Source organism: Oncorhynchus mykiss, chromosome 19 (assembly GCF_057628025.1).
Source record: "Oncorhynchus mykiss isolate SJ-2025 chromosome 19, ASM5762802v1, whole genome shotgun sequence".
In the NCBI taxonomy this organism is placed as follows: Eukaryota; Metazoa; Chordata; class Actinopteri; order Salmoniformes; family Salmonidae; genus Oncorhynchus; species Oncorhynchus mykiss.
In genome coordinates this window covers 47751929-47896107 of record NC_143040.1, presented here as the reverse complement: position 1 = coordinate 47896107, position 144179 = coordinate 47751929, and the positions used below count along the sequence as shown (strand labels likewise).

General features: G+C 41.8%; 3 protein-coding genes across 4 annotated transcripts in view; 1 reads left to right on the top strand and 2 right to left on the bottom strand.

Annotated features, from left to right (window-relative positions):
- gabrg1 (gamma-aminobutyric acid type A receptor subunit gamma1) overlaps positions 1-14547 on the bottom strand; it is a 15711-nt gene extending 1164 nt beyond the window's left edge. Inside the window, exons 1-9 of the mRNA XM_021574153.3 lie at positions 14207-14547; positions 9915-10078; positions 9105-9172; positions 8267-8487; positions 7879-7961; positions 7174-7311; positions 6897-7049; positions 6570-6769; positions 1-2404 (exon numbers count right to left, since the gene is read on the bottom strand). The exon at positions 1-2404 is cut by the window's left edge and continues 1164 nt beyond it. Of these exons, the coding sequence (XP_021429828.1) occupies positions 2126-2404; positions 6570-6769; positions 6897-7049; positions 7174-7311; positions 7879-7961; positions 8267-8487; positions 9105-9172; positions 9915-10078; positions 14207-14307 (1407 nt within the window). The 5' untranslated portion in view covers positions 14308-14547 and the 3' untranslated portion in view covers positions 1-2125. The remainder of the gene's footprint in view (positions 2405-6569; positions 6770-6896; positions 7050-7173; positions 7312-7878; positions 7962-8266; positions 8488-9104; positions 9173-9914; positions 10079-14206) is intronic.
- A 6386-nt stretch (positions 14548-20933) lies between these two features.
- LOC110497788 (gamma-aminobutyric acid receptor subunit alpha-2) lies at positions 20934-61347 on the bottom strand. Of its 2 annotated transcripts, none has more exons than XM_021574152.3 (10): positions 60711-61347; positions 60245-60330; positions 59424-59545; positions 48263-48330; positions 46146-46366; positions 45742-45824; positions 32407-32550; positions 31952-32104; positions 25808-26010; positions 20934-23525 (listed from the first exon to the last, which is right to left on the bottom strand). In XM_021574152.3, the coding sequence occupies exons 2-10, from the start codon at positions 60313-60315 to the stop codon at positions 23220-23222; spliced, it is 1371 nt and encodes a 456-aa protein (XP_021429827.1). In that variant the 5' UTR covers positions 60316-60330; positions 60711-61347; the 3' UTR covers positions 20934-23219. The 2 variants fall into 2 exon arrangements, with proteins under 2 accessions (XP_021429827.1, XP_090067276.1); XM_090211150.1 differs by having other exon boundaries at positions 60942-61346.
- Positions 61348-89012: 27665 nt separating this feature from the next.
- On the top strand, positions 89013-142519 carry LOC110497787 (gamma-aminobutyric acid receptor subunit beta-1). Its single transcript, XM_021574150.3, has 9 exons — positions 89013-89884; positions 89991-90082; positions 90222-90289; positions 121655-121875; positions 129415-129497; positions 132181-132315; positions 132560-132712; positions 138657-138910; positions 139082-142519. The coding sequence occupies exons 1-9, from the start codon at positions 89805-89807 to the stop codon at positions 139454-139456; spliced, it is 1461 nt and encodes a 486-aa protein (XP_021429825.1). The 5' UTR covers positions 89013-89804; the 3' UTR covers positions 139457-142519.
- Positions 142520-144179: the final 1660 nt, after the last annotated feature.

Sequence of the window (144179 nt, the reverse complement as noted above, 5' to 3'; positions counted from 1 at the left end):
AAGTATCGCTCAAACATCGGGGTACTGTGAATCACATTGATCTTGAATGTAACATTAAACACACTTATGCTACAAAGTCATTATCAACGTTTCTTTGGTTTTGTGTGGAATAAAGCACTATAAGAGTTTTGCTCTATTTATCAAAAATGTAGTAACCCTTCTCGCTGTTATTAGTAAAGATATTCATGTCTGCTATTGCTTCAGCTAAAATATGCTTAGAAGATTATATCCACAGCTACATTTTATAAAGTGTAAGTACTGCGCCCTTGTCAAGCAAAATAAGTCAAGGGTTTGGGAGCTGCATGAATATTATTCAGTTAGTCTATGTTGTATAAATATGATTTAAATTAGTCTAATATGTCTTTATTAAGTATGCATCGCTAATCAAATTTGATACAATTGCAGCACAATCCGCCTCTGGTTATAAACCTAGAGGAGTGATGGAAAGCTTTGTTCTAGTTTCAATGTAGCCAAATGAAAAGTACATTTTCTTGTCTTGCTTTTTTTGCTGCTTCTATATATGATAATGATGAAGGCTATTTACAGCTGCCAATTTGGGGGAATCACATCAAGAAGGAGATATAATGTGTGTCATTAGAATATAATAATATGAAAATACATGCTATTAATTTCTTGCTTTACTGACTTTGTGTCAATACAGGAGCTAAGCCTAAATAATGTCTAATTATTATTTCAGACCTCAAATGATGAACTGCCTCAATCAGTATGGAACTAAATTGTGTTGAATCGATCTCTGGTGGAAATGACGTCAGATATAATTATTGAAGGGGGAAATGTAGGCCTGTTTATTTTTTTCGCATAGGCATACTTTATTTTATGTATATTGATATTTTCAAATAGATTTTGCAATTTCGAATAAGTTAGAGGTTACAAAACCAGGCTGTTGTAAAACACAATCTTTGTGTATCAATTAAGCAATAAGGCTTGCAAATGATGGTGTGAATAGTTTTCGACTAAGGGCTGTTTCCCCGGCCCAACGTGGAGCGGCGGGCCGGGGAAACAGCCATCAGCAGGGTGTTATTTCAAATAATTCCCAGGTTCGAGGGCCTTATTACTTTTATTAACATTTTTAATTTTTAAAGAGAAATTACGTTTTAATTAAAAACTTTATTTGAATTATTACATTTGTTTTATTTCATCCTTCCACCAGAGGACATAGTCCAGGCAATAGCCAATTGTTAGTTCTGAGATTCTGAAGTTGCTAGACAAACGAGCTGGTCGCCCATTTCAAACGTTCTAAGCTAAAAAAGGTTGCCATGCAGTCTAGCTACTAGTAAAGTTAAAACACAACCACATTAAAGCAGCTGAAATGACAGCAAACTTTTTGAATTCCGTTTGTTTCACCTTTGTTTCTTTTGCCATTTATTTTGATATATCAATTACAATGATCCTAATAAATTAATGTGCCTAGCTCAGAGAAGCTGTCAGTCTCATCACGTTCATTCTCTCTATGTCACGGTGCAGATCGCAAAATAAACTGCAACATTGTTGCACAGGTCAGAGAGGCAGGCAGCAAGGTTTAGAGGCTAGACAAACCCTAACTGTTACAAACCAAATGCTAGCCTAGTAGCTTGGGGAAAAAATGTCTACATACTTTTTCCCAGGGGAGTTTATACATTTTTATAAATTGCCTGGCTGGACTGTGGGACAGTGGATGCGCATTGATAATTAAAATTAAACTGTTAACAGGCATTTCCCAGGGATAGTGATGAATAACTCCCTGCTATCAACCAACTAGCATCTAGCATCCAAACAACCCGTTTTATAAAATTCCTTAAATCCATAGAGGTTAGGAACCTAGCATCATGCAATTGCTGGTGGGTATGACCCAGAGTCTCGCCCTGTCCTGACCCTGCTGCCTTCATCTGTGAGCCATCACCTAGAAAAATAGTACAGATACAAACATAGGGAGCTGTTCAAATATTGGTGAGAAGAAGCTATTTTACCCATTCATACCCTGGCTTTAAATTTCAAAGCAGTACACCCACCCCCCTTCCATCTTATCCTCAACAGTGCCAAGAATAGCAAGTAAAGAGAGTAAACAAATATTTTGACCTGTTTTCTCTGAAGTAAAAGGCTATTTCTCCTCTTTTCTAGACTAGATTTATAAGTACAGATACCCGATCCAGTAGACCAGGTTGAAAAGGCCGAAGGCGGTGGGGAAGAATATTCGTGAGTAGGAATCGATCTTTGAAACTCGGACATGCATCCGGTTTTCGCGCCATGCTCCGGAGCGACAGTCGTCGAAGCAGCAGAAGAAGCTGGTGCAGTCCTTCCCATCCAGACACTCGTAGGCGTAATCGTCCTCGTCTTGGTAGGGGGCGATGTTATTCATCTGGAGCAGTGACGTCCCTGGCCTAATGTTCACCAAGCTGCTGGATTTCTGTAGGTAAATATTACAATCGGGGATGAGTTATTCATATCTTTCTAGGAATACACTTCAAGATTGGATTTTTATTTACCATTCACTTTAAGTTGTATGGTGCCTTCGGAAAGTATACAGACACCTTTACTTTTTTCACATTTTGTTATGTTACAGCCTTAATCTAAAATTAATTAAATCGTTTTTTCCCCCTCATCAATCTACACACAATACCCACAATGACAAAGCAAAAACAGTGTTTTAGAAATGTTTGCTAATTTATTTTTCAAAAAAATGGAAATATCACATTTAAAAAGGTATTCAGACCCTTTACTCAGTACTTTGTTGAAGCACCTCTGGCAGAGATTACAAAACGGAGTCTTCTTGGGTATAACGCTATACGCTTGGCACACCTGTATTTGGGGAGTTTCTCCCATTCTTCTCTGCAGATCCTCTCAAGCTTTGTCAGGTTGGATGGGGGGCGTTGCTGCACAGCTAGTTTGAGGTCTCTCAAGAAATGTTCAATCAGGTTCAAGTGCAGGCTCTTGCTGGGCCACTCAAGGACATTCAAAGACTTTTCCCGAAGTCACTCATGCATTGTCTTTGCTGTGTGCTTAGGCTTGGTGTCCTGTTGGATGGTGAACCTTCACCCAAGTCTGAGGTCCTGAGCACTCTGGAGCAGGTTTTCATCAAGGATCTCTCTGTAATTTGCTCTGTTCATCTTTCCCTCAATCCTGACTAGTCTCCCAGTCCCTGCTGCTGAAAAACATCCCTACTTCACCCATAGGAGTGGTGCCAGGTTTCCTCCAGACGTGACGCTTGGCATTCAGACCAAAGAGTTCAATCTTGGTTTCCTCAGACCAGAGAATCTTGTTTCCCATGGTCTGAGAGTCCTTTAGGTGCCTTTTGGCAAACTCCAAGCGGGCAGTCATGTGCCTTTTACTGAAGAGTGGCTTTCGTCTGGCCACTCTATCATGAAGAAATTATTGGTGGAGTGCTGCAGCGATGATTGTCCTTCTGGAAGGTTCTCCCATATCCACAGAGGAACTCTAGAGCTCTGTCAGAGTGACCATCGGGTTCTTGGTCACCTACCTGACCAAGGCCCTTCTTGCTCAGTTTGGCCGGGTGGCCAGCTCTAGGAAGAGTCTTGGTGGTTCTTCTTGGGTATAACGCTATACGCTTGGCACACCTGTATTTGGGGAGTTTCTCCCATTCTTCTCTGCAGATCCTCTCAAGCTTTGTCAGGTTGGATGGGGAGCGTTGCTGCACAGCTAGTTTGAGGTCTCTCAAGAAATGTTCAATCAGGTTCAAGTGCAGGCTCTTGCTGGGCCACTCAAGGACATTCAAAGACTTTTCCCGAAGTCACTCATGCATTGTCTTTGCTGTGTGCTTAGGCTTGGTGTCCTGTTGGATGGTGAACCTTCACCCAAGTCTGAGGTCCTGAGCACTCTGGAGCAGGTTTTCATCAAGGATCTCTCTGTAATTTGCTCTGTTCATCTTTCCCTCAATCCTGACTAGTCTCCCAGTCCCTGCTGCTGAAAAACATCCCTACTTCACCCATAGGAGTGGTGCCAGGTTTCCTCCAGACGTGACGCTTGGCATTCAGACCAAAGAGTTCAATCTTGGTTTCCTCAGACCAGAGAATCTTGTTTCCCATGGTCTGAGAGTCCTTTAGGTGCCTTTTGGCAAACTCCAAGCGGGCAGTCATGTGCCTTTTACTGAAGAGTGGCTTTCGTCTGGCCACTCTATCATGAAGAAATTATTGGTGGAGTGCTGCAGCGATGATTGTCCTTCTGGAAGGTTCTCCCATATCCACAGAGGAACTCTAGAGCTCTGTCAGAGTGACCATCGGGTTCTTGGTCACCTACCTGACCAAGGCCCTTCTTGCTCAGTTTGGCCGGGTGGCCAGCTCTAGGAAGAGTCTTGGTGGTTCCAAACTTCTTCCATTTATGAATGATGGAGGCCACTGTGTTCTTGGGGACCTTTAATGCTGCAGAAATGTTTCCATATCCTTCTCAGATCTGTGCCTTGACACAATCCTGTTTCATAGCTCTACGGACAATTCATTCAACCTCGTGGCTTGTTTTTTGCTCTGACATGCACTGTCACCTGTGGGACCTTATGTAGACAGCTGTGTGCCTTTCCAAATCAAATCAAATCAAATTTTATTGGTCACATACACATGGTTAGCATATGTTAATGCAAGTGTAGCGAAATGCTTGTGCTTCTAGTTCCGACCGTGCAGTAATAACTAACGGGTAATCAAACAATTTCACAACTACCTTATACACACAAGTGTAAAGGAATGAATAAGAATATGTACATATAAATATATGGATGGGTGATGGCCGTGCATCATAGGCAAGATGCAGTAGATGGTATAGAGTACAGCATATACATATGACATGAGTAATGTAGGGTATGTAAACATTATATAAAGTGGCATTGTTAAAAGTGACTAGTGATACATTTATTACATCCAATTCTTTATTATTAAAGTGGCTAGAGATTTGAGTCGGAATGTTTGCAGCAGCAATTCAATGTTAGTGATGGCTGTTTAACAGTCTGATGGCCTTGAGATAGAAGCTGTTTTTCAGTCTCTCGGTCCCAGCTTTGATGCACCTGTAATGACCTCACCTTCTGAATGATAGCGGGTGAACAGGCAGTGGCTTGGGTGGTTGTTGTCCTTGATGATCTTGTTGGCCTTCCTGTGACATCGGGTGCTGTAGGTGTCCTGGAGGGCAGGTAGTTTTCCCCCGGCGATGCATTGTGCAGACCTCACTACCCTCTGGAGAGCCTTACGGTTGTGGGCGGAGCAGTTGCCGCACCAGGTGGTGATACAGCCCGACAGGATGCTCTCGATTGTGCATCTGTAAAAGTTTGTGAGTGTTTTTGGTGACAAGCCAAATTTCTTCAGCCTCCTGAGGTTGAAGAGGCGCTGTTGCATCTTGTTCAACACCCTGTCTGTGTGGGTGGACCATTTCAGTTTGTCCGTGATGTGTACGCCGAGGAAGGCCTTAAAACTTAGTGGTTCCAAATCATGTCCAATCAATTGAATTTACCACAGGTGGACACCAATCAAGTTGTAGAAACATCTCAAGGATGATCAATAGAAACAGGATGCACCTGAACTCAACTTCGAGACTCATAGCAAAGTGTCTGAATACTTATGTAAATAAGCTATTTCTGTTTTTAATTTTTGATAAATTTGCAACACTTTCTAACAACATGTTTTCACTTTGTCATTATGGGGTGTAGATTGCTGAGGAAATTGTTTTATTTAATACATTTTTGAATAAGGTTGTAACGTAACAAAATGTGGGGGAAAAAAGTAAAGGGGTCTGAATACTTTCCGAAGGCACTGTAGCTGACAACACTTGTGTGGTGAGCATTATCCCACATTTTGGATGCCATTCATGGTGAATGTACGACATTCAAATTCATCACGGTGGCTGTGGGAATATGCTAGGAAGAGCAGAGTTGTTCAGCCATATTTAGTTAATAAAAAGGCATACAGTCTTTTGGAAATTGGCATAGGCCTTTTTCCACTGCATTTTGTGCCATTTGCTATTTGTAAGAGACGGCGTTGCCATTTGTATTGAGCTTACAGGGATTTCCTTTTCTCTGCTCAATGTCACTGCTTCTCAGTCCCAGTTGGAAGGATGCGTGCCCGTTTACAGCGATGACTTGTGCCCTCTCTGCACTCCCACTCCTCTGCTGAGTGTGTGTTTACTCTCCCACAGAAACCAATTTCTCACAAAGTCTTTAAAACCCGGCTAAATATGATTACAGACATCAGATTAAGGAAATCTACCTTAATGGAAACAAAATAAGGCCTTGAGTTATAGGCAGCATTGTTACTAACGACTTTGACCTTGGAAGTGGCCGTGTTAAAGTTAATTATGTTAATGTTCATGTCAGAGAAAGAAGCTACTGCAGCTTCCTCCATTTGTGTAGCTGATGTATGCAGATTGACTCATTGTCAAGGTTATATGCTGTTATGCACTATTTCGTAGTTCATTACTAAGAAATGGTATGTGCGTGTTCACACAACTCATTGAAATCTCCTATTTACATTGCTGTAATTTGATATATATATTTTTTTATTTTTTTTATTCCCATTAAAAAATGTACATCTTCAAATGAAATAGCAGAAGCTACTGGGAAGCAACAGTGGTGTCACTACCTGTGGTTTTTTGTCCGTATCCTTCTTGCTCTGCCTGTTGCTGGTGAAGTAGTGTAGAGTCCCATATTCCATCAGAGCAGCAAACGTGAAGATGAAGCAGACAGACACAAACAGGTCCATGGCTGTCACATAGGATACCTTGGGAAGCGACTTCCTGGAGATGGTGCTCAGCGTTGTCATGGTAAGCACCGTGGTGATTCCTGCACAGGAAGTCACAAAGCCAGTTGAATGATTTAGCTGGTTGAGCTGACTTTGTGTGTTCACCTAACTGACAGATTTTTTGTCCGTTATAGAGGGGAGTAAGAAACTACTGAGGTTTAATCATACCTAAGGAGGTTCTGGCAGGGACAGCATCTTTATTGATCCAGAAAGAGACCCATGACAGCACCACAATCATGCTGCAGGGGATGTACGTCTGAATAGTGAAGTAGCCCATTCGCCGACTCAGGTCAAAAAAGATTGTCAAGATGACATATTCACCTAGACATTCAAAAGAGAATCATACACACAGATAAAAGAAGTGAAAATGTTTTGCATAATTTCATAAAACTTAAAAACCAGAGGTAAGAGTGCAGTTTCTAAAAGGATGCATGTCATCCCTTACCTGACTGTGTATGCGCCACATCTGATGTGTTTCGTAAACCGACGAACGCAAACTGGTAGAGTCTCCAGTACCTTTGGTCGGCCACTTCCACAGAACGCTTTTGCCAACGGTACAGAATCTCATTTTTAGGATAGCCATCTAGAAGGGTGTACGGTTGAACACACACAAACACACACATGTAAAATTAGGAACCTCTCAATGTCCAGCCTTGTCCAGCCTTGATTCCACAATCCAGAACACAACAGTGCATCTCAGTACACCACAGGGGCATACTATATGGCCAAGCAGGGGAGCATTCAGGATGGTACACATATTTCCTCTAACCATGGGATGCCCTTCCAGTTTACACTGTAGCGCTCGACAGGGTGTGTGGGGGTTAAGATCATGACAACGAGACATGAGAAGCTGAAGCACAATGCAGGACGGATGGAGAATGACACAGACAGAGCATGAATCAGTTTGGGAGCGCTGCATAATTCATTAGTCTGTCAGAGAATGGTACTTTGTGACCTCCTTTCTCCCCCGGTGGAGCAGATGATAGATCATACAGGCTGAAGGGACAGCCTCAAGCAGATGGGCTTGTGTGGGGCTGGGGCTGGGGCTCAGCTCCTAATGCTGGCCCGCTCTGACGCCCTCTCTGGGCTGGCTACTGAAGCTGAAATTCGAAATGACGGATCAAAACGGGGAGAGTGTTTAAACACCTACAGCTCGAAAACTCCAGCGGACACGAGTGCTCGTCCATAGGAAAGTTATGCAGCTTAAGGTAGCATTCCGCATTAATAGTCAACCTGACAAAAACAGAATTGTGACAGAGAAAAGTTAATGATGTGTTACATTGATTTTGTAATGTGTTTTTTTTTTCCCAAACAGGCTTGATCGTAACAATTACAAACAAAGTGTTTCCCTCTCTTTTATTTAAACAAATGCTAGGGAAAAATAACAATGGCTTCAAGATCATGCTTCGACAAATAGCGGGTGCCTAAAAGAGGGCTACAAGACAAAAGTACAGATGCACAAACTAGAGCTGCACATACCACGAGTACTAAACACAGAGTCCTGGAAAAACAAAGAATTGCAGCCGTCATCCTCCTACCTCAGCGTGTACATCACTCTCCCGTTGTTCCACAGTCGCAGCAGACGGTTCGGAGTAGTGATCCAGTGGGCGTCAGACTTTCTAGAATTCCGGAAGAAGGTGTCAGGAATCCAGATCTTTCCCACCATGTTACTGTTGAGCATCAGGACTTTCATGGAGCTGTTGAACTTAAGGCGACTGTCATACCACGTCTGGGCAAAGAAGATGTCTATGGTGTACTCCTGAAACAAGATGGACACATGGGTTAACCTTGCCATGGAACAGATATTTTACACCAGTGTATTGTGCCACTGCCATGATTATGTTCTGGGCATTGTATTAGATTGTTGCTCTCCTGTATTCCTTCTGTTTCAACGAAGAGCATCAATGCAGTACATGACCAGACAGGACTTACCATGTTTCTTTTTTCTTTTTACAGTACCAGTCAAAGGTTTGGACACACCTACTCATTCAAGGGTTTTTCTTTATTTTTACTATTTTCTACATTGTAGAATAATAGTGAAGACATCAAAACTATGAAATAACACATATGGAATCATGTAGTAACCAGAGAAGTGTTAAACAAATCAAAATATATTTGACATTATTCAAAGTAGCCACGATGAACCACATTCTTAACCTGGAATGAGTAGGTGTGTCCAAACTTTTGACTGGTACTGTATATATTTTTTTAAAGTATTTTGTATGTTTATTGGATAAAGAGAGGTAGAGGTGAAAGGTAGGACAGTGACTGCTGAAAGTGTGCTGGATTCAAACCCATGCTGACAGCTGTACATCTTACATGTGCTCTAGAGGCAGCGGCCTAGACAGCTAGACCCCCCCAGGCCACCAGACTCACCATGTTGATAGGATCGACTGGTCCAATGCTGTTGACATACACCGCTGTCTCAATCACTGTGGGCCTAACTGAAACAAAAAACACAACACCTTTCACCTTTATGAATGTAACCTATCTCTACGGTATAGCCTACCAGGGGCTCTCAAATAATGCAAGTATGTACGAGGTGAAAGAAAGAACCACATTCTTACTGCTTCCATGCTGCTATACACAGTAGGCTATACAGTCCACAATCTCAAATGAATCAAACAACTTTAGGCTACTATGCTTAGAAGTAGAATTTTTTTTTTTATTCGCAAACCATTTGTATCCTCCATCAGTGTACACGACAATCGAATGAACTGAACTCCTAACAATGATCCAGAGCCTTGCGATCAATCATGATTTGGCTCAGCATTCTATCCACTGTGTGTAATCAATCTGCTTAAAAATAACTTCACATTGGCCTGCACACAGCACAGTTACGTCATTGCCTTGGAGGGATATTTTAGGAAGGAGTAATACACTGGCAATGGGCTGAGTCCTGATTTTGAAATATGCATGCAACTTATTCTACAATTATATACACTCTGAAAATGACTGGTAAGTGCTAAACAATGCTGAGTAAGTTAATGATGATCTATCACAAGCTTACATAATTAATGGGGCACTAAAATGTTTAAAACAAAGCAGATTCCCACTGGCTGCTGTAGAACTACCCCACTGGGTACAGATGTCAATTCAACGTCTATTCCATGTTGGTTCAATGTCTTTTCAATGATCAAAGCCATGCAATTCTGATTCAACCAGTGTGGGCCCAATGGGACTTGCCTCCAATGTCAGGTCGGAGTTTGTTGTCATAGCCCTGCAGCAATCTATTTAAGATCAAGGTGACATCGCTCTCATAGACCTTGGGCGATAAAACCCAGGTCTTATTTATGGGGACGTCTTCATAGTCCTCATCCTCCTTTGTACTGGGCCCAAATGACGCCACACTGCGAAGAGAGGAGAGACAGAAAATGATTCAGAGGGAGGGAGGGAGGGAGGGAGGGAGGGAGGGAGGGAGGGAGGGAGGGAGGGAGGGAGATATATAGAGAGAGAGTTTGGTTCTGCAGCTGGAACACTGGAATGACTACTAAGCAATTCATTAAGCCAGGTGTTTTGGCAGAAGAGCTGGATAGGAATCTGGGGTAGAGTGGGGCTAAAGGTTGAGGGTTTACAAGACACACACTTACTGGAATTCAGACCAAGGCATGTTATAGGGGAAAAGGTGTCAGTCTGTCCAGATGTACAGCTTCTCTAAAAATGATTTATTTGATAAAGAAGGCCAAAGACCACACTTTGGAGCTTACAGTAGAGTCTTGGGTTTGATTCAGGGAGAAGCTATAGAGGTAGATCTGGGAATTGTACATCCCATTCCATCCGCCCTGTAACTGTGCCACTGCATCTGGCGGTCACAAATGAGCGAGTGCTCCGGTAATACCAAGCCCAGCTACTGTTGTTTCGTGTTAATTACAGTGCCTTGCGAAAGTATTCGGCCCCCTTGAACTTTGCGACCTTTTGCCACATTTCAGGATTCAAACATAAAGATATAAAACTGTATTTTTTTGTGAAGAATCAACAACAAGTGGGACACAATCGTGAAGTGGAACAACATTTATTGGATATTTCAAACTTTTTTAACAAATCAAAAACTGAAAAATTGGGCGTGCAAAATTATTCAGCCCCTTTACTTTCAGTGCAGCAAACTCTCTCCAGAAGTTCAGTGAGGATCTCTGAATGATCCAATGTTGACCTAAATGACTAATGATGATAAATACAATCCACCTGTGTGTAATCAAGTCTCCGTATAAATGCACCTGCACTGTGATAGTCTCAGAGGTCCGTTAAAAGCGCAGAGAGCATCATGAAGAACAAGGAACACACCAGGCAGGTCCGAGATACTGTTGTGAAGAATTTTAAAGCCGGATTTGGATACAAAAATATTTCCCAAGCTTTAAACATCCCAAGGAGCACTGTGCACGCGATAATATTGAAATGGAAGGAGTATCAGACCACTGCATATCTACCAAGACCTGGCCATCCCTCTAAACTTTCAGCTCATACAAGGAGAAGACTGATCAGAGATGCAGCCAAGAGGCCCATGATCACTCTGGATGAACTGCAGAGATCTACAGCTGAGGTGGGAGACTCTGTCCATAGGACAACAATCAGTCGTATATTGCACAAATCTGGCCTTTATGGAAGAGTGGCAAGAAGAAAGCCATTTCTTAAAGATATCCATAAAAAGTGTTGTTTAAAGTTTGCCACACACCACCTGGGAGACACACTAAACATGTGGAAGAAGGTGCTCTGGTCAGATGAAACCAAAATTGAACTTTTTGGCAACAATGCAAAACGTTATGTTTGGCGTAAAAGCAACACAGCTGAACACACCATCCCCACTGTCAAACATGGTGGTGGCAGCATCATGGTTTGGGCCTGCTTTTCTTCAGCAGGGACAGGGAAGATGGTTAAAATTGATGGGAAGATGGATGGAGCCAAATACAGGACCATTCTGGAAGAAAACCTGATGGAGTCTGCAAAAGACCTGAGACTGGGATGGAGATTTGTCTTCCAACAAGACAATGATCCAAAACATAAAGCAAAATCTACAATGGAATGGTTCAAAAATAAACATATCCAGGTGTTAGAATGGCCAAGTCAAAGTCCAGACCTGAATCCAATCGAGAATCTGTGGAAAGAACTGAAAACTGCTGTTCACAAATGCTCTCCATCCAACCTCACTGAGCTCGAGCTGTTTTGCAAGGAGGAATGGGAAAAAATGTCAGTCTCTCGATGTGCAAAACTGATAGAGACATACCCCAAGCGACTTACAGCTGTAATCGCAGCAAAAGGTGTCGCTACAAAGTATTAACTTAAGGGGGCTGAATAATTTTGCACGCCCAATTTTTCAGTTTTGGATTTGTTAAAAAAGTTTGAAATATCCAATAAATGTCGTTCCACTTCATGATTGTGTCCCACTTGTTGTTGATTCTTCACAAAAAAATACAGTTTTATATCTTTATGTTTGAAGCCTGAAATGTGGCAAAAGGTTGCAAAGTTCAAGGGGGCCGAATACTTTCGCAAGGCACTGTAACATGTATCCAATACCGTTAAGAGACCTGAGGACTTGTCACCTCGCCCAGGCCATTCAGCAGTCCCTCCCAGATGCTAGTGCACAACTGCCTTTAAACAGAATCGATATGGCCAGACCCACTTGTCCAGTGCCACTGAATCTGTAATCTCTACAACAATGGTTCACACTCCCAATAACACTGAGTATCCATAACCCGCCATGTTAAACAACCTAAAAGCACTAAATGTCCATAACCCTACTCCACTGTTGGTCCATTAGAAGCAAGTGGGCCCTTTTAGATGATAAGAGATGGCTGAGAGTTTGAAAAGGCAACTTGAGCTAACTCTCAATAAATTCTAACATATAATACATCATATAAATCTGTCAAATAATGACTTTGAATTTTTTATGGATTTATACCACATAATTTGTTTTGTAAACTCACAAATATATCACAACACTACAACTAAGCAAATTGTATGGAAGCATATTATTGAGGGCTGCAAGAATGTTGTGGTGATCAAGAATCGGTGACCAAGACTCTATAGTGTCACAACCAAAGCACAGGTCTAGGATCAGCTTAATCTACCCCAGTGGTCTTGGGTTACTGGTTGTGTAAACTTTTATTCAAGCCCAGCACTAACACACCTTCACCTATTCAAATGCTCATCGAAACCTTCACCAGTTGAATTCTGTTGCTGGCTGGAACAGAACCAGGGTTGGTGACAACTGCTACAGGCCTATTGATTGATCTATTGATTGGAGCCAACTTAACAGAACTGTAACACCCAGAACTGATCCTAGACCAGCACTTGGTACTACCCCTCTAGCTGGCTGCCAGAAGAGATGATGAAAGCGGAGCTGGATGCTCATGGGAAGACAAGGGATCAGTAAATCGGTGGTCAGGGTCTTTGTACTGGAAAACAGTGAGTGAGTTGAGTCAATATAGCTCACTACTATTGGGTACAACGGAAAACCCCAACCCTCAATAAGCATGAAGGACTAATATACTGTGCTGATCAAAGCCATGCAATTCTGATGCAAACTATATTGCAGGGGCAGAACCAATCTACTACAAGGTGACAGAGAAGTTTATGACAAAAAGATGTCTGAAGGTTCATGGCGGTTATCAATACAAGGAACAGAGCCAACTGTAGTGACATAGCCTAATAGTCATTCATTCTAACTTCACAGCTAACTTTTTTACCTTGATTTTGTAATTAGTTTATGGCCCACATATATATATTGGTCAATTTGTGGTATTAGTTAATTAAATGTAAGGTTCAAACTCATAAATCATATATCTTGCTCTTGAAGTGACAGCTGATATTGCCATAGACTCAGATTAAGGTCCTTTTTGCCGCATAGGCCTATGTGAAATCTGCTCTATGGGCAAGAATATAGCCAACATGAAATGTATTAAGCAAAATGTACAGTATCTAACATTTTATACGCTAAGCTTAATCATTATATTTTTGAAGTGTTGGCAGGAGTTGGGAATTATGATGCTGAGGCTTAGAATACCTAATGTTTGCTGCTTGAAAAATATTTCTGAACGAGTATTGCGCGATTCGTTTAGAATGAAAACGATAATCTGCAGTAGACTTGGTTTTGCTCAAGGTTGTCCCTCTGATTTAATTGACATTGCCCGCTGAAATAACGGAATAGTATATACTCCCTACAGGCTATAGTCAAGGGTAGGCTATTACACTTGGCATTCTTTACGCTAAACAAATTAGGCTCCGCTAGGTTTCGCAGTTATATGCGTCCAACATAACATTGTAAGACATTTTACAGATTGTGTCGGGATTGTGTTGACAACCGCGCACGAATCCTTCGGCACAATGCTACGGGTAGCAGCTAATCAACACATTCGGTATGATCTTCAACCCCTTTTATCCTTATTTAGTACCATAAACGGACGTCTTGTCGCCTACTGCCCTAATTCAGAACCACCGAAAACTCATCGGTCATTCATATCGCCACTAGTCCAGTGCAAACTTACCAGACTCCGAGAAGAGCTAGCAACAGCCACGCATTCATCGCGTTGCCTTTGACATGTTGCAGCAGAAGCTTGGTACATATTGCGGAAATCCCACAGTTCATTTTCAACAAAAGACACAAAAATATCGGAACTAGGTCTAGAAAATAAACGCGATGTCTCCCTCTTTGTTATTCAGAAGGAATAGGTATGGTTACAGATGTTTCCGAATTTGAGTGATGCATACATTATCTTTATGGTGTTGTGCTCCAGTAAGGTGGGCGAGGATAGGGTAGACAGACCTATAATATGGCTTGAGAGAGCCTGCGTACTCTTTGTCGGGAAAGAAAAATGTTTCAGGGAGTGCTGCACCAGTGGGTTTTTTACGCTCATCTTGCATCTCTAACCTGCTGACACGGCCGTATATACTATATAGCCTATACTGTTCTGCAGTAGATGAACATTTATCAAAAATGTTGTTTGTTTTAGATTTTTTAAATTACAACATAATCTGAATCTATGCTTCAATATTTCCATAAGCAAACCTGGATATAGTGAGGCTATATCTTTCAATATTCCCACAGTTCAACTAATTGAACAACTGTCCCTCAACATTCCCTCAAACACAGAACCCAACCCATCTAATTATGTTATCACAAACCAACCTATGGAGAATGAATAACTCATTGACTGTAAATTACTCTACTTCAATGTTCGCACAACCCAACCAAGCTGAGGACTATCCCTATGTGGCGACTTTGTCACAGGACAGAGTAAAAGGTCAGATGTTACAAACAAGCTGCAACAGCATCGATAAGCGATTCAGCACCACTAAAGTGGACAGCGAAGGAATCGGCATTCGGGAGCTCAGCCCCACAGGACAGTGGACAGCGACCATCTCATGTGCAGCCATTCTAGCCTTGGTGCCGGTCTCTTTGTTTTTATTTTATTTTATGGAACCTTTATTTAACCAGGTAGGCCAGTTGAGAACAAGTTCTCATTTACAACTGCGACCTGGCCAAGATAAAGCAAAGCAGTGCAACACAAACAACAACACAGAATTACACATGGAATAAACAAACGTACAGTCAATAACACTATAGAAAATATATATATACAGTGTGTGCAAATGAGGTAAGATTAGGGAGGTAAGGCAATAAATAGACCGAAGTGGTGAAATACGCTGTATTACGGGCATTTGTGCTCTTTTGCCAACTCTTTATGGAATTGCATTGCCAAAAATGAGTGACAAGGAGTTTGTATTTGTATTTAATATGGATCCCCATTAGCTGCTTCCATGGCAGCAGCTACTCTTCCCGGGGTCAAGAAAAAACGAAGGCAGTAATATACCTTATAATACAATTTGTAAATACATTTTACAACAGATTTCACAATACATTAAGTGTGTGCCCACCGGCTACTACTCTACTACAACACACAATCCAGGTGTACATGTCTAGTGTGTATGTTATGTGTGTGTTTGTACCTGTGTGTGTGACTCCAGCCACCCGCCCATGTTCCCACACCAAAACTTATGAAAAGTCTGCCTTACAGAACATTTCTCACTAGATATGCCTCCATTGGACAGTAGCCAACTTTTTATTTTTATTTTTTATTTTTATGCATCCAGTCTTTATCAGTGCAAGTCAATCATTAACCAGATCAATAATGCTAATATGCCACAACTCCTGTAATATTCATCAGATATTTAACCTGTGGAATTTGATGTATAAGAACCAAATTCCCACTTTGTAACAAAAAATTACTGTAGTTTTCTCTGCCAACCCCATTAGATGTGAGTGAATACCTATTATACGCTTGTGTGAATGTTTTTGCATGTCCCACTCCCACTAAGTCACTCTTGGGGGGTGGGGTCACGGCCAGGGATCAGCCATTATTGACGGCGACCCTGGAGCATTTAAGGTTAAGTGTCTTTCCCAAGGACACATTGACAGATTTTTCACTAGTCGGCTCGGGGATTCGAACCAGCGACGTATCAGGAAATAGGACAAATGTAAACACCCACCTAATTATTATTTGTATTATTATTATGATCATAATAGGTGCTGCCTAGGCAGGGGAGAATGAAATGCTAGTCACATTAGTATGCAGACGCACTCCAGAAGTTCTCAATGCAGTAACATGATGGAACTGCATGTCACCATGGCAATGCCCCCATTAGCATTCCAAACTGCTCTGAATCGTCTGGCTGGCTAACATCAGAGACTGTCTCCCTCTGCCAAACAAAGCAACTGATGTACATGTACTTCTTCACTAGGCCCCCTGGGCATGGACAAAGAAAAGGGGAGGGGGTCCAGGCCCCACCCATCCTCTTAAAATGTCAGCCGGCATGTTATACATTTCCTTTTCTGTTTTAGAACTACTATACAGTAATTTCCTGTTGAAAAGCCTATCTCGTTTGAAATGGTTCTGACACCAATGGTCCAAGGTGATGTCTGTCTCTAACAAAATACAATCCATCCCAATAGAAGTCTAATTTCCTTTGAGGATGACATTGAAGGAGAGGCCATGGTAAATAAAAGGCTGAAGGAGTTCACTGAAGATAGACGAAGAGTAGGCAACATGACCCTGCATGGCTGTTTTAGGGGTGACTAACCACTTCTCTTCCCACTCAGCAGTCAAGGTGATGCCTCTCTGTTGGATGGATTACTTTTCACCTCTCACCTGTCTTATCTTATGAAATGATCCTAATGATAATCCACACACACAATCTAGACTCAAAGGGGACCTTCACTTAGTTTTAACATCAAAGCCTCTGTTCGGAGACCTATCCTCTGTTGCTAAGCAACTGTATCAACACCTTGTTCATGCCTGACTGGCGTGCATTTAAAGGGGAATCTCACATCTCCTGGTTTGTCTTCACTGTTTCCTCCTCTTTTTCTCTCTTTACCAGAGCTGTGTCTTTCTGCGTACCCATTAGGAGACCTGTAAGAGAAGACCTCATTCAAATGTAATCACAAGCTTGCTCTATCAGGTTAGCCAAGCCTCTCATGCTAACACCAACGCAGTTCAATTCCATTCCTTCTCATTCCCAGGGTAAATCTTTCCACAGCTTAGAAAAGTAATCATAATAATGTTTTAAAAAATAATAATAAAAGTGAGAACAGACACGCTGTTGGAATTCTAAAATGGCTGAAAGCTAAGTATTTGGGAAGACCCTGAATAAGTTTGCATTTCTGAAGCAGTTCCTAATGCCAGTCTCCAAAGAGGAAAGATTATTTCAGAACAAACTACCTTGACTTCTATTTTGAAGGGGCAAGAAGTAGATGAGTGATGAAGGTTAACAGTAAGAGAGAAGGAGAAGAATTGTCTTTGTTCACATTATGAACTTCTCCAGGGCCTAATTAACATGCATCAAAATGAGTAGACTCTGCAGTGACCTTGGCCTACAAATGAATCACATACTGACTATAGATGCAGCTTCTGAATGCATTAGCAGTAATCACACAACAAGGCAAGTATATGTTGGTTCCCAAAATGAACTGTCTGTTTGGTTTCACACACTTTACATAAAAAATAAGAGTAGCCCAAAAGAGTAGGCAGGAGGTACCTAAAACAGAAAAACTGCACTGAGCTCTCTTTGAAGCCAAGGTTACTCATCTTTGGATCTTCTGGCAAAGGAGTCTATTGATTATGTTTGGCGGGATCTGTCGGGTCTGTGTACAAAGAGAGCTAAGGCAGAATTGTGTTCGGTATGTGGTCTGTGCTCACGTATTCACGTATTGTCTGGGTTGGCACTGTGATTGGGATCTCATGTGGTCTCACGTGGCATCAACTTAAAGGAAATCTGTGCATAAACAGTGAAATGTAACTAACTTTATTGGAGAAGTAAGTTCACCTTAACCTCCCCCCCAAAATAAAGAAAATGATGATGAAAAAATACATCAGTCTCATTTCATGCTCACTAATATACAGGTATAGTCAATCAATCAATCAATCAATCAAATGTATTTATAAAGCCCTTCTTACATCAGCTGATGTCACAAAGTGCTGTACAGAAACCCAGTCTAAAACCCCAAACAGCAGGCAATGTAGGTGTAGAAGCACGGAAGACGAAACTTTATTCTTACATTATTGCACAGAGGAAGAAAGTGCAAAGAAGCACACAGAAACCGTACACTCACCTGGATGTTTAGTTCTTAATTACAAAACCAGATGACTCTCAGCCATCCATTATTTGGAGTATTTCATCCCTGATTTACATCAAGCTGATAGGACAAGCCCCTACTAAACCAGCACGCGTTTGACTTTTTCTAAGCCATTGTGTATTTTCAGTCTGATACACCAATGATTTTGAGCTCGCATAGTGGGAAGATGAAGACAAGCTCCCTTGACATCTGCAGACAGACACAGGCCAACTGGTTAAGGGGGCACAGTGGGTTGCGGGAGCGGAGATAAGAGTTCTGATGACACGCGACAGCTCTGCCCGCTGGCGATTGGCCTCATAGATCCAGCTTAAAAGAGATCAGGGAAGAGAGATTGTGCTGCTCCTGATGGCCAGGGGGCTAAGTGTGTGTGTGTGTTGACAAATGTAACAGAGCCAAAGAATGGGTGTGTATCAGTGTGTGTCTGTGTACAGTATCTTTTCTTACATGTCCTTATGCTTTGGGGTACCTTCAAACAAAAACATGGTGGTGGGGAGAAATGATTCCGTGAAACGCTGTTCTACGTTTTCAATTGAACTTTTCTGATGGATAGTGCAACACAACCCTAGGCCCTGCCCCAACGCATTGTTCCCATTGAAAAACATTGAGTTGTTCAGTTTTATGCATCAGTTTGTCTGGTTTGAAGGCATCTTTAGTTTATCCGTGTGCATGGGAAAGTGTCCGAGAATTTGTGGAATTTAGACTAGAGAATAGAGAATAAAATAATATAACCCTACTATCTTCTATCACCCTGGTTTATAGAGGGCCTACATTATATTCAGGTTCAACAACCTCATCAAGCACCACTTTACCTTCCAATGCAATTATAGGCTACAAGAGGACCGTACAGTTAATCTGAACAGGTCTTTAACGCAACATTCAAATTGTTGCTAATTTATGGCTAGTATCTAGGTCTATATGGGTTTCTAGGGAGGTTAATCTTAGTGGAGTTTGCAGTCGACACATTAAAAAGCAGACAAACACAGAAACAGATAAATAGAGAGACAATTTGAGGATTAAGGGCGAGCAGAAAGGAAGAAGCACACAGTGAGGTAATTCTGCTGACAGACAGTGCACTGCTTGCTGTTTTCTTTTATAGCACTATACTGTACAGTCTGCTCTGATATCGATTGTGCCCATTTCAGCAACACTAGGTATTCAGCGGTGTTGGGGTATCAGCAGTGTAGGGATTTCAGCAGTGTTATAATTTTAGCAGCGCTGGGATTTGGTTGCTAGATGTCCTGCTGCTGACAGTCATGTGTTGGCTCTGGAAGTTCTGAGGCTGTCTAAGGGAGGTGTGTGTGTGTGTGTGTGTGTGTGTGTGTGTGTGTGTGTGTGTGTGTGTGTGTGTGTGTGTGTGTGTGTGTGTGTGTGTGTGTGTGTGTGGTTACACATCCCTTTAATTTGAGCATTTGGGGGTTTGTACAGTATGAAATATCTGCTATATGAATTGATGTGTTGGTGTTGACAGTAAGGGAAACTATTGTTTACTTCATTTAGATCTGTGATTCAGCCACTACACCCAGGCTTGAAGCACCAAGCCAGTAATAATCCGGGACAGGCAAGGGCAGAAGTCAGGTTGGTAACACCCCCTTTCAGGCAATTTAAAATAAAAGTCTAACAGTAATTCAGCCATTTTTGTGAAATATTTTCCTGCTTCATATATTTACTGGCATAAATGTGACATTTTCAATCCTTAGGCATTATGTCACTCTCATGGCAGTGTTATGTTGGTTGTGTGTATGGCTTCCTCAAGTCAAGTGAAAAAGAAATACTGTCTGTTTAACTGAAGCTGGTAGGTTGACGGAGGATGTCTGCACATGTCCTGTTATGTGATTCATCAGCTGGACGCTTTGGGCTACTGTGTGAGTACGCTGACTAAACCCTTAATAGGGCAGCTCAATTCTTGACCATTCATTAAGAGTCACTTCCAACATCAGGGTGCATGCCTTCAGGATGTCGTAAGGTTCTGTATCATATCTATTTGAAATTTTACGGTTGTTAAACCTCTGCAATCTGTAACCTAAAGTAATAGGATAGGGTATCTACAAGATTTGTTGAAGCTCATGATAAGTATTTTTCATCGGACAGTTTGCAATGTCAAACTGAAATGCCATTAATATGGTAACTCATGGGAATCTGCAAGAAAAACATGTTCAGTTCAAGAGGACACCTTCGAATGGGAGTGAAATCCGATTGTGTGCTGAAAGTTTTGAGAGTATAACTCTTTCTGTGATTTTGACAATATCACCATGGAAAAGCATGAGAATAACAAGAATTCTAGACTTACAGTAAAATGTTAAAATGCATTCATTGGAAAAATACATGACTTTATGATTGTATTGTGTGTGGTATATCATCATAAAGTAAATGTAATGTTTTGTGCCACATTTTTTTATATTCCAAATGGGTGTACAACACAGTAACAAATCCCACTAAACTACATATTTACTTACAATAGAAAATGCAATGGCATGGTACCCACTGCTAAAATAGAAAGAGAAACAGTGATGTGACCAAGAAAAATATCTCACAATGTGATTATATGATCGAGTTGAGTCAAAGAGAAACGAACAGAGACAACCTTGTCCATATGAACTGATTTGTGAACTTTTATTACAATTTGTATTTTAAGCATGCTTATTAACTATTTATGAACTAATTAAACAATTCAGGAACCATTTATTATGAGGACATGTAATCATATATACATAATGAATAACAGCTTTATATTGTGCATTAGCTTCAATGTTAACAATTTATGTAATACTGTTTATAAGCAGTTTATAAGCAGACCTTTAAACAAAGTGTTACCTGTTGGACTTGATATGACTACATTAGAAGCACTTACAGTTTGGTCCAAAATTATTGACACCCTTGATAACGATGAATGCCGGTATAAAATAATAATTCAAATACTGAGCTATGTTGTATGCAAAAAAAATTGGTAATCTTATTCATTTATTTACAATTAATCAGAGAAACAGATTTTGGTTAACAACTGATATAATTGTTTTTCTCTCAAAAAGGTAAGGGTCAAAATTATTGACACCCCTGTTTTCAAAACCTTTCAATACCTCACCTTGGGAGGATAACGGCACTGAGACTTCCTCCATACAGAATCTTTCCAGATCCTTGATATCCTTCATCGACACTTATGGACTGCCCTCTTCAATTCAAACCACAGAATCTCAATGGGTTTCAAGTCAGGAGACTGAAATAGTCATTGCAAAATAATGTCTTTGTGGCCAATTAACAATTTATTTGTGGATTTGGCTTGTGCTTATTGTCTTGGTTATCATCCACTTGCGGCCAAGTTTCAGCCTCCTGGCAGAGGCAACCAGGTTTTTACTAAAATGTCTGGGGAACAATTAAGTACCTTACTGTGATTAAAAAATATTAAAATGGCCAAAAATAAACAAAAATAGCTTCTTAGCAAAGAACAATTTCTCAACTAAGAATTTTGAATGGACGGTCTGGGAGTGGTCTGAGTGGGAAGGGAAAAACGGAAATTGAAATGTTATTAGCAGAGAGGTTTGGAACTCTATTTCTTACTGATCTATTCACACATTTACCGTATGGTGATGTCACCATGGAAGGCCAAAACTCCATCCCACAAAAACTGTCATAAAGTTTAGGTGACCTTTTGAAACAGCTCATACACTAAAAGGACATTATCATAATTTTCTCAATTTCCCAGTATTACTCCAACCTCAGAGTGGAAATATAAAACACAGAAAAATGTCCCCCCAAATGCATGTAAATGCCTGGAGTTCGCTAAATGGCATTGGCACTTGGATTGGAACCAGTGCTTTGGTCAGATGACATGAAAATCGAGCTCTTTGGCCCCATACCTACTGTAAAATATGGTGGTGGATCTTTGCTTGTCCTGGGGGCCATTTAAGCATATAACATGCATACAATATAGCTCAATTTTTAAATGATTTATTTTATAGTTGTTTTTTCTCCTCTTTATCAATGGTGTCAATAATTTCCAACTCCACTGTATGCATCTGGGTCCTTTGATCTGCATCAGAGAAAAAAAGCTACATTGCATATAAAATGGTGACAACAGGAAATCACATACTTGAGTCATAACTCTATGATAGATAAGTGATATTAAATATTGGCATACAGTACATTCCTGCAAACCTTACTCACACTGTCTATTCACTGTCCTCTGTCACAGTGTCTTTGAGTCTACGATAGGAAGTGATCCTTCATCCATCCCTGAACTTATGGTGAGTCTAGCTGTGTACTGCCGGAACCTGCAGGATCAACACTCATTTGTGTAGATCTGTGTTCACTGTGTGATGAAAAAATGGTGCAACATGACTGTACGGTCTTTAATTCCAACTTATGAATTTGATCCGATTAAATCGTAAGATATGAAGAGCATGATATAGGTTAATAATGGAACAAAAACAGGAAATTGTTGTCTGTGCTTTCTTATACTGGAGTCTTCAATACAGGGTTATAACTAGGAGTTGGTAACTATTTTTTTGTGTTGAATTAATTATGGCAGTTGGTTTCTTGGAGGTTCAAATATAAGTTAGAGAAAGCACCAGTGGTTTCTTTATTTATGTAACGATAAGATCCTTACATCACTATAAACAAACAATCGTTAAATGTTAACCTCTTTACAAGTATAATCTCTCAAACAAATTACAATTCAACTAGAAGTTAGTAATCATTTACCTGGGTATCTCCTCGTAATGAATGCGCCTACAAAAGAAAGCAACCATATTGACTCCAGTGCATGCCACGGCTCCATGTAACCAAACTCACACACATAAAAGCACACAGATCATCAGTCCTGGGTCAGCTGTGTAAAGTGAATCCTGTCACCTTGCAAAGTGAATATTTTGTATTCATTTGGACGGGACCATGTCCTTTATGACTGGTTCTCTGTTCAGGTAGGTGGCCCAGTAGACCAGGTTAAAACCACTGAAGAGCACAGGGAACATAATCCGGGACATACGGTCGATTTTGCTGACGCTGTTGAAGGTCTTCTTGTTCTGCTCGGGCTTGACCTCTGGCTTGGCCTTGTTGGGGTCAGAGGTGGCACTCTTGGAGATGGTGGGCATACCGCCTTGGTCCTTGATGATGTTTGGAGCGTAGTTTGCCACGGCAACAGCGTAGGCATTGTTCTTCTTCGTGACGGATGCCTCCTTCTTCTGTTGTAGGAGAGAAATAAAATACACATTAGAGATTGGTTGTAATACAATGAGAGACACTACAAGCCAGAGGTAATACTACTATGAAAGCTAACTGATCCTTCAAGTGTTTGATTATTACTAGATCATTGCATCTGTTTTCTCAATACCTCTCACACAGCTAAAAGCTCAGCTCAAGGCCCAATACCCAGACACCATAATGTGTTTGAAATTATTCTTCTGATTTGAAAATGGAGCATCTGTTGTACAGTAGCTATTTCACAGTAATTATGATTCTGCCTGTAACCATCTATGATGTATTACCAAAAAAAAGTGTATAATCTGCTAAATTGCCTGTTAAGCCTTATGGAGTTTCATTTCAATATCAATTTGGATTGAAATGAACAGTAACCTTGAGGTCCTTACGGAGTGTGAATCTCTTTGAGGTCTCATGACCATTCTAATTGGCCTCACTTATCAAATCTGTATTATGGCAGGATATGTCTAACGTTTCAACCAGTTCAGTTATTAATAGTTAAGCTGAAGTAAAAGCACACCCATCACTGTCGCTGTCACATACATTCCTCTGAGTATGTGAGTTGTGGGAAGAAAGTGTAATTATCAAAAAATGTGGCAAAGAAATTAACTTTATATCCTGAATACAAAGTGTTATGTTTGGGGCAAATCCAACACTACACTAAGTACCACTCTTCATTTTTTTATGGGTATGCCTGCATCATGTTATGGGTATGCTTGTCATCGGCAAAGACTAGGGAGTTTAATAGGGGGGAAACGGAATAGAGCTAAGCATAGGCAAAATCCTAGAGGAAAATCTGGTGCAATCTGCTTTCCAACAGACACTGGGAGATTAATTCACCTTTCAGCAGATCAATAACCTAAAACACAAGGCCAAATTTACACTGGAGTTGCCTACCAAGATGACATTGAATGTTCCTGAACTGCCGAGTTACAGTTGACTTAAATCGGCTTGAACATCAATAATTGAAAATGGCTATCTAGCAATAATCAACAACCAACTTGATGTGGCTTGAATAATTTTTATGCAAATATTGAATAATATGCTAATACTGTACAATTCAGCTGTGCAAAGCTCTTAGAAACTTACCCAGAAAGACTCACAGCCATAATCACTGCCAAAGGTGATTCTAATTGTCACGTTCTGACCTTTATTTCCTTTGTTTTGTCATTATTTAGTATGGTCAGGGCGTGAGTTGGGGTGGGCAGTCTGTTTGTTTTTCTATGTTTTGGGTATTTCTATGTTTCGGCCTAGTATGGTTCTCAATCAGAGGCAGGTGTCATTAGTTGTCTGATTGAGAATCATACTTAGGTAGCCTGGGTTTCACTGTGTGTTTGTGGGTGATTGTTCCTGTCTCCGTGTTTGCACCAGATAGTGCTGTTTTAGGTTCACACGTTTCTTGTTTTTGTTAGTCTGTTTATGTGAAGTGCTTTATTAAAGAACCATGAATAGAAACCACGCTGCGTTTTGGTCCGCCTCTCCTTCACCTCAAGAAAACTGTTACACTAATATGTACTGACTCAGGGGTGTGAATACTTATGTAAATTACATATTTCTGTATGAAATGTTCAATACATTTGCAAAAATGTCTAAAAACATGTTTTCACTTTGTCATTATTGGGTACTGTGTGTAGATCGGTGAGAAAAAAAAAATCTATTTAATCCCATTTTGAATTCAGGCTGTAACAACAAAATGTGGAATAAGTCAAGGGGTGTGAATACTTTCTGAAGGCACTGTAACTGTATCAACCATGTCCTACTTGAGAGATCACAGATCATTTGTGCGTTTCACCTCTGCTTTTGAACACCAACATGCTGCTCCTCATCTCATTTTATCTTCCTTTCTTTCATCCCTCCCTCTCTTTTAATAAGGTACCGCTTCAGATGCAATATCTCAACATGGATATTCAGGCAAACACTGAGTATTAGAGAGCCTGGCTTGCTTTGAATATAATATATGTATTTATATGCATCATAGGTAGGTCTTTGCATTTCCTTTACATTTATCTCTGCAATGCCATGGGGCTGTAGAATCTGTACATTAACCGAATGTATGACATTGTTCAGATTTGTATTTGTCTTGACAGCCGTTGTTCACTTGTTCTGCACATACCTCTTATAGCATTACTGAATGAAAACTGCTATTAGTGAGTACAGTACCATGATAAAGATGCAGTGTTAACTCAAATGCAGGATTGCATGTGACATTCAATTTAATGAACAGCAATATAGGACTGTCAGTGGTCAGTGGGGTTGCCCTGGTTACCTTGACGTTGACCACACTTTTGCCGTCCCAGGCCCAACCTCTTTTAGTGAAGTAGTTGACTGTAGCAAACTCGATGAGGGCAGAGAACACAAAGGCGTAGCATACTGCGATGAACCAATCCATGGCCGTGGCGTAGGCCACCTTCGGCAGAGAGTTACGGGCACTGATACTGAGAGTCGTCATAGTGAGCACAGTGGTCACACCTGTGTCATCACAATAAGAGAAACATGATCACCATCTAAATCAAAAATGTTGACAATTCATTTCAATGATTGATACTAGTAATTCCATCTGCAGTAAGTGAAGAGTACTGTAGTTTTTTCCTTGTTCACTTGTATTTCCATGTGTAACAGAAAATGGTATTTCCATCCACAATGACAATCGATTATTCATGTGGATGATTCTCTGGTAGGCTAAGTATTCCCACATGTAGTGGCAAACACCTCTATGTGTGTTGAATGAAGCATTCTTTCAAGATGTAACTACTGTGGCTGCTGTTACTGTGAAAACCTGGGGAAAACTCCTCACGCACGAGCATTACAAAGCAAATGCCCATCCCCATACCATGCACAAAAATTAGGGCTGTCAAATTAATACAATAATTTAATAGAGTTAATGGCCCTAAAGAAAGCTTTTTCCACAAATAAAAACTGTGCATTGAGTTGCAGGCATACTCTGCATTGATTGGGGACGGAAACACAAAATTAGACGGTTTTAATTTCATTTTCACAGTAAACACAAGTCACTAACATACAGCTTATTAACACTCCCGATGGTTAAGTAAGCCTACTCCATCTTATCAATATTCTTGAAGTGACACACACACAAACACAGCTTTAAGTACTGTTAAGGCTTCAAACATTCTAAATGAGTGTGACTATAGGAAAAAAGAGCGGGCTCTATGGATACAAAGTACAAAGAGCTTTTAAACTTGTCTAACAATGTTATGAAAGCACTGTTACCATCTGTACTGTTCAGATAACTTTACACCCATAGGCCTATACACTCTCCCGCCTACACCCTCCTCTCGCTCTTGCCGGGCAAGTACATTTTGCATGGCTCAGTGCCCGGGGTGAGCGGAGTTTGAACATTTTAGGCCATTCCGTTGGTCCTTCAGAAATCTCCATTCACCCAGGAAACGGGCCAGGCAAATCGAACTCCCACTTAATCCCGTTCTCATACACATCCTCACTTACACACACACAATCATAAACACCCCACTCTTGAATATGCAGCCTACCTTTAAAGCATCTCTTTGAGTAGCCTATTCCTTTTTGTGATGTATTGATGTCTCTACCTTCTTGCCCTTTGTGCTGTTGTCTGTGCCCAATAATGTTTGCACAATGTTTTGTGCTGCTACCATGTTGTGATGCTGCCATGTTGTTGTCGTCATGTTGAAGTCATGTTGTGTTGCTACCATGCTGTGTTGTTTTCTTAGGTCTCTCTTTATGTTATGTTGTGGTGTCTCTTGTCATGATGTGTGTTTTGTCCTAAAAAAAAAGGTTTTATCCAAGTCCCCGTTCCCGCAGGAAGCCTTTTGCCTTTTGGTTGGCCGTCATTGTAAATAAGAATACCTGGTTAAATAATGTTTAAATAAAAAATTAAATGTCAATTCTTCCTGTGGTCAAGTAACATAACTAGCTAGCTAAATATATTTTGTTATCAAACCCCCAAAAATAGTGGCTCGCAAGTGGCCCGTGACTTGCGCACAAATCTGCGGCAGAAAGAAAAACAGCTCTGGTAATATTGGGCATCATTTTTAAATGATTTTGGCTAGAGGCACAAGGTCTTCTGAGATGTAAAGGGGTTTCATGTTAAGGCGCAAGCATTGACTAGGTCATGTCTAGATGGGGTACAATTTGTCAAAAGTAGTTTTTAGATAACCCTACGTTATTTACCCTGCTGCATAAATTCTCCAAAACCTAATATGACAAGTCAATTTTGACAAAATATGTGTCCCTTCTAGAAACACCCATTGATCGTAGCTGTGTTAAGTGTTGTGTTTTGCGCTTAAAAAGGGTCCGTGCGGAAACATGTGCACTTACGCCTTGATCACACCGACAGCATCATTGCATTTTACTACACCCTAAGTACATTCATTTCCAATGGACCGCTGTGTTTGCCTTGCAGCATTGCATTGAAGAGGCAGTTGCAGTTCGTTCTGTGTGGTGCATACGTTGGATTTATCGAATGTATTCATCAAACTGCATGTGTAGACGGCTTGATAGAAATGGTAGCAGAAGTTGAATGTTGATCTTATGTTTCACACATATCTTGATGATGCTGCGTACCATTTTGCGCAAAGACGAAGTTGGTGTGATCGATGCGTTAAGATGCTGTGCAGTGAAGATATAAAGATGTGATTAATGGCGTCCCAAAAATGTACGCCGATAAACATGTCACGAGTTAAACGCGTTATTAACGCGTTTACTTTGACAGTCCTAACAAAAATAGTCTTTATATAACAGTCCCGATATATAAATAAATATCTGGAAAAATATGTTTTACTGTTCAATATCTCAAGTCAAAGGTGAGCTGTTGTCATGACCTTTTATGATGTCTTGCACATCATTTCTATGATGTGTTTAAGGCATTTCGGCAGTGCAGTTCAAGTAAAGTATTACCAACAAGCTGATATGAAGTACTCGGCATGGTGCATAAAGACTATCAGGTGCTGGAGGACATGCGGGAATCCCACCCTATCAAACCACTCCAATGCTTTGAGAGGATAATGTGTTTTCCTTTTGATGATGCATCACTCCAGACCTGTACTCCTACATACACGGGAATACACACAGAAATAACAAAGACATCCACCATATTTCCTCCGCTTCCTTGAGTTTCCTCGTAAATGATCAATAGGTGTCTCTCCCCCTCAAGTCCCTGCTCTATGAATTCAGTCAAAGCAAATACAAAGCATCTTCCTGTCTCTTTATTAATTGCCTGGCCTCATCATTTTCAGAGAGAAAAAATACACTTTGATTACTGCATTGCAGGTGAAGGTGAGAGGATAAACAAGTCTGGAAAACATGTTTTCCATTGACAATCTACACATTGTCATTGTGTACTCTAAACATGCAGACACAGGCATGTAAATAGACAACGAGTTATCATTTCTTCCTTCAAACCTCTGACTAAGATGACATTGACATTGAAATAATGGGTGTATTTTCCCCACATGGCTGCTGATGGATAGGTTTTTGTGGCTTTTTTTCATTGCATTTGAGGAAACATGAAACTACATCAAACATACCGCAGGCTAAAAGGGTAAAATAACAATCCCCCGATTGCGAGGATAAAACGCCTTGTGGGGATATGCTTTGGAGGCTTGAAGTGGTGACTACATAAATAATTTAACCAGAACACCACCACAGAGCAAGATCTCATAGAACTGAGACAACAAGGAACACAGTTCTAAAAGGAATACTTTTCCTTAGATGGCCTTTGCTGAAAATCTGCATTATAGCGCGATTTATTTCCGATTGAGCCAATATATGCACCGTTTACCGTAAATGCAGTCTCCGCGAACACGAGAACAATGCCTTTACATTTCAATTGCACTACAGCGCAGATCTTCAGTGCTATGGATTGAATCAAGCCCTTAATGTTACAGTGTACTTGTGAGATATTTGTTAGGAGTTTGTCGATCATTGTTTATGTAACTCATTCCTAGCTACCACAGTGTTACAAGTTACAGTGTGCCTTTAAAGAGCAACTGAAGGCAATAAATAAGTTCTCTGGTAGAAAACGGCCAATGTGGCATCGATATTAGTCAGAAACAATTATTGTAGTGTCAAAATGTACTACAAAGTGTAAATAGGATCATTTTCGTCATGAAGTCTCATCCAAAACGGAGATTTGCGAGATAATTACAAAAAAAATTGTTTGTCACAGAATGAAGGGTACCGTAACAGTTTTCCTTGGGTTGGGTTTATTTCAATCCTGCCCACATGCCCACAGCTGGCAGCACCCAAGAAATCATCAATTCGGAGCGCAGCTGCACGGGACCCGATCGTAATGCCCATGGTCCATTTGGTTAGACATTCGATATCCCTATGGGGCTAGTTAGGGACCATCAGTAAAAGTACATTAGACAATCTTTTAAATGTCAATAGCTCCAAATTTCCATGACTTAAACTCAAACCAACTATACATTTTATAAATTAATATGCAAATATTGAAAGCATTTAATGAGACAACTAAAGATATGCAACCTGAACATATTGCGTAATTTATTGACGGTCCCTAACTAGCCACAGAGCTAGGCTATTCAAAGTCAAATCAACTTTCACATGGTCGCACACCAGCCGGCTGAAGCTAATTGGTGAAAGAAGTTGGTTAGCTTGCTAGCTAGTCTAGCCTATTTCCAGACAAGACCTGGTTAGGTTATCTGGAAGGGTGAATGACTAACTGTGTACTGTTTTGGCAGAGCGAATGTACCATCGCTTCCCACGTTCGAACACACAAAAGAGACACCCACATCAAAGCACGCCTCGTTATCACTGGCATTTCATAATGAGGATAATTGAAACCGAGGCTAGATCAGGAGGTTCAGAGCCCCTTTCAAGCATATTCATAACAACTTCATGAAACCTGTTCACTCTTTCAGTGTAGAATGTGCCAAATCCCAATGAAAAAAAGGAGCAGTCGCCACAGTTCTTTGGCCCTTCTAGAAAGCTGGATTTAACAGCTATTATCTGAATATGAAATGTTTAATAACCTTGCATGAATAGCTAGACCAGGGTTTCCCAAGCTCGGGCCTCAGGACACCAAGGGATGCACGTTTTGGTTTTTGCCCTAGCACTACACAGCTGATTCAAATAATAATCTAATCATCAAGCTTTGATCATTTGAATGAGTTTTGTAGTGTAAGGGCAAAAACCAAAACGTGCACTCCTTGGGGTCCTGAGGACCAAGTTTAGGAAATGCTGAGCTAGACTGTCTCAATGAGTGACATACATGAGAATTATCATTGAACATGTTTAGAATAGTTGTATTAATCTGTTTGATACACTAGAAGACTGAGGGAGAATTGTGAACAAATTAAAAGTATAGACAGAAAATCCTGCAGGTGTTGAATTTGTATGGTGAGTTGACCCCAAAATGTAAACAATAAGAAAAAGAAAGGACTCATAATATAGAAGTATTCAAAGGAAAACAAATAGATGGATATACTATTTCCTAAAACTTTAGAAACTATTCTACAATAATGTAAACCAACAATGCATATAAAGACAAAACTGCTCAAGTTTTTTTTCATATGTTGTCTGTTATGTTGGCAACCACAGGCATTTAGAGTAACTGATCTTTAATATGCCTGTGGTCTGTGTTTACATTGAGGGCTAAAGTGGTAGTTTGATGTTAAGTCAACTTAAAAGCCATGAATTTGCTCCTCTAAAAGGCCTATTAAAAACTATTCCAGTTCCCTTAATGTTAAACCATTCAACTGATACAGAACATAATCTTCATGTCATTAAGGTTGTGAATACACTGACTGGCTCAGAATACATGGAACTCCAATGCATAATTAGCGCTGATTAAATTAGGGGAATCTACATTATGGGTCAGACGGAGAGAGTGTATAAAAGCCCCAGTTTAGAGACCGACAGGTCCCTGACATTTCCAAATAGGATATAAGGGACTGGGCTTTTATTAATTTTTTCTGTGGGTCGACTGGGCTTCTTGTGATAAGCATGCTGTGATGCTCTGATAGCGTTAGCCTGTCAGATGTAACACTCCTGCTCAGGGATAGGAGCGTATGTGCAGCATGTGACTTACTGTATCTGACCATTTGACCAAGCTGTTATTTAAGAGCAGGTGTTTGGCCTGACTGTAGAGTAACAGGTGTTTGAACTAGCTATGGTGGAATGCATTTTATCTGACAAGGGCTGATTGACTAGAAAAATGTAACATATGACGTGTTTGACTTGACCATCAATATGTTTGACCTGAACATTGAGGAGCACTCTCAACCACTAAGGAGCAGAGACTCCCAGTGGAATAATAGGTTTTACTTGACTACATAGGCAAACATGTTCAGCCTGACTAAAGACAAAATCACATATGAGACGTTGCAAACATGGCACCGTTGTGGTAGTATTCGCTATTTGCTGTGATCAAGTAATTGTGTGAGAAAGTGCTTACCAAAGACAGTTCTGGCGGGTACAGACTCTCGGTTGAGCCAGAAGGAGACCTGGGAGAGGATGACGGTCATGATGCAGGGCAGGTAAGTCTGGATCACAAAGTAGCCAATCTTCCTCTTCAGGTGGAAGTGGGCTGTCATGACGGTGTACTCACCTACAGACAGGGAAGAAGCAGAACAAATACAGGTGAGAGTGTGGTGTGCTAATTGTATTTTTTTATTTTTTGGTTCAGGAGATTGTTGTCTCTGCTTGGTGTCGCTGCTCAGATCCAATAATGGGTACTGGTGTAGACTCATCAACTAGAAAACACACACTCACAGGTTACTATTACTTGTGAGTGTGGGTTTTCATTTTCCAGTTGATGTTTCCTTTCCAACCCTTCACCGAAATACTTTTCTTTAAAATACTATTTGATTCGAGCACACCATTTTTTTGATTATTCTGGTCTAGACTCACCTGTGCTTGATTTAATGGTCTCTGTCCCGACAGTTTGGCCCTGAAGGTGATACTGGTTCAGTCTGGATCCATCTCCTGCTACCTCCACTGACGCTGATGCATTTCGAGTCCAAATGTACGTCACTTCAGCCATTGTGTAAGCATCTGCAGAAAGTAATACAGGTCAATAAGTCTGCACAATAAGTCTGGCGCAACAGCTGATTGGCAAATGTACTGTAAATTGATTAATTGTAAATGTGACTAAACTAAACAAAATAAGAAGAAACTGTACTATGAAACAAAGATCAATTATATAAAGGATGATAATAAAAAGTTTTGGAGCACATTAAAAGAAATTTGGGGCAAAAAGGCGAACTCAGCTACATACTGTACTTCATTGAATCAGATAGCTCATTCATCACAAAACCCTCTGATATTGCCAACTACTTTAATGACTTTTTCATTGGCAAGATTAGCAAACTTAGGCATGACATGCCAACAACAAACTCTGAACCTTCAAAGCCAAACATAGCCATCCAAATACACCTCTGCTGTCTTCAACCAGGATCTCAGCGATCACTGCCTCATTGCCTGCGTCCGTAATGGGTCTGCGGTCAAGCGACCATCACTCATTACTGTCTCCCTAAAACACTTCAGCATGCAGGGCTTTCTAAATTGACCTGGCCCGGGTATCCTAGAAGGATATTGACCCTATTCTGTCAGTAGAGGATGCCTGGTTATTCTTTAAAAGGACTTTCCTCACCATCTTAAATAAGGATGCCCCATACAAAAAAGTTAGAACCAGGAACAGATATAGCCCTTGGTTCACTCCAGACCTGACTGCCCTTGACCAGCACAAAAACATCCTGTGGCACACGGCATTAGCATCGAATAGCCCCTGCCATATACAACTTTTCGGGGAAGTTAGGAACCATTATACACAGGTAGTTAGGAAAGCAAAGGCTAGCTTTTTCAAACAGAAATTTGCATCCTGTAGCACTAACTCCAAAAAGTTCTGGGACACTAGAGTCCATGGAGAATAAGAGCACCTCCTCCCAGCTGCCCACTGCACTGAGGCTAGGAAACACTGTCACCACCGATAAATTCGCGAAAATTGAGAATTTCAATAAGCATTTTTCTACGGCTGGCCATGCCTTCCACCTGGCTACCCCTACCCCAGTCAACAGCCCTGCACCCCTCACTGCAACTTGCCCAAGCCTCCCCCATTTCTCCTTCACCCAAATCCAGATAGCTGATGTTCTGAAAGAGCTGCAAAATTTGTGCCACTAGCAGGGCTAGACAATCTGGACCCTCTCTTGCTAAAATTATCCACCCGAATTGTTGCAACCCATATTACTAGCTTGTTCAACCTCTTTCGTATTGTCTGAGATCCCCAAAGATTGGAAAGCTGCCGCGGTCATCCCCCTCTTCAAAGGCGGAGACACTCTAGACCCAAACTACTACAGACCTATATCTATCCTACCCTGCCTTTCTAAGGTCTTCGAAAGCCAAGTTAACAAACAGATCACCGACCATTTCGAAACCCACCGTACCTTATCTGCTATGCAATCTGGTTTCCGAGCTGGTCATGGGTGCACCTCAGCCACGCTCAAGGTCCTAAACAATATCATAACCGCCATCGATAAGAAACAATACTGTGCAGCCCTATTCATAGACCTGGCCAAGGCTTTCGACTCTGTCAATCACCACATCCTCATCGGTAGACTCGATAGCCTTGGTTTCTCAAATGATTGCCTCGCCTGGTTCACCAACTACTTCTCTGATAGAGTTCAGTGTGTCAAATTGGAGGGCCTGTTGTCCGGGCCTCTGGCAGTCTCTATGGGGGTGCCACAGGGTTCAACTCTCAGGCCGACTCTTTTCTCTGTATACATCAATGATGTCGCTCCTGCTGCTGGTGATTCTCTGATCAACCTCTAAGCAGACGACACCATTCTGTATACTTCTGGCCCTTCTTTGGATACTGTGTTAACTAACCTCCAGATGAGCTTCAATGCCATACAACTCTCCTTCCGTGGCCTCCAACTGCTCTTAAATGCAAGCAAAACTAAATGCATGCTCTTCAACCGATCGCTGCCCACACTTACCCACCCGTCTAGCAACACTGCTCTGGACGGTTCTGACTTAGAATATGTGGACAACTACAAATACCTAGGTGTCTGGTTAGACTGTAAACTATCCTTCCAGACTTACATTAAGCATCCCCAATCAAAAATGAAATCTAGAATTTCGCAACAAAGCAGCCTTCACTCACGCTGCCAAACATACCCTAGTAAAACTGACTATCCTACCGATGTCATTTACAAAATAGCCTCCAACACTCGACTCAGCAAATTGGATGCAGTCTATCACAGTGCCATCCGTTTTGTCACCAAAGCCCCATATACTACCACCACCACTGCGACCTGTATGTTCTCGTTGGCTGGCCCTCGCTTCATATCCGTTGTCAAACCCACTGGCTCCAGGTCATCTATAAGTCGTTGCTAGGTAAAACCCCACCTTATCTCAGCTCGCTGGTCACCATAGCAGCACCCACCCACAGCACGCGCTCCAGCAGGTATATTTCACTGGTCACCCCTAAAGCCAATTTCTCCTGCAACTGCCTTTCCTTCCAGTTCTCTGCTGCCAATGACTGGAATTAACTGCAAAGATCACTGAAGCTGCAGACTCATATCTCCCTCACTAGCTTTAAGTACCAGCTGTCAGAGCAGCTCACAGATCACTGCACATAGCCAATCTGAAAATAGCCCATCCAACTACCTCATCACCATATTGTTATTTATTTTGCTCCTTTGCACACTCATCTTCTGCAAATCTATCACCCCAGTGTTTATTTTGACATACTGTAATAATTTCACCACTATGGCCTATTTATTGCCTCACCCCCTTATCCTACCTCATTTGCACACACTGTATATAGACTATTGTATTATTGACTGTGTTTGTTTATTCCATGTGTAACTCTGTGTTGTTGTTTGTGTCGCACTGCTTTGCTTTATCTTGGCCAGGTCGCAGTTGTAAATGAGAACTTGTTATCAACTAGCCTACCTGGTTAAATAAAGGTGAAATAAAAAAAGATATTTTAAAAAAAATACATAACTGACCAAATTATATTAAATTATGAAAGACAAGCATTGTAATTTTGAATTAGGACCAAGTGAAGAGATAGTACTTTTAAAAACGTATTTTTATTTTCATAATCTAGCCAATTTTGACATTATAGCTGGCCTATTTAATGGGAAACCGCTCAGTTCTTCCTCCAGGACAAGACTCTTGGCAATAAAAGTCAACCTGTGATTAAAGTAAGGGATTTGGTTATTAATTGCATACCTCTCTGGCTGTAACGGTCGTCGTGGAAGAAGGTGAGGACCAAAGCGCAGCGTGGTACTTGTTCATGTTATTTATTTAAACTGAACACTATCAAATAAAGAAACAAAAAGCACAACCGAAACAGCTCCGCCAGGTGCAAAACACACTAAACAGAAAATAATCACCCACGAAACACGGGTGGGAAAAGGCTACCTAAGGATGATTCTCAATCAGAGACAACTAAAGACTCCTGCCTCTGATTGAGAACCATACCAGGCCAAACACAAAACACAACATAGAAAAACAAACATAGACAACCCACCCAACTCACGCCCTGACCATACTAAAACAAGGTCAGAATGTGACACTGGCTCCCTGTTGCTGTGCGTGCCGTGCCACCTTTGAAATGCCGGAGTTAGATATGCCGGCTTCAGTAACAAGGAAATCCTTGCTCTTTTAGCACATCATTATCACTGGTGCCTCAATATAAGTAGTATAATAAAAAATCCACATCAAAATACGTCAGTTTACGCTAGAGATATGTTTTTTTGCATCATCTGCGAAGGTAGACAAAACCACAGCGGTGTTTGACAGACCATGAAACATCCCGACAATCGCTATAGCATTTCACTCTATGGAAAGGGGAGATTCTCACAAACACTATGGTGTTCTCCATTTTGCTCTATAACCCCCACAAGTGTGACAGAGTCGTCTGAAGGTAACCATACCGGTTAAAATTTGTTATGGAATTTTGGAGGTCATTTTGTGCCTAACAAAAGGGGTTATGTGTAAAAAAAATAAAAAATAAAGTATATATAATTAAGTATAGGACAGATACTTCAAACCCTTATTCCTCATTATCTTTTTTTCCATTTATGGATGTGTTATTTGTGGCGGCAGGTAGCCCAGTGGTTAGAGCGTTGGGCCAGTAACCAAAAGTTTGCTAGATCAAATTCCTGAGCTGACAAGGTAAAACATCTGTTGTTCTACCCCTGAACAAGGCAGTTAACCTGCTGTTCCTAGGCTATTATTGTAAATAAGATTTTTTCTTAAATGACTTGCCTAATAAAATAAAATAAATGGGATGTGGTACTAAAGGCTAAATGTCGTACCCCCCCAAAAAACATTATTATAATTATTAGGACCTGGAAGAGGTTGAGGTTCTTTTCAGAAGGAGGAACCACACAGACTTGGATGAGGTATTTCATCCAAGTCGATGTGGTTACATACATAGGTAAAGATGGGTGGGTTGTGTGTGTATGCAGGTGTTGTGTGTGGGTGTTAAAAAGTAGGGGCAAAACAAACAAATGGCCATCAATCTAATGATCTAATACACTTGTTAGAACAGGTGTCACTGTGCACGCACGCTTATCAGTCTAATTATCTAATAACTCAGTTCAAACAGGTGTCACCTCACGTGCGCACGCACACATCAAGTTTCCACCTGAAAACTTCATACTATAGGCATATGCTCTTCTAAAGGCCATGGTGCATTATGAGCGCAAACAAAAAACTTTCTTGGATCTGTCACTGACTGCGAAGAGACCTGGGGTTCCTCGATCACACGTCATTGCATTTTGGTACACCAGAAGTACATTAATTTCCAATGGAACGCTGTGCTTGCCTTGCAGCACTGCCTTGCAGAGGTAAATATGTTGAAAAACAGTCAACAAGTGCTCAGCATATGTGGGATCTCCTTCAAGACTGTTGGAAAAGCATTCCAGGTGAAGCTGGTTGAGAGAATGCCAAGAGTGTTTAAAGCTATTATCAAGACAAAGGGTGGCTACATTGACTCATCTGAACTGGTTGGTTGGTTAAACAATTTTCTGGTTTCTACATGATTCCATATGTGTTATTTCATAGTTCTGATGTCTTCACTATTATTCTACAATGTAGAAAATAGTAAAAAGAAAAACCCTTGAATGAGTAGGTGTGTCCAAACTTTTGACTGGTACTGTATGTTGCACACATATCTAGATGATGCTGGGTACCATTTTGCACAATGGTGCTGTAGGTGTGTTCGAGGCATTATGTATTGATCACACCGACAGCGTCATTGCTTAAAATGGTACACAGCATCAATAGGATGTGTGTGCAACAAAAGTTCAACCTTCTGCTGTCATTTCTGTCAAGCCATCTATGCACAGTTTAACGCATATGTTCGATAAATCCAACTATGCACCAGACAAAATACCTCTGCAATGCATTTCTGTAAGGCAAACACCGTGTTACATTGGAAATACATGTATTTCTGGTGTACTAAAATGCAGTGACACTGTCGGTGTGATCAAGGCATTAAGCCTTGTTCACATTACCCCAACGGACTCTGTTACATTGCACCCACAACGGAGTGGAAACGCAACGCGCCCTTGTGATTGAAGGCTCCGTTGCAAGAAGGACAGAGCATACTTTGAAATTGTTCTAACTTTGAGTCATTTTCAGTCCGTCAAAGAACAGGAAGCTACCAAACCATAGAAGCTACCAAACCATATTGATGGCTTTATGGGCTCGCTAGCAACTTTACCCATTCCATAAAAGTGAGTAATATTTTAATATAAATGTTAAATAATACCCATTATATTATATGACTTGCCTTCAGTTGAAGTTTATTGTGATGATAATTATTATAAAAACCAAAAGTCATTACTAGGTGAGGTTGCTAGCTACAATGGTACATTCAACCTAGCATTGGCTTTTAGCTAGCTTGACATGCTATAAAGTTAGAGAAACAAGTTGAGGATAAAATAACTAAACAAAACATGTTTTATTATCACCTGAAACAATATATTTACCCTGTCTTGGATAAAAAGGTAATATTTAGCAATCTCCCACAATAAATGCAATCTCTGACGAGAGACAGCGTGGCCTCTATCTTGCATTACAATCACTACACTTGTCTGATCAGTAGTGGGGCGAGACTCCATGAAGATGACATATGCATTACACCATGATATAAAAGGGGTATTAGTCACTGTCAGTCTTCCCTCTGAATTTGATAAAATGTTCTCCTGTGTAGTTTAGGCGAACACCTTGCATAGACTACAGACAGTCGCTTAGAGAGTCTTATAGCTAGGCCTATATGAGAAAATAAAAGTTCAGAATAGAGGGGAATAAAACATCTGTGCATAATGGCAACCATTAATGACCTTATCCATGGTGTTTTACTAACAGTTGTATTTCCTTCTAATGACTATAGGCTAGGCTATGTGAGCACACCCAATTAAACAAATTATCTTGGGATCCTGAAGACCGGGGGCTATGCGTGTATGTGTCTCATGTCAAGCTGCTACAACACCGCTATTTTGCAGCCCATTATAAACCTATAGCACCTGTCTGTGGTAGAAGAGGCATCTCAAGGACCACTCCTTCATGTGCAAAGCAGCTATTCTTAGGCTCTGTTTGAATATATTAATGGATGGATTCTCCCTTTCTTGAAATAATCGTTGATATAAATACAGGCCTATTAGATCAATGATGATCAATGAGCATAGGCTATATATAAAGAAATAATCACTGATCTGACATGACTTGGTTGGTAGTCTAGAGTAAAATCTCCTTTCACTATCCATCTATTGGTGATGTCTTCAAGGAAGTGAGGAATGAAGGACACATGGGTAATCCCAAAACAGGGGCATTGTCTCCGTTATAGGCTATTTGCCTCAGCTATATACCGCTAACTTAGGTTACCACTTGTTCACCTTATAGAGGCAAGTGGCTAGACCTATTAGATAATGGACTGTAAAATTGCTGTCTCAGACGGGGCTTTGCCCAAACCCCCTGCCCCGTGACTATGCAAGGTCAATGACAGGGGGTTTGGTGCAGCCATTGAGCCCGACTGAGACGCACAATCCTCCTCCACGCAAACCTTCTCCACGCAATCCGTGACTTACATTCACAAGATTATAAACCTAGGCCTGTGAGATTACTTGGAAGTGTACATAAAATACCATGCCGTTACGCACAAATGTGTAAGTTAATAGAACCATCAGTTCTATTAGCCAATGTGCAATCACTGGAAAACAAAATTGATGATCTACGGTGGAGACTATCCTACCAACGAGACATTAGAAACTGTAATATCTTATGTTTCACCGAGTCATGGCTGAACGACGACACGGATAATATAGAGCTGTCTGGGTTTTCCGTACATCGGCAGTACAGAGCAGCTACGTCTGGTAAGACAAGGGGCGGAGGTGTGTGTCTATTTGTCAATAACTGCTGGTGTGCGATGTCTATATTAAAATAAGTCTTGAGGTATTGCTCGCCTGAGGTAGAGTACCTCATGATAAGCTGTAGACCACACTATCTACCAAGAGAGTTCTGATCTAAATTATTCATAGCAGTCTATTTACCACCACAAACCAATGCTGGCCCTAAGATCACACTCAACAAGCTGTTTAAGGCCATAAGCAAACAAGAAAATGCTCATCCAGAAGCGACACTCCTAGTGGCAGGGGACTTTAATGCAGGCAAACTTAAATCCGTTTTACCTCATTTTTACCAGCATTTCACACGTGCAACCACAGGGAAAAAACTCTAGACCACCTTTACTCCACACACAGAGAAGCATACAAAGCTCTCCCTCGCCCTCCATTTGGCAAATCTGACCATCATTATATCCTCCTAAATCCTGTTTACAAGCAAAAACTAAAGCAGGAAGTGGTCAGAAGATGTGAATGCTAAGCTACAGGACTGTTTTGCAAGCACAGACTGGAATATGTTCTGTGATTCATCCAATGGCATTGAGGAGTATACCCAGGTGGGGACAGCCTAAGGGTAGGCAACAGCCTAAGGGTAGGCAACAACACATCTGCCACGCTGATTCTCAACACCGGGGCCCCTCAGGGGTGCCTGCTCAAATCCCCGAGCTGACAAGGTCAAAATCTGTTGTTCTGCCCCTGAACAAGGCAGGTAACCCACTGTCCCTAGGCTGTCATTGAAAATAAGAATTTGTTCTTAACTGACTTGCCTAGGTAAATTTAAACATTGACGGGGCTGTAGTGGAGTTGGTCGAGAATTTCAAGTTCCTTGGTGTACAGATCACCCACAAACTATCATGGTCCAGACACACCAAGACAGTCATGAAGAGGGCACAACAACACCCTTTCCCCCCCCCAGGAGAGTGAAATTATGAGGCATGGGTCCCCAGATCCTCAAAAAGTACTACAGGTGCACCATTGAGAGCGTCCTGACTGCTCTCAACTGCTCTGCATCCGACCATAAGGCGCTGCAGAGAGTAGGGAGTACGGCCCAATGCATCACTGGGGACAAGCTGGCTGCCCTCCAGGACCTATACTAGGTGGTGTCAGAGGAAGGACGAAAAATTGTCAAAGACTCCAGTCACCCAAGTCATAGACTGTTCTCTCTGCTACCTCATGGCAAGCGGTTCAGCAGCGCCAACTCTAGGTTCAAAAGGCTCCTTAACAGCTTCTACCCCCAAGCTATAAGACTGCTGAACAATTCATCAAATGGCCACGCTGACAATTTACATTGACCCCCCTTTGTTTTTACACTGCTGCTACTCAATGTTTATTATCTATGCATAGTCACTTTACCCCTGCCTAAATGTACAAATTACCTTGACTAACCTGTACCCCTGCACATTGACTCAGTACCGGTACCCCCTGTATATAGCCTCGTTATTGTTATGTCATTTTATTGTGTTACTATTTATTTTATTTTTTACCATATTTTATTTAGTAAATATTTTCTCTATTTCTTGAACTGCATTGTTGGTTAAGGGCTTGTAAGTAACCATTCGGCGCACGTGACAAATATTATTTTATTTTACCTTTCGTTTCAACAAATAGGCTGCTGGCCTAGCTGTTACTCTCTAAGATACTATGCAAGGTGGTGGCATACAGAGGGGATTGAGGATAACATTGTAGTGAATTCGAAGGGCACCATGACAGGAAATGATGCACACAACTCCATGTCTCTTCGCAATCAGTGACAGTACCAAGATAGTTAACTTGTGTTCTGACAACGCACTATGCATGGCCGTTAAGAATACAACCCACCCGTCTCTACCTAGGTATGTAACCGCACGGTGTGGTTCCTCCTTCTGAGAATAATCTGTGGCACAACCTCTTCCAGGTCCTAATACTTTTACTAAAGCCAATTCTAAAGTCTAGTTTCACTAGGTCATCTAATGCAAGCATTTCAACAGTGGTGCACAACAGCAACAGGGAGCCAGGAAGACATGCCAATAACCAAATCGAACCAAACTTTATTCTCAAAATTTGTTTTTCTTGAATTTTGCCACTTTATTCTCGAAATATTGCCACTTTATTAGATTAATTTAATTTAAACTTTATTCCCAAAAAGTCTACTTTATTCTGAAAGTATTTAAAGTTTTAAAGTACTACACATGTAAAAATAGTAATAATCCAAGTACCAACAGCAATCACATTTATTATTTTGTTCTCTTCACTTGGCCCTAATTCCCTTCCGTAGTGTGTGGTAAAGGTTAAAAAAAGAAAGAAGATTGTTGTCTATCAATAATGACAAACCACCTGGTACTGACAACTTACTGAGGATGGTTGCGGAGTATATTGCCACCCTTTTTTGCCATCTCTTCAGTCTAAGTCTACAGGGAAGTGTGTGCCCTCAGGGAAGCGTAAGTCATTCCGTTACCCAAGAATAGCAAAGCATCCTTTACCGTTTCAAACAGCTGACCAATCAGCCTGGTACCGACCCTTTTTGAGAAAAAATGTGTTGACCAGATACAAAGCAAATTAACAACTGACTTTCACCACGCTTATAGTGAAAGGCCGCACAGCAAAAAGAAGCCACTGCTCCAAAACCATCATAAAAAAGCCAGACTATGGTTTGCAACTGCACATGGGGACAAGGATCGTACTTTTTGGAGAAATGTCCTCTAGTCTGATGAAAGAAAAATACAACTGTTTGGCAATAATGACCATCGTTAGGTTTGGAAGAAAAAGGGGGGCGCTTACAAGCCGAAGAACACCATCCCAACCGTGAAGCACGGGGGTGGCAGCATCATGTTGTGGTGGTGCTTTGCTGCAGGAGGCACTGGTGCACATCACAAAATAAATGGCATCATGAGGAAGGAGAATTATGTGGATACATTGAAGCAACATCTCAAGACATCAGTCAGGAAGTGAAAGCTTGGTAGCAAATTGGTCTTCCAAATGGACAGTACCACAAGCATACTTCCAAAGCTGTGGCAAAATGGCTTAAGGACAACAAAGTCAAGGTATTGGAGTGGCCATCACAAAGCCCTGACCTCAATCCCATAGAAAATCTGTGGACAGAACTAAAAAGTGTGTGTGAGCAAGAAGGCCTACAAACCTGACTCAGTTACACCAACTCTGTCAGGAGAAATGGGCCAAAATTCACCCAACTTACTGTGGGAAGCTTGTGGAAGGCTACCCGAAATGTTTGACCCAAGTTAAACAATTTAAAGGCAATGCTACCAAATACTAATTTGGTATGTAAACTTCTGACTCACTGGGAATGTCATGAAAGAAATAAACGCTGAAATAAATCATTCTTTCTACTATTATTCTGACATTTCACATTCTTAAAATAAAGTGGTGATCCAAACTGACCTAAAACAGGGAATTTCTACTAGGATTAAATGTCAGGAATTGTAAAAAACTGAGTTTAAATGCATTTGGCTAAGGTGTATGTAAACTTCCGACTTGAACTGTATGTCGATATTGGACTCTGTGGATATAGATACTTTTGTACCTGTTTCCTCCAGCATCTTCACAAGGTCATTTGCTGTTGTTCTGGGATTAATTTGCACTTTTCGCACCAAAGTACGTTCATCTCTAGGAGACAGAACGCGTCTCCTTCCTGAGTGGTATGATGGCTACGTGGTCCCATGGTGTTTATACTTGTGTACTATTGTTTGTACAGATGAACATGGTACCTTCAGGTGTTTGGAAATTGCTCCCAAGGATGAACCAGACTAGTGGAGGTCAACAAGTTGTTTTCTGAGGTCTTGGCTGAATTCTTTTGATTTTCCAATGATGTCAAGCAAAGAGACACTGAGTTTGAAGGTAGACCTTGAAATACATCCACAGGTACACCACAAATTGACTCAAATGATGTAAATTTGCATATGACATAATGTTCTGGAATTTTCCAAGCTCTATAAAGGCACAGTCAACTTAATGTATGTAAACTTCTGACCCACTGGAATTGTGGTACAGTGAATTATAAGTGAAATAATCTGTCTGTAAACAATTGTTGGAAAAATGACTTGTGTCATGCACAGAGTAGATGCCCTAACCGACTTGCCAAAACTACTTCACATGTGTAAATATTTGTATGAACATAAGATTCAACAACTGAGACATAAACTGAACAAGGTCCACAGACATTGTACTAACAGAAGTTGAATAATGTGTCCCTGAACAAAGGAAGAATCAAAATCAAAATTAACAGTCAATGCAGCTGGTGGCAACACCAGATACTAAGTACTGCAGTGCATCTCCTTCTCATGGACTGCACCAGATTTGCCAGTTCTTGCTGTGAGATGTTACCCCACTCTTCCACCAAGGCACCTGCAAGTTCCCAGACATTTCTGGGGGGAATGGCCCTAGCCCTCACCCTCCGATCCAACAGGTCCCAGACGTGCTCAATGGGATTGAGATCCGGGCTCTTCGCTGACCATGGCAGAACACTGACATTCCTGTCTTGCAGGAAATAACACACAGAACGAGCAGTATGGCTGGTGGCATTGTCATGCTGGAGGGTCATGTCAGGATGAGCCTGCAGGAAGGGTACCACATGAGGGAGGAGGATGCCTTCCCTGTAACGCACAGTGTTGAGATTGCCTGCAATGACAACAAGCTCAGTCCGATGATGCTGTGACACACAGCCCCAGACCATGACGGACCCTCCAATTCCAAATCAATCCCGCACCAGAGTACAGGCCTTGGTGTAACACTCATTGCTTCGACGATTAACACGAAACCAACCATCACCCCTGGTGAGACAAAACCGCGACTCATCAGTGAAGAGCACTTTTTGCCAGTCCTGTCTGGTCCAGCGACGGTGGGTTTGTGCCCATAGACAACATTGTTGCCGGTAATGTCTGGTGAGAACCTGCCTTACAACAGGCCTACAAGCCCTCAGTCCAGCCTCTCTCAGCCTATTGCGGACAGTCTGAGCACTGATGGAGGGATTGTGTGTTCCTGGTGTAAATCGGGCAGTTGTTGTTGCCATTCTGTACCAGGACCGCAGCTTTGATGTTCGGATGTACCGATCCTGTGCAGGTGTTGTTACACATGGTCTGCCACTGCGAGGACGATCAGCTGTCCGTCCCGTCTCCCTGTAGTGCTGTCTTAGGCGTCTCACAGTACGGGCATTGCAATTTATTGCCCTGGCCACATCTGCAGTCTTCATGCCTCCTTGCAGCATGCCTAAGGAACGTTCATGCAGATGAGCAGGGACCCTGGGCATCTTTCTTTTGGTGTTTTTCAGAGTCAGTAGAAAGGCCTCTTTAGTGTCCTAAGTTTTCATAACTGTGACCCTAATTGCCTACCATCTGTAATCTGTTAGTGTCTTAACAACCATTGCACAGGTGCATCTTCATTAATTGTTTATGGTTCATAGAACAATCATGGGAAACAGTGTTTAAACCATTTAAAATGAAGATCTGTGAAGTTTTTGGGGTTTTTCCTAATTATCTTTGAAAGACAGGGTCCTGAAAAAGGGATGTTTTTTTGTTGCTGAGTTTATGTTACTGTGAAATGAGAAAATTACATTGCATAATGAAAGAAAGGTAAGTTCAATCACCTCTAGCAAAACAGTCAATCTGACAGAAGATTGATAGAATTTACGTCAGATACGTCTTTGTAGAGAGGCACATGGCATTGCTGTTTATGAAAAGCCTAATTTTACTTGTGAACTCAGAACGAACCCAACTAACTAGATGTTTCAGTCTCACAGGCAACCAGTTAAACATCCAGCAAGAAACAAAGTTCTGCCTCTAGCTATATCAGTTCCTTACAAAGTAAAATAGAAGCAAGAATGAGGAGATAAGCTTACAGCTGCCAAACTTCAGTGGACAGGAGTGGGAATCCATAGGGAAGTCTTCGAGGTGCATGGGACATTCCGCCTGGACCGTTAACCTGAGTAAATACAAAAATACAGACGCAAGAGTTCACATCACCCCAGAACCTCAGGGCTACTCTCTCAGTGCAGTTGTTTTGTTGTGCTACCATGTTTCTTTTGAATGGCCTCATCTCTCCTCACTTTCAGGCTATGCTGAGACCTTGTATGTACACATACTGTATGGTTTTCATAGGGTGATGCTGACTGCCTGTACAATAGCAGTAGATCTCAATGCTGGCGTTGGCTGCTGCACTGACATCACCTTGTCCTTTGACCTGAGGACAGCTCTTTTAGCTCTCTAATGAAACCAGGGGTAATAAAAAACAAGCACTTGTTACCTCATAGTGTACAACAGTGTTCCATCCTCCATGATCCGGAGCAGTTTGTTGGGCATGGTCATGTTGTGAGCGACAGATTTCTTCCCATTGTGGAAGAAGGTATCTGGCGTCCAGATCTTACTGGCCATCAGGTTGTTCAGCCGCAGGATATTCATTGGCCCATTGAACTTCAGCCGCTCGTCAATCCAGCTCTGACGGAAGAACACGTCCACAGTGTATTCCTGACAAAGAGCAGAGTACAAAAGACTTTAGCACGGGTTGAGATATGGTTAATGAAGAGACTGCAATGGCAGAGGGTGTTATAAAAACAACTTAGATCTGGTAAACCCACTGCTGCATCATAACATGTGTTTTGAATAAGTATAGTGAAACCATAAGGGTATTAAAGCTCCTCAATCAATAAAATAAATCAAAAAGTGTGTTCTAAAGTGGTGCCACCTGAGTCAGTGTTTGAGGTTGCACCTGGTTTGTTATGTCTGGGGACATGCAGAGTCAGTGGTGGATGCCTACTCCCTGCCCTCTTGCTAATGTCAGGGTGGATTTACATCAGTACCCCCTATCCCGTCAGCATCTGGCCCTCTGGAGTCTGGTGGGTACAGCCCTCCTTCCCATACGCAAAGCCCCCAGGCTTCTGACCCCCAAGGGCTTTACTGAGCAGTTCATGGGGCCCGTTTACAAGGGTAAATGATTCCTGGACTCTGAAACCCTTTGAATTTGAAGCCCTTAAACAAAAACACATGCTCAAAGACTTCAATGACAACTGTGAAGTTGCAATCCGTTTTTCCCAGAGTAAATTACTTTCTTTGTTAACACACTCCAAGAGCACAAGTTAGCACTGTGATGTCTCACAATGGATGTTAATGGGGTGAGTTACCCCAAACAGAGAAAGCCCTGTGAGAAAGCCTAGAGAAAAGCTCTGTACCAGTCCAATCCACTATTATCACCTGGGTCCAATTTTTTAAAAGTTACCAATACGGATAATTTCAGCTATAGAATTAAATGCATAGAAATAAAATGAACAGAACTGGTGTCCCCATTCAAGTCAATGAGTTGTCCATTCTATTCATTCTATTTCTGTGCATTTAATGTCTGATAGGCAAAATCCAAATAGATAACTTTGGAAAAACTGGGCCCTGGTCAGTCAAATGAAAGTAGTCTAGAAATGTATCGTCCAATATTCGGCCTAATAATGATTTGTTTTATCTAACACTATGACACTGATTCTATGCCCTGTGGAGGGATCCCAATAAGGAGAGAGGAAAATATAGAAGCCATATATTTACAGACACAAAGCATAGGGAGCAGCAGGGATGCTGTCAAATATATGAGAGAGAGCGAGAGAGAGAGAGAGCGAGAGAGAGAGAGAGAGAGAGAGAGAGAAAGAGAGAGAGAGAGAGAGAGAGAGAGAGAGAGAGAGAGAGAGAGATGCCACTATCAGAGAAACACTATCAAAGCAGAGTGATGGCCCAAGAGTGAAATTATCCACCGTGAGTTGGAAGGAGCCTCTAAATGAATTATACATGTGCCATTTCTTCTTCTTTTTTAAGGCGCTAGTTCGGTAGCAACCATTTCCCCCTCTTCTTTATGGTTTAAATATTTGAGAGCAGGCTGAAATGGAGGGCTGAGAGTGTGATGGAGGGAAACTGAGAAAAGCTTTTAAAGCTCAGCAGGTACGAGCCTGAAGCTTGCAGAACAAGGCCAAAGGAAAGGAAAGGGGCGAGAGGGTGAGACAGAGAAAGAAAAAAAGAAATGGGACACAGAGAGTGAGGACTCTGTGAACATGATACGCCTGTGTATGTACAGTATGTGTGTCTGTCTAAGAAAAAAAAAGTGCAGCTATAACGGCAACAGAGACAGACACAGTAGTGATGCTACCCCAAAATCACATGAAATGTTGATGGACCAATCACAATTTAAAGGGTCAGTCTCTGTCCTACTCAAAATATATGTGAAATACTTAACATATATCAATTTATATCTATTGTTAAACATAAGCTTATATATAAAAAGAAATCTGAAATAAATAATGAATTCATGTATCTTCATAGATGAAAGAAGCTGAATATATTTCACTAAGAGCTTTATCGTAGTAGTCTAATGCCTAGTATAACACTTACCATGTCTGTGTCTGACACTGGACCAAAACTTGTGACATAAATATCAGTCTTCACCTCTGTCACCCGATCTGTAAAATATATGCACACAACAAAATGTTTTAAATGTATTTAAAATAGTTGTTTTTATATAGTCGCAACAACTGATTTTAATGCTTCATTCATGTTTCATATGTATATTTTTAGGTCTATCTGTTCATGTCAACAAGGCATCCATTCGCAAATCCCATGTTAAAACACATGTTTTTGAGAACCGTGAGGTACATCTGGAATGAAATGTGGTTGAGATCAATCCAGCCACTGAAAGCCATGATTTCACATTAAACTTAGATGTCTGTGCTGTCATGGCAACGCTTTGTCCACAATTCCACATTTACATTTTCTCATCGCTCATCTTCCTGCCTCAGACTCCCTGGTGAACAGTGGGATGGGAACATACACTATATCATGTTACGTCTGCGCTGTCCTCATGGGGAAAACACACTCACTCTCCTCACTGCCCTTCAGACACTTTAGGGGCATCTCATTTGGCTAAAGCGGCCTCATTTCCTGGTCCAACTCTCCATGCAAAGGAATTAATTCTGACCTAAGTATAGTAAAAGCAGTGTTGATGTCTACCAGGTCGGAGTTACATATTGATCGTGGGTAGGGTGATTTAATGTACTCCCATATAATCTAAAAGCAATATCCTAGTAAGGGACATATGATAGCTACTGAAAAGTACAATCCAAATCCAATCTAACACGAACGTATCATCAATGATACGGGGCAGCAGGGTAGCCTAGTGGTTAGAGAGTTGGAGTTGCAAGTTCAAACCCCCAAGCTGACAAGGTACAAATCTGTCGTTCTGCCCCTGAACAGGCACTGTTCCTAGGCTGTCATTGAAAATAAGAATTTGTTCTTAACTGACTTGCCTAGTCAAATAAAGGTTTAAAAATATATATATATATTTTTTTAAAAGATCATTCTTATATATAGTAAATGCATGCGTGCACGCAAATACAGGCCATCACACACATACAGAGGCCATCACACAGATACACTGGCCCTCACACACATACACAGGCCAGGCCATCGGACACATACACAAACACAGGTCCTCACACACAAATACAGTCACACTCATAATTCACAAAAGTGTTCAGGAAGCACCCCAGTGACCAATAACACTGGGCCTTCAGAAATGTCCATATTTTGTTGTGTTAAAGCCTGAAACAAAATGGATTAAATTGAGGTTTTTTTGGCACTGGCCTACACACCATAGTCGCAACAAAGTGGAATTGAGTTTTTCAATTTTTTACAAATTAATTAAAAATGAAAAACTTAAATATCTTGAGTCAATAAGTACTCCACTCCACTGTTTTATGGCAAGCCTAAATTGGTTTAGGAGTAAACATCTGCATGGACTCACTGTGTGCAATAAAAGTGTTTAACATGATTTTTGAATGACTACCTCATCGTTGTACTCCACACATACGATTATCTGTAAGGTCCCTCAGTCAAGCAGTGAATTTCAAACACAGATTCAACCACAAAGACCAGGGAGGTTTTCCAATACCTCGTAAAGAAGGGCACCTATTGTTAGATGGGTAAAAAAAAGCAAACATTGAATATCCCTTTGAGCATGGTGAAATAATAAATTACATTTTTGGATGATGTATCATTACACCCAGTCACTACAAAGATACAGGCATCCTAGCTAACTCAGTTGCTAGAGAGGAAACCATTCAGGGGTTTCACAATTTTTTTAAATTTTACCTTTATTTAACTAGGTAAGTCAGTTAAGAACAAATTCTTATTTTCAATGATGGCCTAGGAACAGTGGGTTAACTGCCTTGTTCAGGGGCAGAAAGACAGATTTTTACCTTGTCAGCTCAGGGATTCAATCTTGCAACCTTTTGGTTACAAATCAAATCTATATATATAGCCCTTTGTACATCAGCTGATATCTCAAAGTGCTGTACAGAAACCCAGCCTAAAACCCCAAACAGCAAGCAATGCAGGTTTAGAAGCACGGTGGCTAGGAAAAACTCAGTAGAAAGGCCAAAACCTAGGAAGAAACCTAGAGAGGAACCAGTCTATGAGGGGTGGCCAGTCCTCTTCTGGCTGTGCCGGGTGGATATTATAACAGAACATGGCCAAGATGTTCAAATTTTCATAAATTACCAGCTTGGTCAAATAATAATAATCACAGTAGTTGTCGAGGGTGCAGCAAGTCAGCACCTCAGGAGTAAATGTCAGTTGGCTTGTCATAGCCAATCATTTTAAGAGTATCTCTACCACTCCTGCTGTCTCTACAGAGTCTCTAGAGAGTACTAGTCCAAAGCTCTAACCACTAGGCTACCTGTTGCCCAGGCCAATGGTGATTTTAAAGTTACAGGATGGATCAGCAACATTGTAGTTACTCCACAATACGAACCTAATTGACAGAGTGAAAATAAAAATATAGTGGAAATAAAAATATTCCAAAACATGAATCCTTTTTGCAATAAGGCACTTGAGTAATACAGTAAAAAATGTGGCAAAGCAATTAACTTTTGTCCTGAATACAAAATGGTATGTTTGGGGAAATCCAACACAACACATCACTGAGTACCACTCTTCATATTTTCAAGCATCGTGGTGTCTGCATCATGTTCTGAATATGCTCGTAATTGTTAAGGACTGGGAAGTTTCAGGATAAAAAATAAACTGAATAGACCTAAGGGGAAAAAAAATCATTTAGCAAGGTTAGCAAACTTGGGCAACAACAAATTCTGAACCTACGCAACCATGCATAACTGACCAAATTATAGGATTAACATTTTGAATTCTGTGAAGTGAGGTGGAAGAGGTGAAAAAAAGTATTGTTGTCTATCAACAATGACAAGCCACCTGGGTCTGACAACTTGGAAGGAAGATTACTGAAAATGATAGCGGACGATCTTGCCACTCCTATTTGCCATCTCTTCAATCTAAGCCTACAGGACAGTGTGTGCCCTCAGGCTTGGAGGAAAGCAAAAGTAATTCCACTGCCAAAGGATAGCAAAGCACCCTTTGCAGGCTAAATCGGGCAGTTAGTAAACTTTTGGAAAAAGTTGTTTGACCAGATTCAATGCTATTTCACAGTAAACAAACAACAGATTTTCAGCAGGCTTATAGGCAAGGGCATTAAACATGTACGGCACTTACACAAATGACTGATGATTGGCTGATAGAAATTTATAATAAAAAGATTGTGAGAGCTGTTTTGGTAAGACTTCAGCGGAGCATTTGAGATTATAGATCATAATCTGCTGCTGAAAAAACATGGCTTACATACCCTGCTTTACATCCCTCATCTAAAAATGTCGCTGGAGAAGGACGTTTTACATGTCCCCAACCGATAGTGTTTTATGGTTCAATTATTTGTGTTTTGTGTAACTTATTTTTTAAACTTATTTTGTACATAATGTTGCTGCTACCGTCTCTTATGACCGAAAATAACTTCTGGGCATCAGTACTGCGATTACTGACCACGGACTAGCAGAATCCTTTTTTTCCTTTAACGAGTCTGATAAACCCGACACGAACAACATACTGCTTTCTCGGGAACAGGCCCAGATCTCCGTGATTTGCGTGAAGACGAAGTGGAGAAAAAGGGGCCAAAGGGCGGGCTGCCTTCTGAGAATTCGTAGGCAATCGAATAAACCCCCACTCCCTTCCATTCTGCTAGCAAACGTGCAATCTCTGGAGAATAAAATAGATGACCTACGTGGAAGATTAAACTACCAACGGGACATTCAAAACTGTAATATCTTATGGCTGGTTATACGCTGCACCGGCAGGATAGAACAGCAGCGTCTGGTAAAACAAGGGGCGGCGGACTATGTATTATTATTAAAAAAACAGCTAGTTCACGATATCTAAGGAAGTCTCGAGCTATTGCTCGCCTGAGGTAGAGTATCTCATGATAAACTGTAGACCACACTACCTACCTAGATAGTTTTCATCTGTATTTTTCGTAGCTGTTTACATACCACCACAGTCAGAGGCTGGCACTAAGACAGCATTGAATGAGCTGTATTCCTCCATAAGCAAACAAGAAAACGTTCACCCAGAGGCGGTGCTCCTAGTAGCCGGGGACTTTAATGCAGGGAAACTTAAATCCGTATTACCAAATTTCTATCAGCATGTTAACTGTGCAACCAGAGGAAAACAAACTCTGGACAACCTTTACTCCACACACAGAGACGCATACAAAGCTCTCCCTCGTCCTCCATTTGGCAAATCTAACCATAATTCTATCCTCCTGATTCCTGTTTACAAGCAAAAATTAAAGGAGGAAGCACCCGTGACTAGATCAATAAAAAGTGGTCAGATGAAGCAGATGCTAAGCTACAGGACTGTTTTGCTAGCACAGACTGGAATATGTTCCGGGATTCCTCCGATGGCATTAAGGAGTACACCACATCAGTCATTGACTTCATCAATAAGTGTATAATTGACGTCCTCCCCACAGTGACTGTACGTACATACCCCAACCAGGCAACGTCCGCTCGAGGCTAGAGCTGCCACTTTCAAGGAGCCGGACTCTAACCTGGAAGCTTATAAGAAATCCCGCTATGCCCCCGACGAACGATCAAACAGCATCATCTGTTCCGGAAGACTGTGTGATCACGCTCTCCACAGCTGATGTGAGTAAGACCTTTAAACAGGTCAACATTCACTAGGCCGCAGGGCCAGTCGGATTACCAGGACGTGTACTGCGAGCATGCGCTGACCAACTGGCAAGTGTCTTCACTGATATTTTCAACCTCTCCCTGTCTGAGTCTGTAATATCAATATGTTTTAAGCAGACCACCATGGTGCCTGTGCCCAAGAACACTAAGGTAACCTGCCTAAATGACTACCGGTAGCACTCACGTCTGTAGCCATGAAGTGCTTTGAAAGGCTGGTCTGTGCTCACATCAACACCATTATCCCATAAACCCTGGACCCACATCCAATTGGCATACCGCCCCAACAGATCCATAGATGATGCAATCTCTATTGCATTCCACACTGCCTTTTCCCACCTGGACAAAAGGAACAACAATGTGAGAATGCTATTCATTGACTACAGCTCAGCGTTCAACACCCTAGTGCCCTCAAAGCTCATCAATAAGCTAAGGACCCTGGGACCAAACACCTCCCTCTGCAACTGGATCCTGGACTTCCTGACGGGCCGCCCCCAGGTAAGAAGGGTAGGTAACAACACATCCGCCACGCTGATCCTCAACACAGGGGCCCCTCAGGTGTGCGAGCTCAGCCCCCTTCCGTACTCCCTGTTCACTCATGACACACGGCCAGGCACGGCTCCAACACCATCATTAAGTTTGCAAATGACACAACAGTGGTAGGCCTAATCACCGACAATGACGAGACAGCCTATAGGGACGAGGTCAGAGACCTGGCCGTGTAGTGCCAGGACAACAACCTCTCCCTCAACGTGATCAAGACAAGGAGATGATTGTGGACTACAGAAAAAAGAGGACCGAGCATGCCCTCATTCTCATCGACAGGGCTACAGTGGAGCAGGTTGAGAGGTTCAAGTTCCTTGGTGTCCACATCACCAACAAACTAACATGGTCTAAGCACACCAAGACATGAAAAGGGCACAACAAAATCTATTCTCCCTCGGGAGACCTTGAAATATTTGGCATGGGTACTCAGATCCTCAAAAGGTTCTACAGCTGCACCATCGAGAGCATGGCCTCCAACCTCAAGGCAATACAGAGGTTAGTGCGAACGGCCTAGTACATTACTGGGGCCAATCTCCCTGCCATCCAGGACCTCTATACCAGGCGGTGTCAGGAAGGCCCTAAAAATTGTCATAGACTGTTCTCTCTGCTACCGCATGGTAAGCGGTACCGGAGCACCAAGTCTAGGTCCAAGAGGCTTCTCAACAGCTTCTACCCCCAAGCCATAAGACTCCTGAACACCTAATCAAATGGCTACCCAGACTATTTGCATTGCCCCCCCCCCCCCTCTCCCCCACTGCTGCTACTCTCAGTTGTTATCATCTATGCATAGTCACTTTAATAACTCCACCTACATGTACATATTACCTCAATTAACCGGTGCCCCCACACATTGATCCTGTACCAGTAACCTTTATATACCGTCGTCTGCTATTGTTATTTTACTGCTGCTCTTTAATTACCTGTTACTTTTATTTCTTATCCGTATTTTTTAAAACTGCATTGTTGGTTAGGGGCTCATAAGTAAGCATTTCACTCATTTCACTCATTTCACCTGTTGTATTCGGTGCATGTGACTAATAAAATGTGATTTGATATTGTGGATCGAGAGTTAGCTGTCTAACAGAACACAGGGGATGTTCTTTAATGGAAGCCTCTCCAGCATAATCCAGGTAGAGTTAGACATTCCCCAGGGCAGCTGTCATTTTTTCAATCTTTACTAATGACCTGCCACTGGCTCTGAGTAAAGTCTGTGTGTCTATGAAAGCTGATGGCTCAACACATCAGCTACCACAGCAAGTAAAATCACTGCAAATCTTAAAGAGATGCAGTTAAAAAATTGGTGGGAAGAAGTAATTGAGTCCTACATTTTTCAAAAACTAAAAGCATTGTATTTGGGACAAATCATTCACTGAACCCTAAACCTCAACTAAATCTTGTAATGAATAATACGGAAATTGAGCAAGTTGAGGAGACAAAACTGCTTGGAGTAACCTTGGATTGTAAACTATCGTGGTCAAAACACAATGATGCAACAGTAGCTAAGATAGGGAGAGGTCTGTCCATAATAAAGCATTGTTCTGCTTTCTTAACAACACTATCAACAAGGCAGGTCCTCGTTTTGTTGCACCTGGACTACTATCCAGTCATGTGGTCATGTGCCACCAAGAGGGACTTTTGGTGGCACAAAAAATTGCAATAGGCCCAGAACAGGGCAGCACGGTTAGCCCTTAAAATGTACACGGAGAGCTAACATTAATAATATGCATGTCAATCTCCATTGGCTCAAAGTAGAGGAGAGATTGACTGAATCACTACTTATATTTGTGAACGAAATTGACATGTTGAATGCACCGAGCTGTCTGTTTAAAAACTACTAGCACACAGCTCAGACATCAATGCATACCCCACAAAACATGCCACCAGAGGTCTCTCCACAGTCCCCAAATACAGAAAAGACTATGGGCACACAGTACTACATAAAGCCATGACTATATAGAACTCTATTCCACATCAAGTAACTCATGCAAACAGTAAAATTAGATGTAACCTGAACCTGGTTCAGTCTGCTTTCCACCAGACACTGGGAGATGAATTCATCTTTCAGGAGGACACTAACTTAAAACACACGGCCATATCTACACTGGAGCTGCTAACCAAGAAGATAGTCAATGTTCCTTGTTACAGTTTTGACTTAAATCTGCTTGAAAATCTATGGCATGACTTTAAAGTGGTTGTCTAGCAATGATCAACAACCAATTTGACAGAGCTTGAAGAAATTAGAAAATAATATTGTACAATCCAGGTATGCAAAGCTCTTGGAGACTTACCCAGAAAGACTCACAGCTGTAATCACTGCCAAAGGTGATTCTAACATGTATTGAGTCGGGGTGTGAATACTTATGTAAATGAGATATTTCTGTATTTCATTTTCAACACATTTGCAAACATTTTGAGAAATATGTTTTCACTTTTATTAAATACACCATGAACATGGATTATCCTAATACCTGTGTGATAACTGGGTGCAGAAACAATGGAGCCCTGGGTAATCTCAAACAAGGTTTACATTGACTTTTACAAATTGTGCAACAACAGTTTTGGTAATTGTTTTGAAAATCATGATCACTTGTTTCAAATTCTTTGTCATCTCAACGCGTCAGAATTCATGTCTGCTATGAGGTTTGCTGAGCTTCTTACATTTTTTTTTGAGGTCAGGAGTGAAAAACAAACAAACAATCTACTTATTTTGAATTGCACTGAATTGTCTACAACTGTAAGCCTTGATTTAAGCCAAACCTGGGAGCTATTGTGCAATTCTAAAATCTCTCAGTGAAAAAAATCCCATTTCCCATAAATAAAACAGCCATTTCCCAGTACACATCTGGTGCATCTATCTTCTTTGGTCTCATGGGAAACCAAATTAACATTACTGCCTGACTGTAGAGGGCTTCTGTCATGAAATAATATCTACAACTACAGTAGATAAACATCAACATATATCATAGCACCTTGTAGGCTATTCTAGGATCCATGAAAAGTTAAAACCTCAGTAAGTCCTCAATAAACGAGTCAAGAAAGCATATTCAATCACACAAATGGGATCAGTGACTGTACTGGGATCAGTGTACTGTATAACCATGATCAGTCATCTTTTATGGACCAGGCATTATAAATCACACCACTCACACCTAATATGGGCTGCTCTTGGATCAGTAAGAAGCCAGAAGCAAAGTACATCCTTGCCAGCAATTCACAATTGGAGCTATAGTACCATTGTAAGGGAAATTACCTCGAAACAAGGCCAGTTGTAAACTGCACATGACTAAAGGGCTGTCCCAAATGTGAATTTGTATCCTTCTGGATGTGAATTTTCAGCAAAGCCTTGTGACACAGTTATCAGGATAATCACATTGGCACAGTAGGCATTTGGTTTTTCGTTATCTTACCTTTTCTAACAAAATGCCCTAGTTGTGACTAAGACTAATCTTTGTACACTACATCCAGTGTCTATGCCGCTCATTAGAACTGGGACAATGGGAGCCTCTCTTGGGAGCCATTGAGGTATTGGGAGCTATTTTGCATTGTGAGTCATAGGACACTATGAATTAGAGAGTCCACAATCATAATGAAATTGTTGCAATCCCTATTACTAGCCTGTTCAACCTCTCTTTCGTGTCGTCTGAGATTCCCAAAGATTGGAAAGCAGCTGCGGTCATCCCCCTCTTCAAAGGGGGGAACACTCTTGACCCAAACTGCTACAGACCTATATCTATCCTACCCTGCCTTTCTAAGGTCTTTGAAAGCCAAGTCAACAAACAGATTACCGACCATTTTGAATCCGAGCTGGTCAAGGGTGCACCTCAACCACGCTCAAGGTCCTAAACGACATCTTAACCGCCATCGATAAGAAACAATACTGTGCAGCCGTATTCATAGACCTGGCCAAGGCTTTCGACTCTGTCAATCACCACATCCTCATCGGTAGACTCGATAGCCTTGGTTTCTCAAATGATTGCCTTGCCTGTTTCACCAACTACTTATCTGATAGAGTTCAGTGTGTCAAATTGGAGGGCCTGTTGTCCGGGCCTCCGGCAATCTCTATGGGGGTGCCACAGGGTTCAATTCTCAGGCCGACTCTCTTCTCTGTATACATCGATGATGTCGCTCTTGCTGCTGGTGAGTCTCTGATCCACCTCTACGCAGACGACACCATTCTGTATACTTCTGGCCCTTCTTTGGACACTGTGTTAACAACCCTCCAGACGAGCTTCAATGCCATACAACTCTCATTCTGTGGCCTCCAACTGCTCTTAAATACAAGTAAAACCAAATGCATGCTCTTCAACAGATCGCTGCCTGCACCTGCCCGCCCGTCCAGCCTCACTACTCTAGACGGTTCTGACTTAGAATATGTGGACAACTACAAATACCTAGGTGTCTGGTTAGACTGTAAACTCTCCTTCCAGACTCACATCAAACATCTCCAATCCAAAGTTAAATCTAGAATTGGCTTCCTATTCCTATTTCGAAACAAAGCATCGTTCACTCATGCTGCCAAACATACTCTTGTAACACTGACCATCCTACCGATCCTCGACTTTGTGGATGTCATTTAGCCTCCAATACCCTACTCAATAAATTGGATGCAGTCTATCACAGTGCCATCTGTTTTGTCACCAAAGCCCCATATACTACCCACCACTGCGACCTGTACGCTCTCGTTGGCTGGCCCTTGCTTCATACTCGTCGCCAAACCCACTGGCTCCAGGTCATCTACAAGACCCTGCTAGGTAAAGTCCCCCCTTATCACAGCTCGCTGGTCACCATAGCAGCACGCACCTGTAGCACGCGCTCCAGCAGGTATATTTCTCTGGTCACCCCCAAAACCAATTCTCCCTTTAGCCGCCTCTCCTTCCAGTTCTCTGCTGCCAATGACTGGAACGAACTACAAAAATCCCTGAAACTGGAAACACTTATCTCCCTCACTAGCTTTAAGCACCAGCTGTCAGAGCAGCTCACAGATTACTGCACCTGTACATAGCCCATCTATAATTTAGCCCAAGCAACTACCTCTTCCCCTACTGTATTTATTTATTTATTTTGCTCCTTTGCACCCCATTACTTCTATTTCTACTTCGCACATTCTTCCACTGCAAATCTACCATTCCAGTGTTTTACTTGCTATATTGTATTTAATTCGCCACCATGGCCTTTTTTTTTGCCTTTACCGCCCTTATCTCACCTCATTTGCTCACATCGTATATACAATTATTTTTCTACTGTATTATTGGCTGTATGTTTGTTTTACTCCATGTGTAACTCTGTGTTGTTGTATGTGTCGAACTGCTTTGCTTTATCTTGGCCAGGTCGCAATTGTAAATGAGAACTTGTTCTCAACTTGCCTACCTGGTTAAATAATGGTGAAATAAAATAAAATAAATAATAAAATACACAGCTCAATCATCATGGTGAGCCAGACACACCAAAACAAATAGCGACATTTGAGTATCAACGGTTTAAATGGATGCACGCAAACAAAACTTCAAATTGACTGGGTCAGCCCTAAATAAAACAGCCTAGAATAGCTCTCACAGTATCTCTTCTGTTACAGCAGATAATACTTTCTGTGTTGTTGTCTTGGTGATAAGGGGGATGCAAATGCAAGCTCAGTAACTCATTCTGACACCAGACAAGTTATTTGGGAATTTAAACAAGCTTCTATCTGGGGAAATGCAAGAGATTGACACAAGAACATGTTAAATCTCAAAGATATTTAAAACTTTGAATAAAATATATGTCCTGGAGTCCTACTGGGTGTATAGGCTTTTGCTCCAGCTCTACTCTAACACACCTGATTATATTAATCAAGGTCCTGCTGAGCAGCTGATCAACATTTAAAACCAATTTAACTTTCATTTTATTTAATTTGATATGGAAAGTATGCAATGTTAACTGCTCACCGCCAAGTCCAGGTCGTAATCGGTTGTCATAGCCATCCAGAAGGCTGTCCAAGATCCGGGTGAACAGAGTGATATTGTTTTTGAAGGCTTCTGAAGCATATGCCGATGATTCCACTCTTGATCTATGTAGGTAACATTAAGTAGCAGAAACATCAATGATTAGGAGAGATGTGAGGGGAAAATTGACATATGTGGGAAAAACATTGTTTTTGTGTGTTTTCCTAAGGAACATAAAAACCTAATTCAACCTCTCTCTGCCAACTTCCTCTCTTGAAATTGGACAGAGCACTACGGGAAAAACAATTGTTCTGTAGCCAACTATTAAGGACCACAAAAGTGAATTAATGTGGCTCAGTTGGCTTCTTGCAAAGACAACCAGCCTCTCTCTCTCTCATTTGTTCATTATAGAACAGACAGTTCCACCTCACCAAAGAAATGCCTAAACATTTCCGAAGATAAATGAAGGAAGGCACCAAGAAATCGAGCATCAATCGATTACATTACTAAGTTTTCTTTCTTCAGATTCATACAAATGTTCTAACTTCCTGGAGCTGTGCGCAATCTCCACCTATAGTCTCCTTTTCAGGTCACCGCGCAATTGGTGTCTCCGCTCTCCACACAAATTGTGCCACCATGTTATCACGATAAAAAAAATGTTTTAAAGTAATTTCGCGTGACTGCTTTATTCCAATCTGAGAACCATTTAGAGTGGCCAAAATTGAGAAGATTTAGAACGTGCAGATGCAGTGCACGCAAACACCGCTTACTGTTTTTTCTATTGGTTGTTTCTTTTTTTATAAAGAAAATACAACGAAACTTACCTTGACTGCCACAGTACCATCATCGAGAAGAACACCGCTAGATAATGTGATAAATCCAACCGCTTGCTCATTGCTGAAATCCAAACCTACAGAATGGGAGGATGCCTAATTAAAGGCAATATTCAGAGCCCGAAATTGCATTCATGAAGACATTCGATTAAAATGCTAAGCAATACCATTCATTCTGAATTATTGTCTTATGTTAATTAACAAATTAATGCAAACTAATTCTATAAACCTTTTTCTCTATCCAAAATCAAATAGTCATGCGCTGTATAGTCTATAAAGTCCATGCAAAGACATCAAATGTGATGGCAACATGCAAACACAAATAAATTCGACCACTCCATAAAAAACATGATACATGATTTTTTTTTAACGTATTGAAGTTATTGAAAACTCCATTATTTTTTGCTGGAATGGAGAGCAAGAAGATGTTTTGAAAACGTTTTGGAAATCATCAAACCTTCAAGGCAACTGTCACTTAGACGCAGAAAAACAATGAGGCGATTGACAGCTAGGCAACCTGACTAGCGCAAGGTATCCCCCCTTTGATTTTCTTTCTGAGAACTCAGCTGTAAAGTTGCGCCCAAGAGCACTGTGCATTATCTAAATTACACCACGGAGATTTGGCAATGTACTCGGAGTGCGCGTAAAAATGTTGATTGTATTCCAAACCCTGAAAAATCCAAAATACCGAATGTAGCTCTGTCCATCTGTATCCAAGTGCCGTGGTTCACAATTATATTCGATATTGGCTCCCGCCTTTCACCTGTAACGGAAGCACCCGCGCGCCCAATTCCGCGTGGCTCGAGCCACGGAGAAAAGTGAGGAAAACGAGCGAGGCAGAAATACTAGGTCCTAGAGATAGCCTCCACCATTTGACCACCAGAATAAATCCCAGATGTGATTTCCAGGGACAAATTTATGTTTGAGGGTTCTGGAAAAGCTCTTTCTCTGCAACACAAAGCACACCACCACCATGTAAAAACTAGAACTGGTCTCAAGTAAAGGAGTTGGATAGATGCTAAGATGTTATTTGAGGCACTTTGGATGCGCTCAAGAGGCTGCGTGACTTCGCCTATCCTAATTAACTCAGAAATGAACATGGTCTCAGGGCAATATGTATTATTCTGTGACAATCCATTTAGTATGATGCTGTATATTAGGTTACATTATGAATGGAATAGCAGTTGTACAATATCACATGCATTCTAGGACATATACTATATTAGACTGTATCTTACCCGGTTATAAAACAGCATACAAATTGGATGATATAACCTTATTACATTTTAGTCATTTAGCAGACTAAAGTAGTGAGAGCAAACATTTTCATGTTTGTCCGTACTAGTCCCCCATGGGAATCAAACCCACAGCCCTGGCATAATAAGTGCCTTGCTCTACCAACTGAACCACACATGAGCCCGGAAAATAATATTGGCATTAATAAAATAATATTGGCATTAAAAAATTGGCATTTTTGTATATAATGCCAAAATTTGTTAACAACCCAATAAAAATATTTTTGGCTTGAGAGGAGGTATCCCCCTCCTTGAGAGGATCTGCAGGGAAGAATAGGAGAAACTCCCCAAAATACCGGTGTGCCAAGCTTGTACCGCCAAACCCAAGAAGACTCAAGGCTGTAATCACTGCCAAAGGTGCTTCAACAAAGTACTGATTAAAGGGTCTGAATACACTTTAGGTTTATAAATTAGCAAAAATGATTAAAGCCAGTTTTAGCTGTGTCATTATGGGGTATTGTGTGTAGATTGAAGAGGATAAACAATTCAATCAACTGTTGTAAGGTAACAAAATGTGGAAAAAGTCAAAGGGTCTGAATACTTTCCAAATGCACTGTATGTAGTATAACCTGCAGCGAATTATGGCCTTGTCTTTTAGATTTGCCACACATTGTTAGATTGAAGTTTATTTTCATGACATCTGTAAACACCATAGCCACCATGCAATAATGACAAGATGTGTGCTCTCAGGGTGGGGTCGGGAAGTGTTTTTATTAGGGGTTCAAGCTGTGTTAAACCCTATTGAATTTCCATACTGTTTTATGTCCACTAATATTATTCCAGTTCTTCTGCCGTTTTGGTAAAAAAGGCAAATTCCTGTGAGATAAGACCTAGGAGGGTACAACCTTGCATGGTGGTCAAGGGTCATGGGCCACACCCTCTCATGCAATACCATGCCAATTGGCCACATGTTGGCGCTATATGAAGTGATTGAAAATGCAACTTTTAAAATCTCATGCCCCTCACCTCTCTTGTCTAGACAGACGGGTTGCCAATGTTCCAGCTTACATGTCTGTACGGATACAACGTCAGTTTGGCGTAGAGGAACTACGTCACTTCCTACATCACTGTCTTATCCGTTGTTGTTCACATCCCCAGACACAAAATAGTACTTGGCAAGATCAAGATTTTTTTATGAGTGAATTTCGCAAGTTTGCAATAACTACTTTCACAAAAAACATGGCAACATTTTTGCCTGCCTACTTTGGTTTTCAATCGCAACATTTTGGCAAGTCTACCATGTGATTTGTTGGGAGAGTTGGCCCTTCCCGGGCGACCCTCCCCGGAAGACGACACTCCCCAGAACATACAGTACCAGTCAAAAGTTTAGACACACCTACTCATTCAAGGGTTTTTCTTTATTTTACATTTTAGAATAATAGTGAAGACATAAAAACTACGATAAACACAAATGGAATCATGTAGTAAACAAAAAAGTGCAAAAATCTAAATATTTTTATATTAGAGATACTTCAAAGTAGCCACCCTTTGCCTTGATGACAGCTTTGAACACTCTTGGCATTCTCTCAACCAGCTTCATCTGGAATGCTTTTCCAACAGTCCTGAAGGTGTTTCCCCATATGTTGACCACTTGTTGGCTGCTTTTCCTTCACTCTGCAGTCCAACTCATCCCAAACCATCTCAATTGGGTTGAGGTCGGGGGATTTGTGGAGGCCAGGTCACCTGATGCAGCACTCCATCACTCTCCTTCTTGGTCAAATAGCCCTTACACAGCCTGGAGGTGTGTTGGGTAATTGTCCTGTTGAAAAACAAATGATAGTCCCACTAAGCTCAAACCAGATGGGATGGCGTATCGCTGCAGAATGCTGTGGTAGCCACGCTGTCACGATCGTCGTAATGATGAGACCAAGGCGCAGCGTGAATAGAGTAGCACACATTTTAAATGAACTGAAACTCACCAAAACAAAACCAACTGAACGAACGAACAAACAAACAAACGAACGACGAACGAACGAACCGTGACGCTACTAGTGTGCACACAGGCACCAAACTGTAGACAAGATCCCACACCAGAAAGTGGGAAAAAGGCCTGCCTAAATATGATCCCCAATCAGAGACAACGATAAACAGCTGTCTTTGATTGGGAACCATATCAGGCCAACATAGATATACAAAAACCACTAGATCTACAAAAACCCTAGACATACAAAAACCCTAGACATACAAAAAACCCTAGGGTACCCACCCTAGTCACACCCTGACCTAACTAAAATATATAGAAAACAGATATCTAAGGTCAGGGCTTGACACACGCTGGTTAAGTGTGCCTTGAATTTGAAATAAATCACTGACAGTGTCATCAGCAAATTAATCCCCACACCATCTCGCTTCCTCCTCCATGCTTCACGGTGGGAACTACACATACGGAGATCATCCATTCACATACTGTACTCTGCATCTCACAAAGACACATCGGTCTTAACCATAAATATCAATTTTGGATTCATCAGACCAAAGGACAGATTTCCACCGGCCTCATGTCCATTGCTCGTGTTTCTTGGTCCAAGCAAGTCGCTTCTTCTTATTGGTGTCCTTTAGTAGTGGTTTCTTTGCAGCAATTCGGCAGGGTCGGATTCACACAGTCTCCTCTGAACAGTTGATGTTGAGATGTGTCTCTTTCTTGAACTCTGTGAAACATTTATTTGGGCTGCAATTTCTGAGGCTGGTAACTCTACTGAACATATCCTCTGCGGGAGAGGTAACTCTGGGTCTTCCTTTCCTGTGGCAGTTCTTATGAGAGCCAGTTTCATCATAGTGCTTGATGGTTTTTGCGACTGTCTGTGAAGAAAATGTCAAAGTTCTTGAAATTTTCCAGATTGACTGACCTTCATGTCTTAAAGTAATGATGGACTGTCATTTCTCTTTGCTTATTTGAGCTGTTCTTGCCATAATATGGAATTGGTCTTTTACCAAATAGAGCTAGCTATCTTCTGTATACCACCCCTACCTTGTCACAACACAACTGATTGGCTCAGACGCATTAAGAAGGAAAGAAATTCCGCAAATTAACTTTTAACAAGGCACACCTATTAATTGAAATGCATTCCAATATACTTTTTCCAACCTACACTGTGAATGTTTAAATTATGCATTCAATATAGTAAAAAAAAAATACAATAATTTGTGTGTTATTAGTTTAAGCACACTATGTTTGTCTATTGTTGTGATTTAGATAAAGATCTGATCAAATTTGATGACCAATTTACGCAGATATTCAGGTAGTTCCAAAGGATTCACATACTTTTTCTTGCCACTGTAATTGATTATACAACAATTTTGCGACCAAAAGAATGTGATGTATATGGGGGGTACAACCATCCCAGCTCTGCAGATTTTGCTACGAAGAGACAGAATTATTAGATCACTTGTTTTGGTGCTGCCCAATATGTAGGAATGGCTGAAAAATCACAACGTTTACCTAAAACTCATTCTGAAAATAGCACTGTTGGGCGTCTTGAAAATCCATAGTCAATCGATGTATAATATAATAATACTCTTAATAAAAATGTTAATCTTTAATTTACAATCTGTACAAAATATTAGAATAGAAAGGTTCAGAACTTTTGTGAAACATTACAACACAGTTGAAAAAGAATGGCAAGTAGAAATCAAAACTGGATGGTTTTCAGAGATACAGTACATGGGAGGGGTTGAAGGTAGCTGAAGTGTGGGACTAAAAAACATAACCAATGTCAAATGTATTGTGTCCCTAAAATGTATATAGTATAAGCTGGAAGTAGAAGTCAAAGTATTGTTGTCCACTAGTTTACTCCAATTAGGGGAGTGGTGGTAGGGTTAGGGAAAATAATAAAGAAGGAAAACATATTTAAATAATAAAAATAACAGAGATTAGAAATTATGCAAAACATTACATTGATAGACCCCACAATCTATCTGCGATATTAAAGCTGATCTACCCCCCAAAATTAAACATTCAGAAGGCCGCAGGGCCAGACGGATTACCAGGACGTGTACTCGGAGCATGCGCTGACCAGCTGACAAGTGTCTAAACTGACATTTTCTACCTCTCCCTGACCCAGTCTGTAATACCGACATGTTTTAAGCAGACCACCATAGTCCCTGTGCCCAAGAAAGCCAAGTTAACCTGTCTAAATGTCTATCGACTCGTAGCACTCACATCTGTAGCCATGAAATTCTTTGAAAGGCTGGTCATTGCTCACATCAACACCATCATCCTAGACACCCTGGACCCACTCCAATTCACATACTGCCCCAACAGATCCGCAGTTGATGCAATCTCTACTGCACTCCACTTTGTCCTTTCCCACCTGGAGAAGAGGAACACCTACATGTATGTGATAATTCTGTTCACTGACTACAGCTCAGTGTTCTATGCAATAGTGCCCTCCAAGCTCATCACTAAGCCAAGGACCCTGGGACTTCCCACAGGAAGCGGTACCGATACACCAAGTCTGGAATCAACAGGACCCTGAACAGCTTCTACCCAAGAGCAATAAGAATGCTAAATAGTTAGTCCAGGTAACCATCTGCATTGGCCCTTTCACACTAACTTTTTTTTGTCTCATCATATACTCTGCTGCGTATTATGTCACTTTATTCCTTGTTATATGTACATTTCTACCTCAATTATCTCATACCCCTGCACATTCACTCAGTACTGGTACCCTGTGTAAATAGCCAAGTTATTGTTACTCATTGTGTATTTTCCTTTTCTATTATCTCCTTTCTCTCTGCATTGCTGGGAAGGGCCCATAAGTAAGCATTTTATTGCAGGTTTTGTTAGTCTACAGTACACAGCACGTGACAAATACAAATTAATTTAAATGTTTAGCATATACTCTCATCCAGAGCAATTTACTGAAGCAGTTAGCATTAAGAGCCTTGCTCAAGGCCACATTGATAGATTTGTTTCACCTAGTTGGCTCAGGGATTTGACCCAGCAACCTTCCAGTTGCTAGTCCATCGCTCTTAACCACTAGGTTACATGCTGCTCTATGGCAGGTAGCTTGTCATCCTTTACATGAACTTCCTGAACTTATCCCAATAGGCTTTAGCTAAGTGGGTTAACACAGTCTTGAAACATGCAGGAGACCTGGTTTGAACCCAGTCAGTCACAATAGCAAAATGAAATGGAGAGTGGAAAGGCTATCCTTAGAAGGGCTATGACAGGGCTATTTAACTGTATTCTTACGGGGGCCAAATTGCATTTTTTTGTGACATTCCCTTCTAACGCGGACTGTGATCATCAACCATAACCCTTACTCTAACCTTAGCCATAACCCTTACCTAACTCTAACCATACCTTAACCATTTTAAATGTCAACTTCAATGAGATAGCGACATCCCAATGAGCCCGGATAGCACGGACCCATCTGTTTACCACAGCGAGTGTTCGATTCTATCTGTTTTCTTCTACCTTTCCTGGCTGGCAAAGTACCATTGTGTTGTTTCTGGTTTTGATCTGAACATAGAGAACTGAATTTGAAAACTGAATCTGAATGCAACTGAGAAGTTGAATATATGTAACTTTGATCAACTTTAAATGATTGTTTATAAACTTGACACACAGACAATGAATACAATATGTACCATATTGATATTGAATATATAAATGTTGATTTTGAATACTCAATTACTTTGAAATTGAATTGTAAAACGGAATTCAATATTGCGTTTTAAGTCATGAAATACATGTTCAATTTATGACTTCAATGATTAAATGTGTGCGTTACAAATTTAAAAGCATTACATTCAAATTCAATATTGTAATACAAATTCTAAATTATGGAATTCGAATACAATTTCTGTTAGTACTGAAATGGCTCCATTGAATAACATGCCACAAAAATAAAGAGTTTGGGTTATAAAAATTCCCTGCAATGATGTTAGGGTGTTTGATTGAGAATAGGCCAACTCCTTTTCTCAGAGATGAAGGGTTTGGGGACATGCTGCTCTGTTCATAGTGTCTTTTGGCCAGCTTCGCCCTGCCCAGAGAGAAGGGGCAACTAACGCACATGGACCATGGGGTGAGATAGGGGCCTGGGAAGAATACCAATCAGTAGTTTAGCAGGAGAATGAGTGACTGAAAGTGCAGTGTGTTCCCTCTGAGGTATGATTCAAACATTTTTTTTTTAGAAAAGGGTCATTTAGGGGATTGCCAGCCACCAGCTGAGAATCTACTTTGTGAATGTGGGGTCACATTAACCTATCACAACAAACTGCACAGAGGTTGGGTCCCATGGGTTTACAAAAACAAGAATTCAATAGTGAGGGACGAAATGTAATAATAACACTATCTTCCACAGCCTTGTTTTTTAACAAGAATTGTTAGTGGCCCACCAACCAGAGAAGAGCGTGTTGTAGTCAAGTCTTTAGTAGCCAGGGAATCTATGAGCAGGGCTCTAAATAAATAAAAAACATTAGTAAAAATGATGCTCCCAACCTTAAAAAGTTAAGAGGACCAAACAGTAATTAACACCATAAAAAGAGATTGATCTAGATATAGCCTAACCTAGGATACCTTTGAAACACTCCCGGTCGAGTAGCTATGAATCATATGAATCAATGGTAACCTAGAATGACTTCATTTAGAAAGAGCTCAAACTTTCCGTCTCTGAATGCTATTGCAGTCCATGGCAGAGCTGAAATAACCTCACAACAGACGCTGTAGAGTTACAGCAGCTTGACCTCTTTTGTCACTGTAAGCGAATGCTCAAATTACTGTAGCATAACCCAGCTGTGGTTGTGACACTGTTGCAGAAGTGTGATTACAATTCAATACAAGTACGCTCAATAGGCACTAAAAATGTTGCTATAGATTACATCTTTACTGTGTTACCCCCTGAAGAATTATTTGAAAGGGACATTTCCCCAATTTGTATCTGTTCCGTATATGACTTGAGTCATTAAGGCAGCAAGATAAAATTCCCAGTCTGACCCTATGAGCAAAAGGCTCTTTACCCTCAGGAGAAATGTGTATACTGCACTGAACACGTCATAACTAATTTGGCTGCTGAGTTGAGCTGCAGGAAAGGCAGCTTGGGATATGTTGGGTCTGGTGACAGAAGCGTCTACAATGTCTGCGGTCTATGAAATAATGACATCACTGTATAAACTTTGTCTAACAGCATCTGACATGCATATAAATATGACAGGATTCAGTATCTAGTTTTTTCAGGACCTTGAATTTTAATATGTGAGGTTTGTGATACTATTATGAGGGCTTCAGGACCTTATGATTGTTAATGACCTAATCTATTTCTAACATTAAGATATTTATATAAAATAATAATAAAAAAAAGGAATACACTACATGATCAAAAGTATGTGGACACCTGCGAACATCTCATTCCAAAATCATAAGCATTAATATGGAGTTGGTCCACCCTTTGCTGCTATAACAGTCTCCACTCTTCTGGGAAGGCTTTCCACTAGATGTTGGAACATTGCTGCACAGACTTTCTTCCATTCAGCCACAAGCATTAGTGAGGTTGGACACTGATGCTGGGCGTTTAGGCCTGGCTCGCAGTCAGCGTTCCAATTCATCCCAAAGGTGTTCGATGGGGTTGAGGTCAGGGCTCTGTGTAGGCCAGCCAAGTTCTTCCACACCGATCTCGACAAACCATTTCTGTATGGACCTCACTTTGTGCATGGGTACATTGTCATGAGGAAACAGAAAAGGGCCTTCCCCAAACTGTTGCCACAAAGGTGGAAGCACAGAATCGTCTAGAATGTCATTGTAAATTTCCCTTCACTGGAACTAAGGGGTTCTAGCCCGAACCAGGAAAAACAGCCCCAGACCATTAATCCTCCACCAAACGTTACAGTTGGCACTATGCATTGGGACAGGTAGCGTTCTGCCAAACCCAGATTCGTCCATCGGACTGCCAGATGGTGAAACGTGATTCATCACTCCAGAGAACGCGTCTCCACTGCTCCAGAGTCCAATGGCAGTGAGCTTTAAACCCCTCCAGCCGACACTTGGCGTTGCGCAAGGCAATCTTAGGCTTGTGTGCGGCTGCTCGGCCATGGAAAACCATTTAATGAAGTTCCAGACGAACAGTTCTTGTGCTGATGTTGCTTCAGAGGCAGTTTGGAACTCAGTAGTGAGTGTTGCAACCAAGGACAGAAGATTTTTGAGCGTTACTTGCTTCAGCACTCGTCGGTCCCATTCTGTTAGCTTGTGTGGCCTATCACTTTGTGGCTGAGCCGTTGTTGCTCCTACTGTAGATGTTTCCTATGTCTATGTTGAAAGTCACATAGCTTTTCAGTAAGGCCATTCTACTGCCAATGTTGGTCTATCGAGATTGCATGGCTGTATACTCGATTTTATACACATGTAAATGTAAATCCGGCACACTCAAATTAGTATGATATGTTATGTTTAGTATGGTTGCATAAGGCAAAGATAAAAGTATGGTGGTTGGTGAGGGTTGATTGGTAAGCATATAACACCAATGTCTAGCAACTCAAAGGTTGTGAGTTCTAGTCTCATCAAAGACAACTTTTCAACTACTTGCTACTTTTCAAGTACTTAGCATGTTAGCTTACCCTTCCACTAACCCTAACCTGAACCTTAAGCCACAGGTCTATGATTTCTTAATCTGGCCCTGATAGTATGGCCATGATTCATATAAGCTTGTAGCGGTATTTATTAGAGAGGGGTAAAGAAAGATTTTGTTTGGGCGCCAGGCAGGTATTAACCATGCCGAAAGGAAAAGAGTAGAATAGAGAGAGTACCACTACCAGACCCACACACATCAGCAGAAGAGACTGCCTAGAGTGTAGCCTGTTTACCAGATAGCCAGTGGAGAGAAAAGAGAATACACACCATATAAAACCCACATCACAGCACAGGGGTAACCCCAACAAGAATACCTCATACAATAATACTAATACTAATAATGGCAGAGCCATTTAACAGCAACTTCATACAAGAACGAATCCAGTCATCAACAGAGGATTTGCAATAATCTGTATTATCTTCCAGTGGATGAGTGCAGAGGGTATGAATGGGGGGTGTCCATAGACACAACAAAGGCCTTACAAATGTCCACAATCTGATTAGTCAACACAGAAATTGTCATGATCTTGAAACATACCGCATTGTGAAAAATCTGCTTTCACTTGTGACGCATGTAACATGAGTTAAAGAAGGCTAAAGTGGCAAAATGTTGAAATTCACATATTTGGTCATTAAGTATTCATTAGGTATTGTGTATAGGATTAATTTATCTCTGATGGCTTGCCTTCTGTCTCACCTAAACCAATAGTCATTACTCAAGAGGCCATACATATTTAGCATCGTGTGGAAACTGTACCACAGCACAATTAATATGCAAATTTCATGCCAGACAAATATAATAGTTTCCTGTCAGAAAATGAAAATGTTTATTCCAGCTTTCTTCAAGCCTGGTTCTGTGGACCCATAGGGTGTGGGGCTCTTGTTGTCTAATTTCCAAAAGTGTATTACTTTATTTAGTTTTTGTTCATACGAAGTGTGAAAGTATAAATATTACAGAAGTAACTCCCCACACAGAAGTAACTGCGTGCAGACCCTAGTGAGTCCCAGTGAGACATACTGCAATGAAGCTGATTCCTCATGTGTTCAGATAGATAGATAGTTCAGATCCCTTATTCCCTTTTCAAATAACCGCTCCGCCTGAACCTACTCTCAATGCCCTGTTGGGAAAAGGCCGTGGGCAGACATTTGGGAATAACTGGATTATGTTCCTCATGTGTATATCACTCATTTCTTCATTACAAAAGAGCTTAGCACTTTCATGGGACTTGGTGCTTTGCTTAATTATTGTTGGACTGTTTTCACACACTGTACCAAAAAGCTAGTGTTCACAATTTGGATGCTTAATTGTTTTCCTATTAGTCCAATCATTTCATCAGGGGAAATATGCTGTTTTATTTGGCCTAGTTAGTATATGACATTTGTTGACATTTTATGACATATAACAAACATCTTCCTCGGATACTCCAAAGCAGCTGTTCTGGTTGAGTTGGGACATTGGGAATTGGGACACAAAAAAATCCTGACAACACTGGCATATAAACTTTACAACAACAACCAAGACCCAGGTCTCCATTCTACATTTAGGCATATTAAAGAGGATCAATCAGCACGGAGATGAAAGTCATTGTTTTTGTCCACCACTTGGAGTGGTTGGTTTATTGTGTTTGATTGCCCTGACTGGAATTCACATATAATTCTAGTGAGATGTTTTGATCTGCACCCAAAGCTGCCAAATTAACTACAGTTCTACGATGATCTTCACATTAGATCCAGGCCACAACGCCCCTCACTCTCCTCAGGGAGTCCAGCCTGCCCACTGCTGTATGGATATCCATTGTTGGATGGGTGGAATGGCACCAGTAAAGCATGCATGGTGGTTTAATGGGTTTGAAATTGGGGACTGATGTGGTTTAAGTGATCGTTCAACAAGTAACATGCAAGGCTGATTGAGTTCAATGCTTGTAAAACGTCAATAGGGAATCCATCCCTTAACCCTTGGCTGTAGATGTTATGAATCGGGTGTGGATGACACGTGTGCCTATTATCCTGGTTCATTCACTAAATCCTCATGGGGATGGGAGGTCATTTCAGACCACCAGATTTAAGTAGTTTATTAGGATTTTCACTGGTGCATGCTCAGCATGGGGAAATGATGGTACATTTTAAAAGGTGACTTACTTCTTCTTTCTTGATTCTGCTAAGCTTAGTCATTTAGCAACAGTGGAAGTAGGCCTATGCATCAGATTTATAGACCCACATTTTCTTTTGAATCCAGCAATGATAATACATCCCTTTGGGCTGTGTGTTTCACTTACAATGTGCCTTATTGTCTGTTTATTCTGTCTGCCTTGTCATCCCTTATTTCTCTGTGCTGTCATCACATTTCCTACTGCATTGAATGATTAACATGTTAACCTTTTGTTGTAACTCAGGAGCAGTGCGGCAATGGGTGTGAATTGTTGAGAAGGCATGACCAGACCATGGAGACAAACAGGGAACACATTGAAGTATCACAGCAATTAAAGGAACAGAGGCCATTAGGAGCCGACCCATACGCTAGCCTCTTGAGGCTGGTCCCATGTGGCTCAGTTGGTAGCACATGGGGCTTGCAACACTAGGTGTAAGTCACTCTGGATAAGCGTGTCTGCTAAATGAATAAAATGTAAATATGCAGACCAGATAATCAATTTAGTAGTCATCTCAATAAGGTAATTAAGCCCAAATTAGAAATGCAAGGGCATCCACTGCCTCAATGATGGTTTTCCATTTTTCCAAGAGATTAAAAGTAAAAGTATTACATTACGATGACGCTGCTAATGAAGAGTAACAACATTAGTGACAAGCTGTTATTAACATCTGCACTGTAATTTCCAATAACCATATGCAAATACATATTCTAATTTCTGCAATAGTCTCAACATCAATGTGATAAATTGATAGTTCAATGTTGTATCTGAAAATATCATGAAAAACAGGAAATCAAATCACAACAAATTAACTGTGGTAGCGGTGAGTACACTGTTACCACAATGGGCACATGATAATAACAGCTATGGTTGCATATTTTATATAGGGATATTAAGCAAACTTAGTATGCCATCTTATGGAGAAGTTTAGAAGGACAACTTTTTCAGAGGATTAAACTTGGGATATTTAGTTTTGGTGTTTTTTGCTCAAATTAGTCTCCAGGATTTCTGTATTGATGGCAAATAATCAGAACTACACTGAACAAAATATAAATGCACCATGTAAAGTGTTGGTCCCACGTTTAATGAGCTGAAATAAAAGATCCCAGAAATGTTCTATACTCACAAAAAGCTTATTTATCAAAAATGTTACATCCCTGTTTACATCCCTGATCATTTCTCCTTTGCCATTATAATCCATAATTCTGACAGGTGTGGCATATCAAGAAGCTGATTAAACAGCATGATCATTATACAAATGCACCTTGTGCTGGGGACAATAAACGGTCGCTCTAAAATGTGCAGTTTTGTCACACAACACAATGCCACAGATGTTTTGAGGGAGCGTGCAATTGGCATGCTGACTGCAGCAACGTCCACCAGAACTGTTGCCAGAGAATTTAATGTTCATAAGCTGCCTCTAACATAGTTTCAGAGAATTTGGCAGTATGTCCAACCAACCTCACAACCGCAGACCACGTCTAACCACACCAGTCCAGCTGATGAAACTGTTTGTTTGCACAACTGAAGAATTTCTGCACAAACTGTCAGAAACCGTCCCAGGGAAGCTCATCTGCGTGTTTGTTGTCCTCACCAGCGTCTTGACCTGACAGCAGTTCGGCGTCGTAACTGACTTCAAGGGGCAAATGCTCACCTTCGATGGCCACTGGCACGCTGGAGAAGTGTACTCTTCAAGGATCATTCCAGGTTTTAATTGTACCGGGCAGATGGCAGACAGCGTGTATGGCATCGTGTGGGCAAGCGGTTTGTTGATGTCAACATTGTGAACAGAGTGCCCCATGGTGGCGGTGGGGTTATGGTATGGCAGGCATAAGCTACGGACAACAAACACAATTTTATCGATGGCAATTTGAATGCACAGAGATACCGTGACAAGATCCTGAGGCCCATTGTCATGCTATTCATCTGTCGCCACCCACCTCCGCACAGGAGACAGGTGCGCTCACTTCTGCACCATGGACAGCTGCATTGGCTGCAGCAAAGTGGAAAGCTCCACTCAGTTCAGCACGTTGGAAGGCTGCACTACCTTCAGCACCAGGCCAGCCGAAGACAGCGCCACGGCTCTGCTTACCCAACACACCTGTGCAGGATAACTATTCGGCACACCTGCAAGGCATTCCCTAATAAACTGATTAGGGAATGCAGGCTGGACCTCACTCAAGAGGAGCAGTTAGGAAGACAGCCACCCTGTGCCTACTCTCCCACTTACAATGTGGTTTTCTCTCCTTCCACATACTCCTCAGGAAGAAAATGACAGACTCTGCCATTGAGGCCACACCGCAAGAGACTACAGGTGGCCACCATCTTTAACCACCCTCTTTCCTGAATGGCTTGTGGACTAGAACGCCAGAGAAACTAAAAGCTAAAGTAAACGCACTCTTGTGTGGTTACTCGTTGTTACTTGTGTAGTTGGGCACACCCCACTCTCCCGACAGCATGATAATGCATAGCCCCGTGTTGCAAGGATCTGTACACAATTTCTGAAAGCTGAAAATATCTCAGTGGCCTGAAACTCACCAGACATGTCACCCTTTAAGCATGCTCTGGATCGATGTGACCACCAGTTCCCGCCAATATCCAGGAACTTTACACAGCTATAGAAGAGGAGTGAGACAACATTCCACAGGCCATAATCAACAGCCTGATCAACTCTATGCGAAGGAGATGTGCCGCGTTGCATGAAGCAAACCAGAGACTGACCGCCCCTAACTTTTGTTTTTAGGTGTCTGTGACCAAAATATGCATATCTGTACACCCAGTCATGTGAAATCCATAGATCAGGGCCTAATTAATACATTTTCTATTGACTGATTTCCTTGTATGAAATGTAACTCAGTAAAAAGAATTGAAATAGTTGCACGTTGCGATTAATTTGTCCCCCATGAATTATGTAACCCTCTTTGGGACAATTGAGATATCATGTGTGACTAACAAATTTCTATTAATTACTATAGCTGCCGCCAATCAGTGTCATTTTGTAAATGCCATATCTCTATGGCAAGACGCATCATTTCAACCACACCACAAATGTCTTGTTAGCAAACTATAGTTTTGGCAAGTCGGTTAGGACATCTACTTTGTGCTTGACACAAGTCATTTTCCAACAATTGTTTATAGACAGATTATTTCACTTATAATTCATGAGGCAGGAAAATGATGTGGATATATTGAAGCAACATCTCAAGACATCAGTCAGGAAGTTAAAGCTTGGTAGCAAATTGGTCTTCCAAATGGACATTGACCTCAAGCATACTTCCGAAGTTGTGGCAAAATGCCTTAAGTACAACAAAGTCAAGTTATTGGAGTGGCCATCACAAAGCCCTGACCTCAATCCCATAGAAAATGTGTGGGCAGAACTGAAAAGGCGTGTGCGAGCAAGGAGGCCTACAAACCTGACTCAGTTACACCAGCTCTGTCAGGAGGAATAGGCCAAAATTCACCCAACTTACTGTGGGATGCTTGTGGGAGGCTACCCGAAACATTTGACCCTAGTTAAACAATTTAAAGACAATGCTACCAAATACTAATTGAGTGTTTGTAAACTTCTGACCCACTAGGAATGTGATGAAAGAAATAAAAGCTGAAATACATCATTCTCGCTATTATTATTCTGACATTTCACATTCTTAAAATAAAGTGGTGATCCTAACTGACCTAAAACAGGGAATTTTTACTAGGATTAAATGTCAGGAATTGTGAAAAACTAAGTTTAAATGTATTTGGCTAAAGTGTATGTCAACTTCCGACTTCAACTGTAGTAGTGAAAAATATGTGTCACGTAGCCCCGGATTACACCTACTGAAATGCATCTTGTGATGAGATCTGTGCCGTCCGATAAGATCCGATCACAGTTGCCAGGACTGAAAGCTTCTGGACAGATTGTGAGTTGATCTGGTGAAATCACTCCCTGAGGTGTGTGAGAACACACTTACTGTGACTCTGTGTGAACACATTGAGCACATTCATTTGCCTTCGAATGATTCACAATTACTGTTTATCATAACGCAGAAAGCGTTATGATTGTATGATGTTCTTGTAACGCTACCGGAGAACCCTTTCGTTTGATAGGATTATGTCTAAATTGTCAGTACCTCTGATTGCCATCATTCTCACTTCAGATACTGATATGGCTAGGTTGGTGGTGTCAGACAGGTTACCAGGGCAACCAGCCACACACTGCGTCTGGGAAATCTTCCACTGAAGATGCTGTCATCTTTGAAAAATAATGTGTGTGGGCATGGGAGGGGGGAGAGGGGTTTGGTTCGCCCTCTTGGGTAGCCTTACCCAATGATGCTTCTCGAGCAGACATAAACTGTAAGTCTAGGTTAAGGTTAGGGTTAGTGTAAGGGTTAACAATCTGTACAACTGGCATGACAAATAAGGAATTCCATTATTTCAGTTGGACCAAATCAGAGACCACCCTAAACTCTAACCCTTTAGTCCAGCTGAAGTAAATAATTCCTTATTTCTCACACTAATTGTACTGTGGCAATTCCCATATGTTTCATGCTAAAAAAAACATTGTGTTGATGCTGTTGCACTTCATTTGAACTTCACCTTTGACATGTAATTTAGCTTCATGCTCTAGTTTTTACTTTTCTTCAGCATCTGCATCTGCCGCAAACTCAGTGTGTGTGTGTGTGTGTGTGTGTGTGTGTGTGTGTGTGGTTGCTTGCAAAGCATGTGCGTGCACTAGCCCTAGGCTGTACATATGAGTGTGTCTTTGTTCTATAAGTACACAGTGGAACAAGCAGGCAGCAAGTGTGAGGTGAATGTCTGCCTATGGGACTCAGACTCTCCTCAGACACAAACACTAATCACAAATGGCACTTTGTATGGATGAGGAGATCAGAAAGACCCCAGAATGTCTGTTACTGTGTCTGTCGGCTCTCTCTCTCTCTCTCTCTCTATCTCCCCTCCTCTTGCTCTCTCTCTCTCTCTCCTCCTCTTGCACTCTCCCGACCTCTTGCTCTCTCTCTCTCTCCCCTCCTCTTGCTCTCTCTCTCTATCTCTCTCTCCTCCTCTTGCACTCTCCCGACCTCTTGCTCTCTCATTCACTCTCTCTCACCCCCCCTTTTTTTGCTTACATGCTCTCTCTTTCAAACACACACACACACACACACACACACACACACACACACACACACACACACACACACACACACACACACACACACACACACACACAATGAAGCACACATGTTTATTTTTAGAGCTGACTCCACAGTCCACTCAAAGTCTTTCTATGTTTCATGTCATTGATGACTCTAAAGACACTGAGGATGAAGTACAAATACAGTTTAGCTATACCCTTTTTATACTACTGTACCAACCCTAACTGTAATATGCTGGCCCAGATATTTTTCACATTGTCCTACACAACATGGTTCCAGCAGATATGGTGGATGTGTAACCAGGCCAGTGAAGAAAAGCTTGGCTTTTTTTTTAACATCAGGTAACTAGACGTCTTTTTTTTCATGATGTCATTCAAACGTAAGGGAAAGACGCCATACTTTTTCATCCTGCATTTCACACCCCTGACCTTGGGAAACACTAGTCTGGAGATTTGGTTGTCAGTGTATGGCCGGCAATGTACACTGTGCTTATGGTTGTAGGAAGCACATTCCACAACTAGATGTCGATAGAGGTCAGACAATATTTCTCTGGGACTGATTAGTGTGTTGTTGAGCCTTGCATCATGCTTGTTCCAGTGAGACTGTATTCATGGTAAACCCTGCATTTGTCGGCTCATCGGATATTGCTTTTACATTTCAATCACACTATATAGCGATGAACTTCCGCGATACTGATTGAGGCAAAAAATACATACATTTCAAATGGCAATTACAAATGTGAGCAAACTTTAGATCAATCATGATGATTATAATGAGATTCAGTTGCATTTGCATGTTTAGATGGTTGTGTTGATACTGCAGTTAAAATCTTACCTGCATTAGGCTACTTGCAGTGGGACAAGAGTTATATGGCACTCAAACCACCAAGACATAATGGCAAAAATAATATTTGTATACAGTTATTATTATTTCGGTACTTGAAAATGATGGAATGATTAGACAGTGGCTTCACAGTTACAGTGTCAGCTAAAGGGCTTGACATATTTCAAACCACTAGAGGGCATAGAGTTTTTACAGTTCACTTTTACTTTAACAGCCACAATTAAATTACATTCCTCTCCTGTTCAATGTACCTCCTTTAGATGATCTACCAATGTGGGGATTACCTTTTTGATATTGTTTGATGTATTTTGATATCCTAAGTAAATCAACAGTATGTTATAATATCAATTTGTATACAAACAAATAAATAACAGTGAATACATTATTGACTTTCTCTTTTTGAAATTGATATTGATTGATTATTGATAACCATATTGATTTATTGATTGTCATGCTTTATATACTTCATGGTATTTTTATATTACTACATGTTGGCCACAGGAGGTTGGTGGCTCCTTAATTTGGGAGGATGGGCTTGTGGTAATGGCTGGAGTGGAATCAGTAGAATGGTATCAAATATATCAAACACATGGTTTGATGCCATTCCATTTGCTCCATTACAGCCATTATTATGAGCCGTCCTCCCCTCAGCAACCTCCACGGATGTAGACCTAATCTTACATTCTTACTCACTAACTTCACTGTATCTTTAGCCTACTTGTTTTTTTAATGTAAAATGACTCATCATCTATAGCCATTCCAAATACACTATATATACAAAAGTATGTGGATGTAACAGTTAAGCTTCCGTCCCTCTCCTCGCCTCGAACCAGGGACCCTCTGCACACATCAACAACTGTATCGTTACCCATTGCTCCACAAAAGCTGCAACTCTTGCAGAGCAAGGGGAACAACTACTTCAAGGCCTCAGAGCGAGTAACGTCACCAATAGAATTTCACATCGGTTACACTCACCCCCCTTTTGACCTCCTCCTTTTCCGCAGCAACCAGTGATCCGGGTCAACAGCATCAATCTCACAGTTTTGCTTTCTTCTCTCTCCTCGCCCCGAACCAGCACACGTTGACAACAGCCAAACAGCCACCCTCAAAGTATCGTAACCCATCGTGCCACAAAAGTCATGGCTCTTGCAGAGCAAGGAAAACAACTACTTCAAGGCCTCAGAGCGAGTAACGTCACCAATTGAAACGCTATTAGCGCGCACCACCGCTAACTAGCTAGCCATTTCACATCGGTTACATGGACACCCCTTCAAATTAGTGGATTTGGCTATTTCAGCCACACCTGTTACTGACAGGTGTATAAAATTGAGCATGCAGCCATGCAATAAACATAGACAAACACTGGCAGTAGAATAGCTTTACTGAGTAGCTCAGTGACTATCAACGTGGCGCCGCCATAGGATGCCACCTTTCCAACAAGTCAGTTCGTCATATTTATGCCCTGCTAGAGCTGCCCCGGTCAACTGTAAGTGCTGTTATTATGAAGTGGTAACGTCTAGGAGCAACAATGGCTCAGCCTCGAAGTGGTATGCCACACAAGCCCCCAGAATGGGGCCGCTGAGGGCTGAGGTGCGTAGCGCATAAAAATTGTCTGTCCTTGGTTTCAAAACTCACTACCCAGTTCCAAACTGCCTCAGAAAGCAACATCAGCACAAGAACTGTTCGTCGGGAGCTTCATGAAATGTATTTCCATGGCCAAGCAGCTGCACACAAGCCTAAGTTCACCATGCGCAATGCCAAGCGTTGGCTGGAGTGGTGTAAATCTCGCCGCCATTGGACTCTGGAGCAGTGGAAACACGTTCTCTGGAGTGATGAATCACGCTTCACCATCTGGCAATCCGACGGACTAATCTGGGGATGGAGGATGCCAGGAGAACGCAACCTGTCCCAAAGCATAGTGCCAACTTAAAATTTTGGCGGAGGAGGAATAATGATCTGGGGCTGTTTTTCAAGGTTCAGGCTAGGCCCCTTATTTCCATTGAAGGGAAATCTTAATGCTATAGCATACAATGACATTCTAGACAATTCTTTGCTTCCAACTTTGTGGCAACAGTTTTGGGGAAAGCCTCCTGTTTCAGCATTACAATGCCCCCGTGCACAAAGCAAGGTCCATACAGAAATGGTATGACAAGATCGGTGTGGAAGAACTTGACAGGCTGCACAAAGCCCTCAGCTCAACCCCATCGAACACCTTTGGGATGAATTGGAACGCCGACTGTGAGCCAGGCCTAATCGTCCAACATCAGTGCCCAACCTCACTAATGCTCTTATGGCTGAATGGAAGTCCCTGCAGCAATGTTCCAAAATCTGGTAGAAAGCCTTCCCAGAGAGTGGAGGCTGTTATAGCAGCAAAGGGAGGGCCAACTCCATAATAATGCCCATGATTTTGGAATGATATGTTCGATGAGCAGGTGTCTGACTTAGTTCTGACCTAGTGAATGACCTAGTTCACTAATTGTATATGTTACTTATTAACTACAGTAATTAGACATTGTGAACATGTGACCTTTGTAGCCAAGTGTATGACTCATGATGCATTCATTCATTCATTCATTATACTGCATGTATTCACTTATGCAGCACTTTTGCCTAGGGTGGCTAAGTCTTCGCATTGGTTAGTTCCCATACAGTATACACACTGAAAACACATCAGAGCAGATTCTGATTCAGATTTACAGTAATTCATATTCAGTGTTTTTTTTCATGACAACTTGGTGAGAAACTTACAGTCACACTGGCTGCAATGGCCCAAAGGTATTTAGTCATTGGAAACAGCAGTTATATATGTATCCCCATGACAGAGTAAACATATCAGCATGTATTGTACGTTCAGTATATGTCACTTTATATCACCATTAACTTGCGGTAAGTCTGTTTGGAAGTTTGAGAGTGATCTGACAAACACAGGAATAAGATAATTCATTTGTATGGTGTCTCTCTCTGCAGAGTATACTTGGTGAAAAGATAGAAGTCAGCTACTGTGGCACTGACAACAGCCATTATGAATGAGCCCTGTCAACAATGTGCACATTGGTCTTCTCTGCAGCTGTTGTGATGACACTTAGCACAGAGAGGAAACCTAGCTGAGCAAATAATGCACATCATCAGCGCATCCCAGGGAAAATACATCATCAACTGCAGAAAGCTAGTGAATGGTGCACGACTTTTAATCTTGTACACATCCATTCTAGAAAAAATGGATTAGTCTGGGGATGTAAATTCCTTCTATTTGTATTTGTATTTGTATTTAACCTTTATTTAACTAGGCAAGCCAGTTAAGAACAAATTCTTATTTACAATGACGGCCTGCCAAAAGGCAAAATACCTCCTGCGGGGACGGGGGCCTGGGATTTAAAAAAAGAAATACAAAATAAATATAGTACAAAACACACATCACAACAAGAGAGACACAACACTACATAAAGAGACCCCTAAGACAACAACATAAGGCAGCATGACAACACAGCATTTAAGCAACACAACATGACAACAACATGGTAGCAACACAACATGGTAGCAGCACAAAAACATGGTATCCATCTTATGTTACAACTGGAGACGTGGTGCTTCCCATAAGAGCAGCAATGGAAAAACAACAATAAAAAAAACAATTAGGTCAGTTTTCATTATAATTTGACATGGTGAAAGGCTGCAGAGAGGGACAACCCAAGGACATAAAGATGTAACGGTGGCTTGTAGACAGTCTTAGCTTAGTCTTAGTTATTTATTCATTACCCCTATACATATCTAACACTCCCACTCCAATATCCCTGCGCATTGTAAATATGGCTTTGGTACTGACTCTGGAACTGACCCTGTATACATTTTGGGTGGCACACTGGTCTAAGGCACTGTATCTCAGTGCTAGAGGCATCACTAGACCCTAGTTTGATCCTGGGCTGCATCACAACCGACCATGATCGGGAGTCCCATAGGGCGGTGTACAACTGGCCCAGCGTCGTCCGGGTTAGGGGAGGGTTTGGCCGGGGTAGGCCTTCATTGTAAAATAAGAATTTGTTCTTAACTGACTTGCCTAGTTAAATAAAGGTTAAATAATAATACATAAATATATCTTACTTACTTTCTCGTGTGTTCTACTTTACTTTATTTTTATTTTTATATAGTACAACTGATATTGATTCATGCATAGTTGGGAAAGAAAGGCATTTCACTGTACTTGTGCATGTGACATAAACAACTTGAAACTAGATATGAACAGCATGTCCATTATACACTCTTCTTGGTCCATTTTCAGTGTGATACGAACAGTTACCGACATTCTTCCAAATTGTTATCTAACGCACCACCAAGGGCAGGGGAGAGCAGATGCCATCCTCTGGGGGTTGAGTTGGGAAAGAGGGGAGACAGAAAGAGGGGAGGAGTAAGAGGAGGATGGAGGGTAAAAGTGGGAAAAGAGGCAGCTGGTGCCAGAAGTCACATGGGCAACACCTCTGTCTGCCTAGGAGGGGAAGGGGGAAGGGGGCCAGGTAGACTACAGTAGCAGTAGAAGGGAAGGAAAGCTAGACATGGCAACATAATAGCAGCACTAGGGTTGAATATACAGCATTGTTGTGTTGTGGCCCCTGATTGCTGTTCTGTACCTTTGGTGTATTGACTACAATAGTACAAACATGAAGGTGACTCACAATCAAATCAACGGACAGTCTGAGATGAGAAGAACAGAACAATAAAGGAACATAATACCACCTTGTTTTTTTCTATTTTGTTTCTTATTGACTATCACATTATCATAGAGATACATTGCAAGGCAACTGTTAGAAATATAAGCTTGCATGGTGCATCATTTACTTTTATCACAAGAAGACATAATGAAGTAAATGGAACATGACTATTACAAAATGTCTAGGAGCATCTAGTTGACCTACCAACCAAATCTCAAGGTTTAAAAACAAACATGAACTGAAACTATATCAAATGATTCAAATGAAATGAGATGCAGAGTCTAAAGCACTGGGTGTTGGTGAAAGTGTGTGGCCCATAACATACATGCAGCATGGCAGCTGTCCTTTCAGCACCACAAGGGGCCATACATTTTTCAGCACCTAACCAGACTTCATTCAGTGCATATGAACAGCAAACAATCAGGAGCACTACCTGTGGTGGAAGGAGTGTGACCATGGTAGCTATCCTTTCAGTACCACTAGGGGCCATAAACTTTTCACGGTCAGTGCTATGGACAGCTCCAAACCAGTCTTCCTCCAGTGCAGATAAACAGAAATTAGTCAGCAGTAGGTGTGAGTGAAGATGTGTCCCCGATTGGCTGTCTTTTCAGGACCACTGAAAGGAACCGTAAGGTTTTCAGAACCATAGACAGTTCCTATCCAGGCAATGAGAAGCAACTATGAACACTAACTAGCACAGGTAACTAAACTCAGCAAAAAAATAAATGTTCCTTTTTGAAGACCCTGTCTTTCAAAGATAATTCGTAAAAATCCAAATAACTTCACAGATCTTCATTGTAAAGGGTTTAAACACTGTTTCCCATGCTTGTTCAATGAACCATTAACAATTAATGAACATGCACCTGTGGAACGGTCGTTAAGACACTAACAGCTTACAGACGGTATGAAATTAAGGTCACAGTTATGAAAACTTAGGACACTAAAGAGGCCTTTCTGCTGACTCTGAAAAACACCATAAGAAAGATGCCCAGGGTCCCTGCTCATCTGCGTGAATGTGCCTTAGGCATGCTGCAAGGAGGCATGAAGACTGCAGATTTGGCCAGGGCAATAAATTGCAATGTCCGTACTGTGAGACACCTAAGACAGCGCTACAGGGAGACAGGGACGGACAGTTGACCGTCCTCGCAGTGGCAGACCATGTGTAACAACACCTACACAGGATCGGTACATCCGAACATCACAGCTGCGGGACAGGTACAGGATGGCAACAACAACTGCCAGAGTTACACCAGGATCGCAAAATCTCTCCATCAGTGCTCAGACTGTCTGCAATAGGCTGAGAGAGGCTGGACTGAGGGCTTGTAGGCCTGTTGTAGGCAGGTCCTCATCAGACATCACCGGCAACAACGTCGCCTATGGGCACAAACCCACCGTCGCTGGACCAGACAGGACTGTCAAAAAGTGCTCCTCACTGACGAGTCGCGATTTTGTCTCACCTGGGGTGATGGTCGGATTTGCGTTGTCAGGAATGAGCGTTACACCGAGGCCTGTACTCTGGAGCGGGATTGATTTGGAGGTGGACGGTCCGTCATGGTCTGGGGTGGTGTGTCACAGCATCATCGGACTGAGCTTGTTGTCATTGCAGGCAATCTCAACACTGTGCATTACAGGGAAGACAACACCACCCTCATGTGGTACCCTTCCTGCAGGCTCATCCTGACATGACCCTCCAGCATGACAATGCCACCAGCTATACTGCTCTTTCTGTGCATTATTTCCTGCACGTCTGGGAACTTTGGGATCGGAGGGTGAGAGCTAGGGCCATTCCACCCAGAAATGTCCAGGAACTTGCAGGTGCCTTGGTGGAAGAGTGGGGTAACATCTCACAGCAAGAATGGGCAAATCTGGTGCAGTCCATAAGGAGGAGATGCATTGCAGTACTTCATGCAGGTGGTGGCCACACCAGATACTGACTGTTACTTTTGATTTTGACCCCCCCTCCCTTTGTTCAGGGACACATTATTAAATTTCTGTTAGTTACATGTCTGTGGAACTTGTTGAGTTTAAGTCTCAGTTGTTGAATCTTATGTTCATACAAATATTTACACATGTTAAGTTTGCTGAAAATAAACGCAGTTGACAGTGAGTGTACATTTCTTTTTTGCTGAGTTTACCCTGATCGCCTATTGGAGTACCCAGTACCATCATCATTCTAACCTTGTGTAATTGTATTGTACATTTATTGTTCGAAACATAAAACCAAATCCATTACTTTCCACTCTAGACACCCATACAGTCCTTGCATGGTCTAAGGCAGTCTACAACATGAATAATTATCATCTAAGTTCTTATTTCAGTTCATTTTCATTTGAGAGCCACACAAAGAATGTAGGCTTCAGGGATATGCCTTTAGGGGGGATCCAGTTGGTGTCCAATAAGAGGAATTGACAAACCTGGTTTGCAGGCATGAGACTGTTCACACTTATGGGTATTACTCATTATCACATGTCTAGGAAATTAGAAAATGGTTAGTGACTTTTTAAAACTGGATATAGTGGCGGACTGGGAACAAAATTAGACTCTGGCATTTCAGCTACACCGGCCCACTTCTGCTGTACCACACAGGTAAAAACATTTTAACAGGCCAATGGGCTGCATCACTCTCTTTTTCCCCCGAAAATAAATACAGTACCAGTCAAAAGTTTGGACACACCTACTCATTCCAGGGTTTTTATTTATTTGTACTATTTTCTACACTGTAAAATAAAAGTGAAGACATCAAAACTATGCAATAACACATATGAAATAATGTAGTAACCAAATAAGTGTTAAACAAATCAAAATATTTTTTTCTATTTGAGATTATTGTAAGTAGCCACCCTTTGGCTTGATGACAGCTTTGCATCCTCTTGGCATTATCTAAACCAGCTTCATGAGGTAGTCACCTGGAATGCATTTCAATTAACATGTGTGCCTTTTTAAAAGTACATTTGTGGAATTTCTTTCCTTCTTAATGTGTCTGAGCCAATCAGTTGTGTTGTGACAAGGTAGGAGTGGTATACAGAAGAGCCCTATTTGGTAAAAGACCAAGTCCATATTATGGTAAGAACAGCTCGAATAAGCAAAGAGAAACGGCAATCAATCATTATTTAATACATGAAGGTCAGACAATCTGGAAAATTTCAAGAACTTTGAAAGTTTCTTCAAGTGCAATCACAAAAACTATCAAGCACTATGATGAAACTGGCTCTCATGAGAACCACTACAGGAAAGGAAGACCCAGAGTTACCTCTGCTGCAGAGGATAAGTTCAATAGAGTTACCAGCCTAAGAAATTGCAGCACAAATAAATGCTTCACAGAGTTCAAGAAACAGACACATCTCAACATCTCAACATCAACTGTTCAGAGGAGAATGCGTGAATCAGGCCTTCATGGTCAAATTGCTGCAAAGAAATCACTACTAAAGGACACCAATAAGAAGAGTAGACTTGCGTGGGCCAAGAAATACGAGCAATGGACATTAGACCGGTGGAAATCTGTCCTTTGGTCTGGTCTTATGGTGCTTTGCTCGTTACACTGTCAGTGATTTATTTAGAAATCAAGGCACACTTAACCAGCATGGCTACAACAGCATTTTGTAGCGATATGCCATCCCATGTCATTTGCGCTTAGTGGGACTATAATTTGTTTTTCAACAGGACAATGACCCAACACACCTCCAGGCTGTGTAAGGGCTATTTAACCAAGGAGAGTGAAGGAGTGCTGCATCAGATGACCTGGCCTCCACAATCACCCGTCCTCAACCTAGTTGAGATGGTTTGGGATGAGTTGGATCGCAGAGTGAAGGAAAAGCAGGCAACAAGTGGTCAGCATATGTGGGAACTCCTTCAAGTGTGTTGGAAAAGCATTCCAGGTGAAGCTGATTGAGAGAATGCCAAGTGTGTGCAAAGCTGTCGTCAAGGCAAAAAGTGGCTACTTTGAAGAATCTAAAATCTTAAATACAGTGCTTTGCGAAAGTATTCGGCCCCCTTGAACTTTGCGACCTTTTGCCACATTTCAGGCTTCAAACATACAGATATAAAACTGTGTTTTTTTGTGAAGAATCAACAACAAGTGGGACACAATCATGAAGTGGAACGACATTTATTGGATATTTCAAACTTTTTTAACAAATCAAAAACTGAAAAATTGGGCGTGCAAAATTATTCAGCCCCCTTAAGTTAATACTTTGTAGCGCCACCTTTTGCTGCGATTACAGCTGTAAGTCGCTTGGGGTATGTCTCTATCAGTTTTGCACATCGAGAGACTGAATTTTTTTCCCATTCCTCCTTGCAAAACAGCTCGAGCTCAGTGAGGTTGGATGGAGAGCATTTGTGAACAGCAGTTTTCAGTTCTTTCCACAGATTCTCGATTGGATTCAGGTCTGGACTTTGACTTGGCCATTCTAACACCTGGATATGTTTATTATTGAACCATTCCATTGTAGATTTTGCTTTATGTTTTGGATCATTGTCTTGTTGGAAGACAAATCTCCGTCCCAGTCTCAGGTCTTTTGCAGACTCCATCAGGTTTTCTTCCAGAATGGTCCTGTATTGGCTCCATCCATCTTCCCATCAATTTGAACCATCTTCCCTGTCCCTGCTGAAGAAAAGCAAGCCCAAACCATGATGCTGCCACCACCATGTTTGACAGTGGGGATGGTGTGAGCTGTGTTGCTTTTACGCCAAACATAACGTTTTGCATTGTTGCCAAAAAGTTCAATTTTGGTTTCATCTGACCAGAGCACCTTCTTCCACATGTTTGGTGTGTCTCCCAGGTGGCTTGTGGCAAACTTTAAACAACACTTTTTATGGATATCTTTAAGAAATGGCTTTCTTCTTGCCACTCTTCCATAAAGGCCAGATTTGTGCAATATACGACTGATTGTTGTCCTATGGACAGAGTCTCCCACCTCAGCTGTAGATCTCTGCAGTTCATCCAGAGTGATCATGGGCCTCTTGGCTGCATCTCTGATCAGTCTTCTCCTTGTATGAGCTGAAAGTTTAGAGGGACGGCCAGGTCTTGGTAGATTTGCAGTGGTCTGATACTCCTTCCATTTCAATATTATCGCTTGCACAGTGCTCCTTGGGATGTTTAAAACTTGGGAAATCTTTTTGTATCCAAATCTGGCTTTAATCTTCTTCACAACAGTATCTCGGACCTGCCTGGTGTGTTCCATGTTCTTCATGATGCTCTCTGCGCTTTTAACGGACCTCTGAGACTATCACAGTGCAGGTGCATTTATACGGAGACTTGATTACACACAGGTGGATTGTATTTATCATCATTAGTCATTTAGGTCAACATTGGATCATTCAGAGATCCTCACTGAACTTCTGGAGAGAGTTTGCTGCACTGAAAGTAAAGGGGCTGAATAATTTTGCACGCCCAATTTTTCAGTTTTTGATTTGTTAAAAAAGTTTGAAATATCCAATATATGTCGTTCCACTTCATGATTGTGTCCCACTTGTTGTTGATTCTTCACAAAAAAATACAGTTTTATATCTTTATGTTTGAAGCCTGAAATGTGGCAAAAGGTTGCAAAGTTCAAGGGGGCCGAATACTTTCGCAAGGCACTGTATATTTTGATTTGTTTAAACACTTTTTTAGTTTCCTACATGATTCCATATGTGTTATTTAATAGTTTTGATGTCTTCGCTATTATTCTACAATGTAGAAAATAGTAAATAAAGAAAAACCCTTGAATGAGGAGGTGTGTCCAAACCTTTGACTGGTACTGTATATGTATTTTTGTCTTTCAGCCTGTCCACCCACCCACCTATAAAATGGTCCAGATGGCCAATCCACCACTGCTTCTCACTCCCTATCAAGTAGGCTTCAACTGATGCTGAACCATTTTACCCAACAGAAGCCATGAATCTTTAAACAGTTCTGTCCTGTGATGCATCACCAAACCCATACTACATGGCCACGTATTGGTCCTTGGAGACAACCTGAGAGCTAAACCAGTATGAAGACCAAGGATAAGTCAAATGCATTTTTCCACCAATTGATTCACAGAACTGATACTTCTGGCACATGGTATTTGCAGCCCCCCCCCCATGATTTAACTTGAAATAATCATGTGGTCTAGCACAAGGTGACTAGTAAAATGATAATTCGTTTCATTTGGCAAATTAGTCAGAAGTCTGTCAATATCATCACTAGAAATAGCAGAACATTTCTTCTTATACATTCTGTAGCATAGTCCTGTAGCACGTCATGCAGCTCCAATAGCTCATCCTTCTCTCATTAAATAATTATTGGTGCGTTGCGATTTGTAATGCGTTTTCTGGGTTTAAAAAAATAAAAATAACTTGGGCTCTAGCCCGTGACGAGTGGCGAATGGAATGCGCTACGAGTGAGCTCGGGCGTACAGGTACACCTCAGAAATTGCGCAGCTCCTCAGACGTGCTTGTTTTGCACGATGCCCCACATAGGGCTGACTAAAGGTGAATGGAGAGCCGCGTTCAATGCTTATTATTTTAAGATCTTCAACCGACCAACACAGGGATACCTGCTTGATGCAAATCTGCTCCGGACACTGCTGTGTCTGCTGAAATGCTCGAATTAGCCGGAGGTGATGGGATCTGCCTAGCATATTGATACGGTTCAGCTACTGCATGCATCCCGGCGACCCCTTCTTGTGCCAGCATCGACAGCTCAGGTGAAACGCGAATACCGTTTTTCTATCGAAGTCGCCGAATTTTTTACGAAATAGCGTGTTTTTGTGCAAATACAATTTGAATGTTGGTAAAACGACGCGCATGCGTTGTCTTGGAATAATTGGGCAGCCTGTGACAAAGTTGCATTTCTGAAATCTTCGCTCAAAGTCATCTATCTCTCTGATCAAAGTTAGTGATGTGGACGGCTTTGGACCGCGGACGCTGGGAGATTTTTTGTCTTTTCCTTATGGTCGCCATGGTCTGCGGCGCTCAAAGGTGAGATCCCACGGGTGTGATGTCTTGTTTCTGCCTGTCTTGCCAGTCCCTTACTCTGCATTTTTTGATTAAGATTCTGAATCAATACCATATATTTTCCCTTTAGCGCCAACGAGCCTAGCAACATGTCATTTGTGAAAGCGACCGTGGACAAACTGCTTAAGGGGTATGACATTCGTCTGAGGCCTGATTTTGGAGGTAAACTCCTTTTTTCGGGTGAAGTCTACCCAATGCTGGCAAATGACTAATAACAAGTCGCATTTAGATTAATTTGTCGTGTCGGCGAGCTGTCTGATTGAAATGCCACTGATACCTGTGTTCTACTTGCGATTTAAAGGTGCCCCTGTGGACGTTGGAATGAGCATAGATATCGCAAGTATCGACATGGTTTCTGAAGTCAACATGGTAAGTAGCCTACCTAATGTTTTTTTGTAAGGGAGAGATGTGCCTCGTGCAACACATGTTAGATAGGCCTAGTAATATGATAACGCAGAACACATGATAACCGCTTGGGTCATTTTCTAATGTCTGCAGATGTGCGGCTTCCATGCCACTGTCTTCTAGATGTAATGAGAAATCCTTGTAATTTTGTATTTGCCCTTGTTTGGCCACTAGTATAGGCCTAACGTTTTCACGTTGACCAAAATGGTTCACTGCATTTCAGCAGCAAGGAGAGCTACCGCAATGTGTCAAATCCATCCATATGCATTAACTTCCCTGTGGTGTCAGAACCAGTAAATACAGATAATTACCGATATATATAAAGAGAGTGAGCATTGGTGCTGCACATCGATTTTTCCAATTTAGCTATTCTACACACGTGTGTACCTACATAACTGTGAGCTGTCTTCTATACAGTACACACTCTGACAGAGGATAAAGTGACTAGGAGGAGACTGATATATTGTGCATGTTTGCTGGTTTGGCCTCAATGCAGTAATTACATAACGTTGTCAGTGACTCAACAAGGAGGCCCAGTAGAGACAAATTGTGATGCTGAATTTGGGCACTTAGTGTGTGCATATGAATGCAGCAGCATTGTCAGGGTGCCAGTGATGGATACAAATGAATTCATGCTTGGTTCAACTGGTCTTACATATGTAAAAAAATGTAATAAAATAGTAACAGCAGGCATGAGTGTAAAGTGTGTGTGTGTGTGTGTGTGTGTATGCTTGCATGGAAAGGAAGAAAATACTTGTTTCTGCTCAGTGGTGTTTATGGAATGTCGGATAAAGTTCAAGGTTTTCATGATATTACCTAAAACTACCGTCTTTACAATAATATTGCTCTGGGAGCTTTTGCATTCCCATTTTGATGGTCGAAATGTGGTCTGCAAAGATATGTCTACAACAATTTCTGGGAATGTCATGGGAATATTCTTAAAATGGCTCCGAGTGTCTTAAAACCGCCGGAAAATTGCATGACAACTGGATATAGAGTGATGTTCTAAGAAAATGTTGCAAACATTTTTTAAATGTTGGAAGGTGTCTGGCTGAGTGTTTTCTTATAAATGTACAAATGAGCAGGCATGCTCACAAAACCAACTTGTGTAAGCAGATAAAAAAATATATATTTACAACAAATAGGAATGTTACAAGAATAAGGAGTATTGAAAACTTTGTGTATGCTGCCCCACGGCACCTACTGCCAATTCACCTTCTGAAGGACACAGTTACACAATCCATGTCTCGATTGTCTCAAGGCTTAAAAGTCCTTCTTTAACCTGTCTCCTCCCCTTCATCTACACTAATTGAAGTGGATTTAACAAGTGACATCAATAAGGGATCATAGCTTTCACCTAGATTCACCTGGTCAGTCTATGTCATGGAAAGAGCAGGTGTCCTTAATGTTTTGTACACGCAGTCTATATACAGTACCAGTCAAAAGTTTGGACACACCTGCTCATTCCAGGGTTTTTTAAAACTATTTTCTACATTGTAGAATAATAGTGAAGACATCAAAACTATGAAATAACACATAGAATCATGTAGTAACCAAAAGAGTGTTAAACAAATCAATATATATTTTCTATTTTAGATTCTTGTAAGTAGCCACCCTTTGCCTTGATGACAGCTTTGCACAACGGTGCCCACAAACTCTTAGGAACGACACAAAGCTGTCCCAACAGCAGAATCTCAACAGCAGTCCCAACACATTACCACTGCTACACCTGGCTATCAGCGGAGCCTTGTCTGGCAGCAAAACAGTTAATTTAGCCTCATTTACTGACTTAAAAAAACATAGCTGACTTGCTTAAACAAATGTGGTTTCTACTGACAATTGAGTATACAAACTATGGCATAAGGGGACGACAAGCGGATAAGAGGTAATCCGTAATTTAGATTAAGACAATAATGAGCTAGCTAGGACGGACATAGTCAATATAACTATTTGTTCAGCACTTTTGAAATGTACAGCGACAGAATTCAGAACATGGACCGTTCTTAGTGTTCTCCCTATACACCAAGTCAGAACCGAAGGATAAATAAAGGGGGCATATATGCAGACAATGAAATCTCTTACAATATTCAATGATAACATTTCTCTAAAACAGGTTATAGGCTACATGTGTACCACCAAATCAGAACAGGCCAAATTAAGAGGGAAACATAGACCAAGTTATTAGGATGAGGCACATGGGCTACTAACAGCTTATTACACAACATACCCGTATGTATACTGTAGCTAAGGAAGTAATACTATCTCCCTGGCATATTACATCATTTATGCAGCAGCATACAATACATTTTTTAACTCACTGTCACGATCGTCGTAATAACATTCGGACCAAGGCGCAGCTTGATATGGGTTCCACATCTTTTTATTAGTGAAAAGGCGCAGAGGAAGGCTCCGGCCTTGGAGCGGGACTGGACGCCGTGCCTGGACTGAACATTGGCGCAGAGGAAGGCTCCTGCCATGGAGCAGGACTGGACGCCGTGCCTGGATCGGGCACCGGCGTAGAGGAAGGCTCCGGCCTTGGAGCGGGTCTGGACGCCGTGCCTGGACTGGGCATTGGCCCAGAGGAAGGCTCCTTCCATGGAGCGGGACTGGACGTCGTGCCGGACTGGACCCCGATGCAGAGGAAGACTCTGGCCTTGGAGCTGGACTGGACGCCGGGCCTGGACTGGGCACCGGCGCAGAGGAAGGCTCTGGCCATGGAGCTGGACTGGACACCGTACCCGGACTGGGTACTGGCGCAGAGGGAGGCTCTGGCCATGGAGCTGGACTGGACATCGTACCCGGACTGGGTACTGGCGCAGAGGGAGGCTCCTGTCGTGGAGCAGGACTGGACGCCGTGTCTGGTCTGGACACCGGCGCATAGGGAGGCTCCTGCCTTGGAGCAGGACTGGACACCGTGCCTGGACTAGGCATCGGCGCAGAGGAAGGCTCTGGCCTTGGAGCTGGAGTGGACGCCGTGCCTGGACTGGGCACCGGCGCAGAGGAGGGCTCCTGCCATGGAGCGGGACTGGACGCCTTGCCTGGAAGCTCCGGAACGTTGACCCTCGCTGGAGGTTCCGGAAAGTGGACCGTCGCTCGAGGTTCCCGGACCGTGGAACGTCGCGGGAGGTTCCCGGACCGTGGACCGTCGCGGGAGGTTCCCGTACCGTGGACCGTCGCGGGAGCTTCCCGGACCGTGGACCGTCGCGGGAGGTTCCCGGACCGTGGACCGTCGCGGGAGGTTCCCGGACCGTGGACCGTCGCGGGAAGTTGCGGACCGTGGCCCGTCGCGGGAGGTTCCGGACCGTGGACCGTCGAGGGAGGTTCCGGACCGTGGACCGTTGTGTCACAGAAGGTTCCGGACTGTGAACCGTCGCCGGAAGCTCTGGAATGGGGACCGTCGCCAGAAGCTCTGGACTGGTGACACAAACTTCAGGGTGCGTGCGAGGAGCAGGCACAGGACGTACCGGACTGGGGAGGCGCACTGGAGGCCTAGTGCGTGGAGCCGGCACAGGTGGTAGCGGACTGGTGACACACTCTTCAGGGCAAGTGCGAGGAGCAGGCACAAGACGTACCGGACTGGGGAGGCGCACTGGAGGCCTAGTGCATGGAGCCGGCACAGGTAGCACCCGGGGGGACACGTTCCTCCAAACGCCATATTCCTAGCCAACTCCATTCTCCGGTATCCCTCCTCACACTGTTCCAACGAATCCCAGGCGGGCTCTGGTACTCTCCTTGCGTCGACCTACCACCTCTCTATCTCCTCCCAGGTGGTCTCTGACTCTCTCCTCGGCCCCGCCGACCACCCCGCGTGCCCACCCGCAATTTTTTGGGGGGAGCTGTCCTTTGGGCTTCTGTTGTGGCCTCGAACCCCGGCGTCGGCGCCGTCCTCCCTTTCCTTGCGTCTGCTGCCAAGGAAGGTGATCCTGTCCTGCCAGGATTTCCTCTCAAGTCCAGGATCCCTTCCCATCCAAGATCTCCTCCCAAGTCGAGGATACCTTCTCCTCCTAGGCACACTGCTTGGTCCTGGTGTCACGTTTGTCATATGAATCAGACCAAGGCGCAGCATGGTATGCGTACATTCTTTATTTATAAGAATGAACACTGAACAAACTAACCAAAATAACAAAACGACACGTGAAGCTATACAAATGAGTGCTGACGAGCAACTACACATAGCCAAGAACCCAACAAACACAAAAGGGAAATGGCTATCTAAATATGATCCCCAATCAGAGACAACGATAAACAGCTGCCTCTGATTGGGAACTATATCAGGCCACCATAAACCTAGACATACAAAACCCTAGACATACAAAAACTCTAGACAATACAAAATCCTTTCCTGCCAATATTTCCTCCCACGTCAAGGATCCTTTACCGTCCAAAATCTCGTCCCATGTCCATGATGTCTTCTCCTCCTGAACATGCTGCTTGGTCCTTTTATGGTGGGTTCTTCTGTCACGTTCGTTGTATGAATCGGACCAAGGCGCAGCGTGGTATGCGTACATTCTTTATTCATAAGAATGAACACTGAATAAACTAACCAAAATAACAAAACAACACTTGAAGCTATACAAATGAGTGCTGACAGGCAACTACACATAGACATGAACCCAACAAACACCAAAGGGAAATGGCTACCTAAATATGATCACCAATCAGAGACAACGATAAACAGCTGCCTCTGATTGGGAACCATATCAGGCCACCATAAACATACAAATACCCAGACCTACAAAACCCTAGACAATACAAAACCCCTAGACAATACAAAAACTAGCGTATCCACCCTAGTCACACCCTGACCTAACCAATATATAAAGAAAACAGATATCTCAGGTCAGGGCATGACACCTGGTGGGTGGGGATCTTCTATCACGATCGTCGTAATAACATTCGGACGAAGGCGCAGCTTGATATGGGTTCCACATCTTTTTATTTGTGCAATGCAAAAAATATATATAAAGAGCAAACCACACGTGAAGCTAGGGAGTGCTCACAGGCAACTACACATAAACAAGATCCCACAAATACCCAGTGGGAAAATGGCTGCCTAAATATGATCCCCAATCAGAGACTACGCTAAACAGCTGCCTCTGATTGGGAACCATACCAGGCCAACATAGAAATAAAACAACCTAGATTACCCACCCTAGTCACACCCCGACCTAACCAAAATAGAGAATAAAAAGGCACTCTATGGTCAGGGCGTGACACTCACCTTGTTGTGCTGTGCTCACTTGAACAGGAAGATGGCGCGGCGGGCCTTCATGGGCATATTTTGTCATCAAACTTTGTCATTAAAGTCTGGCATTCTCTAGAGTTATGGTGCTTTCAAAACATCTGGGAACTCGGAAAAAAACAAGGTTGAATCATGATGATGTCAGTGATCTTCAGGTCGTAGCTCTAGAAAGAGGCTAGAGTTCCCGACTTACAATTTTGGATGAAGTTGGATGACAGTTCAAAACTTATTTTCCCATTTGGAGCTCGTTTTTCCCAGTTGTCATAAACATAAGATTTTCCAGTTCTGAGTCAACAGTTGTTTTGAGCGCGGCAGAAATCATGCTGGATTGACAGCATGGCCAATGTTGAATGTTTATCATTTTAAGCTTGGAAAAGAGAACCTTAAACAGAGAATTAGGACTACAATCCCATTCCACTGAATAGCAGGCTAGTGATTGCTTTGCAATGCTTGCAGTTAGCCACTGATCCCTTCCAAACCACTCATTGTTGAATTTGCGATTTCCAACTTGTTGTGTAATGTCCAATGGCCGATGAGCACCGATACGTTTTATCTATAATTTCTCTTCATTATTACTCTTCAATGACAAGGATCAAAAAGGATGTGCCAGTAGATTGTCGACTTGATTCATGATGATGACTGCTAGCTAAGATAGTATGATATTGACATGATCAGTCCAATCAACGCTACTGTAGGTATAAAGTGATTTGACGTAGTTTTATCTGTGGCCAATGACCTTGAGCCTTTTTGGATTGGCACTTCTAATGTAATTCTATGGCAGCATCCAAGGGGCTTGAATTTTCCAGCTCTCCCCATGAGTGACAGGACACTGAGCCAATCACGGTGTAACTAGCGAACATTACCAACCCCTAAGCGCCGTATTTTCCGCTAGCTGCCCCACCATAAACAGAAAACACTGATCTAGGCTGAAACACCTGCATTTTGGAGCTGCCTTACTCAAGAAAGCAAAAAAGAGACCATGTTTGTATGGAGGCTTTATTAACTCAATTATATATTTTTATTTTTTACATTGTTTGCAAGCTGATATGTGACATGTATTAATGCCAAAATATCAAGCAAAACAGGCAACCCCCCTCCCCCAAAACATAAATATTTTAAATTGTAATAATTATAATAATCATCATTTTTTTTGTACAAAAAATGTGCGGCTCAAAACAGGTGGGTCTCTGCAACTGTCCTGAGTGACGGGTCGCCACTGGTTACATGCATGCATATATACAGTGCATTCGGAAAGTAATCAGACCCCTTGACTTTTTCCACAGTTTCAGCCTTATTCTAAAATTGATTAAATTAAATGTTTTGCGCCTCAATCTATACACAATACCCCATAATGACAAAGTGAAAACAGGTTTTTAAGTTTTTTTGCCACATTTTTTTTTTAAATAAATGAAATACCTTATTTAAGTATTCAGACCCTTTGCTATGATACTTGAAATTGAGCTCAGGTGAATCATCCTTGAGATGTTTCTACAACTTGATTGGAATCTACTTGTGGTAAATTCAATCGATTGGACATGATCTGGAAAGGCACACACCTGTCTATATTAGAGGTCGACCGATTAATCAGGAAGGCTGATTAATTAGGGCCGATTTCAAGTTTTCACAACAATCGGAAATCTGTATTTTTGGACACCGATTTGGCCGATTAAAAAAAATAAAAAATAATAATAATTTATTTTTTTACACCTTTATTTAACTAGGCAAGTCAGTTAAGAACACATTCTTATTTTCAATTAAGGCCTAGGTGGGTTAACTGCCTTGTTCAGGGGCAGAACGACAGATTTGGGAATTCGTTTTTGCAACCTTCCGGTTACTAGTCCAACGCTCTAATCAGCTGCCTTACATAGCACTCCACGAGGAGCCTGCATGGCAGGCTGACTACCTGAATTCGCGAGGGCAACAAGAAGCCAAGGTAAGTTGCTAGCTAGCATTAAACTTATCTTATAAAAAACAATCAATCTTAACATAATCAATAGTTAACTACACATGGTTGATACTACTAGTTTATCTAGCGTGTCCTGCTATAATCAATGCGGTGCCTGTTCATTTCTCATTGAATCACAGCCTACTACGCCAAATGGGTGATGATTTAGCACTGTCGTTGCACCAAACCTAACCATAAACATCAATGCCTTTCTTTAAAATCAATACACAAGTGTATATTTTTAAACCTGCATGTTTAGTTAATATTGCCTGCTAACATGAATTTCTTATAATTAGGGAAATTGTGTCACTTCTCTTGCGTTCCGTGCAAGCAGTCAGTTATTTTATGCAGCAGTTTGGGCTGCCTGGTTCATTGCGAACTGTGTTAAGTCCATTTATTCCTAACAAAGACCGTAATTAATTTGCCAGAATTGTACATAATTATGACATAACATTGAAGGTTGTACAATGTAGCAGCAATATTTAGACATAGGGATGCCACCCGTTAGATAAAATACGGAACGGTTCCGTATTTCACTGAAAGAATAAACGTTTTGTTTTCGAAATGATAGTTTCCGGATTCGACCATATCAATGACCAAAGGCTCGTATTTCTGTGTGTTATTATGTTATAATTAAGTCTATGATTTGATATTTGATAGAGCAGTCTGACTGAGCGATGGTAGGCAGCAGCAGGCTCGTAAGCGTTCATTCAAACAGCACTTTCGTGCGTTTGCCAGCAGCTCTTTGCAATGCTTCAAGCATTGAGCTGTTTATGACTTCAAGCCTATCAACTTCCGAGATTAGGCTGGTGTAACCGATGTGAAATGGCTAGCTAGTTAGCGGGGTGTGCGCTAATAGCGTTTCAATCGGTGACGTCACTCGCTCTGAGACTTGGATTAGTTGTTCCCCTTGTTCTGCAAGGGCCGTAGCTTTTGTGGCGCGATGGGTAACAATGCTTCGAGGGTGGCTGTTGTCGATGTGTTCCTGGTTCGAGCCCAGGTAGGGGCGAGGGGAGGGACGGAAGCTATACTGTTACACTGGCAATACTAATGTGCCTATAAGAACATCCAATAGTCAAAGGTATATGAAATACAAATGGTATAGAGAGAAATAGTCCTATAATTCCTATAATAACTACAACCTAAAACTTCTTACCTGGGAATATTGAAGACTCATGTTAAAAGGAACCACCAGCTTTCATATGTTCTCATGTTCTGAGCAAGGAACTTAAACGTTAGCTTTTTTACATGGCACATATTGCACTTTTACTTTCTTCTCCAACACTTTGTTTTTGCATTATTTAAACCAAATTGAACATGTTTCATTATTTATTTGAGGCTAAATGGATTTTATTGATGTATTATATTAAGGTAAAAGAAAAGTGTTCATTCAGTATTGTTGTAATTGTCATTATTACAAATAAATGAAAAAAAAATTGGCGATTAATCGGCATCGGCGGTTTTGGTCCTCCAATAATCGGTATCGGTATCGGCGTTAAAATCATAATCGGTCGACCTCTGTATAAGGTCCGACAGTTAGTAGTGCATGTCAGAGCAAAAACTGAGGTCGAAGGAATTGTCCGTAGAGTTCAGAGACAGGATTGTGTTAAGGCACAGATCTGGGGAAGGGTACTAAAACATTTCTGCAGCATTGAAGGTCCCCAAGAACACAGTGGCCTCCATCATTCTTAAATGGAAGATGTTTGGAACCACCAAGACCCTTCCTAGAGCAAATTGAGCATTCAGGGGAGAAGGGCCTTGGTCAGGGAGGTGACCCAGCCAGAGCCCGGACTTGAACCCGTTTGAACATCTCTGGAGAGACCTGAAAATAGCTGTGCAGTGATGCTCCCCATTCAACCTGACAGAGCTTGAGAGGATCTGCAGAGAAGAATGGGAAAAACTCCCCAAATACAGGTGTGCCAAGCTTGTAGCGTCATACCCAGGAAGACTCAGGCTGTAATTGCTGCCAATGGTGCTTCAACATAGTACTGACTACAGGGTCTCAAAACTTATGTAAATGTGATACTTAATTTTGTATTTTTATAAATTAGCAAACATTTTTAAAAAACACTATTTTTTTGTCATTATGGGGTATTGTGTGTAGATTGATGAGGAGAAAAAATTATTTAATCCATTTTAGAATAAGACTGTAACGTAACAAAATGTGGAAAGAATCAAGAGGTCTGAATACTTTCCGAAAGCCCATTATGTTTTTTTTTTATCACAGGTTAAATGATATACTGCAAATCTTGTCACGGTATGGCTTTACTGTAGCTCTGAATATGACGTATGTGTGTGTTGCTGGCGCTTGTTACATACACTACATGCATATACTGTTGTATGCTATACACACCGGAGATCATGTGGTGTTTTGTGATAGTAACAGGGTGGGATTGCCATGCACTGCCAGCTAGTCAGTCAGTCAGTCACTGTGGCTGATCAGCAAAGCTTCCTCCTGGTCAGACTTGGCACTGTGGACATGACACTGGCTAGCAGTATTCTACCAGCAGGACTGAGTCATAACCTTCAGTATACACAAACAGTCTGCAAATCATGCCTGTAGGAAAATCTGGTTAGGCAAGAGCATTACAGTAACTAATGTGAAAAGGTTAAACATTTGTCCAATGTTCATCATTGGTAAGGTCCTGAAGATTCTCAACTCTATAGTTCTTTCAAACACACTAATGATATTCAAAATTGCCTCTCAAATACCCATTTTGTTTTTGATTGGTGAACCTTTTCAGTTCAATAATGATAATACCAAAGTAATAGCTATAATAACATATTAATATATCTATAATAGATCATTATATCTCGTTTCAACACAATTGATCATTTATGAAGAACAGACTATTTGCAGAAAATTATTATAGTTTAGGCTTAGATTCAATCAGATTATGCATTAACCAGCGGTATCCGACACCCACATAGCTGTTGTTTTGCCAATGTTAGATGTGTAACTGCATTGGAGCTGTCAAATCAGTGAGCAGCTGCTCTTGATCATTGTCACGAAGCCACACCCTTCCCACTCGCGTTAAATGTGGTGGGCCGGGCTCTTGCAAGCTAACTTCAGGTTGTCAGATGAACAGTGTTTTTCCTCCGATACATGGGTGCGGCTGGCTTCCGGGTTAAGCGAGCAGGTGTTAAGAAGCACGGCTAGGTGGGTCATGTTTCAGAGGACGCTATGACTCGATCTTCGCCTCTCCCGAGCCCGTTGGGGAGTTGCAGCGATGAGACAAGATCGTAATTGGATCGCAATTGGATGTCACGAAAAAGGGGGCAAAATTACAAACAATATATAGAATAATAATAATAATGACGCTCAAATTGAAAATTGTTCAACTATTCAACAAAATAATGAGTATTTCTATCAGCCTAATTGTGCTCTAGATTATGTCTCACATTCCAGTGTGTGAACTTGTAAACAAGCCTGCATGGGATTTCTCTTAATGCAACTCCGTGCGGCCAATGGCAATGTCTGCTTTAGGTATAATGGCAGGAGCTGCTTGTGGATTTGACAGCTCTAATGCAGTTCCACATCCGACACCGTCAAAACATCAGCCATGCGGATGTCAGCTAAAGCGGATCTGATTGAATAGACCCTTAGTATCTGTGTTTCAGTTCATTCAACTGGCCATTGAGTATCAATGGCAATGCCTCCATACATTTCACATTTGTATATTTTTTCAAATACATATTTTTTTTGATTGTCTGAAACCCATTAATCCAAAGAAATGGATCCCTTTACTGAGTAGCCTACTATTGAGTTATTTGTGACATCCGATAGTAGAGTGCATGCAGGAGCTTTACACAGGTGAGCATCCCTTCTGAAGTGGCCTTTATTGTTAAAAGGCTTCATTGAATTATGAAGTGTAAGTCACAGGCTTGCACTTGAACAAAGCATTTTCCATTATTTACATTCATAGCATTCATACATAAGTCATTTCCACATGGGATACGAAATTTGCCAAGTAAATGTAGACAGAGTTTGCGGAGTCAATGATGAGCTGTCATCTTGAGCCAAGGTTATGAATTGTTTATTAGGTTGGATTCCTACTGACAAAATCTGCTCGCAAAAATGGAAGGTGCTGTTTTCTCTGAGCCGGGTCCAGAGGACTTCTGATTGGATAGCCTAACAGCCTGGATGGGTCATTGATTGTGCCTCTGTGGCCTCTCCCCGGTTTTGCATTTTAATGTGAATGAGACTGGGAGGCTGGAGGAGGTTTTATGCTCTGTCTGATGGAGACATTTGGCACCGGCTCTCCTTGAGAAAGGCCACACCGAAACATTAGTCATACTGGTCACAATATAAATTGATTATATTCTATAGTACTATTTCATTGCATGTACTTTACACCCTGCAACATCACTGTCACCCAGTATACTTTTGGGGGGCAAGCACTGCATTTTTTATGACAAGCTACTTGAGATTTGGACTGCACTGGATGTTTGCATCTAGAAAGGTTTCTGAATGTACATTGTACAACCGTATGTTTTATAAATCACATATCACAAAACCACACCCTCGTTTTTGGTTTGGAGGGTGCTTACTACGAAATAACTGAGTGGCAGTTACATTTTCGCAAGAACCAGTTGCAAAGTTTACAAACTAATGCAGGGGCAGCACTTCCGATTGTGGCTTCGAATTACAGCTCTTCTGGGTTAAACTAAGAGCTGTGTGATCATGTTTTAAAAAATACATATATTTACCTTCTCATCTGTTGGCAGGATCTCTCTCTTTCTCCCACCAGAACCCCCCTACCCTGCCAGGTCATTACTAACTTACCTGGTTAAATAAAGGTTGTGAGTAATACCTGACTGTCACTCGACTATCATATTGTAGGTTCTTTGCACCAACGTTCCACCATCAGGTATGCACATCATACTACTACTATTCTATACTTAAATGACAGCATACTTTGCACTCCAGACAGTCAAGGTTATTGGTCCCACTAAAACAATGTATTTATTACATTCCTGTAAGTATATTGGCAGACTCCGCACAGTTAACCTTCCATTTCAAGCTGTAGTCTTTATCAAGAGCAGTAGACTACAGCTTTCTTCAGGGGTTTCAATGCTTTGAATTGTGTCTGAGGTTCTGCATTCCCTTCAAGACGGTCCTCATGTGCTATCCCTGCGCTGTGGTTCCCTCCCTTCTGCAACGACTGCAATGCAGTCCAATCGAATTCATGAATCTGATCATCAAACTCTTTGTTCTTGCTTTTTTATTTTTTTAAGAAACAGGTCCCAGCTTTTTATAATGTACTGTTCGGGTGTAACCTTTTAAAAGGTTGATGCTTGAAGGGGTAAGAAATGTTTTTTGTTGTTGTTGTTTTTATGAAAATGAACGTCGCTCATTCATAGAGGATGTCCCACTTAATGAAACTCCTTTTTCTCCCACTTTTGTCAAATTCTCTGCAGACTTCACACCCCATTAGCTTTTTGTTAAAGCTCCTCAGCTAAAGCCGCTTGACTATCCCTGACGGATGCCAACGCACTTCTTTGGTCTAACCCAAAGTGAAATACATTTGTGATAGATTAGCAAAGGAAAAATATAGAGGAGCAAACAGGGAGAAGTGCAAGACACAGCCGACTAAGAAGAGGATTTTATTCAAATAGAAAATCAACAGTCTTTGGAGAAGACACAATTTTGAACTAGAAATGACATTCTTTAGAAAATGTGATGCGCAAATGCAAGCGACTCACAGATTTCGCTAAGAAGGCAAGAGGGGCTATAGCTTGTTTAGTAGACAATTAACAGACAAGTCATGTAACAGATACAATTATATAGTTTGTGAGCTAATCATAGGTTGGAAGAGCAGTTTACACATTCAATATATTATATATGTTGAATTGGGTTATTGGGACATCGTTATGAGACAGTAAATGTGTTGATTTTATTATTCAAGGTCGATCCCCATGCTTACTATGTACCCCTAGAATGCGGCTCAGCATGTGTACTCTAGTATGTGAGGAAATGGGCCAAAATGCATCACAATTACCGAATACAAATTAAAATAGAATACATATATTTCTTGAACATCCATCTTAAAAGCACTCAGCCTAGGCTACATAGACTAGATAAGTTCAAACAACTTATGTTAGCTTTGAGTTCAGATAATGCTAACAGTGGTACTGTATTATTTGCATATAATGCTAGTACTGTTCATTTGCTACAGAGAGATTCATCATAGAGATGTAATGCTATCCTAAGCATGACTATTTCAGGTAAAAGCATAGTATAAAGGCTTTATTTGTATTTTTACCAAATCACAGGAGGGTAATTCCACTTGGCCCTTACTTCTTCAACAAAAAATACAACCTTGCAGTGCCATTGAAATTCGTCTGAGGCAGGCCGGGCTGTATGCTGATTTAGCGGCAAAACGTGGCAGTACCAAAAGGATTATACAAGGATATTTCAGGTCATTGTCTCACTCTTACCGGCCTTAGTCATCAGACATGCTGTGCTGTCAAAGGCAACCGGCTAGTAACGAGACGATACTGATGCGACATGAGCTGTAGGAGGTTTGCTGTGAGGTCACAAGGGTCAGACTCGTATTCTTTCTCTTCCTGAGTTGAGTGATTGGCTGTGGCAACATTTCTGCCTGAGCGACCTCAAACATTCATTGGAAAAGGGCTGCTGCATGTGTTCAGGTATTGGATAACCTACATTGTTGCTTGTCGCCAGGATGTCACACTGCCTACATGAAAGTAGTGCTTCCCAATGGGGAAGTGTACTACAGAGGTAATAAAGGCTGCGGGATTTCTGCTCAGTCAATAATACGTATTTCTAGAGATTAAAGGAGTATTTGATTAAGTTAGTATGTGTTTGAGACTTGATATAATGGATGTCTTGTTTTCAGATTATTTAATGGTCTGATTTCTGCAGGATTGTAGCATCAGAGAGATTTGAGCACTCTTTGCTCTACTTAAGACTTTAAGACTTTACGAAATAGCAGGTCATTCTCCCCTTGTGGCTGGTGTAAGATACTGTAATGAATTGGTGCTGGGCTCTCTTTATCTTTGTCTATCTCTACTCCTCTCTCCGACCCACACTCCCTTTCCTTTCTCTTTGGGCTTTCTTCCTTTAACTATAACTCATATTGCGGACTGTACCTAGATTTTAGTGGTCTGTTTGTTTGACATGTGAGGACCTCTCTTTTTACAAGCTTGAGTGACGTCAAGTAAAAGTTGTGTTTGTTAGCGATGCACAAAAGCTGTTTTGTTATCATGGCAACCGCCGTGGAATTGCTTTGACTCTGTGTCACAGTCCATTTCTTTTCAGATTTTTGGGAAGATTTGAAAGTAGCATCTCTGTTTCTCAAGGTTAGAGCGGTAGGAGTGCTGCCGCACGTGCACGGTTAGTATAGCCATGACTCTCATGAAGTGACAGCCACACTCAATATACTGTAGAACTCTCTCCCAGGCCCCATGGAAGCACACTTGTGCCAAAATCAATCAACAGCACAGGCAGGCAGGCAATAATCACTTTATTGGGTTGTTAATGAAAATATAGGTAACGCCCTCGCTCTTGTCGACATGTGTGCTATGTTGCGCTGGTTAGCCAAGAAATGTGATTATGCTGAATGAGAATTCCCCATGGTAGGCCCAGTTGTTAGTATGAGGAAGCTTACGAACCCCCACTACTCCTCCTGTCATTGCACCTTATGTATCTCCACTGCAGCTACTGTATTGAGCACCTTATGAAGCCCTCATAGTGGCTTGTGGTCAGGAGTTATTGATCTGTTTGGGAGATTGATGTGTCCGCCGCCATCTAAGGATGAGGATTTATGTGATGCTCTGCCGATAGCACTTCATCTCACCAGTGGGAAAGATCAAGGTGTCAGGGGTGGGTTCTCTGTTCAAACAACTTAATCTCAGCTCAAAATCTGTTGCCCATGCTACTGTATGCTATGCCATGATCAGGAGTCCAAGCACTGAGGACACAGGAGCCCACCCACCTGGGTTTGATTGACAGTTTTATTTTATTTACCCCTGGAAAAGAACAACCAAGGCACTGCACAATTAATCAATCAATCAAATGTATTTATAAAGCCCTATGTACACCAGCAGATGTCACAAAGTGCTATACAGAAACCCAGCCTAAAACCCCAAGCAGCGGCCTCCCAGGTGGTGCAGTGGTCTAGGGCACTGCTTTCCAGCGCTAGCTGTGCCACCAGAGACCCTGGGTTTGCGCCCAGGCTCTGTCGCAGCCGGCTGCGACCGGACGACGCACAATTGGCCTAACGTCGTCCGGGTTAGGGAGGGTTTGGCCGGTAGAGATATCCTTGTCTCATCGCGCACCAGCGACTCCTGTGGCGGCCCGGGCGCAGTGCACGCTAACCAAGGTCGCCAGGTGCACGGTGTTTCCTCCAACACATTGGTGTGGCTGGCTTCCGGGTTGGATGCGTGCTGTGTTAAGAAGTAGTGCGGCTTGGTTGGGTTGTGTTTCGGAAGACGGATGGCTTTCGACCTTCGTCTCTCCCGAGCCCGTACGGGAGTTGTAGCAATGAGACAAGATAGTAATTACTAACAATTGGATACCACAAAATTAGGGAGACAAAAGGGGTTAAAAAAAAAGAAGGAAAAAACAGAAGAAGAAAAAAGAAAAAAAACAGCAAGCAATGCAGATGTAGAAGCACGGTGGCTAGGAAAAACTCCCTAGAAAGACAGGAACCTAGGAAGAAACCTAGAGAGGACAGTGTAGGCGCACAGTGTAGGTGCTAGAGGTCGACCAATTAATCGGAATGGCCAATTAATTAGGGCCGAAGTCAAGTTTTCATAACAATCGGAAATCGGTATTTTTGGACACCGATTTGGTCGATTTTCTTTATTGTTAAATTTATTTTTTTGCACCTTTATTTAACTAGGCAAGTCAGTTAAGAACACATTCTTCTTTTCAATTAATGCCTAGGTGGGTTAACTGCCTTGTTCAAGGGCAGAACGACAGAGTTTTACCTTGTCAGCTTGGGGATTCGTTTTTGCAAACTTCCGGTTACTAGTCCAACGCTCTAATCAGCTGCCTTACATTGCACTCCACAAGAAGCCTGCATGGCAGGCTGACTACCTGATATGCGAGGGCATCAAGAAGCCAAGGTAAATTGCTAGCTAGCATTAAACTTATCTTATAAAAAACAATCAATCTTAACATAATCACTAGTTAACTACTGATATTACTAGTTTATCTAGCATGTCCTGCATGGATATAATAATTTCTCGTCGAATCACAGCCTACTACGCCAAACGGGTGATGATTTAGCACTGTCGTTGCACCAAACCTAACCATAAACATCAATGCCTTTCTTTAAAATCAATACACAAGTATATATTTTTTAAACCTGCATGTTTAGTTAATATTGCCTGCTAACATGAATTTCTTATAATTAGGGAAATTGTGTCACTTCTCTTGCGTTCCGTGCAAGCAGTCAGTTATTTTATGCAGCAGTTTGGGCCGCCTGGCTCGTTGCGAACTGTGTGAAGTCCATTTATTCCTAACAAAGACCGTAATTAATTTGCCAAAATTATACATAATTATGACATAACATTGAAGTTTGTACAATGTAACAGCAATATTTAGACTTAGGGATGCCACCCGTTAGATAAAATACGGAACGGTTCCGTATTTCACTGAAAGAATAAACGTTTTGTTTTTGGAATGATAGTTTCCGGATTTGACCATATCAATGACCAAAGGCTCGTATTTCTGTGTGTTATTATGTTATAATTAAGTCTATGATTTGATATTTGATAGAGCAGTCTGACTGAGCGATGGTAGGCAGCAGCAGGCTCGTAAGCATTCATTCAAACAGCACTTTCGTGCGTTTGCCAGCAGCTCTTTGCAATGCTTCAAGCATTGAGCTGTTTATGACTTCAAGCCTATCAACTTCCGAGATTAGGCTGGTGTAACCGATGTGAAATGGCTAGCTAGTTAGCGGGGTGTGCGCTAATAGCGTTTCAATCGGTGACGTCACTCGCTCTGAGACTTGGAGTAGTTGTTCCCCTTGCTCTACAAGGGCCGCGGCTTTTGTGGAGCGATGGGTAACGATGCTTCGAGGTTGGCTTTTGTCAATGTGTTCCTGGGTCGAGCCCAGGTAGGGGCGAGGAGAGGGACGGAAGCTATACTGTTACACTGGCAATACTAAAGTGCCTATAAGAACATCCAATAGTCAAAGGTATATGAAATACAAATGGTATAGAGAGAAATAGTCCTATAATTCCTATAATAACTACAACCTAAAACTTCTTACCTGGGAATATTGAAGACTCACGTTAAAAGGAACCACCAGCTTTCATATGTTCTGAGCAAGGAACTTAAACGTTAGCTTTTTTACATGGCACATATTGCACTTTTACTTTCTTCTCCAACACTTTGTTTTTGCATTATTTAAACCAAATTGAACATGTTTCATTATTTATTTGAGGCTAAATGGATTTTATTGATGTATTATATTAAGGTAAAAGAAAAGTGTTCATTCAGTATTGTTGTAATTGTCACCATTACAAAGAAATTTAAAAAAAATAGTCTGAATTAATCGGTATCGGCTTTTTTGGTCCTCCGATAATCGGTATCGGCATCGGCGTTGAAAAATCATAATCGGTCGACCTCTAGGTGCAGAGTTTTGAGTTCCAGTTCCCCTCCCAAATTCACTTCAATAAATCCTATGGCGATTTTTCTATAGTCTCTGGTACAACATTTATATTGCTGCAGTAACTACAGTATGAGAGAGTCATGGGGTGTCTGGTTGGGTCCTTGTACTCTAAAGATTTCATCTCTCTGAAAATAGTGAGGGAGTAGGGAGTCAGTGGCACTATAAACTGAGATGATGACTCAAAGACGGTGTCAGAGTGTCTGTTTCTCCATTATTTTGTCATGTGCCATATTAAAGTTGGGTTGCTCAGTGATATGTATGCAGAGTAATAGGTGACATTTCCCCCATACGAGGCAGACTGCTGCAGTGGAACTGCTCTCTTTCTTTGTGCTCTCTCGCCATTCAGGCCTGGAAATAATGCAGATGAGGAGATGAGTGGAGACATTCTTGCGCTAAGAGCTCTGTGAGATGAATTTAAAGCGAGTTACTTCATTTTCTTTAACCCCTTGGTGAACCTGATCCAGAACAGATGGGTGAATTTAGCGTTTAATCTAATCTGTCACTGGCTCTGTCTGTACTGCAGTGTACTGGTAAGGTACCATACAGTGCTGCCTATTTGTCGTACAGTACACTGGTTCTTTTTTGAAGCAGTCAGAGTGCATACTGTTTACCATCTTGTCTGCAGAAATAGCCTATGAATTCACAAAATGTTAGTGTGATGAAACTTTGGGGGTGTCTTGCTGCTTATTTGTAAGCCTTTTTAGTAAACCAATGTGAAATCAAACAGCATTCCCAGGCCTTTTTAGTAAACCAATGTGAACTCAAACAGCATTCCCAGGCCATTTTTAGTCAACCAATGTGAAATCAAACAGCATTCCCAGGCCATTTTAGTCAACCAATGTGAAATCAAACAGCATTCCCAGGCCATTTTTAGTCAACCAATGTGAAATCAAACAGCATTCCCAGGCCATTTTAGTCAACCAATGTGAAATCAAACAGCATTCCCAGGCCATTTTAGTAAACCAATGTGAAATCAAACAGCATTCCCAGGCCATTTTAGTCAACCAATGTGAAATCAAACAGTATTCCCAGGCCAGTTTAGTAAACCAATGTGAAATCAAACAGCATTCCCAGGCCATTTTAGTCAACCAATGTGAAATCAAACAGCATTCCCAGGCCATTTTAGTAAACCAATGTGAAATCAAACAGCATTCCCAGGCCATTTTAGTAAACCAATGTGAAATCAAACAGCATTCCCAGGCCATTTTAGTCAACCATTGTAAAATCAAACAGCGTTCAACAATGCATATTAGAAAGCTCTTGTGTTTGATAGCAAGTGAAAAAATGAGAGATCAGCATTTCATGGATCCATTTTGTAAGTAAGATTGAGAGCTAAGATTTCATCACACAGAGAGTACGCAGAGCCTTATAACAGCGTCCTAGTGTAACTTCGTAGACTGTCAGAATTCCAGACCCATTAGACTGGAGGTTAATGGTTCCCCATCTGATTAGATGTCGAGCAGCATTTCCTATAAGGAACATCATGGGTACTGCCCAGCCAGTGGGAGCGCGGGATAAAACATGAGGCTGCCGACAGTGCGGAGCGACAGAGGGCACTCAGGTTTAATGCTTAATGTAATCATTCTCCACTGACCTAAACCTCTCTGGAAATTTGAAAGATAGAAAGTCACAAGGGAAAGAAAGTCTGAGAAAGGCTTTTTCTGCTCTCCTCACCACCAAGAGAATCTCAATAAGTTTATTGAATTGTCACTTTCTTACATGTGTATGACTTTATGTGGAGGTGTTGGCATGGAAACAAGGGAGAAGGTGGTGATTGGTTTAAGTGATAGGAAGACGTGGTCGTGGGTGGGTGGGTGGGTGGCGGGGAGTGGCGGATATGGAGGTGTGCAATAGATGTATAGACCCCTGAGTTCGGGTTAAATTAATTTGAATTCCAGCCAACTCCATGTCTAATGCATTCAGTCAATAGATTGGAATTTAAATTAATTTGACCCCATCTCTGGTATGCATACATATACATTTTATGCAAGACCTGTGTTTGTACATTCAATGTACATCCTGACTATTAAACCAATCACAACCCTCCTCCTATCCAAGGACCTATAACACAAGCTTCAGTCCACTCAAATCGCAATATAGTCAGTCACCTGCAGTAACACATAGTTACACAATCTGATGAGTTCTTAGTTATGCTGTGCACCCAAGTTGCACTCATGTCTCGAAAGCACATTGACTTGACTTGACGACTCGAATCTTGCTCAATAACTCATTGACAGTAAATTAATGAAGAGAAGTCTTGGACGACCTTGAAACACAACAACACAACATTATACAGGCTTTTAAATGCAAGCGGAGCTAACATTTTTCACTAAGCAGGCTGGTAATTCCTCTGACTTGTGAGAACCACTTGGTGGGATCTTTAAATTTGATTGACAGGTGAGAGTCTTGGGTTGTGTGCTTGACTTTTCTTCATCGGCACGTCCGACAGCAGAAGAAGCTGCAGAGACCTTTGTCAAAAACTTTCCTCAGTGGGACTGAATGGTGTATCATGTCTGTTTTTGTCAGGGATCCAACCATGTTTGGAATGTGTAACAGCAGGACAAGTCCTATGCAACATTTCCACTCAAGACACAAGCATAGGAAATGATCCGAAGATTATACTACAGAAGAACAGAGCAATAGATGCAGACATTTTGTAGTCTTTTGAGGGAGCTGTACGCCATAGTAACATTTGGTATTTTGTGTGTGTGTATTTGCTTACTTGCATGTGTGCGTCCATGCATGAATGCATGAGTGAATACTGCAATGATGCCCAGAAAAATCTGAAACAAGGCTGCTCTCATGCAATGAGCACCATTCATCCAATGAATATCTGCAGACCCAGTTGCCAGCAAATGTTTTCATTATTATTGCCAAATGCTGCAGAAGTTTTTACAGTAACTAGGCTGGAAGGGAAGACTGCACCGCCATCTCTACCCCTCTCCTCCCACCCTCTCTCCCTCTATCCTGTGATGTATTACAGTCTGCAACCCGTAGATGGGCATGGATTGGGAGGAATTAGGTCACGAAGAAGCACACTGCAGAGGGGATAGCGCGGTGCTTACGTGCGTAGGAGAGAGCCCATGTTGTCGTCCGCGGTGCGGTGAAAGATGGAGAGGAGTAGGGGCGCGCTCACTTTAAAGAGTGACTATCATACATCAACAAAGGAAATGGGAGGGAGAGGAAACATGCCAAGGGCAACGCCTGCCCCTGTTTCCCTTTGTGTGTGTGTGTGTGTGTGTGTGTGTGTGTGTGTGTGTGTGTGTGTGTGTGTGTGTGTGTGTGTGTGTGTGTGTGTGCAGTGCAGCATCGGGCACTCTGCTTTAGCTCTCTCATATGCATAACGGTATTCTGCTCACGTTTAAGACTTTCTGCTGTGGAAACGGAAACACTGAGGTGCTAGAGTGATGATGGAAAAGCGGGCGTCTAGGGGAACAGCTGTTTCTAATAATAGAATCCAAGGAAAATGTTCATCCCCAATGAGGGACAGAGCTGCAACGTCCCCCATTCTCTCCTTCTCTCTCCTCCTCTTCTCTGTTCCCAGCCTTATGAGGCAGCAGTTCTCACTTAAAGCTATGTCATCCCAGGTTTATGTTGCTCATTAACAGTTTCTGTGGATTTGTAATTCCCCTATCTGTAATTTATTGTTTTACATGTACGGTAATTGGCTTGTATCTGTACTTTACTGATTAGCCTTCTAAATCTATCATGTTTTTTTTTCTCCATACAATTCGCAGGTTCTCCAATATAGTTATTAATCTGTTAATAATATCTTATTCGTGCAAATGTGAGTATGACAGCCTGTATTTAATTGATTATATTCTTATATGGACTGAGAGGACCAACTCAATTACAGGATGGTTCCATCTTTTGTGTAATAGTGAAAGTAAATACTGTTACATCTGCATTCTAGAAGCAGTTATCACTTACACATGGCGGAGGGTTGACAGGTACAGATCTCTTGGCCTTGATCATTCACATCAATCTAGTATTGACATTTATCAAGCATCAACGTTCTGAAGCAACTTTTTAAAATGACCAGCGCGGTCTAAGCAAAAGCAGTAGACATGCTTTAAAGCAGACAAATAATTTAGTGTGTTCGCATTTTAAAACATTAAGTTTGTCCTTGGATAACCAGCTTATTGTTCCTTCATCTGTGAATAAGAAAGAAAAATGTGGAAATGTGTCTCCAATAAGCTTTTTTTCATGAAAGTTTATTTCCCTGAAGCATGTTCTGAAATGCCTGCATAAGCATCTTTGCAAACTGCAACTAATGCTGGAAAGCTTGAACGCTGTGAGTGGAATCTTAACTGCAGCTTTGCAACCCAGATTAGACTGATAGAAACCGGAGTGATGCAACTCTCCCCTGCCAGCCCTCAGAAAAGGTTACCAGCAGTTAAGTGAAGCATTTTGAAGTGTGTTTCATCAAAATGCCTGCAAGGCTTTTTGGATGGCTGATATAAATGATCTCCATTCATTTTTAATCATTTGGTTTTGTTTGTCCTGTTTTCTGCTGTCCCCTCAACCTCAAGTCTTCAGATTGGGAAAAGATGCCGCAGTGCTGTCACTTGGATCAAACCATAGCAGTGGATCAAAAATAGCAGATTTTAAGACGGCCCCAGAACAGAGCCCTGGAGAATACCTCACTTGACCTTCGATAACACATCTAAAGAGAGAGCTAATTGAACATATAAAGTATTAAACTGTTACAATTAGTATCTTCAAAGGCAATGGCATTTAATGTATACTGTATATAACAAAGAACTTTAAAATGAGACATGGTGATTAAATATACCGTCATGTTAGTTTTCTCATCTCTTTCCCACGGTATGTTTTACTTTTTGCTCTTCTATTTATACGTAATTCCCTCTGTAATTTCACACTGGTGCAAACGCTAGATAAATCTGGCACACCATTTTCAATATCAACAGAGTACCGAATTACAACAAACACAGTTGAGATCTTTCTCATACAGATGTTTTGCTGTTGCTGGCACGTCTTTTTCTCAAAGACCTTGAGTGATCTTGAGGACCTTATGCACCTTGGCAACAGTCTCTGTCACCTAATGATCAGCTCTGTTATTATCATTCCATACCCTCCCCTCTCTCTCACACACTGTCATGCACACCAATTGATATGCAAGGGAAGTTACCCTCTGATATCGGACAGTGTGCTTATAGCAGAGACTAAATATGAGCTCTTTGCATTGCACCTCAGGTTTATTGACACATCATCCTTCTTCTCTCTCATTGACTTATCTAAACTATCTCGAAAACCGACTTAACCTTCCGGCTTAGCCATTGATAGACACAACAATAGCTCATGTCGGCATCAAGCTTATCATGACTGTGCATGTAGCTTTTTATAAAGCCTTTATGCATCCCTCAAGTATACAGTGCCTATCATACGTATTTACTCTCTTAGATTTTTTCACATTTTGTTGAGTTACAATGTGGGATTGAAATAGATGCAGTCAAATGACCAAAGCGCCCTCTAGAGGCCTCATTCATGGGTGGAATGTTATTAATATTAATATTTCTTTCTTTTTTTCGCAGAAAATCTGATGTTTCTATGTCAAATGGTTGAGTTATATTTCTGTCTTCTGTGATGTATATAAAGTGTAATATTGGGATGCAAACTCAAAATGTAATACATATATCTGACACGGTACAGACGTCTTATTTCTTTATGCGCATAACCAAATCAAATCACATGTATTTATATAGCCCTTCTTACATCAGCAGCTATATCAAAGTGCTGTACAGAAACCCAGCCTAAAACCCCAAACAGCAAGCAATGCAGGTGTTATGTGCTATGTGTTACCCTGGTCACCATAGAAGCACCCACCCGCAGCACGCTCTCCAGCAGGTATATTTCACTGGTCACCCCCAAAGCCAATTCCTCTTTTGGCCGCCTTTCTTTCCAGTTTTCTGCTGCCAATGACTGGAACGAACTGCAAAAATCGCTGAAGCTGGAGACTCTTTATCTCCCTCACTAACTTCAAGCACCAGCTGTCAGAGCAGCTCACAGATCATTGCACATACAGTGCCTTGCGAAAGTATTCGGCCCCCTTGAACTTTGCGACCTTTTGCCACATTTCAGGCTTCAAACATAAAGATATAAAACTGTATTTTTTTGTGAAGAATCAACAAGTGGGACACAATCATGAAGTGGAACGACATTTATTGGATGTTTCAAACTTTTTTAACAAATCAAAAACTGAAGAATTGGGCGTGCAAAATTATTCATCCCCCTTAAGTTAATACTTTGTAGCGCCACCTTTTGCTGCGATTACAGCTGTAAGTCGCTTGGGGTATGTCTCTATCAGTTTTGCACATCGAGAGACTGAATTTTTTTCCCATTCCTCCTTGCAAAACAGCTCGAGCTCAGTGAGGTTGGATGGAGAGCATTTGTGAACAGCAGTTTTCAGTTCTTTCCACAGATTCTCGATTGGATTCAGGTCAGGACTTTGACTTGGCAATTCTAACACCTGGATATGTTTATTTTTGAACCATTCCATTGTAGATTTTGCTTTATGTTTTGGATCATTGTCTTGTTGGAAGACAAATCTCCGCCCCAGTCTCAGGTCTTTTGCAGACTCCATCAGGTTTTCTTCCAGAATGGTCCTGTATTTGGCTCCATCCATCTTCCCATCAATTTTAACTATCTTCCCTGTCCCTGCTGAAGAAAAGCAGGCCCAAACCATGATGCTGCCACCACCATGTTTGACAGTGGGGATGGTGTGTTCAAGGTGATGAGCTGTGTTGCTTTTACGCCAAACATAACGTCTTGCATTGTTGCCAAAAAGTTCAATTTTGATTTCATCTGACCAGAGCACCTTCTTCCACATGTTTGGTGTGTCTCCCAGGTGGCTTGTGGCAAACTTTAAACGACACTTTTTATGGATATCTTTAAGAAATGGCTTTCTTCTTGCCACTCTTCCATAAAGGCCAGATTTGTGCAATATACGACTGATTGTTGTCCTATGGACAGAGTCTCCCAACTCAGCTGTAGATCTCTGCAGTTCATCCAGAGTGATCATGGGCCTCTTGGCTGCATCTCTGATCAGTCTTCTCCTTGTATGAGCTGAAAGTTTAGAGGGACGGCCTGGTCTTAGTAGATTTGCAGTGGTCTGATACTCCTTCCATTTCAATATTATCGCTTGCACAGTGCTCCTTGGGATGTTTAAAGCTTGGGAAATCTTTTTGTATCCAAATCCGGCTTTAAACTTCTTCACAGCAGTATCTCGGACCTGCCTGGTGTGTTCCTTGTTCTTCATGATGCTCTCTGCGCTTTTAACGGACCTCTGAGACTATCACAGTGCAGGTGCATTTATACGGAGACTTGATTACACACAGGTGGATTGTATTTATCATCATTAGTCATTTAGGTCAACATTGGATCATTCAGAGATCCTCACTGAACTTCGGGAGAGAGTTTGCTGCACTGAAAGTAAAGGGGCTGAATAATTTTGTACACCCAATTTTTCAGTTTTTGATTTGTTAAAAAAGTTTGAAATATCCAATAAATGTCGTTCCACTTCATGATTGTGTCCCACTTGTTGTTGATTCTTCACAAAAAAATACAGTTTTATATCTTTATGTTTGAAGCCTGAAATGTGGCAAAAGGTCGCAAAGTTCAAGAGAGCCGAATACTTTCGCAAGGCACTGTAGCCCATCTGTAAATACCCCATCCATCTACCTCATCCCCATACTGTATTTATTTATTTAGCTCCTTTGCACCCCAGTATCTCCACTTGCACATTCATCTTCTGCACATCTATCACTCCAGTGTTTAATTGCTATATCTTAATTACCTCGCCACTATGGCCTATTTTATTGCCTTACCTCCCTTATCTTACCTCATTTGTACACACTGTATATTTACTTTTCTTCCTACTGTATTATTGACTGTATGTTTGTTTATTCCATGTGTCTGTGTTGTTGTATGTGTCGAACTGCTTTGCTTTATTTTGGCCAGGCCGCAGTTGTAAATGAGAACTTGTTCTCAACTAACCTACCTGGTTAAATAAAGGTGAAATAAAAAATTAAAACATGTGTGAAGTGTATACTTTTGTTTCAAAGTAGATTTGTTTAAGACTACCAAGAAACTCTCTGTGTGAACCTGATTTAACTCGCTGCAGTAAAATGTTGATTTTTTTGGGGGGGGTCACTGATCTACACAAAATTCTTCGTAATGTTTTTAAAAATAACATTTATTTCACCTTTATTTAACCAGGTAGACTAGTTGAGAACAAGTTCTCATTTGCAACTGCGACCTGGCCAAGATAAAGCAATGCAGTTTGACACATACAACACAAAGTTACACATGGAATAAACAAACATACAATCAATAATAGAGTAGAAAAAAATCTATATATAGCATGTGCAAATGAGGTAAGATAAGAGGTAAGGCAATAAATAGGCCGTGGTGGCAAGGTAATTACAATATTGCAATTAAACACTGGAATGGTAGGATGTGCAGAAAATGAATGTGCAAGTTGAGATACTGGGGTGCAAAGGAGCAAGATAAATAAATACAGTGCCTTGCGAAAGTATTCGAAACATGATCCAAAACATAAAGCAAAATCTACAATGGAATGGTTCAAAAATAAACATATCCAGGTGTTAGAATGGCCAAGTCAAAGTCCAGACCTGAATCCAATCGAGAATCTGTGGAAAGAACTGAAAACTGCTGTTCACAAATGCTCTCCATCCAACCTCACTGAGCTCGAGCTGTTTTTCAAGGAGGAATGGGAAAAAATGTCAGTCTCTCGATGTGCAAAACTGATAGAGACATACCCCAAGCGACTTACAGCTGTAATCGCAGCAAAAGGTGGCGCTACAAAGTATTAACTTAAGGGGGCTGAATAATTTTGCACGCCCAATTTTTTAGTTTTTGATTTGTTAAAAAAGTTTGAAATATCCAATAAATGTCGTTCCACTTCATGATTGTGTCCCACTTGTTGTTGATTCTTCACAAAAAATACAGTTTTATATCTTTATGTTTGAAGCCTGAAATGTGGCAAAAGGTCGCAAAGTTCAAGGGGGCCGAATACTTTCGCAAGGCACTGTAAATACAGTATGGGGATGAGGTAGATTAGATGGGCTATTTACAGATGAGCTATGTACAGATGCAGTGATCTGTGAGCTGCTCTGACAGCTGGTGATTAAAGCTAGTGAGGGAGGTAAGAGTCTCCAGCTTCAGAGATTTTTGCAGTTTGTTCCAGTCATTGGCAGCGGAAAACTGGAAGGAGAGGCGGCCAAAGGAAGAATTAACGTTGGGGGTGACCAGTGAGATATACCTGCTGGAGCGCATGCTACGGGTGGGTGCTGCAATGGTGACCAGTGAGCTGAAATAATGCGGGGCTTTACCTAGCAGAGACTTGTAGATGACCTGGAGCCAATGGGATTGGCGACGAGTATGAAGCGAGGGCCAGCCAACGAGATCATACAGGTCGCAGTGGTGGGTGGTATATGGGGCTTTGGTGACAAAACGGATGGCACTGTGATAGACTGCATCCAATTTGTTGAGTGGAGTGTTGGAGGCTATTTTGTAAATGACATCGCCGAAGTCGAGGATCGGTAGGATGGTCTGTTTTACGAGGGTATGATTGGCAGCATGAGTGAAAGATGCTTTGTTGCGAAATAGGAAGCCGATACTAGATTTAATTTTGGATTGGAGGTGTTTAATGTGAGTCTGGAAGGAGAGTTTACAGTCTAACCAGACACCTAGGTATTTGTAGTTGTCCACATATTCTAAGTCAGAACCGTCCAGAGTAGTGATGCTGGACGGGCGGGCAGGTACGTGCAGCGATCTGTTGAAGAGCATGCATTTAGTTTAATTTGCATTTAAGAGCAGTTGGAGGCCACAGATGGAGAGTTGTATGGCATTGAAGCTCATCTGGAGGTTAGTTAACACAGTATCCAAAGAAGGGCCAGAGGTATACAGGATGGTGTCGTCTGCGTAGAGGTGGATCAAAGAATCACCAGCAGCGAGAGCGACATCATTATATATACAGTGCCTTGCGAAAGTATTCGGCCCCCTTGAACTTTGCGACCTTTTGCCACATTTCAGGCTTCAAACATAAAGATATAAAACTGTATTTTTTTGTGAAGAATCAACAACAAGTGGGACACAATCATGAAGTGGAACGACATGTATTGGATATATCAAACTTTTTTAACAAATCAAAAACTGAAAAATTGGGCGTGCAAAATTATTCAGCCCCTTTACTTTCAGTGCAGCAAACTCTCTCCAGAAGTTCAGTGAGGATCTCTGAATGATCCAATGTTGACCTAAATGACTAATGATGATAAATACAATCCACCTGTGTGTAATCAAGTCTCCGTATAAATGCACCTGCACTGTGATAGTCTCAGAGGTCCGTTAAAAGCGCAGAGAGCATCATGAAGAACATGGAACACACCAGGCAGGTCCGAGATACTGCTGTGAAGAAGTTTAAAGCCGGATTTGGATACAAAAAGATTTCCCAAGCTTTAAACATCCCAAGGAGCACTGTGCAAGCGATAATATTGAAATGGAAGGAGTATCAGACCACTGCAAATCTACCAAGACCTGGCCGTCCCTCTAAACTTTCAGCTCATACAAGGAGAAGACTGATCAGAGATGCAGCCAAGAGGCCCATGATCACTCTGGATGAACTGCAGAGATCTACAGCTGAGGTGGGAGACTCTGTCCATAGGACAACAATCAGTCGTATATTGCACAAATCTGGCCTTTATGGAAGAGTGGCAAGAAGAAAGCCATTTCTTAAAGATATCCATAAAAAGTGTTGTTTAAAGTTTGCCACAAGCCACCTGGGAGACACACCAAACATGTGGAAGAAGGTGCTCTGGTCAGATGAAACCAAAATGGAACTCTTTGGCAACAATGCAAAACGTTATGTTTGGCGTAAAAGCAACACAGCTGAACACACCATCCCCACTGTCAAACATGGTGGTGGCAGCATCATGGTTTGGGCCTGCTTTTCTTCAGCAGGGACAGGGAAGATGGTTAAAATTGATAGGAAGATGTATGGAGCCAAATACAGGACCATTCTGGAAGAAAACCTGATGGAGTCTTCAAAAGACCTGAGACTGGGACGGAGATTTGTCTTCCAACAAGACAATGATCCAAAACATAAAGCAAAATCTACAATGGAATGGTTCAAAAATAAACATATCCAGGTGTTAGAATGGCCAAGTCAAAGTCCAGACCTGAATCCAATCGAGAATCTGTGGAAAGAACTGAAAACTGCTGTTCACAAATGCTCTCCATCCAACCTCACTGAGCTCGAGCTGTTTTGCAAGGAGGAATGGGAAAAATTTCAGTCTCTCGATGTGCAAAACTGATAGAGACATACCCCAAGCGACTTACAGCTGTAATCGCAGCAAAAGGTGGCGCTACAAAGTATTAACTTAAGGGGGCTGAATAATTTTGCACGCCCAATTTTTCAGTTTTTGATTTGTTAAAAAAGTTTGAAATATCCAATAAATGTCGTTCCACTTCATGATTGTGTCCCACTTGTTGTTGATTCTTCACAAAAAAATACAGTTTTATATCTTTATGTTTGAAGCCTGAAATGTGGCAAAAGGTCGCAAAGTTCAAGGGGGCCGAATACTTTCGCAAGGCACTGTATATATTTTTTATTTTACCCCTTTTTCTCCCCAATTTCGTGGTATCCAATTGTTGTAATAGCTACTATCTTGTCTCATTGCTACAACTCCCGTACGGGCTCGGGAGAGACGAAGGCTGAATGTCATGCGTCCTCCGATACACAACCCAACCAGCCGTACTGCTTCTTAACACAGCGCGCATCCAACCCGGAAGCCAGCCGCACCAATGTGTCGGAGGCTACACCGTGCACCTGGCAACCTTGGCTAGCGCGCACTGGTGCGCGATGAGACAAGGAGATCCCTACCGACCAATCCCTCCCTAACCCGGACGACGCTAGGCCAATTGTGCGTCGCCCCAGGGACCTCCCGGTCGCGGCCGGTTACGACAGAGCCTGGGCGCGAACCCAGGGACTCTGATGGCACAGCTGGCGCTGCAGTACAGCGCCCTTAACCACTGCGCCACCGGGGAGTCCGAGAGCGACATCATTGATGTATACAGAGAAGAGTCGGCCTGAGAATTGAACCCTGTGGCACCCCCATAGAGACTGCCAGAGGTCCGGACAACAGGCCCTCCGATTTGACAAACACGATTTTCAAATTAATACCCCATCTCTGTACACACAATTATCTATAAGGTCTCTCAGTCGAGTACTGAATTTCATGCACAGATTCAACCAACTTGAAAATGGCTGTCAACAACCAACCAAGCTTGAAGAATGTTGAAACTAATAATGGGCAAATATAGCATAATCCAGGTGTGCAAAACTCTTAGGGATTTACCCCAAACATGTTTTTAACATGTATTGACTCAGGGGGTGCATACTTACAGTATCTAATCAAGATGTATTTTTTATTAATTTAAAAAAATGTTTTAGAATTTTTCTTCCAGAGTATTTTTTGTGGATCATTTGACAAAAAATTGCAATTAAATAAATTTTAATCCCACTTGTGACAATTTAAATGTGAAGAAATCCAAGAGGGGTGAGTACTTATGATAGGCACTGTAAGTGTAAACCGAGAGAACAACAGAGTAAACAGGTGAAAGTTCAAAGTAAAGTTAGATTGACGTTTGGGGTGCTGACGCAGGGGTATAGAGAAAGGGGAGAGTTTGAGGACCGGACGGATGGCGTGACAGGAGTGACCATGGGGCAGGTGATGGAGGTAGAGTACTGTAGATGCTCAGCCCCTCCAAGGAACAGAGGGACAAATGGAGCGGGCATGAGAGTCGCCTGTTTGCTGCACTTAATAAGAACTGACGTTACACAACTTCATTCACCTCAGCAGTACGTGGTCTTATTGCAGAGTCTGTGGTTGTGCCAAGTTATTTTTAAAAAGAAGGTGCAAACTGTGTGGGAGACTGCAGTGCAACACAGACTGACAGCAGAGACTCCGTCTGAATAATTGGTAACACACTCACACATACACACTTAGTCATACTGTAAGTCAGTGGCTCCCCCAATCGTTTTCTGTTACTGTACAACCATCTGAATTTTGCTCTTCCCGGAGTACCCCTGAAGTACCCCCTCATGTGTATTTTACCAGTATGCCTATGGTCTCATGAGTCTTCTCAAGTATTCCCTGTACCACCAATCTTAGTACCCCTGGTTAGCAACCACTGATCTAATTCATACACTCATGCAGGTAGTCAGTCACACACTTAGCTACACACACAGACAACCCAACCAGACATCCACTCAAACACACAGACAAAGGACGTTCACCCACGTGTGTTCTGGCCCTGGCCCAGACACAGTGCCACACACAAATAGGCACAGAGTGAACCATCCAAGAACAGAGCCAATAACAAAATACACCATGTACTTTCCTATTGTTTGCTTAACCATCCCAACCCTTCTTCCTCTTCCACCCCCCTAGGATTACACCATCACCATGTACTTCCAGCAGTCCTGGAGGGACAAGCGCTTGTCCTACACAGGGATTCCCCTCAACCTGACGCTGGACAACAGGGTGGCTGACTCGCTCTGGGTCCCTGACACCTACTTCATCAACGATAAGAAGTCCTTTGTGCACGGGGTCACAGTGAAGAACAGAATGATCCGACTGCATCCAGACGGAACTGTGCTCTACGGCCTCAGGTGAGTGTGTGCGTATCAGCGTTACGTGTTCTTGGGCTCCTCTGTAGCTCAGTTGGTAGAGCGTGGCTACTGTAATGCCAGGGTAGTGGGTTTGATTCCCAGGACCTCCCATACAATAAAAAAAATGTGGGTGTGTCAGTTCTGGTTACTATGTAAAAAGGACATTCTACTCCAAAATAGAAAGATGCTGACATCATAAATATAATTTCCCCTTCCAGAAATTAGCTCAGTAACATATTGGTCCGTATGATCAGGCAGGTGTGGCTATAAATAGGCTGGGGGTTTTCCATCTGCATTTACCCAATTGGGCCCAAATATTAGCCAGAACACAAACTCTAGTTAGCAACTGATGTATTGATGACTTGAATGTCATAAAAAACATTCCACTGGCACTCAGCTAACTAAGGATTGTGTACTGTGAATGTATGCCTGTTATACTTGACATATACATTTGGCCTCTGTCTTCCCTATGAATTCAACGCCATTGGCGAGGACTAATGCGCATAAACCATGCCGCTGCTAAAAGCTCAGGGTCTCAAATGGTGAATTTGACTAATTTCTTGGACTTGAGAAATAAGTGTAGCCTGGTAACACTAGAAAGCTCTGTGATCCTTCTCTTTTAACAGTGGGCATCAAAACTGCTTTCAAAGGTGTGTTTTTGGACATGCATATTTCTCTGTGTGGCTCTCGCAATTTTAATGTGCCTCGAGAGGAATATAATCTTCTGGCATAGAATGTGACAGGCTGAACAATTGAATAGGTAAACTATTCTACTATGGGTTTGTCTGATTTTGCTGTTGCTTACTCGTGTTGTTGGCTGTGGAAAGTTAAATGTGGATAACAATTTTTCATTAGATAATTCCAATAACCAAAGGTACTGGGTTACAGCTCCGCCTGGTTCTCATTTGGATCATACTGTAGGTGCCAGGTCTCGGACCCGGCGGGATCCGGTCCAATTTAACCTCTGTGTTTGTGTGTGTGTGTGTGTGTGCGTGCGTGCATGCGTGTCTACGTCTTAGTGTCTATGTGTGCATTTGTGTGAGCTTATGTGTGATAATGAGAGCCGACCTTCAAATTTTGCAGACTGGGGGTTGGTTTTAAGAGCATGAATGGAAGTACCTTCTAGACCATCTGATTGGTCCCAGAAACAGATGGGTTGAGCCAGAACACATGTGGGTAAAGCGTTGTTTAAAAAAATTGTTATTGGCTTCGATACTCTGATTGGTTAGAGATGATCCAATCGCTGATTACTTATTTTGTACAACACCCTTAATTTTGACATCACCACAAACGACTTTAATGATGGCATCGGAGGAATTCAGTTTGAGTCGTCAGGCAAACATGCTACCCTCCTTGCCTCTGCAGTGCTGAGCCGCACCGAGCTAACGAAGGGAACTGAAGGGCAGCCACTGTCAATAATGCAGTGGAGATACAAGGGATTCAGCGCTTTGGTGGGGGAGAATGATGACTTGACAGTTTCTGTAGTTAGATATCCTTTTTTTGAGCTACGAGGCAGATCTCTAGGGTTTGTAGGGAAGATCCAATACATGTTTATTACTTTAGTCAGGTGGCATATCTTGTAATCATGACAGTGGATGTGGATTTTGTCATTAGTGCTCATTTGAATGTTTGTTCTAGCCAAAAAGTATAGTTTGTCTGGGAAGGCATTATTTGTGTTTTGTTTACGTTAACCACCAGTTGTCGGGACCACCAGGGTCGGATTAAAGTAATCCTTTATCCAATCACTGACATTAATTTATCAATTAACTGTGAGGGAGCAAAGGAAACCCAGTGGAAACTGAGGACCTCAAGGGCAAGAGTTAGTCACCCCATGCTGTAGCTCATTAACTGGCTGAGTTAAAGGCTAGCTGGTAGTTCTGGGAGATAACATCTGTCTCGAAGATTCAGGCAAAATGACGTCACCACAGTTAAACCCAGTAATTTGACTCATATACATCTCATTTTAACCTTATCAGCTCATCAGTGACCTCAGCTGCTGACAAGAGACTTGGCGTGTGATCTAAGTCACGGAACCAATGTGACCATTGACCGGAATCAAAACTGTGTTGACAGCGAGACACGCCCATCACAAAGAGGACAGTGTTAAGTCTCTGATCTAGCCGTTACCTCTGAAAGCTAACATCTGGCACTAACATCTGTCTTCAGGTTTCGGGCTAGGTTACATCATGGCGGAAGCTAACGACAACCAGGCAATCAATCCCATTAGCTACATTTGAGTTGTTGTGATTGAGCTCAATGTCTAGATTAAAAGGCAGCTTGTGTGGTTCATATCTTTGTGAAGACGCTGCAGTGTTTTGTACACATCTATGTTGCTTGTTAGGTTAATTAGGGCTAAGAGGGAGTCGAGCATGTGGCTAACCTGGTGTGGTGCTGGAGTGGAAGGTCTTAGATGTGTGATTTGATTAAGTATTGGTTTATGGCTACATAAACGGGATGGCAGGTAGCCTAGTGGTTAGAGTGTTGGGCCAGTAACCGTAAAGGTTGCTAGATCAAATCCCTGAGCTGGCAAGGTAAAAATCTGTAGTTCTGCCCCTGAACAAGGCAGTTAACCCGCTGTTCCAGGCCATCATTGTAAATAAGAATGTGTTCTTAATTGACTTGCCTTGTTAAATCAAAAATCATATTGTCTGTGCCCATTATAAATCTGAGGGGTTATTTTTGGTGCATAGAAATAGTGACTTTAGTATAATTTGGTGAAAACCCACTGGGCACAGACGTCATTTCAATTTCTAGTTTTGATTTACATTTGGTTGAGTTGTCAACCAACATTATTTCAATGTGAAATCAAACAAAAATGTCACCATGTTATTGGATTTAGGTTAAAAGTTGGGTGAATACACAATTCTCCAATCAGTTTTCCACGTTGATTTAACTTCATCACATTACATGTTTTATTTTTTATTGCGTGGATACAACGTTGATTCAATCAGATTTGCCCAGTGGGAACGCAAATGTATCACCATTTCGTTGTTTTGGTTGACGCCAAAGGATTTGGTTTTGTGTACCAGGTGGCTGAACAGCATGCTCCTTATTGGCATGAACATGTGTGCCAATAAATACATGAATATCATGGTAACATTTAGGGCTGGATTTAAACCTGCCGTAGCAATGTTTATGCAACCGCTTTGTTTACACATTGAAATCGAATTCACCCCATGAATTGACTGAATTGAAATTCAATACACACCCCAACTGTCTATAGGCCAACACTCAACTCACCTTCAGCCTCTTCCTTAGTCCTTTGAAGGGCATATTTAAAGGTAGACTCAGCAACATGACATCATCATACGCAGCAGGACATATTGCCATGGCTCTTGCCAGTGTGGGCATGCACACATACTAGTAGTTTGGCCGATTTGGATTCTGTTGTTGTTGACGTCTGTAAGCAGGAAGTAGCCCCGCTATGTGTATGATGACGTCTTATTGCTTAGTGTACCTTAAACAAATCCTTTTAATTGACATTTCAAGCTAGTCTACTGTAGAAAGCCACATTAATATATTAAAATATCATTATTAGCTTGGTTTGAGTTGAGCTGTCAGCCTGTTGGGTGAGCAGCAGTGGCCTGGATGCTGGCTGGCACGGGCCTGCGGAGAGATTCATTAGCAATAGCCATGCCTCTCAGGAGGATCAGGTGAGTCACCCTGCTGGCGCTGGCAGCTCCTGTCTGCCCCAACCATACGCTGCTCTCCCCAGGAGGACTACCAGGAAAACCTGCTCCGCTCGTCTCTCATCTCCAGTCCCCATCTCATCTCTTTAAAGGTAAATGATGCCCAGTGTATCCAGTTACCCAGTGGTACTGTACTGTAGTGTACGTTCCTTGTTGGTACCATTATAGTTACAGGAATTGATGATGTTTCAGTTCTACCCATGTCCCTGACCACTGCTGCAATACTTTTGTTTGTTAACAATAAACAATATATCTTTGGTATGGCTCTGTCATTTCCTAAGGCACTTTATACTTAAATATCCTATGCCATGATTGTAATTTTCTTTGACGCGTAGTCATGCAACGCTAGGATATTATGAACCATGACTACGTAATTGTTATGATACTCAGTCGAGCATTACTAATTGACTAACATCCTGAACCATGGCCATGTCTTAAGCACAGCCCTGTCGTTCTACATTACACTAACAGACAGTGCCTACGCCCCATAAGCATGTCATTCATGTGGCTATCTGTCAGTGTCAGTGTCTCCCCTGCTCTGATGTCTATCTCTGATGTCTGGGCCCATTGTGAGTGAGTGCCCGTCTGTGTATAATCTGAATACTACTCTGTCGTTCAGTCTTCCTCTCGTCTTCTCTCCCTGCCTCCCTCGCGAGAGCACGCCGAAATAACTAGCATGTCATTGTGACAACTTTTGACTTTCATCTGCTTCGCTCCTCACACACAATTCTCCCAGTTTCACGTTGAGCAGGGAGACGTCTTCACACTCGAATGCTGCAGAATTATTATTCCCCGCAGACCACACAATTATTCAGCCAGTGTGCTTCTGCCTGCTGCCTACAGTGAGCCGGCTATATTTAGGCTGCCTGGAATGACCTCACCACTTACTGTAGTGTACATGTCTGCTGCCACGCTACCTTCACATTTTAATGTATCCATCAATACGCATATGGCCAGTCTGAATGGTCACTGCACACGCTAACAAACAGTAGGCCTATTAGTTATGCTCAATGAAGATTGATTGAATATGGCAACATGTTTTTAATTCAACTTTTAATCAAATCTAGCATAACATTCATTGCTGTAATTACTAATTTTTAGGCAGCACTGCCACCTCTACTCCCGGTGCTTCAGCATGTGAAGGAAAAGAGTGTCTGTGTGATTAACATTTTATGAAGTATAGCAGTCATAACAAAAAGCTTTAATTGCAGTAAAATGTTAGATTATTTAACAGAACAACATCTTTCTAGCTAGCACCCTTTTACAGTTGGTTGTATTTTTAAAGCAAGACAATAGAGTTGAGGATGTTTTTACCTTCTTCTTCCCCTGGAAAACAATATCAATCGTTACTGAGTGGAATATCCTGGATAAATTGAATTACAATCTTATAACCACTATACTAGTATAACTGCAGACATTTTCAGAGCATCACTTCTCCAATATCAGTCATCCCAGTAGATAAGGTTCCTCTCACATGAACAAACCAATACTAATGCTGCAGTCAGTCACACCCGTAACATCTATCACGTAACATGACGCTTATTACCATCACGGATGCAAAGCCCACCTCTTTTCCTAATCGGCATTGATCTGATGGGGAGGGGATGTTACACACTGGGGTAATAGATTGGGAGTGGGCATAGTGCTCCGAGCTCCCTGCTGTAAAGTAGGGTAAACCCTTACTGACACCCCTACGATATGGAGGAGCTGATGCTCTATTTTTACCCCATCTCTGCAGCTGCTTTATAATTCATCCAGACCACCCTAATGCATCTGGTGGGTTTGAGATATGGTCGACAGCCAAAGAATATTTAGCTGCAGAAATGTTTGATGAAATGCTGAATATTCATGCCCAGGGCTTTTCAGTTCTCAACATCGTTGCGGCTGAAATTGACAGATATTGGTCTCACTGGACACTCGCTATCACTCAGTGAGGAGAATGGCTATGGGCCAGTGAGATTCATTTTTACAAGGCAGGGCTCTTGGATTGGACGAAGACCAGGACTAATGCACAGATGACCACCACTGGACTTTTAGAATGCCCTTTACATGGATGGTTGTATTGCTACATTCCAAATCCATCCCTAGCCCCTTGGGACTACATCTGGATCTGAAAGGATTGGATTGGTATACTAAACAGTATTGTTATAGATCAGCCTTGACTTCTGGTAGGCAATATTGAAGATAACTATCCAATGCTTTCAGATCAACGTACTGTAGGTGTATAGGTATGGGCATTGGGATGGATTTCAAATGTAGCATGTACTACTATGCTTTTTATGTTTTGGCGATGGTTTCGTCACCCAAAACAAACGAGTGGCAGCTTGAGTGAGTTTTAGGTGCTCATCGATGCATGATATTTTGCAGCAGGAGAAGCTGGAGAATAAATGGGGAAACTGCAGAGGATCCCTGGAAATGTCTCAAACAGCTAGAGGGCTCAGGTTGGGTTAGGTGAATGCATTGCTGGCTATGACTCACATCCTGGCAGTCTTAGTGTGTGTGTGTGTGTGTGTGTGTGTGTGTGTGTGTGTGTGTGTGTGTGTGTGTGTGTGTGCGCGCGTCTCCTCGCCTCTCATTTTACACGGATTATGCAGTGGAAAAGGGACACACACTTTACAGTAATGGTTCCCTGTTCACAATGATAAACCAATGTGAAAACATGTTAGATGCACTTATTCTCTGAACATCTTATGTAATTTATGCAACATCTTTTTGAGTGAGGACCCATTACACCTTTTTGTTTGTCTGAATTTGCGGAGTTTATGTACCAGCCAAGCTTGAGAGAGCGCAATGATTTTCATTAGCTATGAACAGTGACTCCTCCACACTATGCTTTAAGTTTAATCCTTTACTCAGCATAGGCGGTTTACATTAAAATCAATTTTAAAACAACATCCTATTCTTATCGTATGTGGTTTCTGAGCAGAGAGAACACAACAACAGATGTAACTCTGACCCTTTCCCTTCCAAGGACCAGCCAACCCCTCGGCAAGCAGCCTGTATTAACATGGCTGCATGTGGCCACAACCTTGACCCTTTTCTGTCAGAGACCGAATTAACGCAATGAGTACATAAGCACAGCAATCTCACTGTTTCTGAACATTTTGGGTTGAATCAATACTAAAAGAATGAAAGCAGTGTAGCACAAATTCAATCCAAAATAGTCAAATTGAAGTGTGCTCCTTCAAATGAGACCTCAAAGCGAATAAGTCACGGATTTTAAAGTCCACCGATTGCCTGGATTTTTTGTGTTCATTCTTAATTAATCATAGTGCTAATTAAGATGGAACATGGAGCATTTCAAAGAGGGAGGGCACAGTCATGACTTAAGCAGTATGAAGGCAATTATGGGTGAGAAACGGAGAGTTCAATTTCCAGTGAAACCAAGGAGGGATTTGTGCAATAGAATGCTGAGTATGTACCGTGTGTGTTTCCTGAGTCATTATGTGCGAGAAGGATGCGTTTTTCTCTCCATTATTAGGTCAACCTTTTTCACTGTGCACCTGAAAGTGTTTATATAACATGTTATGGAATGTAACACACACCCCAAAAAAATGACATTTTAAGTAGGTCTTATATTTTCTCTTGTTTCTCTGTACTCCTTGTATATGATATACAGTATGTGTGTTCACACAGATTTTATACTGTATGCTATGCACTTGTAAGGGCATACATCATGGTACGGGTTTGTGAGACATTAGTCCAATGGGATGTGGGGGTATATTTCAAATTTCTGTGCTAGATACAAGAAAATTATAGAATGTCTACCTTCCCCCACCCCTCTACTTCTCTCTCTCTCTACATTCCTACTCCCCCCTCTCTCTCGTTATTGCTCCCGCCCCCCTCTCAGGATCACCACTACGGCAGCTTGCATGATGGATTTGCGTAGATACCCTCTGGACGAGCAGAACTGCACCCTGGAGATCGAGAGCTGTGAGTCCCAGTGTGTGTGTGTGACATCACTGTAGAGACTTATCTCAGCTTCACTTGTGCTGTTTATCAATACTGGGCATGTTTACGAAAGCTTGTCCCTACACACAGATCTGAGGTCTATGTGACTCTATGGGTGCTATTGAATAAACCCTAAGGGACAGTTTCCAGACCCAGATTGAGGCTATTCATGTAGTAAAACACAATTTTAATGGAGATTTCCTATTGAGCATGCTTTTTAGTCCAGGAATAGGCATAATCTAGGTTACTGAAACTGGCCCAAGCTACATTTTACAATTACTTTCTGTTTCACTTAATCTACACATCTCATGATGACTTTCTCTCAGTCCATTCATTTTCACACATTATTCTGTTACACAGGTCTATGTGCCTCAGGTAAGGGATTAATCTATTCCAAACCGTAGCAAAATATCTCTCCCATCGAGAACATAATGTACATTAAGCAGGAAAAAAACTACAGCACTTTACGCCAACTAATGCAAACTGGTCGTTTCTTGTTAAATCAAACTTGGCCAGAGTGCCATTTAAATAATAGATGGTACCTGCATGCATAGTTAAATCAATCTGCACAGACGTGGACGCTTGGCTTTGGGTATTATGACAAGGTTCTGGAAATCACTATAAGATCTTGTGGAGCTGCTAGATTAATGAATTGACCAGGTTGATATATTTAATACTTTTTTGCAACACTACTCAAACCCTCTATCTATCATGTCATCTGTCTTAATTATGACATACAATTACCTAGCGTAATAATAATTTTTAAGCAACAATAAAGACTACGGTTTACTACTCTTCGATGCACCAATGCTGCTAGCACTGATGTGGCCAGGCTTTAAAGTTATTATCTTCATTTAAATTGTTCTAATTTATTTCATTTTATACCCTAATGGGAAATATCGGGTCCAACCGTTGCACTTTGCAGTTTCTAGCTGTGGGTAATCTGGTCCAGTTTCTAGCAGTGGACAATCTGGTCCAGTTTCTAGCTGTGGACAATCTGGTCCAGTTTCTAGCTGTGGGTAATCTGGTCCAGTTTCTAGCAGTGGACAATCTGGTCCAGTTTCTAGCAGTGGACAATCTGGTCCAGTTTCTAGCAGTGGACAATCTGGTCCAGTTTCTGTAGACAATATGGTCCAGTTTCTAGCAGTGAACAATCTGGTCCAGTTTCTAGCAGTGGACAATCTGGTCCAGTTTCTAGCTGTGGACAATCTGGTCCATTTTCTAGCTGTGGGTAATCTGGTCCATTTTCTAGCTGTGGGTAATCTAGTCCAGTTTCTAGCAGTGGACAATCTGGTCCAGTTTCTAGCTGTGGACAATCTGGTCCAGTTTCTAGCAGTGAACAATCTGGTCCAGTTTCTAGCAGTGGACAATCTGGTCCAGTTTCTAGCAGTGGACAATCTGGTCCAGTTTCCAGCTGTGGACAATCTGGTCAATTTTCTAGCTGTGGGTAATCTGGTCCATTTTCTATGTGTGGGTAATCTGGTCCAGTTTCTAGCAGTGGACAATCTGGTCCAGTTTCTAGCAGTGGACAATCTGGTCCAGTTTCTAGCTGTGGACAATCTGCTCCAGTTTCTAGCTGTGGACAATCTGGTCCAATTTCTAGCTGTGGACAATCTGGTCCAGTTTCTAGCTGTGGACAATCTGGTCCAGTTTCTAGCTGTGGACAATCTGGTCCAGTTTCTAGCTGTGGACAATCTGCTCCAGTTTCTAGCTGTGGACAATCTGCTCCAGTTTCTAGCAGTGGACAATCTGCTCCAGTTTCTAGCTGTGGACAATCTGCTCCAGTTTCTAGCAGTGGACAATCTGGTCCAGTTTCTAGCTGTGGACAATCTGCTCCAGTTTCTAGCTGTGGACAATCTGCTCCAGTTTCTAGCTGTGGACAATCTGCTCCAGTTTCTAGCTGTGGACAATCTGCTCCAGTTTCTAGCTGTGGACAATCTGCTCCAGTTTCTAGCTGTGGACAATCTGCTCCAGTTTCTAGCTGTGGACAATCTGCTCCAGTTTCTAGCTGTGGACAATGTGCTCCAGTTTCTAGCTGTGGACAATCTGCTCCAGTTTCTAGCTGTGGACAATCTGGTCCAGTTTCTAGCTGTGGACACTGATACATGGGAAAACATCCAGTTCTGCTGTTTTATTCTTCGCAGTCTCATTTAAAAAAACTATCTCCATAATGGTCTACACATTTCTTTACATGTCATTCTCCTATACCCTTATGGCTTCAGGGGTGATCTGATAACCCAAGACCCTCTCACACATACATTAAATGGGGAATGGGAAATAAAGACAAAACCACTGAGTACAGACAGTAAGGAGAAGCAGCTAATTCCCTGAAATCCTGTGGTTCCCTTTAGATAAGCGGAGGAGTCTGAGGGGAGAAAAAGCCAACGCAGTCCAATTAAGTTTGCCTAATTACTGAAAGGCCAATAACTGACTGTTTCATTCCTGTTCCATCTAATACCAGGCAAAGAGAAGTGTTAGAAAAAGACTTGACCCAGCGCTTCAGACAAGTACACTCTCAATGACACTGCAGCTTTCTGCCTGTCTGTCTATGTTGAATGGCGTTCCATTCTGTCAGATTCTCAGGTGGGTACACCACCCGTGACATACGGTAGGTAGCCTTCTGTCTGTCCATTTTAGATGATGTAACAGTCTCTCCCTCTCACAGATGGGTACACCACTGATGACATCGAGTTCTACTGGAAAGGTGATAATTCAGTGACTGGGGTGGAGAACATCGAACTTCCCCAATTCTCTATTATAGACTACCACATCCAATCCACAAAAGCAGTGTTTGCTACAGGTAACAATCTGATTACTAACCCTTACCCTAGTCTATTATTAATTAAAGTTTCTGATGTTCCACTTAAGAGTGTCTAACATTAGAGAATGTGGCAGAATGTAACTGCCACATAAGCACCGGGTAGAAGTTCTCTCAGGCACAAAGATAGGATAATCTTACCCCTAAATGCTAAACTGACCTTAGTTCAGCGTCTAGGGGGAAACTTTATCCTACTCCGACGTGAAAACTGTGTTTGGTCTCCCAGGCTCCTACCCGAGGCTCTCTCTGAGTTTTAAGCTGAAGAGGAACATTGGCTACTTCATCCTACAGACCTACATGCCCTCCACCCTGATCACCATCCTATCCTGGGTCTCCTTCTGGATCAACTATGACGCGTCTGCGGCCAGAGTCGCTTTAGGTCGGTGTCTTTGGGTTATTCTATGGGTTGTCCATGTGGGGGGCTTTAGGTCGGTGTCCTTGGGTTATTCTATGGGTTGTCCATGTGGGGGGCTGTAGGTCGGTGTCCTTGGGTTATTCTATGGGTTGTCCATGTGGGGGGCTGTAGGTCGGTGTCTTTGGGTTATTCTATGGGTTGTCCATGTGGGGGGCTTTAGGTCGGTGTCTTTGGGTTATTCTATGGGTTGTCCATGTGGGGGGCTGTAGGTCGGTGTCTTTGGGTTATTCTATGGGTTGTCCATGTGGGGGGCTGTAGGTCGGTGTCTTTGGGTTATTCTATGGGTTGTCCATGTGGGGGTTGTTTAGGTCGTTGTCTTTGGGTTATTCTATGGGTTGTCCATGTGGGGGTTGTTTAGGTCGTTGTCTTTGGGTTATTCTATGGGTTGTCCATGTGGGGGTTGTTTAGGTCGTTGTCTTTGGGTTATTCTATGAGTTGTCCATGTGGGGGGTTTAGGTTGGTGTCTTTGGGTTATTCTATGAGTTGTCCATGTTGGGGGTTTAGGTCTTTGTCTTAGGGTTATTCTATGGGCTGTCCGGGGGGGGGGGGGGGAGGCAGAAGGCGCCCCTATACACAGCAGAGCATAGAATGTCTCTCCACGCAGTACCCAAGGCAGTGTATACTTGCACACTGCTCCCTATGGGCATATAGCACACATCCCTCTCGTTAGAGTGTACCTTTGCACATAGCCACTTAGGTAGCGTAGAGTGTATACTTACACACACACAGCCCCCTTAGGCAGAGTGTACACTAACACACTACCCCCTAGGCAGAACTTCTACTTACACACTGCCCCCTAGGCGGTATGCATCACAGTCTGAAGATGTATCACAGTCTGAATGACACACACAGCCCCAAAGGTACAGTATTCATCCTCTAAAACACAGTGATTATTTTACCCCATCCACCGACCCATGGGAATATGAGTTTCCTTACACCCAAAACATGGAGGTCAGAGATTAATCCTGAAATTCTCACAGTCATCCCTGAGTGTGCACACAAACACACACACCCCTCAGCAGAGTGTGTCCTTGTGGCCTCACATTCATGGTTGTCCTACCCCTGAGGCAGTTTGTACCCTTACAAAAAACACCCCTGACTAGCTACTGACTCATTGGTGTGCATCAGGGATATGACCTGAGTTTAAGGTGAGAGCTGAAATGTACAAAAAGCAAACTCATCAGACCTTCTCTGGAACAAGCAGAGAACTAGAGAATCAGTAAACAACATTTTGGGAGGCATTATGAGGGAGCGTTACTGTAGCTAGTGAAGAAACAGTTGCTAACTAACTAACTGTAAAAGTGTAAATATTTAACGCCACAGTTATTAAGCTAGCTAGAGCGACTACTGCTCCTGTACTCTTTGGCTAAATACCATAACGCTGCTTCCGGTCCTTGTTCCTGGTACAAAAATTGTGGCTCCAGTTGTGTTCAATTTTTTTCTGATTTGGACGTATCCACTAATACAGGCTACTGGGTTTAAAGAAAACACATACGGCATATACAGATACTGCATGTGCTTTGAATGGTCAAATGCCTGAAATGTGGTCACATTTTCCAAGTATTTCACACTCTTCGGTCACCTTTAATGCCTGCTGTTTATAATGTGCAGTCTGGCAGGCTTACTGTTATCAAGATGATGGCACGCTTGGGGGTGTGCTTTACAAGGGTTTCTTTATTTTAACAATTTTCTATATTGTAGAATAATAGTGAAGACATCAAAACTATGAAATAACACATATGGAATCATGTAGTAACCAAACAAGTGTTAAACATATCAAAATATATTTTATATTTGAGATTCTTCAAAGTAGCCACACTGTCTTGATTACAGCTTTGAAAGAAAAACCCTTGAATGAGTAGGTGTGTCCAAACTTTTGTCTGGTACTGTACGTGCAAAAATGTAGAATCTTGTCTACGAACTAAAGTGCTGTGAAAAAGTATTTCAAATTTTCTCTACTTTTGCATATTTTTGAAACTGAATGTTATTAGATCTTCAACCAAAACCTAATATTAGATAAAGGGAACCTGAGTGAACAAATAACACAACAAATACATACTTATTTAATTTTTATCATAAACAAACGTTATGCAACACCTAATGCCCCTATGTGAAAAAGTAATTCCCCCCTTACACTCAATAACTGGCTTTGTCACCTTTAGCTGCAATGACTACAACCAAACACTTCCTGTAGTTGTTGATCAGTCTCTCACATCGCTGTGGAGGAAGTTTGTCCCACTCTTCCATGTGTAACTATTTTAACTCAGTGGGTTTTCAAGCATGAACCAAAACTATCACACTATCGCCACCATGCTTGACCGTTGGTATATGGTTCTTACTGTGTAATGCAGTGTTTGGTTTTTGCCAGGCATAATGGGACCCATGTTGTCCAAAAAGTTATATTTTTTACTCATCTGTCCATATAAACTTTTTCCAAGAGTCTTGATGATAATTCAGGTGCTTCCAGGTGCTTTTTGGCTATCTTCAGTCAACTTTTTGGGCGAGATGGGTCTCGTTATATCTGGCAAAAACCAAACACTGCATTCCACAGTAAGAACCTCATATCAACGGTCAAGCATGGTGGTGGGGGTAGTGTGATAGTTTGGGATGCTTTGCTGCCTCAGGACCTGGATGACTTGCCTTAATAGAAGGAACCATGAATTCTGCTCTGTATCAGAGAATTATACAGGAGAATGTCAGGCCATCTGTCTGTGAGCTGAAACTGAAGCGTAGCTGGGTCATGCAGCAAGACAATGATCCAAAACACACAGAAGTCTACATGAAAATGGTTAAAAAGCTACAAAACAAAGTTTTGGAATGGCTTGTTCAAAGTCCAGACCTAATCCCAATTAAGATGCTTGAAGCCAGCAGTTCATGCATAAAAACCCACAAATGTCGCTGAGTTAAAGCAGTTTTGCATGCAAGAGTGGGCCAAAATTCCTCTGCAGCGATGTGAGAGACTGGTCAACAACTACAGGAAGCATTTGGTTGCAGTCATTGCAGCTAAAGGTGGCACAACCAGTTATTGTTAGGGGACAGTTACTTTTTCACACAAGGGAATTGGGTGTTGCATAACTTTGTTAATTACATAAGTATACATTATTTATTTTTTTTGTAAACTCAGGTTCCCTTTATCTAATGTTAGGTTTTGGTTGGAGATCTCATAACATTCAGAATCAAAAATATGCAAAAGTAGAGAAAATCAGAAAGGGGGCAAATACTTTTTCACAGCGCTGTATCTAATGTGGAACTGATTATGCATGGCTGAGTATTATAGGAGCGTGTCTCTTCCTTTATGAGTCTCAGTCATAAGTGAGTAATATACTGTACATCATTTTATACAGTTCATACATGTAGCCTACATTGGTGTACAAAGTTTTGTATACTAAAGTCTTACAAACCTAAGTCTTATATACTGATAATGACATGAAACTCATGTTATTTTTATGTAACAATTTTGTGTAGACCATTGTACAACAAAAAAATCCCACGCGAAGTGTGATCTTGAATCTTGTGATCCCAGTACAATTATCTAATGCAGGGCACTATTTTGCATCCATCTGTTTGTATGAAGTGAGCAGTTGACTGATATGAGGTGAAGTGTATGAGGGATTGGAATGCCTGTGTACTGAGCCATGTTGAGTTAGGTCAGCTTGTTCTTGTCAACTCAGGCTCTCAAGAGTCTCTGTGTCACAGTGAATGTAACGTTGTGGCTGAGTGACAACTTCACACCAAGGCACTATCTACCTGTGTATTGCTCTTCTGAGGACTGTCGCACTAGAATAGAATATCACACTGCTCTGATGTTCTGGATCTATGCTTGTCCAGTGTTTTCACCTGGACCTCAGAGGTGTCATGCATGTGACGGGCACTGATGGCCACAGTCATCTGACATTTTCACAGGTAAATTTAACAAGGTATGTATCAGGTCAACGTAGGTAACATAATGGTATGAACCACCTTCAGATCCAAACAGTTCATCATTTCCCCCTTATTCCCACAATTTGGTTTAATACAGAGCCAATAATATGAGTGGTTTATTAGCATTCTGAACTTGTACCCCATCCAGAAGTCAATGCATTTAAAATGCAGCTTTGGACTGGGTTGCGTTATTGGGGTGAAGGGATCTTCAAGTCATGCAGGGGGCATTTCCACATCCTTTCCCCAAGTACATTCGGAAAGTATTCCGGCCCCTTTACTTTTTCCACATTTTGTTACATTACAGCCTTATTCAAAAATGGATACACATCTTTTTTTCATCATCAATATACACCCAATAACCCATAATGACAAAGCAAAAACAGGTTATTCGACAGATACCTTATTTACATACATATTCAGACCCTTTGCTATGATACTTGAAATTGAGCTCAGGTGCATTCTCTTTCCATTGATTATCCTTGAGATGTTTCTACAACTTGATTGGAGTCCACCTGTGGTAAATTCAATTGATTGGACATGATTTAGAAAGGCACACATCTGTCTATATAAGGTCCCACAGTTGACAGTGCATGTCTGAGCAAAAACCCAGCCAAGTGGCCTCCATCATTCATAAATGGAAGAAGTTTGGAAACACCGAGACTCTTCCAAGAGCTGACCGCCCGGCCAAACTGAGCAATAGGGGGAGAATGGCCTTGGTCAGGGAGGTGACCAAGAACCCAATGGTCACTCTGACAGAGCTCCAGAGTTCCTCTGTGGAAATGGGTGAACCTTCCAGAAGGTCAACCATCTCTGCAGCACTCCGCCAATCAGGCATTTATGGTAGAGTGGTCAGACGGAAGCCACTCCTCAGTAAAAAGGCACATGACAGCCCGCTTGGAGTTTGCCAAAAAGCACCTCGACTCTCAGACCATGAGAAACAAGGTTCTCTGGTCTAATGAAACCAAGATTGTACTCTTTGGCCTGAATGCCAAGTGTCACGTCTGGAGGAAACCTGGCACCATCCCAACGGTGAAGCATGGTGGTGGCAGCATCATGCTGTGGGGATGTTTTTCAGCTGCAGGGACTGGGAGACTAGTCAGGAATGAAGGAAAGGTGAACGGAGCAAAGTACAGAGAGATCCTTGATAAAAACCTGCTCCAGAGTGTTCAGGACCTTAGACTGGGGTGAAGGTTCACCTTCCAACAGGACAATGACCCTAAGCACATAGCCAAGACAACGCAGGCGTGGCTTCGGGACAAGTCTCTGAATGTCCTTGAGTAGTCCAGCCAGAGCTCGCACTTGAACCCGATCAAACATTTCTAGAGAGACCTGAAAATGGCTGTGCAGCAATTCAACCTGACAGAGCTTGAGAAGATCTGCCATTCTTAAATCTGTCGTTCTGCTCCTGAACAAGGCAGTTAACCCACGGTTCCCGGTAGGCCATCATTGTAAATAAGAATTTGTCCTTAACTGACTTGCCTAGTTAAAAAGGTTACATTTTATTTTAATATTTTTAAAATCGCAGAGAAGAATGGGAAAAACTCCCCAAATACAGGTGTTCCAAGCTTGTAGCATCATATCCAAGAAGAGTCGAAGCTGTAATCGCTGCTAAAGGGGCTTCAAAGTACTGAGTAAAGGGCCTGTCTGATATATGTGATATTTCCGTTTTTTTTTTTTTTTATAAATTTGCAAAAAAATATTTTTGCTTTGTCATTATGGGGTATTGTGTGTAGATGGATGAGGGAAAAAACTATTGAATCCATTTTAGAATAAGGCTGTAATGTAACAAAATGTGGGAAAAGTCAAGGGGTCTGAATACTTTCCGAATGCACTGTATATGGTGGTACTCAGAAGTCTCCCATTACTTAGGGCATGTGTCTTGAAAGACAAAAGCCTCCACACCCTGTATAGGAGTTGAAGTGCCCTCATCTGAACCCTAAACTAACCCTGACCCTGAGCCTTTCCTTCATTTCCCTTCCTCCACCAGGTATAACCACTGTGCTGACCATGACCACCATCAACACCCACTTGAGAGAGACTTTACCCAAAATCCCCTATGTCAAGGCTATAGACATCTACCTGATGGGCTGCTTCGTGTTTGTCTTCCTGGCCCTGCTGGAGTACGCGTTTGTTAACTACATCTTCTTCGGTCGGGGGCCTCACTTACAGAAAAAGGTGGCGGAGAAAGCAGCTAAAACCAATAATGAAAACAAGAGCCGTCTGGAGAGTAACAAAGTGCAGGTAGGGATTGGGAGTAATCTCGCGTCTCTGGCATATTAAAATCGACGAAAGAGATTAGAATTGGCATTATGAGCTTAAACGTTTTCCAAACTTCAAATGCTCAATGCTCATGGTCTGTTGTGTTCTGTAATATATTGTGACCTCTCTTCCTGTTCCCATCTCCCTCCCCAGGTGGACGCCCATGGCAACATCCTCCTGACCAATCTGGAGATCCGTAACGAGATGGGTGGGATGGGTGGCATGGCCGGGATGACCGGGGCCGAGATGATAGGGGCTCTCAACGACCCGCGGGCCACCATGTTCTCCTACGACAGCGCCAGCATACAGTACCGCAAGCCCATGGCCAGCCGAGACCTGTATGGTCGACCGGCCCTCGACCGGCCTGTCGGCCACAAGAAGAGTCGTTTGAGGAGGAGGGCGTCGCAGCTCAAAGTCAAGATCCCAGACCTGACGGATGTCAACGCCATAGACAAGTGGTCCCGCGTCATCTTCCCCATCGCCTTCACCTTCTTCAACCTGGTCTACTGGATGTACTACGTCCACTAAGGGACATGGCTATTCTCACTAGAGGTTTGTTTAGCTAGCTAGGTTCTTGTACAGCGAGGGTAAAAGAGAGGGGCGTTAAATTCAGCTCCATTTATATGACTTCTGTTTGAGGAATGCGATGCGAAGCGGATGTCTTTTCAATGTAAATACATTTTAATATATTATATAAATATATATATATATATAAAAAATATAAATTTTATTTAATAAATTCTCTCACCTTTTTGCTGTATTCATCCGTAAAAAATAGAAATAGTGAAAATTAGTACAGAATTAAAGACTCGGTGAAGCCTGCATTTGTAAGTCTGAACTTTGTGCCAAAAATAGACTTTGGTGACTTCATTGTTACTCTTAGGCTGCAACTGAATTTTATTTATTGGAAATCCTGTTCTCAACTTATTTCCTCTCATCCTCTGCATGCGGACTGTAACACAACTTTTATTTGCTTATAAAGAGAAAAAAAGCCCAGTGCAAAAACTGTGGGTAATAACAAAGACAATTTTCTCTTGGTTAAACCCTATCTTGTGATTGAAGTAAATCCTTGCTTATTTAAACTTCATCCTGTGGTTTAGGAAGTCCTTGTTTGGTTGAACTCCATCTCTGTGAATAAGGTAGTCCTCATTTGGTTTAACAACATGCTATGACTAAGTTCATCCTCAATGAAGTATTAACTCTCCATACCATGATTAAGGCAGTTCTCATTGTGTTGAGTCCCCACCTTGTGACTAAGGCGGTATTCAGCGAGTTGAAGAACATGCTACCTTGCATGTTCTTAATGTGTGACATGATTTTGTTGGTTTATGCTAGGTGCATGTGCACTTACCAGCTTTTTGCACTGTAAAACAAAGCCTGTTTTCTTTCATTTGTATAAAAAGCTTAGCAAAGCCTCCATAGTTGAGCCTACCTGTATTATAATCATTCTACTGTGTGCTTTTGAACAACAAGCATTACATTTAGCGTAAGTACAGGACAGAAGTGAATTGGAAATAGACTAATCTCAAAAAACGAAATTTGTATCTATTCTCACAGCGTCTGTGAGCATGTAAAATGTAATTTTCTTTAAAAGAAATCAGGTAAAGAATGACTTATGATGTCACCACGCTTTCGAAACCACATCAAAACACGCAAGCCCTGATAATACATGCTGTAGATGGTTGAGCCAAGTGCAGCCAAGACAACATCTTTTCAAATACACAGTACTGTATAGCATATTTGCACAAAGTATAGTATACTAAAGTGCAGCTCAGCTATTCAAAAAGTTATTTGTTAAATGGCAAACACTTGAAGTAGATTTACTAATGTTAACATTAGCATTATACTAAATTACACTCAAACACCTTGACCCCTGTGAAAACTGTTCCAGCATTTAAAAAAAACTGGCATAGAATAGCAATAGGTCTTCTACACCTATAAGATTTGGCATGGACATCTATTGACCTCATTGCTTTAGTGCATAAAAAAAACAGGAGCGATGGTCTAGAGTTATTTGGATTTCTTGACTCCTCTGTTATACTACTCAAGACTGATGAATAATTGTATGAACCTGAACAATTCCCTGTTATTCCTACTTGTTTCATTGCTGGTTTCATTGTGATTGTAGAAAAAGCTGTGCTAGAATGTCTACTATATTAGTTCAACAAAACAAATAGGATAAGTAGCTATAGCCTAGTTGTAAAGGTGTAATTTTGTAGCATTAAAGGGCAGCAATTAGTGCCATAATAGGTGCATTTAGTAAGCTTATATAAGTAGGTTGTGTGGTTTAAATTAAATTAGCGTAGGTTGGACTCATTACATAATTTGTAACCTCACAATTTGGATGATGGGGAAAAAAGCTAAACTGGCAACGCAGCATTCTATGTGATCCTAACTTTGATTTACACACTGATAACATCCTGCAGTGTTCTCTGTTTGGCTGGCCACGCCACATCAAAATCTGGCTAGTCCATTTCTACAGTCCTCAGATGATTACATTTTTCTCACATTTGGAACTAAAATATTTTAAAAATTCTGAATAAACAATGGTAGCGTTTCCCTCTACAAATATATCAGAGTACTTTTCCATGGCTAAAATGGTTTTGCCCATGACTATTGCTTTGCTTAGCTATCAAAATGGCCAATGACTACTTTGATGTAACTACTTTATTATTATAATAACGGGTGGATTCCAAGTAGACATCTGAACTGCTTGTGTTATCAGGGCTTACCAAAAAAAGGCTAAACCAGATAGGCTTCTACAGGACACAATAAGTAGCAGTGTGCTCTCTCCTCATGGCTGAATATTGTGCCTTTAACAAGAATCTCAATATTTTCACAGGGTTTAACTTAACTTATAACTAGTGTGTAGAATTTAAAACGAATAAACTTGTACTTTTTTTTTTTTTTAAGAGAAGATTAAGAAATGAAACTGCGGTCAACAACACAGACTGACTTTTATGACGCTCTAAATACATACTCAAAAGTAGGTAGTAGTCAGACATTCCAGCATTTATGATGACAATCTGTGAATTCAATGCAGAAAATGTCCTGCAAGTTTGGTTTCGTTGCTGTTACTGTCGTTGTTTTCAGGCGGAATGGAATTCTATGGACTGGTGAAAAATAAAATTGTCTTTCCACTCAGCAGACTCTCACATACAGAAACAGATGGGACACATGTTTTCTTTGGACGGCCATAGTGAAATGGAAGCCTTAACAACTGGCTTCCCTCAAGCTTCCAAGGGATAATGAAATGTACTGAACTCTATTGTGTGAAATTACTGTACAATTTTCTCTCGTGCTCTATATGTGCTCTCATGTATAAAGGAGTGTATGTGTGTGTGAGAGAGAGAGTGTGTTTGAGTGTCCTGGCGTGTTTGTCAGCAAGCATGTGTGTTTTTCTGCTTGGTAACATGTGTACAAGCAAGCATGTGCGACCGGGAATGTGTGTGTGTGTGTGGGTGTTTGTGTGTGCGTGTAAGAGAGAACACAATCATACAAATCCTTTGTTTGAGATGGTAAGAAATTCAAATAAAATAACTGACATCTCACCAACCCAATAAAAGCTTCACTCTCATTTAACAATACTAACTCAAAGTGTCTTAGTTTGTCTCCAATATAGTGCTGTTTGCGAAAACATGATGCGTGGGAAAATTAACTTGAACTTAATAGTATACACCATTCTGTACTAGCATCTTTACAAGTCAATCTACATTCTCCTCGAGATCTAAGGTCAAAGATAAATCTCAAGCGACTAAGCAAAGATAAATGCCATTAGACCAGTTAGTAGGGCCATGCGCTGTAGTGCCACTCTCATTAATAATCAGACAGGCTGCCATCTACTGTAGGGGCATGGCTATGTCACCATGTGATAACGGTCCACAGCTAGAGGGAATCCGTGTAGATGAGTTATGGAGCTTCATTTGGATGTAATTGCCTTTGTTCCACACAGTGGGCAGTGTGTGTGCAAGCGAGTGAAACCATGTGACAATTGTGGGGTCTTCAAATTAAGCCTTCGGACATATAGGCTATGTAACACTCATTACAATGACCTAAGTATTATTGCATTGAAAAAATATGTTTTAGTTTGTTTTTATGGCCTGTGTAACATTAGTGAAGTTCAGTTTACATGGTTACCATGACCCTTTTAGGACAGCCTCATGAGGACAATGACGAGCAGGATAAGCTGAGACATGATCAAATCATAAGCAACATTTGGCAGGGCGTTAGGACACTTGCATCTTCTCTTAAACAAGCTTTAGGGCATTATGCTTCTGGTTGTGTCTGTCTGTGTGTGTGTCTGTGTGTGTGTGTGTGTCTGTGTGTATTACAGAATGAGACAGGAGTTCCCCTAAAGGCACCAAAAAGTCCAACTTTGGGGACTTTCTATAAAAAATATTGATAATTTGAAGAGACGTGCACCGACAGAAAGATCCATCAGTCTCTCCCGAGAAAGCATCAGAGTGAGCAAAACAGCGCCCCTCTGTCTCAATATGTGTAGCCAATGTATCTGATGCTGTCTGGCCAAAAGGAGTATGGCATGTCTTTTTGGTCAGGCAGCATCAGATACATTCAGCCACTTGCGAATTGAAGGAAAATTATTAAAAATACAGAAATTATTTAATAGGTTTGTTTTATTGTTAACATTTTGTGGGAAGCATGGCTTCCATGAATACACACCACTGTGTAGGCCTAATGACAAGTGCCGAATGTAGTGTTTGTAACAGATGTCTCTTTCCATTCATCAAATGGCGGGTGCATAGGGCACTGTTTGGATGCTGGAATTAATGGACGAACGTGCGCAGGTAGCCTACTTTTTAAGGGATTTTTTGACAATCAGATGAAAACGTCATGCCACATTAAAATGTAACACATTTTTACAGTTAAATGACATCTTTACTATTAGGCCCATAACATGCTGACCACACCGCTCGCCTTGTGAGCGTTGCAAAATAAAATGTACACGTTATTCAATAATTTCATCCAAACTGTTTGCGAACGTCTGCGCTGCAAGTGCTCTGGCTCTCCCATCTCCTAATTCGTTTTTAAGAGCATATACCCACATGGGTGAATGAGCTCCACACTCCAGTCCAGTTGATTGCGGTAAAGCACCTTGAAGTTGGATTCCAAACACCATATAAAATACACAGAAGACTGAACGAGGAGAGATTACTAGAAACTAACTAGGTTTCCCCTTTTATCTGTGGATTAATTGTTGGAGTATAGAACACGCAATTTTGTGACTCAATTT

What these genes read in the sequence shown, in the direction of transcription:
- LOC110497788 (XM_021574152.3), bottom strand. Translation starts at nt 60,315, where the DNA reads ATGAGCAAGCGGTTGGATTTATCACATTATCTAGCGGTGTTCTTCTCG. An exon ending in CAGTGTCAGACACAGACATG is followed by an intron (nt 46,367 to 48,262) that starts GTAAGTGTTATA and finishes GCTCTTTGTCAG; the next exon opens with GAATACACTGTGGACGTGTT. An exon ending in ACCCGCCAGAACTGTCTTTG is followed by an intron (nt 26,011 to 31,951) that starts GTAAGCACTTTC and finishes GTGATGACACAG; the next exon opens with GTGTGACCACTGTGCTCACT.
- LOC110497787 (XM_021574150.3), top strand. Translation starts at nt 89,805, where the DNA reads ATGTGGACGGCTTTGGACCGCGGACGCTGGGAGATTTTTTGTCTTTTC. An exon ending in CACCCTGGAGATCGAGAGCT is followed by an intron (nt 129,498 to 132,180) that starts GTGAGTCCCAGT and finishes TCCCTCTCACAG; the next exon opens with ATGGGTACACCACTGATGAC. An exon ending in TGCGGCCAGAGTCGCTTTAG is followed by an intron (nt 132,713 to 138,656) that starts GTCGGTGTCTTT and finishes TTCCTCCACCAG; the next exon opens with GTATAACCACTGTGCTGACC.